General features: G+C 51.1%; 4 protein-coding genes across 19 annotated transcripts; all 4 read left to right on the top strand.

Moving 5' to 3' along the window:
- The first annotated feature begins 30,401 nt into the window (after window positions 1–30,401).
- SP1 (Sp1 transcription factor) lies at window positions 30,402–63,510 on the top strand. Of its 3 annotated transcripts, none has more exons than XM_065419049.1 (6): window positions 30,402–30,452; window positions 34,015–34,115; window positions 35,062–36,541; window positions 57,695–57,860; window positions 60,061–60,260; window positions 61,371–63,510. In XM_065419049.1, the coding sequence occupies exons 2-6, from the start codon at window positions 34,035–34,037 to the stop codon at window positions 61,685–61,687; spliced, it is 2,244 nt and encodes a 747-aa protein (XP_065275121.1). In that variant the 5' UTR covers window positions 30,402–30,452; window positions 34,015–34,034; the 3' UTR covers window positions 61,688–63,510. The 3 variants fall into 3 exon arrangements, with proteins under 3 accessions (XP_065275121.1, XP_065275119.1, XP_065275120.1); XM_065419047.1 differs by lacking the exon at window positions 30,402–30,452 and adding an exon at window positions 31,476–31,552; XM_065419048.1 differs by lacking the exon at window positions 30,402–30,452 and adding an exon at window positions 32,152–32,184.
- Window positions 63,511–75,377: 11,867 nt separating this feature from the next.
- Window positions 75,378–86,629, top strand: AMHR2 (anti-Mullerian hormone receptor type 2). The gene is made up of 11 exons (XM_065419750.1): window positions 75,378–75,441; window positions 75,616–75,798; window positions 76,540–76,692; window positions 79,916–80,002; window positions 81,466–81,605; window positions 82,834–83,061; window positions 83,470–83,584; window positions 84,084–84,244; window positions 84,760–84,907; window positions 86,056–86,192; window positions 86,501–86,629. The coding sequence occupies exons 1-11, from the start codon at window positions 75,378–75,380 to the stop codon at window positions 86,627–86,629; spliced, it is 1,545 nt and encodes a 514-aa protein (XP_065275822.1).
- An 8,584-nt stretch (window positions 86,630–95,213) lies between these two features.
- Window positions 95,214–103,048, top strand: PRR13 (proline rich 13). The gene is made up of 4 exons (XM_065419277.1): window positions 95,214–95,279; window positions 98,666–98,711; window positions 101,108–101,541; window positions 102,236–103,048. Exons 2-4 carry the CDS (start codon window positions 98,693–98,695, stop codon window positions 102,275–102,277), a joined length of 495 nt encoding a protein of 164 aa, XP_065275349.1. The 5' UTR covers window positions 95,214–95,279; window positions 98,666–98,692; the 3' UTR covers window positions 102,278–103,048.
- An 11,143-nt stretch (window positions 103,049–114,191) lies between these two features.
- Window positions 114,192–140,152, top strand: PCBP2 (poly(rC) binding protein 2). 14 transcript variants are annotated; one of them, XM_065419378.1, is made up of 15 exons: window positions 114,193–114,323; window positions 117,287–117,422; window positions 118,362–118,385; window positions 118,487–118,519; window positions 118,982–119,098; window positions 122,359–122,490; window positions 123,320–123,448; window positions 124,321–124,395; window positions 126,254–126,340; window positions 127,224–127,265; window positions 128,462–128,534; window positions 128,963–129,001; window positions 130,105–130,157; window positions 131,045–131,214; window positions 139,763–140,152. In XM_065419378.1, exons 2-15 carry the CDS (start codon window positions 117,354–117,356, stop codon window positions 139,797–139,799), a joined length of 1,080 nt encoding a protein of 359 aa, XP_065275450.1. In that variant the 5' UTR covers window positions 114,193–114,323; window positions 117,287–117,353; the 3' UTR covers window positions 139,800–140,152. The 14 variants fall into 14 exon arrangements, with proteins under 14 accessions (XP_065275457.1, XP_065275453.1, XP_065275460.1 ...); XM_065419376.1 differs by having other exon boundaries at window positions 130,102–130,157; XM_065419377.1 differs by lacking the exon at window positions 114,193–114,323 and adding an exon at window positions 114,733–114,824 and having other exon boundaries at window positions 130,102–130,157.
- Window positions 140,153–140,502: the final 350 nt, after the last annotated feature.

Below are 140,502 nucleotides of genomic sequence, written 5' to 3'. Positions count from 1 at the left end.
ACAGGGGCTGGGGGGTTGCAGGCAGTGAGTTGTGTCGTGTTGCAGGGTGTGTGATGCAGGCAGTGAGTTGTGTCGTGTTGCAGGGTGTGTGATGCAGGCAGTGAGTTGTGTTGGGGGTGATGCAGGGGCTGGGGGGTTGCAGGCAGTGAGTTGTGTCGTGTTGCAGGGTGTGTGATGCAGGCAGTGAGTTGTGTCGTGTTGCAGGGTGTGTGATGCAGGCAGTGTGTTGTGTTGGGCGGGGGGATGCAGGGCCCGGGGGGTTGCAGGCAGTGAGTTGTGTCGTGTTGCAGGTTGTGTGATGCAGGCAGTGTGTTGTGTTGGGTGGGGGGATGCAGGGGCTGGGGGGGTTGCAGGCAGTGTGTTGTGTCGTGTTGCAGGGTGTGTGATGCAGGCAGTGTGTTGTGTTGGGCGGGGGGATGCAGGGGCTGGGGGGTTGCAGGTAGTGAGTTGTGTCATGCTGCAGGGTGTGTGTTGCAGGCAGTGAGCTGTGTCGTGTTGCAGGGTGTGTGATGCAGGCGATGTGTTGTGTTGGGCGGGGGGATGCAGGGGCTGGGGGGTTGCAGGCAGTCAGTTGTGTCGTGTTGCAGGGTGTGTGATGCAGGCGATGTGTTGTGTTGGGCGGGGGGATGCAGGGGCTGGGGGGCTGCAGGCAGTGAGTTGTGTCGTGTTGCAGGGTGTGTGTTGTGTTGTGTTGGGCGGGGGGATGCAGGGGCTGGGGGGTTGCAGGCAGTGAGTTGTGTCGTGTTGCAGGGTGTGTGTTGTGTTGTGTTGGGCGGGGGGATGCAGGGGCTGGGGGGTTGCAGGCAGTGAGTTGTGTCGTGTTGCAGGGTGTGTGTTGTGTTGTGTTGTGTTGGGCGGGGGGATGCAGGGGCTGGGGGGTTGCAGGCAGTGAGTTGTGTCGTGTTGCAGGGTGTGTGTTGTGTTGTGTTGGGCGGGGGGATGCAGGGGCTGGGGGGTTGCAGGCAGTGAGTTGTGTCGTGTTGCAGGGTGTGTGTTGTGTTGTGTTGGGCGGGGGGATGCAGGGGCTGGGGGGTTGCAGGCAGTGAGTTGTGTCGTGTTGCAGGGTGTGTGTTGTGTTGTGTTGGGCGGGGGGATGCAGGGGCTGGGGGGCTGCAGGCAGTGAGTTGTGTCGTGTTGCAGGGTGTGTGTTGTGTTGTGTTGGGCGGGGGGATGCAGGGGCTGGGGGGTTGCAGGCAGTGAGTTGTGTTGTGTTGCAGGGTGTGTGTTGTGTTGTGTTGGGCGGGGGGATGCAGGGGCTGGGGGGTTGCAGGCAGTGAGTTGTGTCGTGTTGCAGGGTGTGTGTTGTGTTGTGTTGGGCGGGGGGATGCAGGGGCTGGGGGGTTGCAGGCAGTGAGTTGTGTCGTGTTGCAGGGTGTGTGTTGTGTTGTGTTGGGCGGGGGGATGCAGGGGCTGGGGGGCTGCAGGCAGTGAGTTGTGTCGTGTTGCAGGGTGTGTGTTGTGTTGTGTTGGGCGGGGGATGCAGGGGCTGGGGGGTTGCAGGCAGTGAGTTGTGTCGTGTTGCAGGGTGTGTGTTGTGTTGTGTTGGGCGGGGGGGTGCAGGGGCTGGGGGGTTGCAGGCAGTGAGTTGTGTCGTGTTGCAGGGTGTGTGTTGTGTTGTGTTGGGCGGGGGGATGCAGGGGCTGGGGGGTTGCAGGCAGTGAGTTGTGTCGTGTTGCAGGGTGTGTGTTGTGTTGTGTTGTGTTGGGCGGGGGGATGCAGGGGCTGGGGGGTTGCAGGCAGTGAGTTGTGTCGTGTTGCAGGGTGTGTGTTGTGTTGTGTTGGGCGGGGGGATGCAGGGGCTGGGGGGCTGCAGGCAGTGAGTTGTGTCGTGTTGCAGGGTGTGTGTTGTGTTGTGTTGGGCAGGGGGATGCAGGGGCTGGGGGGTTGCAGGCAGTGAGTTGTGTCGTGTTGCAGGGTGTGTGTTGTGTTGTGTTGGGCGGGGGGATGCAGGGGCTGGGGGGTTGCAGGCAGTGAGTTGTGTCGTGTTGCAGGGTGTGTGTTGTGTTGTGTTGGGCGGGGGGATGCAGGGGCTGGGGGGTTGCAGGCAGTGAGTTGTGTCGTGTTGCAGGGTGTGTGTTGTGTTGTGTTGTGTTGGGCGGGGGGATGCAGGGGCTGGGGGGTTGCAGGCAGTGAGTTGTGTCGTGTTGCAGGGTGTGTGTTGTGTTGTGTTGGGCGGGGGGATGCAGGGGCTGGGGGGTTGCAGGCAGTGAGTTGTGTCGTGTTGCAGGGTGTGTGTTGTGTTGTGTTGGGCGGGGGGATGCAGGGGCTGGGGGGCTGCAGGCAGTGAGTTGTGTCGTGTTGCAGGGTGTGTGTTGTGTTGTGTTGGGCAGGGGGATGCAGGGGCTGGGGGGTTGCAGGCAGTGAGTTGTGTCGTGTTGCAGGGTGTGTGTTGTGTTGTGTTGGGCGGGGGGGTGCAGGGGCTGGGGGGTTGCAGGCAGTGAGTTGTGTCGTGTTGCAGGGTGTGTGTTGTGTTGTGTTGGGCGGGGGGATGCAGGGGCTGGGGGGGCTGTTTCCCCACCCGGGGCAGGGGTGGCTCTGGCACAGCCTGGAGCTGCATTTCTGTGGTTCCCAACCGCCATGGCAGGGAGCTCCGTGGGCAGCCCGGCGGCGCTCGCTCTGCCCGCTGCTATTCCAGTGTGACCGGCTCCTTTGGCCTGGGCAGCACAGATCCGGGGCAGCAACCCGCCACCCGCGGCTCGGCTGCCCCCGGGCTAAGCCCCTCTCCCTGCTAGCCCATGGCAGCCAGACACTCTCACTGGGCGGGGTGCTAAACACCCAGCACCCAGCAGCACCCTGGGGAGCGATGGAGACTCCCCACGCCCACCCCACTGAGAAAAATGGGAACTGCTGGTGGGAAGCTCACAGCATTGAGGTCCCAGGTGGGCACTGGCAGGGCACTGCTGGGCAGAAGCTCACAGCACTGAGGTCCCAGGTGAGGAGTAACAGGGCACTGCTGGGGGGAAGCTCACAGCACTGAGGTCCCAGGTGGGCACTGGCAGGGCACTGCTGGGCAGAAGCTCACAGCACTGAGGTCCCAGGTGAGGAGTAACAGGGCACTGCTGTGGGGAAGCTCACAGCACTGAGGTCCCAGGTGGGCACTGGCAGGACACTGCTGGGGGGAAGCTCACAGCACTGAGGTCCCAGGTGAGGAGTAACAGGGCACTGCTGAGGGGAAGCTCACAGCACTGAGGTCCCAGGTCTGCACTGGCAGGACACTGCTGGGCAGAAGCTCACAGCACTGAGGTCCCAGGTGGGCAGTGGCAGGGCACTGCTGGGGGGAAGCTCACAGCACTGAGGTCCCAGGTGAGGAGTAACAGGGCACTGCTGGGGGGAAGCTCATAGCACTGAGGTCCCAGGTGAGGAATAACAGGCCAGTGCCGAGGGGAAGCTCACAGCACTGAGGTCCCAGGTGAGGAGTAACAGGGCACTGCTGGGGGGAAGCTCACAGCACTGAGGTCCCAGGTGAGGAGTAACGGGGCACTGCTGGAGGGAAGCTCACAGCACTGAGGTCCCAGGTGAGGAGTAATGGGGCACTGCTGGGGGGAAGCTCACAGCACTGTGGTCCCAGGTGAGGAGTAACGGGGCACTGCTGGGGGGAAGCTCACAGCACTGTGGTCCCAGGTGAGGAGTAACGGGGCACTGCTGGGGGGAAGCTCACACCACTGAGGTCCCAGGTGAGGAGTAACGGGGCACTGCTGGGGGGAAGCTCACAGCACTGTGGTCCCAGGTGAGGAGTAACGGGGCACTGCTGGGGGGAAGCTCACAGCACTGAGGTCCCAGGTGAGGAGTAACGGGGCACTGCTGGGGGGAAGCTCACAGCACTGAGGTTCCAGGTGGGCAGTGGCCCTGCATTATGGGATCCGGTAGGGGTTGGCAGTGCCTGCTCTGGCAGAGTGGCAGAAGGGAGCACAGGGGCCCAAGATGAGCGGCAAATGGGAAGCAGGGAGCTGGGAGGGGGTGGAGATAAAACCCCCGCCTGGCAGGATCCCTGCCGACTCTGAGCTGCTTTCCAGACCGCACATACGGGGCCACTGGACTGCCCCCACCACTGACATGCCACCACCTCTGGGATGGGGCACAGCAGCTGTTTCACACCGGCATACGCAAGAGCTTTGGGCAGGAGGTGACAAAGACTCCAGGGGCCGAGTCCTCCCTGTGCGGCGCTGGGGCGACTGGGAAGCCGTTCAGACTGGTACTCAGGGGCAGGTGGGGCCCCACCTGGGAGAGCAGCCCCTGGGATGCTTTGCAGGGGCACAGGTCCCCCCGGCCCCACCATCCTTTCTCTAGGGCAACAATGACTTCGGCCCGCTCTCTACTATGGAGCAGGAAGGCATTACCCAGGCTGGCACTGGGTCTGGGCCCCTGGATCTCCTGCCCTGTCCTTGCAGGAGGTGCCCACTGGCCTGAGCCTTCACATTGTGCCTTGGGCATAGTCCGGACTCAGAGAGGAGAGCACCCCCTGCTGCCCCCTTCTCCCCACAGCACCCCCTAGTGCTGCCCTGAAGCTGGCACTGACAGAGGGGAGAGCGCCCCCTACTGAGCTCCCTGCAGCACCTTCCTGTTCTTTGGGAGACTCCCAGCCAAGCAGCAGCCCTCCCCTCGTCCCCCTGACCCTGATGAGCCTAAGATCTTAGCTTGGGGGTGCATGTAGGCCCCTAGCTCCCCACTTCCTGCCTGCAGATTCACCCCATAAGAAGCAGGTCTCCAACACACACACACACCGGGGAGCCCAGTCTGCTCCCAAGCGGTTAGACAGGGCTAGTCCATGTGTGAGAGGCGGTTAAAGGAAAAGAGTGGGGTGTGGGAGATGGAGGAGGAAACTGAGGCAGAGAGTGGGGAGGAGGCAGTACGCACAGACCAGATTCTATGGTGGTGGTGGGCCGGGTGGGGGGGGAGGGTGTGTGTGTGCAATGACATGTGGAGTGGAGGGCATGTCCGGACATCCACCTCCTAGCAACCCACCGCCACTGCCCCTGGCTGGCAGCCTTAGCAGAGAAGCCGAGGGCTGAATGAGCCCTGAGACTAATGGTCCCTCACTGCCCCTGCTTGTTGGCCATCAGCCCTGGCAACCAGGGCTGCCGAGAGCGGGTTCGGGCCCTGGTGAAAAAAAATTTTCGGGCCCCCCAGCAAGGGCGGACTGGCTAAACAGGGCCAACAAGGGGGGGGGAAGCCGGGCCCCAGGCTCCCTTCCGGACCGCCGGGCCCCGGTAATTTGTACCGGCTCTCCCCTCCCCCCCTCGTCCGTCCTGCTGGCAACTGACTCACTTTGGAGATAAAAGCTCCTTCCATCAGCTGCTCCTTCTGGAAGCTACTTCCCTTCCTGGCCCATAGGGTGCTCAGGCCTGTACACTCCTCCCTGCCATGTAGGGACTCGGTCACATTGTCACCTAGCGGCCCCAGCCGAGTGCGGGGCCCCAAGTGTGCCAGGCGCTGCACAGACCCAGACCGGCCCTGCCCCAGAGAGGTCACAGCCTGAGCCGGCACCAGATGGGAGGAGACGTGACTTGCCCTAGGGCAGATCCCAAAATAGAACCAGATCCCCTGAGTCCCCGTCCAGTTCTGCCACTGGATGCTGCTCCCCTCTCCTAGATCTCCCTGGAGACTCTGCCCCCAGTGCTGGCCCTTTGCCCCTCGGTTCATCAGGGCTGTGAGCACTGCCGGCTTGGCCCCTGAGGCTGGGCATCCGGGGAGGCTGGGGATAACTCTGCTGCTGGCTCCCTGCTGAGATATCGAAGGAGCCTTTAGAGACCCTGACTGCACATCAGGTGATGAGCAGCAGGAGAAGGGAAGGGAAGTTAAAGGGCGAAAGGAGGACAGAGATTGGAGAGATTCGGGCAGGCTGCAGAGGAGAAGGCTCCTGTGCCGAGGTGGGGGCAGGGGGATTGTGTGGAGGGGCAGGGAGGGAAGGGAGGAGAGAGAGGAAGTCTGGGAGAGAGGTTTGGGCTGGTAGGGTCGGGGCCAGTGCCAGGGTTGGGGGACGGGTTTGTGCTTCTCTAGGCTTGGGAGCAGCCTGTCACCATGGCTTTGTGCCCTCTAGGCAGGGCTGGGGCTATCAGTCTGTCCATGTCTCTCTCCTATTTCCTTGGCATCGGCTGCTCCCCCAATGGCTATGACTCTCTGGCGCTGATTCCTCTGTAAACCCCCCTGAATGGTTTGGGAGCCGGCTGCCTGAGAGAGGCGTCTCGCCCCACCCCACCCCACCAGCCGTCCCTGGGACCCCCAAACAGGCCCTAGATGTAGCCATCTGGGGCCGGGAGCTGGCTCTGGGCCTGGCATAGGGGACCCCCAGCAATGAAGGGGGCTCCGTGGGAGTGCGACCCGGGGCTCCCTCCCGCTGGCTTTACACCATGTGATTCCTATAACGGAGTTCCTCCCAGTCAGCTCCAGTGTGAGACCGGAGACCGGCGCACTGAGTTCTGCTGAAAAATAACAGGAGTACTTGTGGCACCTTAGAGACTAACAAATTTATTAGAGCATAAGCTTTCGCATAAGCTTATGCTCTAATAAATTTGTTAGTCTCTAAGGTGCCACAAGTACTCCTGTTATTTTTGAGGATACAGACTAACACGGCTGCTACTCTGAAACCTGAGTTCTGCTGGAGACGGGCCGGATCTTCAGGAGTCTGCCTGGGGGCAGAGTGGTGCTGGCGCTCCGGCCGTGCCCGCTGCCTCTGGGGATCAGCCTGCCCTGTTGTGGCTGTCTGACATCCGTGCATAGAGGCCTGACCGACCCGACTCGTCTGCCAGGCCTTCCAGTTCTGAGCCACATTGCTCCCCGTTCCCGCAGGACGCCGATGGCAGCTGGCAAGCCGCTTGCGGAGGGACGTGCCAACCCAGGCTTCCCCTGGTTCAACCACCTGGTTTTTAGCCCACCAGCCACACGTCTTTCATCACAACACCCACTCTCACTGGGGCTGCCATTCCAGGACGTGGCCGTGGAGTCCCTGTGGCGGGAAATCTGGGGCTTAACCCCAACCACCAACCAGTTCCTCGTCACAGACCCTCCCGCTCGCCCGCCCGGCTTCGACCTGCCTTGTCGTCAGTGGGCTCTTCTTAACCGATTCCGGAGTGGGCCAGGTCTCTGTGCAGCCAGCCTGCAGTATCGGGGTCTTCGAGACAGTCCAAGCTGCAGCTGCGGCGCTGATCAAACAATGATCCGTGGTGTCGAGATGGGCCCACACCACTAACCAAATTCATCGGTGGGCTCCTACAGCAACACTTGGCCACTAAGGGCGCTAATGCAAATGCTAAATAAATAGCGGCCCAAAGTCTCCCTTACACTAGGGTATTGCTCCGCTCCGACACTGGGTCTTCAGCTGGTGGTAGGGTGACCAGATGTCCCGATTTTATAGAGACAGTCCCGATTTTGGGGGCTTTTTCTTATATAGGCTCCTATAACCCCGTCCCGATTTTTTACACTTGCTATCTGGTCACCCTAGCTGGTGAGGTTGTAAGATCTCCCCACTACTGTGCTAAGTCCAGTTCACAGTGATACCAGGGTGTGGGGGAGAGATAGCTCAGTGGTTTGAGTATTGGCCTGCTAAACCCAGGGTTGTGAGTTCAATCCTTGAGGGGGCCATTTGGGGATTTAGTTGGGGATTGGTCCTGCTTTGAGCAGGAGGTTAGACTAGCTGACCTCCTGAGGTTCCTTCTAACCTTGATATTCTATGAATGAAAGTCAGTCTGAGGGCCCTGCCTGTAGCATCCCTCCCAAGAGGGGTCAGGGGACAGTAGCTAGCTGGGGTGTGTCTCCACTTCTCTTCCTCCCAAGAAGGAGATAACTCAGTGGTGCTTAACATCCTCCCCTTGGGGACACCCCCACCCCGCCATTTAGCGATGCTGCTGCTGTTTGCAGCCTGACTGACGTCCAGGGGTCTCCCTCGGGGTACAGTGCGATCAGCGGCATGATTGCAGCCTGTGCGGAGATGTACCCCAGCTAGCTTTGATCCAAGCTGACTCCTGTAACAATAGCGGTGAAGCTGCAGCCCACTTGGAGTCTGCACCCAAGGTCCCAGGTTAGTGTTATGGGCTACATGTGCTGCCATCCCACCTCCTGATTGCGGGGTAGAGAGACAAAGACGACCCACGATGTCAGTTCTGGGCGGGCTCAGAGTCAGCACAAGGCCAAGGAAGTTCTGAAACACCCAGAGCTTGGCTCCGTGCGGGCTCCCCGGCTCATCCGTCCCGTGCTTGGCTTGGGAACATCAGCCAAACCCTTGCCCGGCCTCCTCCTCTTTTGGTTGTCGCTGCTCTTGTGCTGACGCCGGAGGCTCGGCTTTTTCCAGCACTGCGGTCCCCCAGCGAGCAGGGAAGGCCAGGGTTCCCAGGCCGCAGGCTGATGGCAGCGTGTGGTACTCGGGGCTCCAGAGCAGGCCAGGCCCCCCCCGGCCGCGCCCCTCGCTCCTGGAACAATTTCCGATTGGGTTGCTTGAGTAAATCCACCAAGAGTGGCCACTTCCTGGAACGTTCTCCTGTATCCGAAACCACAGGAGAGGGTCCCCGTCGCCAAAGGGAGCGAGAGTGTGATCAAACCCAGATGGGGACCGGGGCGGGGAGGAGGGAACTACACACCCACTCACCCCACTCCCAGAGGCATGCACACATATACCCCCCCTCCCCTACATCACAGGCGTTCACATGCACACACACATGCTCACACATACAAACAGAGACACCCATGTGCAGACACTCCCACATGCTCATATCCAGCCACATACACACAAAGAGAGATACGTTCCCCCTCTTCTAGCAAACACACACACACAGTCTGTCGTGCACATTCACACGTCGTGGTGCACATGGACAATGATCCGACACATGGAGGATCTGGCCCATCATTGGCGTTTCTTGCTGTGGACACAGTTTGTTCTAGGTTTTGCCTCTTACTGGGGCAGGAGGAGGTTCTGGGTGGGGAGGGAGAGGGGAGATGGTGAAACAAACCAGCCTAGTCAGTTTCACTCCTGGGTCCTGCTTCTGCTCTTACACAGTATAAACCAAGGTGCCGATCCTTGGCTCCCCTCCGTTGAAGTCACGGCAAAACTCCCACAGACTTCGCTGGAGCCAGCCTGGTGTGAATCCAGAGACAGACACAGACAGACACACACACAGTCACTTTCACTTTCCTCTTCCCATGCACTAACCCAGGCCAATCTGAAACAGAGGAAAGAGAGAATCCCGCCCCCCAGACCGGGCCCTCCAGCTCCTCAGTGAGATTTGTTGTACCCCCAGGAATTCATGCCTTTTGCCTCGTTCTGTGCTTCCCAGTAATGTGAATGGCTGGTGCCAGGAGGCAGCCTAGATGGCTGTTCCTATGGCAATAGGCCCGTTTGATTCATGTCCACATGGGACTGCTCAGTGTTTCTGTGCTGCAACCATTGGCCATGTGGAGCTTCACTGCAACAGTAGATATCAACCGTTCCGTTTCATGGGCTTCTTCCTCCTGGGCCAGTGGAGAATCCCCGTTAGGTGTTAGCAGTATAGAGCCTATGACACACAATTGCACAGCTCTGACTCTAGTGGTTAGAGCAGGGGAACTGGAATCAAGACTACTGGGTTCTGTTCTCAATTCTGGGAGGGGAGAAGGGACTAGTGGTTAGAGCAGGGGTGGGCTGGGAGTCAAGACTCCTGGGTTCTGTTCTCAGCTCTGGGAAAGGATGGGGGGGGGTGTCTATTGGGTTAAAGCAGGAAAGACTGGGAGTCAGGACTCCTGGGTTCTCTTCCCAGCACAGTCAGGGGGGAGGGATCTAGTGGTCCAAGTCAAATGGGAGTCGGGATTCCTGGGCTCTATCCTTGCCTTTGTCAGTGATTTGCTACGTTGCCTTGAGCAAGTCACATGTAGAAAGTGGGTGATGACACCCACCTGCCAGGGACCTGAGGCTGCAGGTCATTTCTGAGTTTGCATTGCTCCCTGGGGCTGCCTTGGTGCACTTTCTGAGCAAATGGTGCAGACCCTGATGGTCTCAGAGAGGCCCCGGGCAGCAGACTAGCTCACCACAGTGCTATTCCCCACGAGGGGATGGGGCTGTGCTAGAGGGTACTGCAGGGACTGCTCCCTGGGACGCACCGTGCAGTGCTGGGTGTGGCCGTGGCACTAGGCGAAGGAACCAGCCAGGCTCCCGTTGGGTGGAGGCTGTGCCAAGCAAACCTGTGTCTATCAGCAGTTTTCACAGCCCATGCTGGCCTGGCAGCTGGCTGCTGTGGGTGGTCTGCAGGCCGCTCAGACCTCAGCCTGTGATTGCTCCGGCTGCCTGATCTCCAGCAAAACACTCCCAGCCCGAGATGTAGAGGGCAGCAGCCCTGTGGCGAGGTCTCTGAGACTCCCCCATCCTCGGGGTGGGGCACGTACTGGGCTGCAACCTTGGGGACGTCTAAGCAGCAGGAGGCCTTGTTCTATTCTTGGATGGGAGACTGCAAAAGAGCAGCCAAGTGCTGCAGCATGGATCAGTTGGGGGATCCCGTCTCCTCTGAGTCAGTCCCGTGCTAATGCTAGGGGGCGCTGTGTTGTAGGGACCAGTGGGTGAATCAGTCGGGTGCTGAGCTAATACTCCAGGCTGGTGCTAGGGGGCGCTATAATAGGGAGTGGGGTGGGTGATTCACTAGGGGGTGCTCTCCTCTCTGCGGAGTGCAGAGCTAATGCCCCAGCCTGGCACTAGAGGGCTCTGTCTTTCAGATGAGATCTCACACCAAGGTCCTGGCCATTAAAGATCCCGCAACTCTGCCGGCAAAAATCCGGGTGCGAGGCCAGAAGTCCTAGCGAAATTCATACATGGCTAATTTCCGCCTCCCTAAATCCTCCTGGGGCTTTCAGCTGGACGCATCCTTCTTCACGTCCTGTCTTATGCTGCTGGGGCCTGGGGGCTGTTAAGCGGCTGCTCTGGCCAAATGGGCAGACTAATATTTTATTATTGGGCCCCACTGGACTAGGGGCTGTGTACACACACACACACACACACACACACACACACACACACACACACACACACACACACACACACACACAGTGCTGGGCCCAGGGACTGTATCACTCATATTCCTCCTTTGGAGTCACATTTTCCGCTCTGAGGGCAGTTCCTTGCCGACTGGCTGCTGCTCGGTCGGGTCTTTTCCTGGCCAGCGGCTTCCCCCCAACGCCCCCAGCCTGGGCCCTGGCTCAGGACAGGCATTTCTGCCATTTTTCCGCAGTGACACAGCCCCACGGTGCTGGTGGTTTTCTTTAGGTCTTTGCTTCCTCAGCAAACCTCAGCCCCTGCCCTCTACCAGCACAGTCTGGAGCCTCACACCACTTGGGACCAGCCAGCTCATTAGCTTAGCGGAGGGAGCAGGAACGAGCAATGAGTGTTGTGTCGTAACAGCTCGCTACAGCTTGGAGGGCAAACTCCTGTGTCCTCTCACCAGCTGGGCCTGTCCACGTCCACATCTGGGCTTTGCCAAAGGCTTCAGATTGAGGGCTTTGAGGCCTGCCCCATGAAACACCCCAATGCGGCCGCCAGAGCAGTTCCTGCCATCCGGCACAGCCTCCCTGGATCACGCTCTACTTCCCTCTTCCCTCCCACTGGCCCCCTCCCTGCCCCAGGGGTGAGATCCTTCCCCACTGCTGCTCCCCCTCTTTGGATCCACCTCTCCAAATCCCTCTGCCTCCTCAGCTCTCCAGCCCAGCAGACATCTCCCTGTCTCCCTCTGCCATAGCTTCGGTCTTCACCCTGCCCTAGGTGATGGTTTGAAGTGGTTTCCATTATACACAGGGTTTACAGTTTGGTTCAATGGCTCTCAGCATCCCCACTATACAAATTGTTCCAGCCCCCCTGCACCCTGCTGCCACATGGGAGAAGACGCTGTGCAAAGTGCATTATTGGATTTCAGGATCTGGCCCCCGACATCTCTTTGGACCCGGTTCTTGCTCTTGTGGCGGCTTCAGGGTTCGGAAACCTCCAGCTGGAACATGGAGGAACAGAAAGGACGCACTAATGGTTCAACACAGAAATGATCTGTCTATCTGGTATTTCTAAGACACCTATCATTGTTGTAGCTAAGTTTCGGTGATCATTAGAGGACGGGACAGGAAGTCAGGACACCTGGGTTCTATTCTGTCCCTGACACACTGCGTGACTTTGGCTGAGTTACGGCCCCTCCCCATGCCTCGGTTTCCCCATAATGAAACTGCCCTAGATATTGTGAACAAAGGTGCCGCTGAAGGACAGAGTATTATTACTTATTAACGTCCCGGACCTTGTGATTAGATGGAGCAAATGGATTTGCAGCAGTAAGCGTGGTTAGATGGATAAAGAACATGGTTTTGCAGACGTCGTCCACTGGATGGCAGCAATGGCCCGTTTTCTGCCAGCCCCTGCACCAGGGGAAGCCTTTTTCTCTGTAATTTCCTTCTCCGTCACCTAAGTCACATAGAAAAGATTGAGGGCTTTGGTAACTATGCGCCACAGGGACGCAGCAACCCCAGATCTAGGCCAATCTCCAAATGCTGTTCAGCTCTCTCCACCTGCAGGTGTCGCTTCCTCCACAGCGTGCATGTGGAAGCTCTTCTCCCGTCCTATTATTAAGGCAGAGAGGCCCCTGCAGACTGCAGCGTCAGGAAAAATGTTCTCCCTTTTTTAAATCCATGAATGCAAACAGGATCTTGAAGATCTCCCCCGGCAGTGACCCGGCACCCCAAACTCACCTGCATTCTGGGCTTGGCCCAGAGTTATTTCGGGAGCATGCTGCGATTAACCAACTTTCCAGCAAATTTGGCCTGCATTTCAAGCGATCCTGAGGCCCTGCAGGTTTCGATCAAGCCCAGGCCTGTATTTCTGGGGAGCTCGGAGGGTTTATGTTCATGGCTGGGCCTGGCCCTTGGTTCTCTGGCAAACAGATTCCAGAGAACACTAATCTATTCTCTACAGGTGTTTATACCGCGCTCATCGTCGGAGTATCTGAGCACCTTCCAGTGCTGCATTAAGCAACAGGATTGACAGCTGTCATGTGTTTGTTCCCTTTAATCTAACCGGCACAGGCAACAAGAGCAGAGAATATATGGGATGGTATTGGCTCCAGCACAGGCTAGTGACCTGAATACAAACGCAGCATCCCTGGCAGGTTTGTACTCAGGTGGTGATAGGGTGACTAGACAGCAAGTGTGAAAAATCGGGACGGGGGTAATAGGAGCCTATATAAGAAAAAGACCCAAAAATCGGGACTGTCCCTATAAAATCGGGACATCTGGTCACCCTAGGTGACGAGCACCTGCTGAAGCCCAAACCATCATGTCTACACTACTACCATTACCAACATGAGCTAGATTAAAGCTAGCCCAGGCATACTAACCTGTGCTACAATCACACATGCTCGCTTGCAGCATAGACGGACGGAGTGGAAGGTGGGGAGGTTTGGGATGCTCTTTAGTTCCTCAGGGAGTTCATTCCACAGTCCCCTGAGAACGCTCTCTCTCCTACGTATCCCATTTTGCACCATGCAAAGTTGGCAGGTTCAGGTGACTCTTAGCTCTGAGCACTAAGGTTTGTTTTACGTCCGAAATTCAACACTCCGGAGTACAAGGGCTTGATTTCCCAGTGCCCTGCACCCTGTGTGTCTGTTACAGCGGGGTGAAACCGCTACTAACCTGATTCGATAGCATTCAACAGCCACTTTCGCACTGGCACCAATGATCGGCACGAGGGTGAGTCGGGGCCTAATTCTTTTGGAGAATGCCTAGATGGGGATAAAAAGTGTGGCTTTAAAATACAGATGTTTGAAAACCCCAGGGCAGGCATGGCAAGTGGTAGTTTAACATGGGTTAGCAGCCTGGCCAACCCCAGGTATTCAAAAAACATGAGTCAGGCCCCCCAAAAATTATGAGATTGTCTTAAAAAGAGTGATAGTTTAAAAACAAATACATTTGGGGTTCTTTCTGTTGGTCTTCTGGATTTTGAGCCGGGGTGTGTGTGTGTTATGTTTTCAAGCTTTGCTACACAGCCAAGAGGGCTAGAAACTAACTTGTTATATTTTTTTAATGAAAGCTGAAAGTCTCATGTGATCACATGACTCCAGGAGCTGGGGCTTTAATCCTCATCATCTAGCTCTTATATAAGCACCTTCTATCCATGGCTCTCTAAGTCCTTTACTAAGGAGGTCAGTATTGTTATGGGTTGGGTTAAATGCCATTAAACCGGTGGGTGTAACAGCTGCCCTTTATTAGGGAAACATGTAAGAAACAATTAAGCTCCTTTATGGAACCAGAAAGCTGAAACAAGAGCAGCCTCCACCCAAATCACAGGCACGTGTAAGGCAGATGTGGCTGGAGGGGTTTCGCAGCCACAGAGAAGGAGCAGGAAGCCAAGTCCACAGCATGAGCAAACACTGGGAGTGTGGCCTGAGAAAAGCCTAGAGAGAGAGCCTTTTGGGCTGGGTGCTGGCTGAAAGGGGCTCGGAATTGTGAGCACAGAAACTGTCTCTTGTTGTTTGATTCCTCCTCTGTGGTTCTGGGAAACAGACGTTGTACGTTCTCTGTAAAGCATCAAAAGACACGGCACCATCATCCATTTCTCCTCCTCATGGAAACAATGGGCAGGATTGGCTACCCGCTCAGGTCCAAAAGGGGTAACAGTATCATCGTTCCCATTTTACAGATAGGAAAACCAGGGCACAGAGAAGTGATTTCCCTAAGGAGCAGCAGAGCTGGGATCAGAACAGATGTCTTTTTAGGCCCAGGGCACTGCTCCCACCACTAGGCCATGCTGCTTCCCTTTAAAAGAAATACCAAATATTCCAAGTCTCATAATAAAATCATGTGAATTGGCAGCACTGTCTTGCTCCACCCACACTAAGGTTTTAAAAACACACTGTTTACCCTAGTCTAGGGGCTTGTCTACATCACTGCGCGGGGTTGATCTAAGATACGCAACTTAAGCTACGTGAATAGCGTAGCTGAAGTCGACATACTTAGATCTACTTACCACGGTGTCTTCACTCCAGTAAGTCGACAGCTGACGCTCTCCCGTTGACTCCGCTTCCGCTTCTCGTTCTAGTGGTGTACCGGAGTCGACAGGAGAGCGCTCAGCGGTCGATTTATCGCATCTGTACTAGACGTGATAAATCAACCCCCGCTGGATCGATCGCTGCCCGCCGATCCAGCGGGTAGTGTAGAGAAGCCCTAGATATCACCTTAAAGGTGCTGAACCCTCTGAGCACTGAATTCACCAAGGCCTTTTCAAAGACACTGTTCACACTTGGTAAAACAACCCCCATCCTTTCCTGTATTTATACCTGCTCCTGTATTTTTCACTTCATGCATCTGATGAAGTGGGTTCTAGCCCATGAAAGCTTATGCCCAAATAAATTTGTTAGTCTCTAAGGTGCCACAAGGACTCCTCGTTGTTTTTGTTCTAATCCTGTTAGTTGCTCCCTGTTAGCTAATTCTGTCTGCAACACCACTTACCACTTCGGGCTTGTCTACACCGAAAATGCTGCTGCCCCGCTGTAGTGCTTCAATGTAGACACGACCTATGCCAACAGGAGGGGTTCTCCTGTCTCAGCATAGAGAGGCACTTACGTCAGTTGGAGCCAAATTTAAGTGAAGACACTTCCACAGCTAGGTTGATGCAAGGCAGCTTACGTCAACCTAACCATGTAGAATCCACCAGGCCAAAGAGGGCCATTGTCTTGGTTAGTTTATGTTGCATTATTTTGGAATAAGGGTGTCCACATGGGAAGTTATACCAGTATAACTATAGTGGTTTAACTATACCAGTATACCAATATAAACTGTTCTAACTTCCCATATAGATGAGCGCATGGGCTGGGTTTATGGAGGTTAGACCTTTGATCACTTCATGCTATAACTTCCATAATCACCTAGATTTCTGTAAGGCATTTAACTGGGTACCAAACATTACCATTACAAAATTAACATGGCACACATTAAATGGATTCCAAAGTGGCTAACAGACAGGTCTCAACATGTAATCGTAAAGAGGGAATTTTCATTGAGTGGTTGTGTTTCTAGTGGGGTCCCGTGGGGATTGCTTTTGAACCCTACGCTATTAAACATTTTTAACAATGACCTGGAAGAAAACATAAAATCATCGCTGATAAAGTTCGCAGCTGCCACAAAAACTGGGGGAGGGATAAATAATGAAGAGGACAGGTCACTGATACAGAGCCAACTGGATCATTTGGTAAGCTGGGCACAAGCAAACAATATTTGTTTTAATACGGCTAACTGTAAAGTTATCCATCTCGGATCAAAGAATGTAGTCCTTGCTTAGAGGATGGGGACTCTATCCTGGGAAGCGGTGATTGAAAGAGATTTGGAGGTCATGGTGGCTAAGGAGCTGAGCATGAGTTCTCAGCGTGACACTGTTGGCCAAAAGGGCTAATGCAATCCTGGGGTGCATAAATAGGGGCATCTTGAACAGGAAGGAGTAGAAAGGTTATTTTACCTCAGTATTTGGGACTTGTGCAGCCACTGCTGGAATCCTGTGTCCACTGCTAGTGTCCACTATTCAAGAAGGATGTTGATATATTGGAGAGGGTTCAGAGAATAGCCACGGGAATGACTAAAGGGTTAGAAAACCTGCCTTATAGTGATAGACTCAAGGAGCTCAGTTTATTTAGTTTAACAGAGAGAAGATTAAGGGGTACTTACATGAGTAACAAATATTTGATAATGGAGTCCGCAATCTATGAGACAAAGGTCTAACAAGATCCAGTGGCTGGAAGTTGGAGCGAGACAAATTCATATTGAAATAAGACGCATGTTTTTAACAATGAGGGTAATTAACCCATGGAATAATTTACCAAGGGTTGTAGATCCTCCAGCACTGGCAATTTTAAAATCAAGATTGGATGTTTTTCTAAAAGATCTGCTCTAGGAATTATTTTGGGGCAGGTCTCTGGCCTGGGTTATACAGGAGGTCAAACTAGGTGATCGCAATGGTCCCTTCTGGGCTTGGAATTTATGAATCTATGAACCTTGTTCCAAAAATCTTGCAACCTGTGCAGATTGTTCCCATATTATATATCGATTGTCTCTGCCCCGCCCTGCCCCCAGCTCTCTTGGCCTGGTCTAAGGTCTACAGAAGTTATTACTGAAGACCATTCTGTTCAACAATAGCACAAGGGGTTGCTTAAGGATGCAGATGAGAATTGGATGGTTTAGGGGGTTGGAAATGGGATAAAGCTTCTGGTAATTGCAGGAGAGGGGCTGTCTTTTTGTAATTGCGGGAGAGGGGCTGGTTTTCAGCGGGGCCCAACTTGAAGGGGATGAGTCTCAGGAAGTGCTGGGCACCCGCCCTCCGAAAATCAGGCCCCTTTTAGGAGACTCATGTTGGGCCCCTAAAATCACTGGCTTCCATCGCTAGGCTGTTCATTGACATCTAGCCCAGGTCTAGAATGACTGAAGGTTGTTGCCATCTGAAGACTGTCAGATAGCTTATGAGAAAGGAATCTGTGTGTGTGTAGCAGGGGGATTCTCATTTGCTAGAGGCACAGATATCCATATTGCATTAGCCACTAGCCCAGTGATCACTACGTAACCCTCTGTTGAATGATCTCAGCAGCCAGGCCAAGAACTGAATGGATCATGGAGACTGGACTCCGTTAGGTCAGGGACAAAGTTTACAGACAGGAGGAGGCGTGTGTATGGTGGTGGGAAGGAAGTTTGTGGGACATCTGCCCACACTGGCGGAATCAGATGCCTTTTGCTTTCCAATCTGGCACGTTGCACCAGTGCTAAATTCATTTTAAAAACATAAGGCAGATTGGGGTTTTCCCCCCCCCCCCTTGTTAAATATTGGCATGAAGTCCTGGTCTGGAGGAGGATCCGGCCCTTGGCGCCATTGTATTCTCAGCATGTGAACTATAAATTAAGAATCTCTGTTTCAGCCGCGACACACGAGTGTCTGTATCTATCTAGCAGAGGCCAGGCGCCACCATCGATTCCACCTCTAGGGAGTGTCAGATGGGAGCTCCAGGATGCTCCAGCTTTTGAAGTGCACTGTCTGATCCTAAGATAAGGCCAAAGGGGGCTGGGGCAGGAGGGAGATGAAATAGACATCTCTAGAGATCAAAGGATGGAGAGATAGCAGCCTAAAATCCGGAGGGAGGCTCAAGGAAGGCCCAAGGGGATGTCGTCTCTGGTTTAAAGGGGCAATGCACAACCATATTAAAACCCACTCAGAATAGACACAGGATTTTAGGAGGGGAACCGAAAAGCTTCAGAGCCAAACTCTCCTGAGCAGATTGCGCTTCTCGTTCACGCCCTCGCCAGAAATTGGCCTCCTTTTTCTGCCCCCACAAGCTACTGTTAGGATTTTGATTATGGTCCCCTCTAGCATCCCCCAACACAGTAGGCACCCCATTGTGCTGGGGGCTGCCCAGTGATACTCCCTGCCCCCAAAGAGCTTGGAGGCAAGACAAATAAAGGGTAGGAGGAGGAGGGGAAATAAGCAAGGACGAGCACCAAGATTTCCTGATTCCCCATCCAAGGGCATACTCCTCCCGAGTACACTGCCTCTCAGCTGTTTAATTCACAGCATCACAGGCTCCGTTGAGTCCATTTCAGTGTCTAGTTGCTGCAGCTGTGGATGCAACTAGATACTTAGATGTCCAAACAGCCTAAGTGCAGAAGCGCCTGCAATGATCTCTGCCTGCATTTTAAAGGCACTAAAAGGGAGGCGCATGACTATAACGTTCATAGAAGCCCCTTTCTGAGGTGCTGAATGGCTCAGTGGCTGCAAAGTGGTCTAGGGCAGGGGTTCTCAAGACAAATTATTTGGTGGCCTCAGAGTGCGGCCACCAACTCTTGCTGGTGGCTGCTCTCACGCTTTCCCCTAAAATATTGAACAGGAGTACTTGTGGCACCTTAGAGACTAACAAATTTATTAGAGCATAAGCTACAACCCACTTCTTCGGATGCATATGAAGTGGGTTGTAGCCCACGAAAGCTTATGCTCTAATAAATTTGTCAGTCTCTAAGGTGCCACAAGTACTCCTGTTCTTTTTGCGGATACAGACTAACACGGCTGCTACTCTGAAACCTAAAATATTGAATTAGCTTTAGGAAAAACAAATGAATATGCACATACACATGTCCAAATCATTGTCATTTATTATTTGCTTTAGTAAGTCTGTTGTGAAAAGCGATATTTTTCACAGCAGAATTACTCAGCCCTGGATGGGGGGGTCGGGGGAGGGCCAAAGGTGATGTGGGTCAGTGGCCGGGGGAGGCAGTAGGAGGCTGGAGCCTGAAGCCCTGTGGCCGGAGGACAGAGCCGAAGCCATGCGGCTGGAGCCCAGGGCCCAGCTCCGCGCAGCCGGAGCCCGGGGCTGGAGCCTGAAGCCACGCGGCCAGAGCCTGCCACCCCGCGGCTGAAGTCCAAAGCCTGAGCCCCATTGCCCACGGGAAGGCGGGAACGCAGTGGCTGCCTGCTCCTCCAGCGTTGTGCCCCTGGTATCTCCAGTGGTGGGCAGGATCCAACCCCTGCTGGCAGCCTCAGCAACCAACACCAAGGTGGTGCATCCAGGAGCACCAGGGAGGGGGAGGAGCCGTTGCTTTGCTCCTCTGCCCCCCTCCCCCAAAATCAGAGCCAAGGAGGCTCTGGCCCCAAGAAAAGCCCCTGGTGGCCGCATGGTCTAGAGTGCCTCATGCTTAAGTTGCTCATTTGAACCCAGCCCTGGTTTAAAATGACTTGTACCAGCTGACAGGAGTCTGGTGGCTCGGGGCTCGGTCCAGCTCCCCAGGCCGGTTAGCTGCACCACAGTCAGCAGAGAAGCCAAGGAGTGTATGAGGCCCAGAGAGACTCTCTCCCCATGTCTAGAGGGGATCACCGGTGGTTGTGGGGGGAGGGCTGTTGGAGATGGGGAACTTGCAGCGCCCAGACTGAACCTGCAGTGTGGCTGGAGGGATGACTCCAATGATGTCAATCCAGCACTTTTCACAAGTGTGACGTGCACTTAAAAATACAGGCAAAGAAATAGATGTTAGTGTGAAAATATTGCCTGATGCTTAGAGCAGGGGAGTGGCTGGGCAGACTTCTTGGCTCTATTCCCAGTTCTCAAATGGGGTCTATTGTCTAGAGGGGGCTGTAAGCATCAGGACGCCTGGGTTCTGTTCCTGGGGAGTGGGATCTAGTGTTTGGTGAGGTGGCTGCAGATCAGGACTCTTGGGTTCCATTCCCAATTGTGGGAGGGAAAATGGGTCTAGTGTTTAATGATACCTAGCTCTTATATACCACTTTTCATCCATAGAGCTAAAAAAATAAAAGCACGTTACCACATTTGCCCCATTTTACAGAAACCGGGAAACTGAGGCCAACTGAGTGGCAATTCAACAACAACAACAAAACTTCAAAAACAGACTCCAACGTGAAACTGCGGAACTGGAATTAATTTGCAAACTGGACACCATCACATTAGGCCTGAATAAAGACTGGGAGTGGTTGAGTCATTACAAAACCTAAACCTAATTTCCCCCATACTAATTTCCCCCTTCTGTTACTCACACCTTCTTGTCAACTGTTTGAAATGGGCCACACTCATTACCACTACAAAAATTATATTTCCTCCCTTGGTATCCTACTGTTAATTGAATTGTCTCGTTAGACTGACCTCACACTTGGTAAGGCAACTCCCATCCTTTCCTGTATTTATACCTGCGCCTGTATTTTCCACTCCATGCATCCGATGAAGTGGGTTTTAGCTCATGAAAGCTTATGCCCAAATAAATTTGAGAAAGCTTATGCTCTAATAAATTTGTTAGTCTCTAAGGTGCCACAAGTACTCCTGTTCTTTTTGCGGATACAGACTAACACGGCTGCTACTCTGAAACCTGTCATCAGGATTCCTGGATTCTATTCCCAGTTCTGGAATGGGGACTGAGATCTAGTACTAGCTGGGACAAGGCATCAGGACTCCTGGTTTTGATTTCTGCCGCTGCCTTGTTCAAAGCTACCTTTGGCCCCACTCCCGTGCTGTGCCTCCTAAGAGACACGGCACCGGATCTGCCCTCCTGTTGCTGACTCAGGGCACAAAGGCTGGGGGGGGGGGGAGGTGCGCCTTTCTTTCAAGGTGGGCAAAGGGAGAGAGGGACAGTTGGGGTGTGGGAGAAAGGGGTAGGGTGACCAGATGTCCTGTTTTTAAAGGGACAGTCCTGTTTTTTGGGGACTTTTTCTTATATAGGCACCTATTACCCCCCACCCCCTGTGCCGTTTTTTCACAGTTGCTATCTGGAAGCCTGCGGAGAATGGGACAAACGGATTCAGCAAAGCTCACTGCTTCCCGTGTGGCAAAGCCGGCATGGAAAGAGGGTGACCTGGGTGGGGGGGATGTTGCTCTCTGATCGGCCCCCTTCTCTGTCTAAGGCAATGTCCCCATACCGCAATGGGAGGAATGCTCAGTTAGAGGCTGGGGAGATACCATCCCCCACACCCACTCCCTGTGGGGAGGAGATAAGGCTGTGTGGAGGGCTGGTGCTTCTGTCTAACCCCTCCCTGCTGTGTGCTAATCTAGATGACTAGCTGGGTGAGTCACCATCCACAGCACACAGTGTGTGTGGGTGTGGTGAGGAGGCTCAGGGAAGGGAGTGGGGGCTGGGCTAGTGATTATAAGAGGGGACTGGGAATCAAAACTCCTGGATTCTCAGCCCATCTGTGGGAGGGAAGAGGTGGCTAATGGTTGGAGTGGGAAATTGTGGCCCTGCTGTGTGCCTCAGTTTCCCCTCAGGGCAAATAATACTTAAGAGGTGCATGTGATGCTTGACAAAATCTTGGCTGTAATGTGCTCAGGGGACGCTCAGATGAGAGTCACTAGAGCAGAATTATCATGGAGCCTGTTTTCTGTGGGGCTGGAGATCAGACCTGCAAATGGCCGGGGCTCAACTCAGCAAAACACAAGGCCAGCCACTGTGGTTTGCTGCCCAAGAACATTCCCTGTCTGGATTTTGGTGATGGTGGTGGGAGCAGCAGGAGGGGTTGCAAAAAAACCCACCACTTCTTGCGGAAAAAAGACTATTAACTAGCAGCTGCTCAGAATAGCTGGGGCCACCCAGCAGCTGGGTGTCTGTCTGTGCAGAGTCTCTGAGGGCAAGTCAGAGCAGCTCAGGCTAGACGCCACACCCCGGCTGGCTGGGGTTTCGGGCATTGAATCCAACACTGGGCCATCCCCCTGCTTGCCAGCCCGGCCCCAAGGGCTGGCCCAGGCCCCACAGGGAGGGGAAAGAGGATGAGAACTGGCAGCTTCACATGGCTTTGTTGTCTTTCTTTTGTGGCTTTAGTAGGATCAACCCATTGAACCGGGTTTTAAAGAGACAGGCCATCTTTTCAAACCACAGTGAAGGATTGCTACAGTTCAGCTCCCTGGGTCATGGTTGTTAGGAATATAGATTCATCATAGATTCCAAGTTCGGAAGGTTCCATTGTGGTCATCTAGTCTGACCTGTATAACACAGGCCATAGAACCTCCCCAGAAAATTCCTAAGGCAGATCTTTTAAAAAAAAAAATCCAATCTTGATTGAAAGCATGGCTTGTACTCATATAACTGTAATATAATATATAATAACACCTAGCTTTGGTCTATTGCTTTTCTTCTGTTCTCAAAGTGCTTTACAAAGGAGGGTGGTATTATTATTCCCATTTTACAGGAGGGGAAACTGAGGCAGAGAGAGGCAAAGTGAGCCAGCAGGCCAGTAGCAGAATCCAGGTCTTCTGATTCCCAGTCAAGTGTGCTATCCATTAGTAAACACTGCCTCCCATACTATGTTGGCTAGCATGTCTGCAGGGATGCCTTCTACTGGATGCAGAAGGATGGCAGGATGGGAGACTGGGCTGGGATTCAGGAGACTTGCATTCAGTTCTTTGTTCAACCAGAGGCTGATCTAGTTCAAGTGGTACAACTATTGTATGTGTACAGGGCCAAAGAGCAGGGGGGGAGGGAGGAATTAAGGCACAGAGAGGGGTCATACAGCAGGTCAGTGGTACAGCTAGGAAAAGAACCCAGGTCTCCTGAATCTCCATTAGCTTCTTTTGGTTGCATTCTTCAAAGACGTATTATTATCCCTATTTCACAATTGGGGAATTTAGGCCCAGAGAGATTAGGGGCCATATATTCAAAAGATCTCAGCTCCTGTTTAGGCACTTAAATTAAGTGGCCATATTTGTCCACCATAGAAGAGCTGGGAGTAGAACCTATGCCTCTAATATGGTGAATCAAAACTCACCCACTTAGCCGCACCAAAACAATCTACCAAACCTCCCGGGGGGGGGGGGGGGAAGTGATCAGGTTGCTAAAGGCTGTCTTCTAATTCATACGCACAAAGGGGGCAGAGTTAAGGTTGGAGGGACAACCTTAATTTTGGCATTTGGTAATTATTGAGTGTTTCACTTTGCAAACTTAATAATGTTTTTGAACAAGTTTGTTGTTGTTGTTGTTGTATGAGACAAGGTGGGTGAGGTAATATCTTTTATTGGACCAACATCTGTTGCTAAAAGAGACAAGCTTCATAGAGTTCTTCTTCAAGTTTTCACGGGGGGGGGGGGGGGGTTGTATGTAAGATATACGCACATCCACAAACACATGAGCAGCTTTCACCAAGACTCTCCAATGTGCTTTAAAAATGTGAGGCCGTGTGAAAAGAGTGCCCAAATCCCTTAGGCCAGGGCTACACTAGAAACTTTTTGCCAGTATAACCATGTTGGTTAGGGGTATGGGTTTTTTGCTACATTACCATACTGGCAAGAGCCCTAGTGTAGACATGGTTATTCCTGCATAAAAGTGCTTTTGCTGGTATAGCTTATTTTGCTCACTGAACCAGTATAAGCTATACTGGGCAAAAGCACTTTTTGCTGGTATAAACTGTCGCTCCATCAGGAGAGTCTGCTGGTATAGGTATAGCAGTATGGCCGCAGACAGCTTTGAAAATCTCAGTCTTAATAAATAAAGCCACCTAGCCCTTGCTGCCTGGCGGCAAATTGTCTCTCTGTTCTATAGAGGAGGGAAACTGAGGCATAGACTGGCCATGACTTACCCAGCAAGTCAATGGTGGAGCTGCGGAGAGGATGTGGGTTTCCTGACTCCCAGTTAACTCTGCAAGCCCTCTTGGGATATGATTGGTATGACAGATGCTCTGCAGAATGAAGCTGCGTTGTAATAAATAGCTAGTCATCTCAATGGCTCATGGGCTGCAGACTGGGAAAATAAAACTTCTTCGAGGCAATCCAAGGTAGGAATCCGGACTCTAAATCTGGGCCTCTCTGGTGCTATAGGCCATTGTGTTTGGCTACTAAATAAAAACCTGGTGGTTTGAGGCCATGCAGCGATGTCAGAGCCTTGGGCTTTTGTTTGGAAGGCAATATTGTCTAGTGGTTAGAAGGACTGAGGCTATTTCTACACTACAGCCTATGTCGGCATAATGTATGTTGCTCAGGGATGAGAAAAAAACAACCCCCCTGACAAGGGCATCGGAGCCTTCCCAAAAGTGGGGAACTGGGGGCTGGCTTCCCCCCTGGCTTCACACTGGCCTGGCCATGGGGTAAGATCTGGGGGGGGGGGCGGGGGAGAGGAAGGGAAGGGGGAAGGGTCCTCCCCAGCAAAAAGTGGACAGGGTAGGCCCCCCCTGGACCCCCTCGTTCTGGCACCCCTGCCCCCGAGCAACATAAATTACAGCGACATAAGCGGTCATGTGCACATTACTATGTCAGCAGGAGAGCTTCTCCTAATCTACTAATCCAGATTCTCTAAAAAGATGGTAGCCACTAGCAGGCTCTGCAGCTGAAGATTTGAACCAGATGCCTAGAAGGGGAAGCCCCTGAACCATCCCACGTTTTATTGCTTATTTTCTCTCTCTCGCTAATGTGTGTGTGTGTGTGTGTGTGTGTGTGTGTGTGTGTGTGTGTGTGTGTGTGTGTGTGTGTGTGTGTGTGTGTGTGTGTGTGTGTGTGTGTGTGTGTGTAAAATATCCAAAGCAGAATTTACAACACGCAAAATTGGATTGTTTTGGCATTGTGAAATCTGTCTTGTTTTCACAATGTTTGCTTGAAAAGGGAAGCCATGCTCAAGCAAAATGGGTTTAACGAAACACACATTAACTTTTGCAGCCAAACTTCAAGCAATATGGGAAGTAAAACAGGTGAAAACAGATTTTAGAAAAATGTGCGCCTGACCTTTCTGCAATTTCACCCTGTCCTGCAGCTTTCTCGATTTCAGCCTTAATAGGCAAAGGGAACATGAAATGCACCATTCTAAGTTGAAAGCCCAGCATGGCCTTCCTTCCCTATCATCTGTTATAGAGCCATTGACCCATGGCCTTGCTCTGCCAATGATGCCAACCTTCATTATCCATGTGCTGAATTTTCCATGTAGTTTAAACTAAATTAGCTCATGAACACTCAAACCAAGGTTGTCCTGTACAACCAGCTCTTCTATGAGGTCCTCCCTACTCACCACTACGAAATCTAAAATGGCATCATCTCTTGTTGATTCGGCAACTATTTGATGAAGAAATCTGTCAGATATCACATCCAGGAAAATCTGGGCCCTACTATTATTAGTAGCACTTGTCCTCCAATCTATAGCTGTGAAATTAAAGTCTCCCATAATCACACAATTCCCAGTAGTATTTATTTAATTAAAAACATTAAAGAGGTTTCTATCCATTATCCAGATCGGATCCTGCTGGTGGTCTGTAGCACACCCCAAGCACTACCCCAGGGGAGGCTCTAGTAGCTTTCTCCCCCCAAAGTGATTTTGGCCCAAACAGACTCTGTCTTATCCATTCCATCACTTCTAATTTCTTTACAGTCTTCCTCATCATTAATATACAATGCTACTCCATCACCTTTGCCTTTATTTCTGTCTTTCCTGAACGGGTCAGACCCTTCAATACCTGTACTACAGTCATGACTACTATTCCACCAAGTTTCTGTTATCCCTATAATATCTGGTTTCACTTCCTGCACCAGTAGTTCTAGTTCCTCCATTTTGTTACCCAGGCTCCTTGCATTAGTGTACAAACATCTTAATTGTTGCTGCTTGGCTTCACCCACATTCCTCGCCTAATTGGGTACAGTCATTCTACTGCCTAGCTGACTGGTATCAGCACTATCCTTCCTCTTAATGTCCATTCGCATTGACCACTGCTGTTCCTTTCTCCATTGCTGTTTCCTTTCTTACTGGATTTTCCTCCCTCTCAATGTTAAAATCCAGTGTAGAGATTACCTGAGCATCTCCCAACCATCTTCCCAGAATTTCTAGCTTAAAGCTCTTTTAATAAGTTGTGCCGGCTTCAATCCCAGAAGCCTATTTCCTTCAAGTGGAGTCCATCTCATGAGAACAGTCCTCTGTCCATGAATGCCTCCCAGTGGTCAAACATCCCGCCAAAGTCCTCCTTAGAGGACCATTGCCTGGGCTATCTGTTGATCATCATAATCTTGTCTTCCCTTTGTTCTCGTCTTGTAGGGACAGGCGGAATCCCACTGAAGATCACCTGAGCCTCCATTTCCTTAAGCGTCTTCTCCAGCCTGGCATAGTTTCCCTTAATACATTCAAATCTCTCCTTAAAACTTCCCTCTATTGTGAACCCTCCAGAACACAACAGCTAGATGTCCGGTGTGCTCTGACCACTGCTTATTAAAATTACCATCATCCTTTCAGTTGCATTGAGCACTTCCCACTTGTTTGTTGTATCCACCTGTTGTCTCTCATCTTATATTGTAAGCTCTTTGGGGCAGGCACCATGTTTTTGTTATGGGTATGTACAGTGCCTAGCACAACAGAGGCCTGATCCCTGATTGGGGCCTCTTGCCACCCCAGTAATACAAATAATAAGAACCGGTTTGACTTTTTGCTTATCCTTGTACTTTAAAAACCCGTCGGCGTTATTTTAATCACTAAAGCTGTTGCAATCTGTTGGCTGGGACACACTGTTATTGGTCTTTTGCTGCTCTCTGATCTCCAGGAGTGAAAAAAACAAAAAACAGTTCTGTCGGAGGTAGAGTGAGGTCATATTTAGTGACAGCAGAATTTTCCAGCTGCTGAGAGAAAGAAAAAAAAGGCAGCAGTCACTCTTAAGAGAGTCAGTCGAGGAACACTGAGAGGGATCAGACCAGGATTTTGACCTCTGACCCTTTGGTCTCAATGAAACCTCCAAAATCAACAAGAAGCGAATGTTTCACTTCATCTCATCAGCGTCAGGAAAGCCTATCATGAACTGCTGCAGAACTGTTCCACTCACTTAAAGGGATTGTACTCACGCTGTGGCCACTGGCCGAGTGCACCAGACTTATTTGTATTTGTCATCATGGCACAAACAATAAAAGACCATCAAATTGTCTGCAAACCTTGCCGTTTTCAGTCACCTCCACTTTTTATGTTGGTGTATTGCATTTCCACTATACACAAGTGCAGCAGCTTTCTGATTTATGATTGGTCTCTGTAGGCAGTACAAAATAAGAAGAATTGTGAAAGCATTGAGAACAACTGCAGAAAACTGCTGCCAGCCAAGCAAAAGTGTCTTTATGCCCCTACCTCGGGCCCATTCATCCCAGCTAGGTGTGAACTCTACCCATTCAGCACCTCATTCGTTCAAAAAGGTGTCAATTTCACCTTAGTTGACCCCATTGACTGCCACAATATTAGGATAAATCAAGAAACAACATACAATCGGGAAGGCAGTGCAGTAATTCATCCCTGGTGGAACTCCAGCTTCATTGTTGGATGTGAAGGAGATTCCCAAACCTGAGCCATTCTTTTTAGGTGACAGATCTGAGGAACTGTCCCAGATTAAGGTATCATTAGAGGAGGTTTTGGAACAAATTGATAAATTAAACAGCAATAAGTTACCAGGACCAGATGGTATTCACCTAAGAGTTTTGAAGGAACTCAAATGTGAAATTGCAGAACCACTAACTAGTCTGTAACCTATCATTTAAATCAGCTTCTGTGCCAGATGACTGGAGGATAGCTAATGTGACACCAATTTTTAAAAAGGGCTCCAGAGATGATCCCGGCAATTACAGGCCAGTAAACCTGACTTCAGTACCGGGCAAACTGGTTGAAACTATAATAAAGAACAATATTGTCAGACATATAGATGAACATAATTTGTTGAGAAAGAGTCAACATGGTTTTAGTAAAGGGAAATCATGCCTCACCAATCTACTAGAATTATTTGAGGAGGTCAACAAGCATATGGACCAAGGGGATCCAGTGGATATAGTGTACTTAGATTTTCAGAAAGCCTTTGACAAGGTCCCTAAACAAATGTTCTTACGCAAAGTAGCTGCCATGGGATAAGAGGGAAGGTGCTCTCATGGATTGGTAACTGGTTAAAAAATAGGAAACAAAGGGTAGGTATAAATTATCAGTTTTCAGAATGGAGAGAGGTATATAGTGATGTCCCCCAGGAGTCTGTTCTGGGACCAGTCCTATTCAACATATTGATAAATGATCTGGAAAAAGGGTAAACAGTGAGGTGGCAAAATTACTAAAGATAGTTAAGACCTAGGCAGACTGCGAAGACCTACAAAAGGATGTCTCAAAACTGGGTGACTGGGCAACAAAATGGCAGATGAAATTAAATGTTGATAAATGCAAAGTAATGCACATTGGAAAGCATAATCCCAAGTATACATATAAAATGATGGGGGTCTAAATTAGCTGTTACCATTCAAGAAAGAGATCTTGGAGTCATTGTGGAGAGTTCTCTGAAAACATCCACTCAATGTGCAGTGGCAGTCAAAAAAGCGAACAGAATGCTGGGAATAATTAAGAAAGGGATAGGTAATAGCACAGAAAGTATCATGTTGCCGCTATATAAATCCATGGTATGCTCACATATTGAATACTGTGTGCAGATGTGGTCGCCCCATCTCAAAAAAGATATATTGGAATTGGAAAAGGTTCAGAAAAGGGCAACAAAAATGATTAGGGGTATGGAATGGCATCCGTATGAGGAGAGATTAATAAGACTGGGACTTTTCAGCTTGGAAAAGAGACGGCTAAGAGGAGATATGATTGAGGTCTACAAAATCATGACTGGTGTAGAGAAAGTAGATAAGGAAGTGTTGTTTACTACTTCTCATAACACAAGAACTAGGGGTCACCAAATTAAATTAATAGGCAGCAGGTTTAAAACAAATAAAAGAAAGTATTTCTTCACACAACGCACAGTCAACCTGTGGAACTCCTTGCCAGAGGATGTTGTGAAGTCCAAGACCATAACAGGGTTCAAAAAAGAACTAGATAAGTTCATGGAGGAGAGGTCCATCAATGACTATTAGCCAGGATGGGCAGGAATGGTGTCCCTAGCCTCTGTTTGCCAGAAGCTGGGAATGAGCAACAAAGGCAAAGAAAAAGCAGACGACTTTTATTATTTTGAAGCCATCTCATGATTTTTGGGAGCCTGTGTCATGATTTTTGAATGGCTCATGGGCAGGTTAGTGGGAAAGAACGTGGCTTCCGTTCTTGCACAGCGCTGGGCCTGGCCTTCCAGTGAGGCCTGGCAGGGAGAACATTGTCCACACTAAGGTGGGCCCAGACCCTCAGAGAACTCTCGGTGGCAGCGTTTTAGGGGACACAGGAGATGTGGTGACAACTCAGGAAACACCACAGTGTTTTGGGGCGGCAGGGAGTGGTGTGGGGAGAATTTTAGGGGGATGCGCAGGCATCTAGGGGAAACACATTAGCATCTTGGGAGAACATGGAGTGGATGTCTTGGGGGGACGTCTGTGTCTCAGACGTTCATGCTGACATGACAGGGTCTCAGTGTGTTGTGTCAATATCTTGACGGGAGGCATGCGATGTGACATCTAAGAATAACATGTCTACGTCCTGGGGAGACATGGAAGGGCTCTCAAGGACACTACAATGTCCCATAATAATGTCTTGGGATGACATGTGTAAGTCCTGAGGAGACGTGTGTAGTAGTCCCAGTGGGATATGGAGGGCTACACACTCATGGGATGCTGTGATATTTGGGGGTGACAAGGCTGTGTCTCTGCGGGACAGACTGTGACAAGACTGTGTTCTGGGGTGATGTGTCTGCATCCTGGGGATGGATATCCTGACATGATGGAAGCACGTGCTGTCAGGACAGGAACTCAGGGAGACGTGTTGTTGAGTGTTATGCGGGAGGTGCTGACATGACAAGATCTTGGGGCGACAAATGTTGTTCTGATGGGGTCCCACTAGGGGAACACACTGTCACGACAGGGTCAAGAAGGTTGTGTTATCATGACAGGGACTCGTGGGGACATGTGACAGGCTGTTGTGGGGGAGGCGCTGACATGACAGGATCTCGGGGTGACACGTGTTGCTCTGATGGGGTCCCAGCAGAGGAACGTGCTGTCACGACAGAGCCTCGGGAGGGAGGGGGCGGGACGTGCCATCGTGACGGAGTCGGAGGGGAAGAGGCTGCTGCCAGGGCACGAGTCTGTTGCGCCGGGCTCGGAGGCATGTGCTGTCGTGGCAGGGTAGGGCAGCTGTCGTGACTGGGCCGGGGGACGCGCTGATAACACGTCTCCGGGGCTCGGCGGGGTGTTGTGGGGACAGGGTCTGTGGGGCACGTGCTGTTATGAGCGGGGCCGGGGCGGGCTGTGCGGGGAGCGCCGCGCCATACGCCGCTTGTGTAAACGTGCGGACGAGCAGGGCGGCTCCTCTACTAAATGGGGGCGGGGACAGGCGCTCGGAGCTCAACATAAAATGGCGCCTTTTCAGCCACATTCCCCAGCGCCGGCCAACCCAACCCTCCCTCCCGGGGTTCAACCGAACCCTTTACAGCCGCCCGCACGACGTTCCCATAGGTCGATTTCGGTCTGCTCGCCTTCCTCATTGGCTCTGATCCCTTTCCTGGCATCCCGCCCGATCGCTGATTGGCCGCTCTACATGTCAGACTCTAATCCCGCCTTCCCTCGCCTTTCACATTATTGATAGCTCATTGGTGTTGTCTCGCGTCAATTACATTTTAGTCCCGCCTTCCCTACATAGCTAGCGTCTTAGAAGCCCGCCTAATGGACGATTGGTCAAATTGCACGTCAATCACGACTTCGTTCCATGCTCTCCAAGCCTCTCCCGTACGGGGTTTCCTGAGGAGGCTGCATGATCGCTGATTGGCCATCTGTCACGTCAGTTGTTCTTTCGCCTCATCCCTTCGTCCCTCCCTTCGCCGAATAGGCCTTCTGGTTTCCTATTGGCCACAGCCTCCGTCAGTTCCTCCCGCTGCCCTCCCTCATTGGGCGGAGCCGCGAAGGGGGCGTATCCTAGGGCCGGGGCTTTTCGTGGACTGCTACCACTCCCTCTTAGGATCCGCCTGGTTTTCCATTAGCCATGCAATCTGTCATCCGCCATTAGTTCCGCCCACAGGGTGCCTCCTTGCCTCCTGATTGGGCGGGGCCGAGTCGGGAGGCGTGTCTCAGGGCCGGGGCCGTGTCGCACAGCTCCCCGAGTCCCTCCCTCGCCAGCCCTTTGGCGGTCACCGGCGGGGTTAGGCTGCCTCGTCAGCGAGTCGGACTCCCCCGCCCCTCCCCCCGCCCCGAGAGCGACTTGGGCTCGCCCCCCGCAGCGACCATGAGCGGTAAGGACGGCACCACCCCAGCCCCGGGGGACGCGAGTCCGGCCGACTCCGACCGGTCGGCCCCGCCCCAGCCAGCCCCCACCCCCGGGCCGAGGGGACCTGAGGGGGAGGGACTCGGGGGAGGGGGGAACCCTCGGGGGTGGGACCCGGGGGGAGGGGGCTCGAGACGGGGGAGGATCCCGGGGGAGGGGGCCTGGGAGGGCCAGGATCCCCGGAGGGAGGGGAACTCTCGTGGGGGCGGTCCCGGGAGGGATTGGTACCTGAGCCCGGGGGGAGGGGAGAAACCTCGCGCGGGAGGTCACGAGGGGAGGGGGCTGGAGATGGGGGAGGATCCCAGGGGAGGGGGGACCTTTGTTCCCTCGTGGGGTGGGTCACCGGGGGAGGGGGTAAACATCCGGGGGGGGGCATCCTTCGTGGGGGTGGATCTCGCAGGGACTGGGAGCCCTCGTGGGGGAGGATCCTGGGGGAGGGCATCCCTCGTGGGGGTGGATCTCGCAGGGACTGGGAGCCCTCGTGGGGGAGGATCCTGGGGGAGGGCATCCCTCGTGGGGGTGGATCTCGCAGGGAGCCTTCAAGGGGGAAGGACCTCAGGGGAAGCGGAGTCCTTAAGGGGTGAATCCCTGGGGGAGGAGGTAAGGATCCCCGGGGGAGGGGCTTTTGAGGGAGGACCTGGGCTGGGGGGGGACACGACTCTCGTGAGGTGGGTCCCTTGGGGGGGGGGAAGCTGTCATGCGGGAGGATCCCAGTGGGAAGGGGGAGCCCTCGTGGGGAGGGTTGCCAGGAGCCTTGGGGGGGGGGGTTTGCCAGAGAGGAGAGAGCTCCAGTAGGGCAGGAGTGAATCTTGGTGGGGGTGGATCTTCTGAGGAACCCTGTTGGGGGAGGTCCCGGACAGGAGGAGTTTTTGTGTGGTGGCTCCCATAGGGAAAGGAACCAGGATCCTGGGGAAGAGCCCTCATGGGGAGGGAGCCTGGGCGGAGATGGCCAGGAATCCTGGTGGGAATAATCCTGGGGGAAGGCACCTGGAAGTGGGGAGGGAGGATCTCAGGGAAGGGAGTGGAACCTGCGTGAGGGTGAATCTCACATGGAGCCTTTGTGGAACAGACCCGGGGGAGGGGGGGAGAGGCAGGATTCTAGGGGTGAGGGGGGATCCCTTGTGTGATGGATCCTATGAAGAAAGGGGCTGGGATCCTGTTCCTGGGGGTATGGTGGGGAGGAGAGGGGAACTGGGGAACCCTCATGGGGTAGTCCTGGCAGGAGGGGTAGCCCTTGTGGAGGATCTAGGGGGAGGGGAGAATCATTGTGGGATGGATTCGGGGGGGGGGGGAGAGCAGGAACTTGGGGGAGGAGAGAGGCCTAGTGGGGCAAGATCCTAGGGCAGTGGTTCTGAATCTTTCCAGACTACTGTACCCCTTTCAGGAGTCTGATTTGTCTTGCGTACCCACAAGTTCACCTCATTTAAAAACTACTTGCTTACAAAATCAGACATAAAAATACAGAAATGGCACAGCCCACTATTACTGAAAAAATGCTTGTTTTAATTTTTACCATATTTATAAAATAAATCAATTGGAATATAAATATTATACTTACATTTCAGTGTATAGTATATAGAGCAGTAGAAACAAGTCATTGACTGCATGAAATTTTAGTTTGTACTGACTTTGCTAGTGCTTTTTACGTAGCCTGTTGTAAAACTAGGCAAATATCTAGGTGAGTTGATGTATGTATCCCCTGGAAGACCTCTGAGTACCCCCAGGGGTACATGTATCCCTGGTTGAGAATCACTGTCCTCAGGTGTAGGGGGAACCTTTGTAGGAGTGGAATCTGTGGGGAGGGAGGTTGGGCAGGTCTGTGGGAGGGGGAACACTCAGGGCAGGGGAGGGAGGGAGCAGGTGCAGTGGGGACCTGAGGAAGGGAGGGCATGGGGATAGAGGGGAGAACCCAGGGGGTGGAGAAGGGAGCAGAAGGGACTTGCAAGCGTGGAATGGGGAGGAACCTGAGAGAGGCAAGGGAGTGTGTTCCTCCCACTTCCTCCTCATTGAGGTTCTGTGCTAACCCCACATTTGTCAGTTTCTTCCCCATTCTCTTTTCTCTCCAGCTTGCCAGTCCCCCTCCCCTCTTCTGCTTTCCCTTTCTAGCTCCTTCACCATCTCCCCCTTCACCATCCTCTCAAGCCTTCCCTTGACCTCTCCCGCCGCCCTTTACCTCTCTCTGTCCAGTTGAGTGCCTAGATACTAGGGGGGTGATTAGTGCCCTTTAAGTACTTAGAAAGACCCTCCTTCCCCTTTCTAGTCCCACCTCCCTTCTTTCTGTTTTTACCCGCCTGGGTGTTCTCTGTTCCCTTAACTTTCCTGTTTTTAAACTGTTCTCATCACCCTTCTCAGCCCTTCCCTGTACTCTGCTTCTCGTAAACCTTTTACAATTTGATTGTAACCGTATTTATCATTTTCCTCCCCATGCAGACCAAGAGAGTCCAGAAGAAATGGCTGTTGTGAAGTCTGAGAAGGAAGAAGAAAGTGCTTGTAGTAGAAGCAGTAGTATTGGAGGCAACGGTGAGGGTCAGGTGAGTGGAGTCCCTGTATGGTGCCGGTGGGGAGTGGGATCGAGATCTTGGGGGATCGCATGCATACTAGTGAATAGCTAAATGGGACAGCCTCTTACACCTTATTGCTGTTGAAAGGAGGCAGGTTAGTGGTACCCTGGCAGTCCTCATGCACACGGTGAGACTGCAAAAACCTATGACTTCTGTTTGGCGAGGCTCCCTGTGGTGGCACCTATAGTAAAGGGTAGGGGCTAGCTTTGGGATAGAGAGAGGAGAGTTTTAAGACTGGGGATATCAGTCACTTCTTTGACCTTGTATAACATATAGCGTGCGTGTAATTTCAAAACAAACACTTCGCTGCACACATGTCTCCCCCTGGGGGGAGGAGGCAAGAACAGGCATGTGACATGTTAATCATGTTGCTTAATGCCCACCTAGAAGGTGCTCAGATGCTATGCTGATGAGCACGGTACGAGAACCTATAGAGAATGGAATGTGGCTGTTCATATACAAAACCTCTGCCAATGTTAAAATGTCTGCACCTCCTCCAAGAAATAGTGATGGTAGCCCCTTCCTTAAACCTCTTTTCTTTCTAGGGGATGCGTGGTCTCAAGGCCCATAGGTACCTAGTAGCAATAGTACTGCCTCTTAGGATCTCTCCTCTGGAGATGTGCCAAATACCACGGCAGAGGGAAACTTCCTGGTCTTGGGCTGAACTATGAAGGCAATTTCTAATGTGTCTCCTTGTGTTCATTGAAATCCTTCCTCCTTTGATGTTCCTCCACTTGCTTGTGCCTGATAGCCCTATGTTTGCCAGTTGTATTTTCCAGCTCTGTGTGTGTGTGTGTGTCGCTACGGGGTGTTTCCCTGGTTTTTAGCTGAACGCTTCTCCTTGTTTTTGCTTATTTTGCACTGCCAACTGGGCTGGCTAATGGATACTTAACTCCTCCTCCTTGTGTGTCTTTAGGAATCCCAGCCTTCACCCCTGGCTCTCCTGGCAGCCACGTGCAGCAGGATTGAGTCTCCCAATGAGAACTCCAACAGCTCCCAGAGCCAGCAGGGGGGCTCAGGTGAGCTGGACCTCACAGCTGCTGCCGCTCAGCTTGCCCAGACTACAAATGGTTGGCAAATCATTTCCACTGTCCCTGGGACATCCAAGGAGCAAGGGAGCAATGGCAGCGAGTCGTCACCAAAAAACCGACCGGTGACAGCTGGGCAGTATGTGGTTGCTGCTGCCCCCAATTTGCAGAATCAGCAGGTGCTGACCAGTTTGCCTGGTGTTATACCTAATATTCAGTACCAGGTGATCCCACAGTTTCAAACTGTTGATGGGCAGCAGCTGCAGTTTGCCACCACCCCAGCCCAAGTCAATGTCCAGCAGGATGCCTCTGGCCAACTTCAGATCATCCCTGGGACAAATCAACAGATCATTACAAACAGAGGCGGGACAGGCAATATCATAGCCGCCATGCCAAATCTGCTGCAGCAGGCTGTCCCAATCCAGGGGGTTGGCTTGGCTAATAACGCCCTCTCGGGACAAACTCAATATGTGGCAAATGTCCCAGTGGCTTTAAATGGTAATATCACCTTGCTGCCTGTCAGCAGTGTTGCCGCCAGTTTGGCGCCCACTTCTCAGACCGTCACTTTAAGTAGCTCTGGCTCTCAAGACAGCAGCTCTCAAATAGCGACTTCTGGTGCTGCTATCAGCTCTTCCAACATAGTGACGTCCCTGGCCAGCTCTGGTGCTTTTTTCACCAATGCCAACAGCTACTCTACCACGACCACCAGCAGTAACATGGGCGTCATGAATTTTTCCAGCAGTGGGACCATGGGAACAAACGTTCAGGTCCAGACACCCCAGAGGGTTAGCGGCATTCAGAATTCGGACTCTCTACAGAACCAGGTTTCTGGCGTGGCACTTCAGCAAGGTCAGCAGAAAGATGCCGATCAAAATCAACAGTCCCAGCAGCAGATCCTAGTACAGCCTCAGCTTGTCCAGGGAGGGCAAACCATTCAGGCCCTCCAAGCTGCTCCACTCTCTGGCCAGACCTTTACCACCCAAGCCATCTCCCAAGATGCTTTGCAGAACCTTCAGCTTCAAGCACTCCCCAACTCTGGGCCAATCATTATTCGAACACCTACTGTGGGGCCAAACGGGCAGGTCAGCTGGCAGACAATTCAGCTGCAGAATCTTCAGGTGCAGAATCCCCAAGCTCAGACAATCACCTTGGCCCCAATGCAGGGAGTATCTCTGGGGCAGACGGGGCACACCAACACGCTCACACCAATAGCCTCTGCCTCGCTCCCCAGTGGCACTGTCACTGTAAACGCCGCTCAGCTGTCTTCTATGCCAGGCCTTCAGACCATTAACCTCAGTGCCTTGGGAGCATCTGGAATCCAGGTACATCAGCTACAAGGGCTGCCGCTGGCTATAGCCAATGCCACTGGTAAGTTGGCCGTTTTGTTGAAATGGCTTCTGAATTTTTCTTTTTGTTTCTGATCTCGCTTCCTATAAGGCAGTGTCTCACAACCGTTCTGTGCTTATGACCCTCTTTGGACTTAAAAAAAAAAAAAATCGTGACCCCCTTCCCCCCCCCCCGCTAGAAAAAATTCCGAGCCCCCCATCTTAAGCTCGGGGCATGGGGCTGAACCACGTGAATTAGCTTTGCAAGGCCCCTTGGCAATTGCCCTGGTTCCTACCCCCTAATGCTGGCCCTGCTTGTGACCCCCCTCAAACCTGTCCTGTGACCCCCCGGGTTGAGAAACACTGCTATCAGGGGAGGAACCCAAAGACATGGAGTGTCCAGACAACACAGCCGGCTGGGGGAGAGGTGTCAAACACCCAGTCTGCAAGACAGATCTGACCATTTTTGTTTGTGGGCCATGTGACCGGTTCAGATTCAGCAGAATCTAAGCTTCCATTTTAAAAAGTTTCTACCCTTCATAGTTGTGAAGATGAAGTCCCGCAATAGGAACAAAGTATTACAGAGGCAATGTTGGCTCCCTGAATCTTCAGACAACCTGAAAGGAACCCTGAAGAGGTGTGAACTAACTGCCCACTCTCCCTTAATCTGGAGTTCACACCAAAATCCAATTATGAAGGTTAACTCCTTCATTGCTGATCATTTTAACAAATGAAATGGAGGGAAGTGATTGTGGCAGGCATGTCTTGTGTTTCAGCTTTGGGGTTTCAGCCAGTCACCCGCAGGGGTTAGGATAGAAAGGGATTCCCCCTGCTCCTCTCCCCAAATGCATTTCTGGGAGGTGTTATTTTAATCTCCTCCTTCTGAAGCTTCAGGTATGGCCATGGCAGGGTGGGTCAGGGCTGGGTGGCACCAAGCATCCTGTCTCTCTCAGCTGTTTGGCTGGCTGGGTCTTGCTCACATGCTCAGTGTCTAACTGATTACTACATGTGGGGTCGGGAAGGAGTTTTCCACAGGTCAAACTGGCAGCGACCTTGGAGGTTTTTCACCTTCCTCTGCAGCGTGAGAGTCACTTGCTGGGATTATCTGGGTATACCTCATTTAATCCTTTCCCTGACAGGGCAGGAGCTGCAAGCACTGGTGCATCTCAGTCCCTCTGCCTGTAACACATGGTTGTCTAATCCGTTGGTCTCATATATTTTGGTCTCACTTCTGTTGTTGAGTTTAGTGTGTGGGTGGTGTTGGTGGCCTGTGATATTCAGGAGGTCAGGCTAGATGATCTGTGATCCCTTCTGGCCTTAAACTCTGTGACTCTGTGAAGTGTGGGAGTGAAGCCCAGGGAAGGAGGGAATTGGGAGAGATCTCAGCCAGATAGGGAAGAGGGAGATAGATAGAGAGGAGGTTGAGGAAAGAAGAGAACCAAAAGGCAGAAATAGCCATGATTCTAAAAGGGAAGATGTTCTCCCACTAAGTAATGCTGAGTGCAACAATGAAGCCCTAAACAAATTATGGACAAGTAAAATTCAGTTGCTAAATAAAGCCTATATTCTACTCCTGATCTTTGCCCAAACCCCTTATTGACATGAGTAAGAGATCCATTGTATGTTGGAGGCAGTATATGGTCATTATGGAGGCCTAAGCAAATACGGAGCATAATTAAAAGTGGAATTCAGTATGAGTTTGATGCCCTTGACCCAGGGGATAAGCCAGACAGGGTTGCAAACTACAAGGCAAAAGAGTCAAATTAGGGGAACATTATAATATTTCTTCCTCATCTTAAATTGGGAATTTCCATACAGTGACTTGAAGTGTGTGGTCAGAAGAAAGTGGGGGTGGGTATAAGATGCTATGATCTCATTACTTGGAGATGTTCAAACGTTGAGACTGGCACAAAGAACCCTGATTGTTTCCATTGAATCACTACTGTCTTCTCACAAATGGTCCCTCTCAACAATTGATAGTTGGTATTGCCTTATGGTGTCATAGTGCAATGTGCATTTATGGTCTTGCTAGTCTTGACGCTCGGAAATTTTGTTCCTACTTTTGAGACCGAGCATTTCTTAAGTTCACTCAGTGAAAGAAATTAATGCTGAAAAGTAATTTTTTTAAACTCTCGTCTCTGCTTGGTAATAGCTTCTTAGGATGGTGCATGCCACATCATTTTGTATCTTACTTAAAAATGCAGCCACTCAAGTGAGTCACGTAATTTAGAAGCAATTTAAATGTTGCGCAATTCAACTTCAGTTTCCTTCATGAAAGAAAATAAAGCCACTTCCTTGGAATTGTTTTGCAGTGTTTTGTGACCTGTTGAACTGCTGTTAAATTGATTTGGGTTTTGTATGTCTACGAGCTGTTTTCATATCTGATTAACTGTAATTGTTGGTTTTCCACTGTATAAAGTCAGCGAAATAACATGAATGTGTATCTTTCTCATAAGCCGTTTGTGTGCGTGGTATAGGGCCTGTTTTTGTCATTTCATTTGTCTGATTTCTGCGTTCAGTGGATTCACTAGTATTGTCTAGTACTATAACATCGTGATCCTCCCAAGTACATCCTGTGCTGCCTGCTCTGAGCCTATTCAGCTTGCTCAGTTTTAAACACGCTATGGTACAGAACATGCTTTGAAGCATATAGGCAACTCCTAGTTCCTGTATTTGTGAGATGGCTTTGCCCTTGATGGGTGGATCAGGGAGGAACTGTCTTGGAGATGACCCGTCAGATCAGGGGTGGGAAAACTTTTTGGCCCAAGGGAATAGAAATTGTATGGAGGGCCATGAATGCTCACAAAATTGGGGTTGGTGGGCAGAAGGGGATGAGGGCTCTGATTGGGGGGGCAGAGTCTGGGGGGGGCCAGAAATGAGTTCAGGGTGTGGGAGGGGGCTCCGGGCTGGGGTGCGGGAGTGGGTGGGTGAGGGTTCTGGGGTGGGGCTGGGGATAAGGAGTTGGAGGTGTAGGAGGGTGCTCTGCACTGGGACCAGGGGGTTCGGAGGGTGGGAGGGGGATCAAGGCTGGGACAGGGGGTTGGGGCATGGGGAGAGGCTCAGGGGCGCAGGCTGTGGGTGGCGCTTACCTCAGGTGGCTCCCGGAAGCAGTGGCATGTCCTCTGGCTCCTATACGGAAGCGCAGCCAGGCGGCTCTGCGCGCTGCCCCTGCAACTCCCGTTGGAATGCTGGAGGGGGGTCATTGGAGCACGTAAGAGGGCCATGCCGCTGCTTCTGGGAACCTTGTAGAGCGGCCCCCGAGCCTGCTCCCCGGCTGGAGCCCCAGAGCCCGCTCCCCAGCGGGAGCTCGAGAGCTGGCTTAAAACAGCTGGCGGGCCGTAGTTTGCCCACCCCTGCCTTAGATGGCTTATTGCTGAGCAGCCATGTTCCCTTTTTCTTTTTTTTTTAACCCTGACAGCCAGAAAGAGGGCTGCTTTTAGTGGAAAACCCCTCATTTGTGATGACACGTTTGCTGCCTTACATTTTAATTGTCTGACCTAATGAATTCTGCAGCAGAGATGGCCAGAGGCCTTTGTCCTCAGCTTGGAGGATATGATGTTCAGGTGACATTTTGATTTAGTTTAGTTCGGTGTGTTTGATAGATATTGTGGTGCAGGCTTCAAGGGACATATGGGAACCTACTTTGGCCACGCTCTCATGTGGTGAGATATAAATAGGCGGAGCTGGAAGTGATGCCTATTGTTAAAGTTGCCTGACGTTTTCTATTCTGAACCCCTGTTGCTTATCACTCTGCCAAACTTAAACAATTTGTGCTGGGACTTTCCATGTTTGCACTCTGCGAAAGAACTGATTTTTTTTTTTTTTTAACGTTTTGGCACAAACTGTTAATGCGCTTCAGAGAGTGAGGTGAAGGGAAAAGTGAAATTGAAATTTTGTCAGGAGATAGCCGTATATAATCAGTAGTGTGCCGGCCCTTATTGTCTGCATCAAAACCTAACCGGATCTTGCCAAATTATGCGACTCTGAACATCATAATTTGTACATGCTCAGCAGAGATTGCTCGAGGTTTGCTGCTAAAATCGCTGAGCATTTCACCCGCACTAAGAATACTCACTGACCCATCCTGTACGCTGTGCCTGCTCCTGGACCCCACAGAGACCAGATGGGGAGGAGCAAAAGCTGCCCCCCTGTCCTCAGGGAAGCAGTGGGAGCTGGGAGTGCAGAGCTATCAGCTTGGTTCTTCCACTAACACTGAGCACTTCCTGGCTTTTGGCTGTATTATTGAGTAAGAATATTGTTTTCCTCCTTTAACAGAAGTAACTGAGTGGTTGCACAAGCTCACTTATGGAGAGCTGAGGGATAGAACCCTGGTCTCTAATATTAGAGATTCGAATATTCTCCGCAGCCATTCTGAATGAGTTTGCTAAATGTGTGTGTGTATATTGGTGCTGTCTGTAACCACCAGATCTCATTCCCTCCAGAGCTAGGAAATAAAACTGGGGAATCCCGACTTCCAGTGTTTCAAATAGTTGTGTAAGCCATTGGCGAGGTGTGTGTTGTATGTACCTTTAATGGCTAGTCCATGCAGAAAAGATAAGTCTACTACTGCTATTAGTTATACTCCTGTAGCTCAAGTGATAATGGTTTGTACTGTGGATCTAATGGTTCTGGTTTCCAACCCTGCTGATCATCTATGCAGGGAATCAGTATGGCTCCACGTGATACAATTTTTGCCTTTCAGTTTTCTCTTAAAATCCAAGGGAATTAAAAAAATTAAAAGAACCAAGGTTCAAAGTCAAGTGCTAAAGAGTTGGCAGGTACCAGAAATAAGGGTGCCTGTGCAATATTAATTCTGCTCCTGTGTGCTATGCAATTTCACGTAGTACTTGTTCTATAGGACTTCTGCTTCTTTCATTGTTGTGGATGAATAGTAAATGGGGCAGAGGGTTGTAAGAAGAGAAAGGATGTTCTCTTGTGGCAAAAGCACTGGATTGGGACCCAGGAGAGCTGGGTTCTTAATTGGCTCTGTTATAGACACTCCCTGTGTGATCTTGGGCAAGACTTTTGTGTATGCCAGAGTGGGTAGAATTAAATTTGCACACACTACCTTAATTCTAGAATTCCCTAACTCTTGTGTGGCTAAATCCTCTAGGACAGGGGTTCTCAAACTGAGGGTCGGGACCCCTCAGGGGGTCGCGAGGTTATTACATGGGGGGTCGCGAGCGGTCAGCCCCCACCCCAGACCCCCGCTTTGCATCCAGCATTTATAATGGTGTTAAATATACTAAAAAGTGTTTTTAATTTATAAGGGGGGTCGCACTCAGAGGCTTGCTATGTGAAAGGGGTCACCAGTACAAAAGTTTGAGACTCACTGCTCTAGGAAGCCTTGGAAATCTCCCCCAATAATTCTCAGAGGCTGTCAGATTCACAAAGTACCCTTAATGATTTTCAGCCTTAATGGTGTTTTTAATATAGCTTTTTGCATGTAATAAATATATACATGGAATTAGGCTCAAGTATTGTGTTGAGGATGTAATAGTGCCAGGCACTGTTGCTTGGTGGATAGAACACTGGACTGGTATTCAGGAGACCTGAGGTCTATTTCTGGCTTGACCACTGGCCTGCTGGTGTCTTTGAACAAGCCACTTAACCTCTCTGTTCCTCAGTTTCCACATCTGAAAAATGGGGGTAATGTTGTTTATCTCCTTTGTAAAGTGTTTTGAGATCTACTGGTCTGAAGGGCTATATAAAAGCTCAGTGGTATTATTATTATCTCAATAGTCACTCTCAAACTGTGGCTGCTTCCATTTCTTAATAGGAATGAGGATTGTCTTGATGAGGTGGGGATTGTCGTCAAACTTTGTCCTGCATCTAGCTCCAGGACAACTCCAGAATTTGGTTTTAATTTTACATGTTTGTGGAGTGGGATTGCAACCTTCAGATGCCACTCATCTAAGGATCGGTGAAGGAGACATAACTCCTGCTATACATCTTCTAAAGATGTCATTAAAATGTCATCTGTGTCAAAAAATGGAAGCCTGCATAGAGCAAGGAAGCCAGTTTGAATGTTGATACCTTTTTTGTGATGTAGCAAAGACTTTGTGGACATTCTGGGGCATATGACACTTACAGATTAACACGGCTACCACTCTGAAACCTGATCCACTGTAGTTTCTTTTCCCCTTTCTGCTTCACTTTAAGAACCCAACCTTTTAGCTTTAGGCCATTAACTGCAAAATCTGTGGCATAAAGCACTTTTATATAGTACTGTAAGTGCTGCTTTGCTTTTGGTGCAGGTTGCCTTCAAGATAGGGACCGTCTCTACTGTCTGGTTAAAGTATGTGCTAGGTAAACCGACTACTGTAATGTGCTCCCATTAGGTGTCATTGATGCAAGGCATTCAGGACCTTAACTGATGAATGCATGCGTTAAAGTACTCAGCTGAGGCTCTTTTTGTGGTGCAAAACAGCTGAGTACAAAAGAGGAGGATGCCACTAGCAACGCCCATGCAGCCAGGGGGTGGAGAGTGGAGCTTACAGGGTTTTCCACCTTCCAAACCGAGCGGGCTAGTGGCTGGAACAAGGGCTGGTCTACACTGGGGGTGGGATCGATCTAAGATACGCAACTTCAGCTATGCGAATAGCATAGCTGAAGTCGAAGTATCTTAGATCGAATTACCTGGGGCCCACACGGCGCGGGATCAACGGACGCGGCTCCCCCGTTGACTGCGCTACCGCCGCTCGCTCTGGTGGAGTTCCGGAGTCGACGGTGAGCGCGTTCGGAGATCGATATGTCGCGTCTTAATGAGATGCGATATATCGATCCCAGATAAATCGATTGCTACCCGCCAATACGGCGGGTAGTGAAGACGTACCCCAAGGCTGCATTTTTAAATTCGCAAAGCATTGTTTACCTTTGTGATCTGGAAGGAAGCATTCTGTGTGAACCGCCGGAGAGCACAAGCTCAGAATGGCTACTTCTTGGGTCAGGGCCCTTGTTTCCTAATCAGGGAGTCCCACAAAAGGGAGCAGGAAAACAGAATTATTGTAATGTGTTTGTTTACAAAATCTGCACCAAGGAAATACCCTGACATGCGTCTGACGAAGTGGGTATTCACCCACGAAAACTTATGCTCCGATACTTCTGTTAGTCTTAAAGGTGCCACAGGACTCTGTCACTTTTTACAGATCCAGACTAACACGGCTACCCCTCTGATACGTGACACCCTGACTCTGTGTCACCAGTTTCTCCTCCTACACTCAGTTTGGCTGTCATTCGACCACGGGCAACTTGGGCCCCAATCCTGTAGAGCGGTGGTGCCCAACCTCTTTCGTCGGGCAGGCGCCAGACGAGCCACAGAGGAGCATGGCGGCGGATGAGCATCCGTCGAAATGCCGCCAACAAGCGGCAACGTTAATAGGCGGTGGTGCCGAAATGCCACCGACAAGCAGCGTCATCCAGAGGCGGCGCTGCCAAAATGCCGCCGAAAATCGCTGGCGTTTCGGCGGCAACGCCTCTGGATGACGCTGCTTGTCGGCGGCATTTCGGCGGATGCTCGTCCGCCGGCCAGTACGCGGGCGCACTTAGACGCCCCGGCGGGCGCCATGGCGCCCACAGGCACCACATTGGGGACCCCTGCTGTAGAGGGATCTGTGCAGGCAGACCCTTATGCAATGGGACAGTGTGAGAGCATTATGAATGGCACTGGATATTCTCCTTCTCATGTTCCCGTCAATCGCAGTCTTGAGGCATTTTGTAGGTACTAGCTTTGAGCCTATGACATCAGTTATAGTGGGAGTTTCTGCTAAGGATGGTGTAAAATTTTCACCACTTTAGTTTTCACTGCCATTCGCTGACTGTTTGTACCTCAATCCCTCGTGATTAGTTTTGCAGCTGTTTGTTTCCTCTGGCTTCAAATAGTGAGCGTTTTAGCTTCCTGTGAAGCAGTTAGCAGAGATGGTGTTTTTGCACCATATTTTGGTGAAGGCTATAGAGATAGTGTATCATTCATGTTTCAGCCATGTTTGAGAATGTGAACCAGTTTCTTCTCCTCTTTCCTTCAGAAGGAACTTGGCTTCAGGGTTCAGTAAAGTATTTGAATAGCTGCATGTTAAGCTATTGAATGTAGGAGAGGAACACAGCAAAAATGTTATTTTTAAAGGCCCATGTCAAAGAAGTAACAGAGGGGTAGCCATGTTAGTCTGAATCTGTAAAAAGCAACAGAGGGTCCTGTGGCACCTTTAAGACTAACAGAGGTATTGGAGCATAAGCTTTCGTGGGTGAATGCCCACTTCAGACGCAAGACATGTCAAAGAAATAACCCTTTGAAACCTGTTTCCTTGTGGTTACCAAATGCATCCCTAACTTGCCCAACTTCGTGTCATAACTCTGTTCTTGTGGGGCTTCCCATAGCTGGTGGGCTGCTGGCACAAATACATGATTTTTTTATTATTATTACTTTTTAAAGAGACCTTGCATCTGGGGGAGATGAGACCTCCACATGGTACATACTCCTGGGGGTGGGAAGAGGGGTAAATTAGGTTTCACTTTAGGGTAAGGAGCCTTGACAAGTTCCCTTTTTAACTTACTGTAATAGTTTAATTGATCACATCAAATTACACAACTTGAGACAATAATTCAGTTGTGTAATTTTATTCCACATACCTCAGCTGCGGCAGGACTTAACGTTCAGTATCTCAGCTTCTTGTAGATGGTTCTTTTCTCTCCCCTCATTCCCCACAAAAGATAGTTTCATTTTAATACTCGTGATCTGAGAAGTCAAGTCACCACCTTGTATGATTCAATAAGAGGAAACCAGTTTGTTTGGGAATTTTTCCCCTGAAACTGTCGAAACAAAAACTTGGTACTGGGCTGCTGGCTTCAGCCAAGTTTGAACTCTGTTCAGCTTCAAACCCTTGATAATAGGAAGTGTATACTGGAAATACTCAGAACATCTTGCTCATATTACAGCATGGTATTTGTATTGGCTTTTATACTGTCTTTAAGTCAGAAGCAAGTATAAAGTAAAGCCATTAATTAGTGAAAATGCTCATGTCTTTCATATAACAGTGTTCTGGAAATGTTCATTCCATCCATTGCATTGTTCAGGTTTTGCCAATTTTAAAGTCACTCTCCCTTCTGGAACCAGAGCGAAGTTTCTGAGAACTGTAACTGAACTGATTTAGCAGACAGATACCACAAGGCTGCTGCAAACTAGTCTGCTCAGAGACCTGTTCCTTAACTTGCACCTTGCTTTAGAACTTTGACTTGTGCAGCTTACGATTCAGGAAAGTATTGGCAGCTATACTGGTTTGACAGGTTTGGTATTCTGTGTAAGTGTCCTGCATTGTTTACGTCAGTTCTGACTGTACGTAGCATCTATTAACCAGGGGTTAGAATGGGGGACAGGAGATGTTCATTCCCTCTGGGGCACCTGGCATTGGCCACTGTCAGAAGACAGGATACTGGGCTAGATGGACCTTTGGTCTGACCCAGTATGGCTGTTCTTATGTATTACTCAGTTGCCACTGTGAAACCAAACTTGTTCTCTTACAGCAGGAAAAAGTGGTTAAAGTTTTGTGTTAGACCAAATAACTTCATTTTTTTTTCCCCAGAAGGAATTCAATTTAATTTAACTTGCAGCATAAAAACCTCTAACAATTAAAGGATATCATAGAACTTGCTGAGTAGCTTCAAGTCATTAAACACCAAACTAAAATACAATTACTCAATATGCTTTAGTATAGCTTCGAAGCAGCACGCTCTTCTCCAAGGAGTACCATGTGTTCCCCACTCAGCTGTCCATAACTCAAAAGAATTAACATAGAGCCTCGCCGGTTTACACAAATGACTATGATTGCAGATTAATGAATTTTGCAAATTAGCAAGTTAAGCAAACAAGATAAAAATCAAGGGTACTGCATTGCAAAGTGTCACTTTACTTCTTTATGTGGCTAGTGTAGTTTAATTTTATTTGATCCTCTATAGTATCTGTAGTGCAATATATTTTAGAGAAATTACAAATACTGGATAGTGTAGGATCTTGCTGTCGTTCTGGGCTATAAAATCTGCAGAGAAATGGGAAGGAATGGGGTCTTGGGAGAATTATTGGGTTTGTGAGCTAGAAAGCTTCTTGTAATGTTTTTCTGAAGCTACCAACTACCACAGACCAAAAATAAACTTTCGTACACAGAACTATTGCATGTATAAGAAATATTTTGGGTGCGTTTGGATTGGTCACATTAGTTCCTCTTTGCTTTATTTGTACTTGGCAGTGTCCCTTTAATTAAAAAAAATCTTGTGGCTTTTTTGGTCTCTTTGTAATATCCCTTAAATTTCAGAGTTAAAATTTATGTTCTCATTTAGTGATTATTTATTTATTTTGCTTTCCTCTTTATCCAGGATGGGTTTAACTGTTGTCTCAAACATTGCAGGGTTTGCATAAGACACAGTTGTGTTCGGATCCTACATAAAGGTGAATATTGTGGGCATTTTTTTCAAGGTCAACAGTGATGGATCTAAAAATATTCTGTCTAGAATCCAGAGGGCATTCCTCACCCAGTTTTAGAACATTAAAAAAAAAAAAATCCCAACCTATCATTTTGCTCAGACCAGTGGCTTGAAAAACAAGAAACCACTTTGTCTGTAAAACCGTCTGCCAAGATGCTCTCGTCTTTGGGTCTTCCGTCTTTAACATGAGACTGATGCAGAATTAGCATCATGCTTACAGCATTTTGAACTCCACTCCAAAGGCAGTGGTAGGCCCCACGTCCATCTTCACACACCGTTACCTACAGGATGTAGTTTCAGTCTGTTTCTTCCTGACTGTTTTGCTGCATTTGTGTCATCCTCGCTCTTCTTCCTTGCTTCTATCTTTCATTTGTACTTCATCCCGTTGGATTAGTAATGGCCACCTACATTGTGCTGTGGCACATTTGGTTACACTTTAATGCCTGCTTTGCTACTGCTTCACCATTTATTTTTAAGCACCGGGGTTCCCGTTTGACATTTACAGTGCCTGAGTTAAGGTGCTCCAGTGCCTCTTGACCAGGCCTGTCAGTGAACTGACACTTGCTTGGTATTTCAGCACCAGGGTGGGTGTACCCTGGGTGTACTTTGTCTGCAGGTATGTCTGTGCAGAAGGGAGGAAGACTGCTTAGCATGTTCAAACTGTGTCCATACAGCAGGATTATGTCCATGATGGGCAATCCTGTTTCACCCCGGCTTTTGCCATGTCAGATGAAGGAGCAACAGATACATATGGCCAAAGCAGGGGTGAAACTGCTGCAAAATTAAAGGGACTGTATTAGAATTGGGTCAGCTTCATTTTGAAGATGCTGGAGCTGTACATCCATGGAAACTCTCTCATCAGTCTTGTCTGAAAAAATATTCCTTATTGTTTGGAACCCAGAGCATTGAAACATATACTTGCATAGTTAATACACATCAGTAGTTCTCAACATATTTACTGTTGTAGGCCACATATGCAGCGCTCTGTGTTATGTAGGCCGCATTCCCACAATATATATACTACTTGTATGACCCTGAGGATGTCACATGGGCTGCAGCTGTATGCTGATCCTGCTGTGGGTTGAGAACCACTGATATACATTCAATGCTTCTGTAACCTGGGAATGGTCTGTGATCTGGACAGTAACCATGACAGCTTTGGGCAGAATGATTTGACAAGCGATCTGTAGTAATGAAGATAATAAAAGTAAATTGTCGGCTTTATTCCTTCTCCATAAAATACTGCTGTACTCTGACTTCAGAACATTCTGATATGTGAAGAATGCATGTCTTTCCTTTTTTTAGTGGTCTTTTTTTTCCCCTCTTGCAAGAATTTGTTTATACCATGGTTAGAATCAAATAATTGCTTGCCAGAATGAACCCTTCCCCCGCCCTCCCCCCCCATTTATGAAATGCCAACAGAAGATGGAGTAGAATGTAGTTTTTTGCATGTTTGAAGATTGGAATGAGGCTAGGAGCCCAGTAATGACGGGTAGTTGGGGTTTTTTTCAGGCCCATTGTTGTGTTTGTACATCTCTTTTGTGCACATTTTTACTTATGTAACAGCAGTTCCTCAAAGGCAGCACATAAACGATAGAGTGCATACACAGTGCTATACAGGCTGTTGTTAAATTATGAAGTTAAAAAAAAAAAATCCTTGTTTCCCTCCGCTCTGTTGTCAGAATGTAAACATGTTGCAAGAACTTGAGTCATGAAAATGTTCTGTCCTAAAATTGCTAAACTTTGTCGGGAGCCTGGAATGCTGCTGCTGACTAGGTACAGGAGCTCCAAGCCAAGACTTTCAAAAGTGCCTGGAAAGCTTGTGTGGGTTTTTTTGTTTGTTTGGGGCTCTCTTTTGGGGGGCGGGGGTGGAGCTTATCTGGAGACATCAGCCCTCTTTAAAGGGTTACAGAAAGTGCTATGCTGCCTATAGTGGCAAACTACTGTATGTGCTTCTGCTGATATGTCTTATACCTGGTTCCCAAACGAAACAAGCGGTAGCAGCAAAAGCATTTTTACAGTGGTATAACGGCATAGGGCTTTTGCCAGTATAGAAATACCATTAAAAAATGACACTCTCTAAGTGACATTACTGTACCAGCAAAAATTTCTAGTGGAAACCTGTCCTGAATCACTAGCCACTTAAAAAAATCATACCTCAGTTCATGGCGGTAGCTGTTTTAAATAATCTAGCAAGTGTTTTCTGGGGCAAGAGACTGTATTTGTGTCTAAAAATTGTTACATTGTGTTTAACCACGGAAGCCAATGCCAGTACGGCCTGAAAAGGATGACCACACTGTCCTAAGAACTTGAATTTAATTGTGTGAATGGGCTAGTCACATGGATTTTATTTGCAGTTTTTTTCAATTGCTTCTAACCTTGTCAGTCAGCCTAAGCAGTGTTTGTCGTTTCCTTTCCCTTCCTCCTTCGCAATGGCGTTTGTATCATGCCGTTTGTTTACATATGTTCCTAGAAGGAAGTATGCAGCATTGAAGAATTTGGAGTTGATTGTGTATGTTCAGATACCAAGTGACCAGATCAGATAATGAATTGTACTGCGCTTCAAAAATATCACAGGGAAGTGTTGTGCAATGCATGGTTGCTTCTGAGAGCTCCCCTGAGGGACGCTTGTTCTAGGACTGATATTTTGTTGGGTTAGTTGCTGCTAACTTGTATAACTGTTAACAGAAGCGGTAGGGGCCACTTGAATGCAAGCAACTGGCTGAAGAAGGCAGAGGGTCTTGCATGGATTCATGACTTGTGGACCATCTGGATTTCCTCTTGTGGCAGTGGGACTACAGAATGATAATTTGCTTTCCCAACTTGTAAAAGTACGATTACCTTTACATAGCTGCATAGAGTTGTATCTTACATCCACATTTGGGCTGAAGTGTTGATTTGACTGTCACTGTTCTTTCTAGCTTGTTATTCTGAGCTTTCACCGACATAAGGGCTGATTCCAGCAGGCAGGGACTGAGCAACTCGTAATCTCTCCTCTAACCTGTATTCTCAAAGTATTCACTGATGATGACCAACCTTCTGAGGGATTGTGGTGGCTCCATAGTTTTCCCCCGGGCCCCTAAAATTGGCAGCCCCATCATGCATTCACTTTCTGCCTCCTGCCTTCCTGCTTCATACGCCCCTCTGTATCTTACTCCCGACAGACCTGCTGAGCTGTTGCCCTTCTTCTATTTTAAGTTCCCACTTTTGAGGTGCACACTGAGCTCCCACATCCAAAGAAAAGTGTCCATTAACTCTTTCCCTGTAAGGTAATCAGGCAAGAGAATCTGGTTCTCCTCCCCCCCCGCTCACCCTCCCGTTTGTTTTGACTGGTGCTCCTGGCCATATACTGGTTCTCACAGCCTAAGGGCCTCATCTAGGGGCTTCACTCTGATTACACCCATGAGTGCAAGCGCTTAGTGCCGGCAGGCAAAACCACCAGTTTCACTAGTGGCACTTTGCCTACTTTCAAACAGTGGTCAGCTGCCTTGGTGCAAATAGTGGCTTTGCCTGCAGACAGTAGGGGTCGTATTGATGCTGATGGCTGTAAGCAGGGTAAATCCCTTGCTTGTAAAGGCCTAATTTTGGAGGTGGGGGAGGAAGAGAAAACTTGTCATGTTTAAAAGTATATATAGTAATATTATACGTATTCTCTTGCCCACAGTCAAATATGTAGCTTTTCATGCACTTCACAGGTCTCTGTAGCCCTTAACACATGTTAGATGGTCACTAACATCTGAAATTAGCCATTCATTCATATAGATATATATTGTTTGGAGCTTGGCTCTTGGGCCTCCTGACATGTCTTTATTCTGACAGGTTTAGGACTATAGTGACACCTGCTGGTGAAAGCAGACTTATTAATCAATTACGAATAGTCGGTTAGGCAACTTTTTGTGAACCTTTTACCCAATCAGTATTACTCAAAACCTGACGCTGTTCTTCAGCTAGAGGAATAGAATAGAATAGAATATCAGGGTTGGAAGGGACCTCAGGAGGTCATCTAGTCCAACCCCCTGCTCAAAGCAGGACCAATCCCCAGACAGATCCTAAATGGCCCCCTCAAGGATTGAACTCACAACCCTGCGTTTAATAGAGTATGATACTGATGGATAAGTGCTGTGCACGGACTGGAGAGTCTCAATATTTAAACTCTGTGTGACTGTAACATCTCGTATCTCAATGAAGACGTTTTCACGTTTGAAGTATCTTAGACTGAAAATTTCACAGTGGTCTGGGTTTAAATCTAATAATCTTTCCTGTTCTGCAAAGATAGATGTGACCTTTTCACTTCACACCTAATCCCTCTAATGGTCTCATTCTTTCTTTTAAAGTCTTTGCACTGTGGGTGGGTGGGTGGTATCAGGGGGTAGCCATGTTAGTCTGTATCCACAAAAACAACAAGGAGTCTGGTAGCTTAAAGACTAACAGATTTATTTGGGCATAAGCTTTCATGGGTAAAAAACCTCACTTCTTCAGGTGCATGGAGTGAAAGTTATTATATGCTGCCTGCATCTGTAACTTTCACTCCATGCACCTGAAGAAGTGGGGTTTTATACCCACGAAAGCTTTGCCCCAAATAAATCTGTTAGTCTTTAAGGTGCCACCGGACTCCTCGTTTTTGTGTATGTAGTGTTCTTTAACAAGGATGTTCTAACTGTGGAGAGTGACGCTTCTCGTCGTTCTGTATAGAGTTATGGGAAATAACAGCTGGGTTGAGGCTGCAGAGCCGCTTCGACAAAGAATGTGCGTGGGTGCTGCCTTTGCGGCCTCTGAAGGCTGGTAATCTGTAGCTCTGCTTCTCTCCATAATCACCTCGTAATCCCAGAGGAAGAATTGAATTTTCAAAGGATCTCAACCGAGTCTAAATGACACATGCAAGGTTTTGAAGCAGCTTTTGAAAATGGGGGATCAGGCATTCCAGGATAGCTGGGCTGTTATCCCTTCCGGGTAGGTTTCTCCAAACACTAGCCTTTGAAAGTACATCCCCTTTTCCATGGCACCCCGCCTCCCCCATTTATTACACTAGTACCTTGATGCTCTAGCTAAAACAGCACCTTAGCACGAGGGGGCCGCAAACATGAAGTGACAGGATCCCTGCCCAGTAAGCTTTCAGTCTAAGTGGAGGAGTCCAGCAAAGGATGGGAGCGGAGACAGAGGCATCAAGAGGTGGAATTGCCTAACGTCACGCAGCAGATGGGTACTAAGAGCTAGGAACAGAACTCTGGTCTTCTGAGACCTGGACTAGTATGTTCTCCACTGGACCATGCTGCACCTCTCTTCCTTGGTTTTCTCTGTCTTGAAAAAGACTTTGAAATCAGGAATTTTAAATGGTCCCACAGACTCTAATGGGTTTAAGCTAGTCCATACTGGAAGGCTTATTTGTGAGCCCTGTACAGGTCTGTTGTCTATATACTTGAATTGCTTTGGCTAAACTGAGAGCCTAGCTTTGGATCTGTTAAGCTTTAGCTAGACTGGTCTGTATTGTGCAGAATTAATTCATGTGAATTGTCTGTGTCCAGTTGGTAGATCTGTCTGTCTATGAATTGTTTTTAATGCACAGTTCCTTAACCTCGTGGTATTGTTTATTGATTTACAGGGATATAGATAATCTCTTAGGACTCTAATAAAGACAAATTATTCATCTCACTTGGTTACAATCTGTATTAATCAGAAAGCACTATATTTGTGGTATCCCAGGTCCTTCTCTTCATAACCCTTCTCCGTATCATTAAAATAATGCCATACTTTATCAGCAAGCTGAGTAGTAGCTTATATGGCTATTAATGAGAGGGTTAGCCTCTCATTTTGCTCATGAGCACTGCACAACAGAGGATCGATTCACTTTTGTACGTGGACATTAACAGTCATTTAGCTTTGAATCAATGCAGACTGCGGCAACTCCACTGAATTTCTTGAAGATGCTTTTCCCACTGTCTTGCAGTGTCTGCTTCATTCAGATGCACCTTATTGGGGCTCATCTACACATGGAGCCATTGCTAATGAATTGCACGTGGGCACTTTTTCCAGATTGATTCCATCTGTGGACTCTTACTCCAGAATAAGAATGTCTACACATGGAGCTATTCAGGAATAGCGATTGCACTTTAAATTCACACCCCTCCCTTAATCAGAAACCACTTTCAAGCGTAGATGGGCCTTTATCAAATTGATATTTGAATTCCAGATTTAGGGCCAGTTCTTGAGGTGCTGAACACCTGTGTTGTCTGTTAGAGAGGAATATGAGAGCACTGTTGGAACTTTGGGGTGCCAATGTGGTGCATTGTGCCTGGAACAACTTATTTTTAAATGAGAATTTCATGAATAACAATTTTATTTAAAAGGGATTAAGGTTGGGTAAGTGCGACATATGGCTGAAAGAGCGATCTACTAAAACGTTAGACAGAAATCTAGACACTTTTGAAAATAAGATTCTGGGCATTGGTTGGAAAGACTTAGGGTACGTCCAGACTACCCGCCGTATCGGTGGGTAGCGATATATTGCATCTCGTTAAGACGCGATATATCAATCCCCGAATGCCCTCCCCGTCGACTCCGGAACTCCACCGGAGCGAGCGGCGGTAGCGGAGTCGACGAGGGAGCCGCGGCCGTCGATCCCGCGCCGTGTGGACCCCAGGTAAATCGATCTAAGATACTTCGACTTCAGCTACGCTATTCATGTAGCTGAAGTTGCGTATCTTAGATCGATTCCCGCTCCCCCTCCCCCCCAGTGTAGACCAGCCCTTAATCACCAACTGTGAGATCTGAGAAATCCACAACCAGCAGTTTGTTTCCACCAGAATCAGAAGAAAGTGCTGGACGTATTTGAGGCATGTATCGCTGGATGCCAATACATGGACTCCAGCTTGAAGCTGTCAGCTGGTGTGAGGGTGCTGTGACAAAGTTCCTCCTCTATCTTGGTGGGTCCTGCGCTTATTGGCGGATTTTCTTGCCTCAGAGTTTCACCATGTGGGTTGGGGAACAGCCCAGAGACCTTCCCCTCTGGAAGAACCCACAGTCCAGGTCAATTGGGAGGTCTGGGGGGAACCCGGGCCCGCCCTCTACTCCAGGTTCCAGCCCAGGGCCCTGTGGACTGCAGCTGTCTATAGTGCCTCCTGTAACAGCTGCATGACAGCTACAACTCCCTGGGCTACTTCCCCATGGCCTCCTCCAAACACCTTCCTTATTCTCACCACAGGACCTTCCTCCTGGTGTCTGATAACGCTTGTGCTCCTCAGTCCTCTAGCAGCACACCCTCTCCCTCTCAGCTCCTTGCGCCTCTTGCTCCCAGCTCCTCACACTCACACCACAAACTGAAGTGAGCTCCTTTTAAAACCCAGGTGCCCTGATTAGCCTGCCTTAATTGATTCTAGCAGCTTCTTCTTAATTGGCTCCAGGTGTCCTAATTAGCCTGCCTGCCTTAACTGGTTCTAGCAGGTTCCTGATTACTCTAGTGCAGCCCCTGCTCTGGTCACTCAGGAAACAGAAAACTACTCATCCAGTGACCAGTATATTTGCCCTCTACCAGACTCCTGTACCCCACTGGTCTGGGTCTGTCACAGTGCCCAAGAGAAACCTTAGGAAGAACTCTTAGCAGGGAGAATAGAAGAGTCAGTCTCAACACTGCAGAGCAAATAGCAGAGAGGAGAGGAATGGACGAGACGGGTTTCTGCTCTGTGCGCCAACATTGGCGTGGGAAGGACGTAAAAAAAAAAGTGTAATTCTTTGCCCCATGAAAACTCTAACAGGTTATGAGACACTTCCTAACCATACCTTAGTGCCCAAATTCACATTGCCACAAGAAGCTTCCTTCTGCCTCTAACTGATAAGGAAACTCGCAACACATTAATCTCCTTCAGACTTGCCTACAGAGAGACTGTAATGGAGTGGCACCAATTGCAAGCTGACTGGAGTCTTACTGTCTTCATTTATTTGCTCTGATACAAGCCATCTGTGATAGCTGTTGGTGCACTGCACCAGTGCAAACCCCAAGCCGCTATAAAACAGTTTGCACAGGCTCGGCCTATTCCAGTTTCCTGCAGTGTAAGCTGCACCTGTGCAAACAGCGGCTGATGATGGTTGTGTTTTTAAAGTCAGGTCACTCTTTAGGGGAGGGCCTGTATCTTATCAACCAAATGACCCCCCCCAGATTTGCACCTCAAACTACACCCAGGACCCTGAAGCGACATTCCAAATTTCAAGCTGATCACAGTATGGATTTTAGGAAAGGATCAAAAATTTGGCTTTAAACAGCAACTATATTGCAACCTTAACTATGCTATAGCTATTACCATGCCATAATCACTTCATGCATCAGTCCAATGAAAACATACGAGTTTAAATCTGTTGTTGGACCTATTGGCATATGTTAATTGCAGCTGAAAACAGATTACACAGCCTGCTGTTTTTGCACCACTTACTGTTTTTTTCAGCATTAAAATAATCACGCAGTGGAGCTTGAAGGGAAATAAAACACTTGAGAAGTGTAGCTAGGGTTATTGAAGAAGCAATTAGATGACAGCATAAGCGTGGAGCAATAAAATGGAAATGAAAATTGATAGGCTTAAAAGCTTGCCATCCCTCCCACCCCCCTTTACAAATGTTTCATATGTTCGTCTGTATTTGGAAGCTTGTCGGTGACACGCTTTAGTTCCCATGGTTTTTGTAATTAGGTATCGCTCCTTGAGATGGAGAATGCCTCGCGTGAACCGTGCCAGACGATTTTTCAACTTTATATATCTCTTTCTGTGCTCACAGTCATTAGCCAGCTAGCGTGCTCCAACAATATCTTCACTGATAGACGCTACTAAAACTACAGTCTCTCCCAGGCTGCTTTATTTATTGCTGTTTCTCATTTTATCGTTGGGAGGCTTTGCATCTGTTTTGTGGATTAGCTCCTGGATTGTTGCTTTAATCATTTTAAACTAAACAGATACTTAAAAGAAAACGGTCCTCATTCTGTTCAGCCTAGCAGTCTAAAAGTACCAAAGAGAGAAACTTTTTTGCCTTGAATAAACCGTGAGACGTTATTAAAACCTCTAAAATTTGCACACAGCTGGGCCTTGTGTTGCAAGTGGAAACGGACTACGTTTTCTTCCATTCCTGCTTGCTGCCAGTGTCTGAAATAAAGTCATTTTTGGGGTGTGGCTAGCGCTGGGCTCAGAAATGCCGGCTTGCAATAGAAAGACTACTCCATTTCTGTCTAGGCAAGGTGAGAACTGCCCTTAGGCTCCTACTGCATCTTCGCCTGTAAGCACATCAGACACACAACCTACAACTGTTGCCTTGAGTTAGGAATAATGTTAGCTAAGTATGAGTGACCTTGACAAAAATACAGGCTGTGTTATGCCCTAACTTTTTCTCCTGCCCATGAGACACAAGTAACCAGCATGATAGGATGTTGGCTATAATAGTATTCTCTGTTATACCCTGTATTACTCAGGAGTCTGGCCTTTTCAGAGCTGTGCCAGAGGAAACCGTACATTTTCCATTCAGTAACAATAAAGGACTTCTTTAGTATATTCTGATGCCGACCCTGGTAACGTGTATTTCACATAGTTTGAACTTTTTACATTCGCAAATGTACTGCAAGCACTTCTGTTGTAAGTAGAACTTGTCAGAACTTCTGAGACTGAGCTTTCCATTAATCCAAGGTCTGTTTTGTTGCCTTGAAATGTGCATCGCGTTAGAATTGTGTAGATTGCCTCTGGGGTCTGTACGTGTAGAATACTAAAGTTCTAGTTGGACTTTATGCTCCCAGTTCTTGCCAGAAGTGGTACATGCTTGGCCTAGGGAAATGCTGTGTAATATAACTTGGCTGCAGACTCTTGTTTGTAGTCTCAGGTTTGGCTTTAAAATCGTAGAGACTTTTTGGAAGTTGGGGGCGAGAGAAGAGTAAAGTCGTACGCAGTAATCCAGAGTGCATTTTATCGAAGTACACGTTTTCATGGCTATCATTATGCAGGCCAGCTAATAAAGCCTCAGACTTACAAACAAGTAAGAGAAGAGACTCACGTTCTTTGGAAATCTGAACATCTCGGGGGAAATCATGGCCCCAGGGGAGTCGATTGCAGTTTTGCTACTGACTTCGGTGGGGGAGTTTTGCACACTTGTTTTGTCTCTGTTTTCCAGAGTGGGTTAACCGAAATGGTTGAAATAGTTGGCAGATAACAATATTGACTTGCTCGATTCTATCTTCCTGAAAAAGACACATGCTCTACAACTGCCTTAAACCTCGATAACTCGGGCAAATCTGTGGAGTAAAGAAAGCAAGTTTTGTTTTGATCGCCACTCCTGGGCCCATTTTTGATAAGGATATCAGTGATTCGCTGGAGGAGGATAAAGGCAAAAAGTAACTTGTTCAGTGTTCCCTAAGGGGGGGTGGGGGAGGATTGGACCAGGTTGTTTCTTTTTGACCCTGACAATGGTTTGTGTAAGGAAGCTTTGTACAGGAAACGGAGTGGGGGCCCCAAAATTAATTACTTCCCAAATCTAAATTGAGCCAGCGAAAGGGTCTGTAAGGGGGCAGCTAACTCCTGGCTCCACGGCTGTCTAGAAAATACAGCGGGAGAAAGGTGCTCCTTCGGATGTGTGGCGTGACGCTCCATCCCACGTATAAAATGCCTAGCAATTTGTAGTGTGTTTTTCCTTCTTTTTAATTTCCTCATTGCTTAGGGTTTGCTGGTTAAGATGCTGATCCAAAAGTAATGCAGATATTTCCCTCTAGGTGATCACAGTGCTCAGCTGGGCCTGCATGGTGGAGGGGGTGACGGAATGGGAGACGAAAACGCTACTGTGGAAGAAGGGGAGACTAGTCCCGACCCACAGCCACAAGGCCGAAGGATGCGGAGGGAAGCCTGCACCTGCCCATACTGCAAAGACAGCGAAGGAAGGTAGGATTTGCTAACTGGGTACCTCAAACTGTAGTCGGGATCATCACTATGATGTCAGGGCGTTTCAGAAACCCAGAGGGATGGAGGCTATAGGTCACTTAGCAGCCTTGGCCTTCGAGAACTAAAGTCAATCCAGGTTGCAGTCTTAATAAAATAGGTTGACAGGTCGGATGGTTGCAGTAGTGCTCTCTCCCAGGAGCCCTAGGCCAGCTCTGGTGAAGGGTGGGTCACAGCAATTTTGGGGCACGTGCTGGGTGCCTCATTTGAAACTGCCGTTGTCAGAACTGAGCAATCTTAGTCTTTCCAGTCCCCATTCTTGTCGGACTGCAAGAGCCGAGTGAGGGGCTGATGATGTCCGAATGGGTGGGCATCAGGTCAGTTGCATGAGAGGAGGAGGGAAACTTGCACTAAATCCACTAACGCTCTGCTAGTGTTCTAGTCCCTGGGTCCTCCTGAAACGAAACTTACACCTGAAAGCTGTTGGGAGTCTTTTGTTTTGGTTTCCCCCTTAAAACTTTGCCAGGAGTAAACTGAAAGATTTTTACTGTCTCTGGATTGAACATGCACTGCGTACATGGTCATCAGGTTATAAACTGTTTGCTTCAGTGGCTTCCTTTTCCATCGGGTGCAGAAAAAGGGCTAAATCTTATGGCTGAAATGAGCACGCTCCTGTTGTGAGAAACTGAGGGCTGAGCCCTGTATATTCCTGTGGCCTGGGTTCTCCTGCCAGAGAACAGTGCTGCAGAGTGGCAGGGTTTGTTTAGTGGAGTCTAGGCTCCTAGTGTCTACTCGGTGCTTCGGCTCCTGCCTTGGAGAAATGCAGCTAGCTCCCGGCCTCGCTGGTGATGAGACCTTGGTCTGTGTTAAAGCTTTGAGAGCTGTATCGCGGAAGGCGCTATCGCAGGGCGGTAACAAAACACGCTGCACTGAGCAGCATGAAGGAGTCAGCGTCAACCCCACAAGGCCAGAAATGTTAATCGGAGGCCGTAATTCCCTCCCTTTTGGCACCTCGTCATGCCTAGGGCTTTAGGGGGTATCTCCAAATAGGGGCAAGGCCATGGGTGTACATTAAGGACAGAATTTCAGTCATCAGCTTTATGACAGGCCTGCCTGGCCAGCAGGGTCACTCAGAATGAACAGCTGTTTGAGCTCCCCTTTAAAACCTGTGAACGCAGCCATTCCCATTCCCTCTGTCCCCCTCCCTCCCACCACCTCTTCCCACTTCAATCATTGGTTCCCTCCCCTTCCTTTTTCCGTGGACTTGCTGTTCATGGCATACCCCATATTGGTTATTGCTGGGCCCGTCCCACATGCCCCATTGCTGGGCCCGTCCCACGCGCTCTTCCTCACTTGCACAGCGGCTTTGTTACACTGGAGAATTTTTAGTTAAAAATGTACTGAAAAAGGGACTCTGAGGAGAGACCCCATGGAACAAAAAGGTTTCTTACGCACACAGTGAAATTAGGGACAGATTTGCTGAGGAGCCACCTGTCGGACCATGTCTTCTGACTACTCCTGAAGAGGCTCCTGGTTGCAACCTCTTCTGTTTTTTCACTGAGGATTTAAGTGACTCCTCTGTGGCCCCTCTGAAGCCCTCACACCCACCGTCTTCCCCCCCCCCCCTTTCCTCTGACTTAGACTTATTAAAACTAGTGATTTACCTGCTCGTAACAGTTCCCAGTCTGACTTTAATTGGGGAGTGTTTTTGTGCACATGTGGTACAGGTTTGAGTCTCCCAATAACACTTCAATCTTTAGGAGAACCTGTCATCCAAAGGTGTGGATGCAGTTACCAACCTGAGAGTGCTCAGCACCTTTTATCTCTGGAGTACCTTGTAGTCACCAATCCCCAAGGACACAGACGTCATCTTCATTTGACAGAGGGTTAGACTGAAGCGTTGAGTGGGAGCTGACTTGCTTGTGGTCACTGAGCAGAGCCAAGACTAGAGAACCCTGATTCCTCTAGCCAGGAGACCATCCTGCCCACTCTCCTGTGTTTCTAATGTCAGCCCAGTATCTGAGCAGTAAGTAGGCGTGTCTAGTCAGCGCTCTGATCAGCGACTGGTAACCTGGGGTTTCCATTGTGCGAGCTCAGCAGCCACGCTGGATGCCACGTTTAGGAAGCTGATGTTTCACCTCCCTGGTAGCGAGAGTGGAGAGGCTCTGTAAATTAACGCCTTGATTTCTTTGGATTCTTCCAGGGGTTCTGGGGATCCCGGTAAGAAGAAGCAGCACATCTGCCACATCCCGGGCTGCGGGAAGGTGTATGGCAAGACGTCCCACCTGCGGGCTCACCTCCGGTGGCATACCGGGGAGAGGCCTTTCGTCTGCAGCTGGATGTTCTGCGGGAAGCGCTTCACGCGCAGTGACGAGCTGCAGCGGCACAAGCGCACACACACAGGTGAGCCCGGGAACCTGCCCTGGCTCTGCGAAGGGAGCACCTGCCAGGTGCACTTAGAGCAGGGACGTGGGGGAGCCTCCGCTCTTTCTAGCCTTGTATGTATGCTGCAAGGGGTTCCAAGATCCTTGTGATTGCCAACACTCTCCACTATGGGCCTGGTGTTCGCCCAGTGTTCATCATCTGTTGCTTTGGGTTTCTGCAGTACAAGTATATTTACAGGTTCTGTCACCAGCTGGACAAAACCATGACTCTTCTGTTCGTTGGCAGCTGCATCAAGCGAATCCTCTGCAGTACTTTCAGCTGAGATGTTTCCCCCAGCTTAGGAGCCCCAAAACAAGGAACAGCTAGAACTGCTCAGAAAGCCGCCCACAGGGGGAAGTAACATTCAGAGTAGGGGGAGATCAATGTGAGAGGGTCTGAGAGGCCATCATGGAGACAGAGCCAAAGAAATAACACGTCAGAGCCTGATCTCACTCTTGAGAGCGTCCACACTGAGCGGAGCCCTGTTGAAATCCGGGGGGCTCTGTGTGAGTGCATGATTCACAGTTCAGGGTTAGGGCCCACAACGTTTTGGGGAAGAGGATGTGTTTTACTCCACATAATAGATTCAGTTTGGCAAGTGGGTGGATGAATTCTTCCTCGCTATATCCCTCGTAGTTCTGAGACTTTGGTTCCAGTGCAGTAACTAAATGTGGCTTCTGACACCTGGTATGTTTTCATCACCAGTAAATCTGCTTTGGTCAGAAGTTGTGTAAAGTGAAAGAGAAAGCCGGTGAGAGGGAGAGTATGAAGACCCTTGGATGTTAGCATGGCAAAAGGCACTGACTGCAAGTCTTGTCAGAGTTATTTCTGAGGGGCAGAGCCCTGCTATCTTTCACTGAAGGGCAGTTGAAAAGTGCTGCACCCCTCTCTCCCTTAATACCTGTCGAGGTTGCTCTGTGAGCTTCATCCAGGCAATAGCTGAAAATTGCTTCTTACTCAGAGTTTGGTTTGTATGTTGAGCCCTTGTTTGTTACAATGTGGTGGAAAGGTTTGGCTTCCCATAAGGACGTTAAGCAAGCGCGTTGTTGAAATGGCTGAGCGGTTCTCCTCTCCCGTTGCTGTTCACAGGTGAGAAGAAATTTGCCTGCCCGGAGTGCCCAAAACGCTTCATGAGGAGCGATCACCTGTCCAAGCACATCAAGACCCACCAAAACAAGAAGGGAGGCACAGCCAACAATGTGGCCATGAACGTCTCTGCGGTCTCCATGGACACCGGGACTTCGGAGGGAAACAGTGGGCCAACCCCATCGGCCCTCATTGCAACCAACATGGTGGCCATGGAAGCCATTTGTCCCGAGGGCATCGCACGCCTTGCCAGCAGCGGCATCAACGTCATGCAGGTGGCAGATCTTCAGTCCATCAACATCAGTGGCAATGGATTTTGAGACTGTGAGAACCACAAGACATGGACGATGTACAAATCTGGGGTTCAAGGTAGTGTGCTGAGAGGGTAGGGTCAGTTACACCTTCTAGCACGAGAGCCCAGTTCCTCTCTGCCAGGAATGCTACCTGAAAACAAGGCCCAGCGATTGGCTCAGACCTCTGAGGCCCAGTGACTACATGGGGATGCCAGAGCTTTTTTTGACTCGACTTTCCTTCCTCCCCCATAACTTCTCCCCTACCTTTCCCTCAGTAGCTACCCCTGATGCCAACATGCCTTGGTAAATGTATATGATCATTGAAATACTTTTTAGCGCAAAAAAAAAAAGATTCTATATTATTATTATATATATAAAAATATAAAATGTGTTCATTTGAGCAAGGAAAAAAATTGCTGCGACCAAAGTGTTTTTGGTCTATTTTGGATGCCTTATCTTTGAACAGATGACCCCGTGGGTAGTTAATAAGACAATACCCAAGCTGTTGTTCAGATACTATATTACATTTTACATTGTAACCTTAAAAAAATTAGCCTTTTGTATGCTCTGCTTTTAGGTTTCTTTTTTTCCTTAATTTTTTTAATTATTTGGGTGAGGTTTTCTTCATATAAAACAGTCACCCTCTTCCTTCCCGTCACCCCTTCGTTGCTTTATTTTAAATTGTATTCGCTGCAGAGATTCTCCTATCCGACTTATTTTAACCTTGCTCTTTCATTCTGAGCATAAGTGTACATGTAAAATTGTTTGTAAAGGTTTTTGTGCGGGTTCACTCGAGCTATTTACCAGAAGAGGGTCCGGGACCCATAATGCATTCTGAGATTTTTGCGGGGGGGAGGGGAGGGAAGGGGGAGTCTAGGGCAAATTTATTTTTCTGCAGTCGGTCTTAAAAACAAAACACCAACGTCAGCGCGACCAGGGCTGGTGAGATGAAGACACCTTGAGTGTCGAGTGGCAAAAAATAAGGAACTCGCTGAAAATGCAGTGGAGAAGAGACCACTGATAATATTGTGTCTATTCAGAGTAACGTGCCTAGTCCGGTTAAAATGTAGCGTGAGGGGATGCCTGTTGGCATCCCTAATCTGAGGGTTACTGCAGAGCAGCTGATGCTAGTGCAGAGGGTGTGTTGAAATTGACTGTTGGTCAGACTGGCAGGCTGCTGGTACATTTGTAAGTGGCAGGGCGTTTGTCTGCCAGACATGGACTTCAGGCATAGGGTGCTTAGTGGACATGTCACACGGCCCCGGGCTGGGGCTGTTTATTAATGGGAGGCATGTCTCTTATTCAGATTAAATCATCACATCATCTTGCAGGATTTTTTTTTCTTCCAACACTACATTGCTTTTCTGGCTCCAAGGCTTCCCTGTTCTTGCAGAGATTTCCAAACCAGTAATTGGAAACAAAGGAATTTCCCGGCTGTCTTTTCCTCTTAGTCTTTTTCAAGCCCATGGTGGACTGGTAGTACTGAACCCTGCTAGACTCCTCTGTCCAGCTCACTCTTCGTCCCCCGCCCTTCTCTTCCTGCTGCAGCCACAACAAAGTGGGTGTTCCCGATGTCCCCTCCATTTCCCCTAGCCCTTCTGTGAAGCCCAGTGGAAAGTCCTTACAACAGCATAAAATTGTAGGAAGAGGACCTCGTGCCCTGTAGACTGGGGGGGTGGGCTTCAGGATTTAGAATCCCTCCAGTTGAGAATTCAGACACCTTCATGTGTGTCACCCACCCTCCCTCGGCCCACAAATCAAAGGGCTTGAAGAATCCTCTAGGAATAGGGTGAATTTTATTTAATGAGGACGATAAGCAGTGTTCGGGTGTGTTTTCATAGAAAAATAAATGCAGGAAACTGCCATATACTCCAACACCCTGGTGTTCGATAGCTTATTAGTGCAGGCAGGTGGTGGTGGTTTTAATTTGTAAGCTGGATCTTCTGTTGAATCCCTTTGCTAGGGAAGGTAGAAACATTGGGGTTTGCGTTAACCAGAATCAAAGCTGAGCTGCAATAGAGCCCTTGTCTGGAAGAGTGGGAGGGAAAGGTCTGTGTCTAATGTGTGGAAAGGTTTTTATATTTGGAACTCTGTTGGAAAGTGCAGCAGTTTTGGAAGTTAAAAATTAAAACCCCTTCGTATGGGTTGCTGTTGATTATGTAACTATATAAAATATCTATCAAAGCATTTAAAACAAAAATCTGGTGGTGTGTGCAGAGGATAGCGTTAGGCCAGTGTTAATTGTTCCTCTCAAAAAGAGGAAGGAAAGAGGTAAGTAGCAGGTGGGAGGGCAGATATTACAGTGGAGTCAGTGTGTCTCTTCACATTTTGGTCCCACAGTTCTTGCTAATTTTCAGCACACATGGAGGTGTTGGACTCCCGTTTCATGCTTTTTGCTGGGAGGCTTTTAGGGAGTTTTGTATGCATGTGCATGGAATTGCAGGAAGACAACCTGTTTGGTAGGGAGAAACAACGTTGGAGTGAAATAAAACTTTATATGAACCTGAATCACACCTGTAAATGGTGCTTACTTTCTCTCTAACTAAAAGCAAGTGTGATTCTGCTGTATCTTTTATATACACCTTGCATAGAAACACTTCCTTTAACCTGTTCTACCTAAGGAGAATACACTTGAAATGAGGCAAATGCCGTGTGCTTCGGGGCTTTATAAGAAAGTTCAGGAAGAACGTCCATTATTAATTATTTCAAAAGCTCTCCTAGACCAGTTGCTGAGAGCACAGAGCCAGTTTTGATAAGAGCCATTCATTGGCACCAGCATTGAGAGGTGGTTTTTGCTGGGTTCTTCCCTATTCCAGTGTTGCTTGGAAAGGCAGGGAGATGCTGCATCAAGGCTTTTGGGTCAGGAATAGCAAATGAGGCCACGGTGTTCCAGTCAAAGAGAAGCGAACTGTGTGCCTCTCGGAAGCTTATTGCTTGGACACTGCAGTTCTGGGATCTAAGCATCTGTCCTGTGTCAAACCAGCTGAGTTCCAGAGAACTGAATTCTGGGCTAGGTGGGGAAACAGATGTGTTAGTCAGACTAGTGTCATGGGGATAGCCATAAAAGATCATTCTAAAATGACCAGGGTCTTCTATGCTGTTAGCTTACAATACCACAGATGGGCAACTTCTCTCTGTGAATTCCCTTTTCTCTTCCATGAGGGCCAAATTCTTTCCCCTCTTCATGGGATATGATGCAACCCAGAACACCAGGAGCGGGTATTTGTAATCAAGCTGCCATTAAGAAACACAGGCCGACCATTGTTGCCAAGGTAGCTGGGCTCTGAAGAGCCGATCACTCAGAAGTAACTTTGTTTAGTGTAATGCAAACCTCAGCACTAATCCACAATTGTCTTGTTTGCTTTAAAATCCTGTTTTTTTTAACTCTATATGCAAATTCCCTGCAGCGGGGGGATATTACAGGTTCTCTTTTCAGATCTGAGTTAAATTTTTGGCAAGGTCTGTCTGTCAGCCAGCTTCCTTGTCTTCATTCTGGGTGTGGCTTGCTCATTTGGGTTTGGAGAGAGATTTCTTCCACAGCGGGATGTGAGAGTTTTGTACCTTTACCAATTCAGGACTGCTTGGTGACCTTTCCTCACCAGACTCTGTGTCTGTGTTGTCAGAGCATCAGCATGCCTTGTCAGTTTCAAACAGCAGTACCTCCCCTTTGCACCTGCAAAAGGCCTCCTTGTCTTCAAAGCAGGAATTGGTGCATGCCGGCAGGAGGCAAAATCCTGCCAAACTGTGAAGTGTGAACACATTTTTACCTTTTTAAAAAATAAATACAGGGAGGGAGGAATCTTAGCTATCACTGTAAATTCCTCAGGCTGATTTCTTTCATCTCTCTATCTCTATTTTTGGATTTGTATATTTTTATATAGGAAACTTTAAACATTTGTATTTTTTTAACAATCTGTGAAGCACTATGAATTCCAGTTGTGTCAAATGTCAAAATCTTCCACATCTTGTGAATACTGGAAGCTACGGATGGTTAGTAGAAAGCAGTGTTTAAAAAAAACAACCACGTTTCAGTAACTCTGCCTCGTTGGGCTATTTGGGTGCCCGTTGCTAGAACAGCTACCTGAGAACATTGCCAATTCCTCCATGTCACTTGCATTCTTTAATGTATTGAGGTCCAAGGTAGATTTAGAGAAGTTCTGGAAACTACGCCGGTTACATCGCTTGGTGACTACATTGTCAAGTACTTATCCAGTATGTCAATTGCAGTGGAGTGCTGCGCAGAGCCCTTGTCTCCATTGAGAACATAATGTACTTTCATCTTCCGTCCACATAGCTGTCCACTAATCCAGGATAGTCCCTTAAGAAGCCTAGTATAACCTGAGAAGGGCTCGAAAGGATCGCTAATGGTAATGTCCTTGTCCTTGTGGGGCTGTGTAACCTAACTAGAAGGGAAAGTGGTGGTCAGCCTGGATGGTATTGTCTTGTTTCTAAGCACCATCTTTGAGGAATATTCTTTGGACTGAGGTTTCTCCTGGTTTCATTGTGACAGCATTGAACAGGTCCCAGCAATGGAAAGTTCACCACAGAGGAATGGTGCTTTTTCCCCCCCCCCTCCCCCCCCATTAGGGAACCAGAATTAATCTGTAGTTTCCTGTGGAAACAAATCGCCCTGCACGTGTCTCCGCTCCTCAGCGATTTAGGCCTGGTCTGCACTTAAAAATCAGACCCATTGCACGTAGTGACGTCGCTCAGGGCTGTGAAATATGGTGGGCCCTGAGTGCTGTAGATAGGTCATCCTAACTCCCGGTGTAGATGGGGCGAGGTCAATGGGATCTTCTGTTAACCCAGCTACCGCCTCCGAGAGGCGAATTAGCTCCATTGACAGAAGGAGTTTTTCTGTCTATGTAGGAAGCATGGACGCTTCGGCACAGCCGCAGCGTTGCAGCTGTAGTGTAGACGTGGCTATACCGCGTGTCAAATCCAAGAGCAGCAGCACCAACGTAGGCGTTAGGGCAACTGTTTATAGATTGGAGATGGAAAACAAGCAGAAGAACGTGGGTATGGACCGTACCTTGAACCTATGTGAAGTGGCTGGTCCTAGCTGCGAGAGCGATGCAGTTCTTGCCCAAATCCAGGCAAACTGTAGGAGAGATGTTTGCTAAAGGCTAATTCCCAATGTCCCCACCCCACCCCGGTCCTGTTAACATACACAATGGACCAGCGAATACAAAGAATGTAAAGTATCTGAGAACCTCGGTACAACCCCATAGCCTCTCTGGCCCAGATCCACAAAGGTTTTTGGCTCCTAACTTTCATTGATTTCAGTGGAAGTTAGAACCCTAAATATCTTTGTGGATCCTGGCCTTTGTGTCTTAGATGAGGCCAGCTCTTTGGGGGCAGTGGGAAGAAGAGGTGGCAGAGGGAGAATGTACTCCTGGGCTGCTGCAGCTCCTGAGGATCTGAAGATACTCTCCATTTGCAAAAGAAAATGTCACCCGTGGGCTTAGAAATGAGATTTCTCCATCACTGCTGACCAGCCACAGCTCACACGGGAGCCTCACTGCCATTGCCCAGCTCGCTTTGGCATGCGTTAGCCTCTCCGTTCTCATTAGACAGCCGCTCGTTAATACCCATCACCCTCCTCTGCTAATTCGGGTTGCCCCGTTTACCCATCTGCTGTCGAGGGTCTGGTAGCTGGCTCACAGCAGGCTTTGTCTCATGCTGCACAAAGTTGCCAAGTTCCATGTGCCATACTGGGCTTTGTATCCTATGGTAACAAGTTTGGGTTGTTTCGTGGTTGTTTGGGCAGCAATGCTGAGGGCTGGTGTTGCAAACTCAGTGGGGGGAAATCTTGACCTCGTTTACAACCGAGGCAAAGCTCCCATTGACGTCAGCGTGTCTGTTGCTTCCAGTAAATGAATTGCACTGTTCACCCCAGCACATGACTGGCTGCTTCTGTGTCAGGCTCTCAGGTGCGCGGGGAGCGCCTGTATAACTTTTAGATCTGCAGTTCCCTGTGGAATTAACTGTGCCTTTTTATACAGGGGTTCCAAGTGGCCAAACCATTTGCAAGCAGGATTGCACTGCGCTGTTTTTACCAATTATTTTTTTACCCCCACCATGGCTCAAAATGGTCTCTTCCAGCTTTAATCTACCCAGCCCTGTTTTTCCTTAAACTTGGTTAGCAATTCACTTCCCCCACCCCCTTGCTGGGGAAATAACATGTGTCCACTATTCTATGCATTACAATGGGGTTGTGTGCATGGGGTGAGGCTAGTTTAGGCCAATGCCTGTTGCTTTTGTGAGTTAACCTGCGCCAATACCCCCCTGAGGGTTAGTGAAACCGTTTCACCAGCACTTCCTGTAGCTCCCTGGTCCCTCCTCTGACCGCCGCCCCCATCATTCCAAACAGGCGCCTCGATTCGATTCACCTTTTGGGTGCTGACAGCACACGCTTCGCGCAACCTGTAACACTGGCAATAATTCTCTCGCTGTGTAAAGACTGTTTTATCCTGTAATAATGTCTGTGTGCTTTTTTTTAATCCAATTGCCGATGTAATGATGTCTGAAACACATTTTAAAAGTGCTATTTTTTTTTTTTTTTTTTTTTTTTTTTTTGTACAAAGATTAGATTAAAATGTAGTTTGGCTCCTTTGTAAACAGATTACAACTTTTGTTTTTTTTAAGGTAAATAAACAAGCGTCTACGGATGGCATGGTGAAGTTTGTGCTTTAAAGAATAAAGAATATTTCAGTGCCCTTTGGCATTCACCTTGAGCTCAAGCGCCTTTGCCCAATACCTGTTGCCTTGCTTCTTGGTGACTGCAGTTTGTAAATGTATTTTTGTTCCTAAAGCACTGTAGTAAAGGAGAAAGCAAGTGTCGCTGGATGGCAGTAGGCTATCTTTCCATTGACTTCCTCCGGCTGTGGATGTTGGAATCTGAAGAGAATCTTCATCACAGATGAAGAGACAAACCCAACTCGTGTGTCCATCGGTCTTGAACTTTATTGTTCATAAGAACTGCCATGCTGGGTCAGACCAGTGGGCCATCTAGCCCTGTATCTGGTCTTCTGATAGTGGCCCGAACCAGAGCTTCAGGGGGCGAGTATAGAACAGGGCAATTTTGGAGTGATCCAACCCCGTCTTCCACTGCTGTTTTCTGGCAGTCAAGAGGTTTAGCATCACCCTGAGCATGAAGTTCCAGTCCCTGACCATCTTGGCTAATAGGTCCAACAATGGCTATCTTCCATGAACTTATCTAGTTCTTTTCTGAACCCTGTTATACTTTTGGCCATCATAACATCCCATGGCAATGAGTTCCGCAGGTTAATTGTGTGTGGAGTGAAAAAGTACTTCCTCTTGTTTTGTATAAAACCTGCTGCCTATTAATTTCATTGGGTGACCCCTGATGTTTGTAGTGTGGGGAAGGTTAAATAACACTCCTTTCATGATTTTATAGACCTCCATCACATCACCCCTTAGTCGTCTCTTGTCTAAGCTGAACAGCCCTGATCTTTTGACTCTCCTCCTACAGAAGCCATTCCATACCCTTGATGGCCTTTGTTCCCCTTCTCTGAACCTTTTCCCGGTTCCACTGTATCCTTTGGTGAGATGGGCGACCAGAACCGGACACAGTATTCATGCCTACTGGAGATTTCCTAGCAGACCCACTCTGCAGTCTCTGGGATAAAGCCTCCTATCAAAGCACTTGACAAAGGGGAATCTATACAGATAGTGACTTGCCCATCAGGCCAGGGGCAGAGCTGGGAATAGACCCAGGTCTCCTGAGTCCCGGTCCAGGGCTCTACCCACTAGCCCGCCCCCTCTCCCTCCAATGTACTAATGTTTTGACCCTCTGTAATGTCTCTTGGTCATGGGATACAAGGTGCTTTTGGACACAAGTCACTAAGGGTATGTCCATCCAGGGATAAAAAAGCTGCGACTGGCCCAGGCTCACAGGGCTTGGACTCGGGGGTTGAAAAATTACAGTGCAAGATGTCCAGCCTCGAGCCCCAGCTTTCGGACCCTTTGAGGGGGGAGAGTCCCAGAGCTCAGGCAATTTTTAGCCTTGCGGCCACAGCCCCCCTGAGCCTGAGGCAGCTGACCCAGGCCAGCGTGGCCGTGCTGTGGGGTTTTTATCCCTGGGTACGTGTGCCCTTAGGTTCTTTTGAAAATGTCATGCCATGATCTCCAAGCTCATAGATCGTGATCTCATTTACAAACATTCATTCATTAACTTCCTTCCATGAGATCTACCGCTTACAATATGTAAGAGCAGGGCACTGATACTATTTAAAGGGCACCAACAACTTAAGTCACACCTTTCTGAAAAACCGTGAACCAAGTAATGTGAAATGGGCAAAGTGAACAACACGGGGAAAACAAAAACTGCCCCTTCCTGAGCTGCGACTCGGAGCTGCAGCAAGTTTTGTTTGTTTCCCCTCAGAGAGGCATGGGGCTTAGGTTGATTATCCCTCCTGAAACCTCTGAACGAGAGCTGAGTCAATAATATCCCTGTTTGTCTAGCTGTGGAAATGGAGACAGAGGCGGTTGCCTTGAGTTTACCCAGCAAGGAAAGGGCAGAGTTGGGAACAGAACCCAGGAGTCCTGATCTCTGTATTCCCTGCTCCAGCCAGCCTCACTCCCTTCCCATGGGCAAGTGTAGAACTCTCTCATGGGGCTTGTGCTGACTACTAGATAGCACTAACTTATGGCCTGGCCCACATGAATAGCTAACCCCTAGTTCTGTTGCCCCACGGCGGTTCCCAACGTTGAGGGCTCCTAGGTGTTTCCAGCCTCTAGCTCTGGTCAGCACAGGCCTGGCCCTGGGTTAAAGATGTTGGCCCCAGTGTAGATGAGGAGGGCTACAGAGAGGGAAGGCTGCGTAGTGGTTACTGTCAGGCTCTCCTGCCTCTGGAGTGGGGTGGGGGAAATGATCATGACCTGAGCAGGGGCCTGGCCCTCAGAGCAGTGCAGGGAATTGATTAGCTGACAGGTGCCCGGATGATCCCCACAAGTGATCCACACTCCATGCTGCAGAGGAAAGAAGGTAAAAACCCTTCTGAGGTACCGAGAGATCCAGATTCAATTCCCTGCTCTGCCACAGACTTCTAGTCTGACCTTGGGGCAGTCACTTAGCTTCTCTGTGCCTCAGTTCCCCCGCTGTACAATGGGGATAACAGCACTGCCCTGCCTCACCGGGGCTAAACACATTAAAGACTTGGAGGTGCCCAGACACCATGGTGATGGGTGCCATGTTGTACATACCAGCCCCACAACACACCTCTCCTGCAGGGTTGCTAAATCTCACAAGTCACTGCTACCCTTGTGAATTTCAGCCCTGCTGGGGTGTAGGGGGGGTGGGATGGGACACCCCCTTCTGATTGGCTGCCCTTCCCCACTTGCCTGCCTCTTAGGAAGAGCAGCCAATCAGGAGCACTGCAGGAGAGTGGCCGAGTGCACTGTCCCCTCCAAGGAGCAGACATTCTCACCGGGGTGCTGCCCCTGACACACGGGGGAGGGGATTGAGAACTCAAAAGCCAGTGTAATGATTTGGGGAGTGAGAGAGAAGGAGGGAGGGTGGCTGTAGGCTCCTGGCCTGACTCCCTAGAGCGGGAAGGACTGACTGTCACATCCAGCACAATTTGTCTCCAGACAGAAAACTGGCAAAACCTCAACCACAGAACAGCTCCTTGGCCCACCCTGGGCTACTTCCCTTGCCCCCCTCCTGCTTCAGAGCCGTGGGCCGGAGCCCAGCTCCCACCTGCCGCTCCACAGGCCGCTGGCCTGGGACTCCCCCTGCTCCAGGGCCCACCAGGGTACGTCTACACTGCAGGTGCAAGCGAGCCGCCCAGCCCAGGTAGACAGCCAGGCACTAGCTCCGCTCCAGCTGGTGTACTGAAAGTAGCAGTGTGGACATTGCGGTAGCTCAGACTAGCTGCCATGTTCGCTCTGGTACTTTTAGTGCGCTGGCACATGTCTGTCCATCTGGACTGTGTGACAAAGTGGGACTGTTCTTAATGTTTCCTCTGAGTACTGAGTGGGAAGATTGCAGGGGAGTTTTGCTGGGACTGTCTGCATTGGGGATGAGGGACTTTCCTTGAGGGAAGATACCTGAGCACGTAACATGAGAACCCAGAAAGGGGGTTGGAGGCCAGGTGACACCTCTGCCCGGGAAACTGGACAAAGGCTGGGGGTGGAGCAGGGGGAGAGGCTGAGTGAGACGGCTGGAGGGAGTTTCAGTTTGGAGCTGGCTGGGGATGGGAAGTGAGTGCAGACATGGTTGTCTGGCTCGCTGGGCCCCAGAATGGACCCGGCTGAGGGGTCCCGTTCTCTGTACCTACAACAGGGCCGGCTCCAGGGTTTGGGCCGCCCCAAGCAGCCAAAAAAAAAAAAAAAAGCTGCGATCGCGATCTGCGGCGGCAATTCGGGGGAAGGTCCTTCGCTCCCAGCGGGAGTGAGGGACCGTCCACCGAATTGCCGCCGAATAGCTGGACCTGCCGCCCCTCTCCGGAGCAGCCGCCCCAAGCACCTGCTTGCCAAGCTGGTGCCTGGAGCCGGCCCTGATCTACAAGCTCTGTTTTAGACCGTGTTCCTGTCATCTAATAAACCTCTGTTTTACAGGCTGGCTAAGAGTCACGTCTGACTGTGAAGTGGGGGTGCAGGACCCTCTGGCTTCCCCAGGACCCCACCTGGACGGACTCGCTGTGGGAAGCGCACGGAGGGGCATATGCTGAATGCTCCAAGGTCAGACCCAGGAAGGTGAAGCCGTGTGAGCTTCTGGTCCTGAAGACAGTCTGCTCCAAGGGAGAGGAGGCTCCCCAGAGTCCTGACTGGCTTTGTGGGGAGCAGTTCCAAAGCATTGCCCGGGGACTCTGTGACAGACTGAGAGGCACGCTACCAGCTGCAGTGTAGAGATACCCCCAGAGAAGCTAGCTAGCCAGCCCTCTCCAGCTTCCCCGGCAGCTAAGCTATCCCCCTTTCTAAGAATCCCATGAAATTGCAGAACTACGTACTGTAGTCTGTAACCTATCATTTAAATCAGCTTCTGCACCAGATGACTGGAGGATAGCTAATGTGATGCCAATTTTTAAAAAGGGCTCCAGAGGTGATCCCGGCAATTACAGGCCAGTAAACCTGACTTCAGTACCGGGCAAATTGGTTGAAACTACAGTAAAGAACAAAATTGTCGGTCACATAGATCAGTGGTCTCCAAACTTTTTTGATCGCGCACCCCTATCAGTAAAAAATTTTTGAGCACGCACCCCCTGCCGCGCCGAAACAAACAAACAAAAAAAAGCCGCTCGGACTCCCACCCGAACTGCCGAAACAAAAACAAAAAAAGCGCTCCTCCTGCCGCGCATCCCACTTTGGAGACCACTGACATAGATGAACATAATTTGTTGGGGAAAAGCCAACATGTTTTTTGTAAAGGGAAATTATGCCTCACCAATCTACTAGAATTCTTTGAGGGGTCAGCAAGCATGTGGACAAGGGAGATCCAATGGATATAGTGTGCTTAGATTTTTCAGAAAGCCTTTGACAAGTTCCCTCACCAAAGGCTCTTAAGCAAAGTAATCTGTCATGAGATAAGAGGGAAGGTCTTCTCATGGATTGGTAGCTGGTTAAAAGATAGGAAACAAAGGGAAGGAATAAATGGTCAGTTTTCAGAATGGATAGTGGTAAATAGTGGGGTCCCCCAGGGGTCTGTACTTGGACCAGTCCCATTCAACATATTCATAAATGATCTGGAAAAAGGGGTAAACAGGTGGCAACATTTGCAGATGATACAAAACTACTCAAGATAGTTAAGTCCCAGGCAGACTGAGAAGAGCTACAAAAGGATCTCACAAAACTGTGTGACTGGGCAACCAAATGGCAGATGAAATTCAATGTCGATAAATGCAAAGTAATGCACATTGGAAAGCATAATCCCCCATCATTTTCTATGTATAGTTGGTCTAAATTAGCTCTTACCACTCAAGAAAGAGATCTTGGAGTCACTGTGGAGAGTTCTCTGAAAACATCCACTCAATGTGCAGTGGCAGTCAAAAAAGCGAACAGAATGTTGGAAATCATTAAGAAAGGGATAGATAATAAGACAGAAAATATCATATTGCCTCTATATAAATCCATGGTACACCCACATCTTGAATACTGAGTGCAGATGTGGTCACCCCATCTCAAAAAAGATATATTAGAATTGGAAAAGGTTCAAAAAAGGGCAACAAAAATGATTAGGGGTATGGAACGGCTTCCATATGAGGAGAGATTAATAAGACTGGGACTTTTCAGCTTGGAAAAGAGACGACTGAGGGGGGATACGATAGAGGTCTATAAAATCATGACTGGTGTGGAGAAAGTAAATAAAGGAAGTGTTATTTACTCCTCAACACAAGAACTAAGGGTCACCAAATGAGATTAATAGGCAGCAGGTTTAAAACAAACAAAAGGAAGTATTTTTTCACACAACGCACAGTCAACCTGTGGAACTCCTTGCCAGAAGATGCTCTGAAGGCCAAGACCATAAGAGGGTTCAAAAAAGAACTAGATAAGTTAATGGAGGGTAGATCTATCAATGGCTATTAGTCCGGATGGGCAGGAATGGTGTCCCTAGCCTCTGTTTGCCAGAAGCTAGGAATGGGGGACAGGGGATGGATCACTTGATGATGACCTGTTCTGTTCATTCCCTCTGAGGCACCTGGCCTTGGCCACTGTTGGAAGACAGGATACTGGGCTAGTTCTTATGTTGGCTGTTCTGATGTTTTTATGACCCCTTTCCAGCTGGGTCTAATAATTGAACAGGGCCATATGATCAGATGGGAGGGTAGCTGATCTGTCACCAGACCTTGATACCCCCTACAGGGCCAGCCAGCCTGGGACAGGATCCGGCTCATGAGTTTTACACCTTTGGGGAGAGCGATACCGTCACCTCCTTGTCCGTAAGGGGGCATAGGAGCCCCTGCTACCCTGCAGCTCAGAGGCTGGTGGTGGTGGCACCAGCAAAAAGCAGGGGATCGCTCTTTCGAGCAGCTTTGATGCAGCACTTTTCCCCCGGGAAATGCTTTTGCCAACACTTGCTGAATTGCAGCTGCCTCTGGGGTGGGGCACGGCAGCTGTTAACAGCCACACGGAAGTTCAGGCCCTGATCCACAGAGGTATTTAGCTCAATCCAGCTGCAGCTCAGTGGGGTGGGGGCGTATTTAGGGAGGCAGGATAATTATGCCAGTTGGCATTAGTGCTGCATCTGAGGGCCTTCTGCTGGGGCTAGGGGCATGGGGCCCAGTGTATGTACCTGACTCCTGGACCCTGATTATAAATGGAGACTGGGTTTTATGAGGAAGGCTCTGGACTGGGAACAGGCCTTGGAGCTGTTTGCTTTTAGATGAGGGCCCCGGGCACTGAAATTGCTGCCCAGCTCCCAGCAGGCTCTGAGCAGGCAAGAGTCGCTGATATCCCAGCAGGATACGCTATGCTCTGGGCTGAGCGCCAGCCCGCAGGCCAGGAGCCAAGGTGGGGAGCAGAGCCCATGGGGGCTGAGTCTCAGGGTGGGAGCAGGATCAGAGCGGGGTGCGGGGGAGCGCCATCCTCCTTCCCTGCGCTCCTTTTGCATCCCGTTGACAGTGTCTCGGCCCCATCCCACGCATGGAGCCGGCCAAGTCCTTCCCACCTGTGCTGGGCCTTGGGGGAGGGCCAGCTGGGCTCACACGCGCGCTCCAGGTGCTGGAAGAAGGACCACTGGCTGGATGGGGTGACCATGTGTCCCCGGGCCCTCCGCCTGCTTCGGGGGCTGTGCCTCTGGTTGAGCCTGGGGCTGCCGGGTACGGGGCAGGGTGGGGGGCCCCCCGTGCTCTCCTAGGGCCCCATGGCAGCAGGGCTTGCACAGGCAGGGGGAGACGGGTGGAGGGCCAGGCTGCTGCCCCCAGGGGGTGTGGGAGGGAGAGAGCGAGTGTATGTCCTGCACCCACCCAGCTGAGCCTCCTGTCTCTCTCCAGGCACCCTGAGCGGGAACCGGAGCTGCGTCTTCTATGAAACCCCCCACAACCTGCAGGGCTCCATGCGGCACCAGGGGCGTCTCCTGGCGGGCGCTGAGCACGGCACCATCCTCTGCCACTCCAGCCACTGCTGCTTTGGGATCTGGAACCAAAGCCACGGCCGGCTCCAAGCGGTGATGCAAGGTGAGGGGCTGCTGAAGTGATGGGGTGGGGCATAGGGTGACCAGACAGCAAGTGTGAAAAATGGGGGAGATAGTTGCCTGTATAAGACAAAGCCCCTAATATTGGGACGTCTGGTTACCCCAAGGAAGCAGGATGCCTGGGTTCTATTTCTGCTCTGGGAAGGGAGTGGGGTTTGGTGGCTAAAGCGTTGGGACTGGCTCTGTCTCCCAGGGCTGGGAGTCAGGACTCCTGGGTTCTATCCCAGCTCTCCCAGGGGAGAAGGGTCTAGTGGTTTGAGCAGGGGAGGCTGGGAGGCTGGACTCCTGGGTTCTATCCCCGGTTCTCTCAGGGAAGTGGGATCTAGTGGTTTGAGCAGGGGGGGCTGGGAGCCAGGGCTTCTGGGTTCTATCCCTGGCTTTGGCACCAACCTCTTGGGCGACTCACTTCCCATGTGTCTGTGAAAAGTGAGTCTAAAAGCAGCGGGTGGGTTTATTGCCCCTGCAACTCCCCATGGAGGGAAAGGCCTGTGCGGTGGCTGCCCCCTGCTCAGACTGCCCCCCGTGTCCAATTGGGCTGCGGCTGGCTCAGGCCAGCGAGTGGGGAGGGTCTTTCCCATCCCCAGGTGGCTGTAGGGTCAGGGCTTGGGCACCCCAGGGCACTGCTGGGGGAGGGAATTGTGCTGGGGTGGGGTAGAAGAGATTAGGCTGGGGGGGACTCAGTTCCCTGATGGCTCTGTCTGTCTGTCTCTCTACGGGAGGCCAGGTTGCTGGGGCAGCGACCGAGATGGCTGCGACTCCCCAGCCTGCAAAACCAGCCCCGTCCACACCGCCGGGGTCATCTTCCAGCGCTGCCTGTGCCGCTCCGACTTCTGCAATGCCAACGTCAGCCAGCTTGGGGCCCCTGCAGTGCCGCAAGGTGAGGTTTCGCCGGGAAACGCGGGGCCCAGGGTGGGGTTAGCAGGGGGCTCCAGGTCAGGACTGAGGGGCACTGGCAGAGCTGGGGGATGGAGATGTCTGAGGGGGCGGGGAGGAGGGGGGTTGTTGGGATTGAGGGTCTCCGGCAGAGCTGGGGGGGCGGGCAGGGGGGGTTAACAGGAGGCTGCGGGTGAGGACTGAGGGGCACTGGCAGAGCTGGGGGGGCCCAGGGTGGGATTAGCAGTGGGCTGCGGGTCAGGATTGAGGGGCACTGGCAGAGCTGGGTAAGGGAGATGTCTGAGGGAGCGGAGGGGGGTTGTTGGGATTGAGGGTCTCCAGCAGAGCTGGGGGGGCGGGCAGGGGGGGTTAGCAGGAGGCTGCGGGTCAGGACTGAGGGGCACTGGCAGAGCTGGGGGGGCCAGGGTGGGATTAGCAGGTGGCTATGGGTCAGGATTGAGGGGCACTGGTAGAGCTGGGGGAGGGAGATGTCTGAGGTAGTCGGGGGGTGGGGGGTGGGACGTGTTGAAAAAAAATTAAGCCAGACACAAGATAAAGCATAAATAATTGCCCTGGCCCTTCCTGTCATGTCTGTCCCATGCATCCCCTTTTGCCCCCCAACCCCCATGTCTGGCTCTGCTCCTCTCCCCAAAGTGTCCCCATCCCAGTCTCCTCTGTGCATCCCCTCTGCAAACTCCCCCCACACCCCAGGCTGGGAGAAGGACCCTGCTTAGCATGGGGCAGTCAGTGTGTAACCCCCCCCCGAACCCATGAAGGCTGGGCTCTCCTCTCCCCGCCCCCCAGCAGGTGCGCAGTCCTGGGGGAGACCCTGGCTATCTGGATGCTCTGGCCTGGACGCTGCCCCACAGACCTTGGGGAGGCGAGCCAGGCAGGGGAGTGCGAGCGCCAGAGCTCTGAGTCACCCTGATAAGCAGCTGGGAGGCAGGGGAACCCGGCGCTCACACGGGACCGGGCTGGGCCGGCGGGACCAGGTCTGACCCAGCGCTGCTGCCCACGTCGCGTCCCGCCGAGCAGCTGCCACGTGGGGCTGCTGGACTTTCTGTGGGGAGTGGGGTCTAGTGGGGGGAGCCAGGATGCCTGGGTTCTGTACCCAGTTTGGGGGAGGAGTGTGGTTTAGTGGGTTAGAGCCAGGGGATGGGGAGCCAGGACTCCTGGGTTCTATGCCCAGCTCTGAGGGGGGCGGGAGTGGTGTATAGTAGTTAGAGCCGGGGGATGGGGAGCCAGGACTCCTGGGTTCTATGCCCAGCTCGGGGGGGGGGGAGTGGTGTATAGTAGTTAGAGCCGGGGGATAGGGAGCCAGGACTCCTGGGTTCTATGCCCAGCTCTGAGGGGGGCGGGAGTGGTGTATAGTAGTTAGAGCCGGGGGATGGGGAGCCAGGACTCCTGGGTTCTATGCCCAGCTCGGGGGGGGGGAGTGGTGTATAGTAGTTAGAGCCGGGGGATAGGGAGCCAGGACTCCTGGGTTCTATGCCCAGCTCTGAGGGGGGTGGGAGTGGTGTATAGTAGTTAGAGCCGGGGGATGGGGAGCCAGGACTCCTAGGTTCTATGCCCAGCTCTGAGGGGGTGGGGGGGGGAGTGGTGTATAGTAGTTAGAGCCGGGGGATGGGGAGCCAGGACTCCTGGGTTCTATGCCCAGCTCGGGTGGGAGTGGTGTATAGTAGTTAAAGCTGGGGAGTGGGGGTTCAAATCCTGATTCTTACTCTATCCCAGGGCCAGGGCTGCGGGATGGGGGGCTGACCCAGAGGGCTCAGCACAGGGAGGGGGGCTGTGCCCTGAGTGGCACCCGATGGGCTGCTCCTACGGTGCCAAACCCTGACCCCCTGGTGTGGGCTCCTGGCCTAGGTTTGCCCTGATCAGGCACGAGGGCCCCGTGCTGGACCCCTGGCCGAGCCTCTGCCTGGCTCCCCAGTGAGAGCGCCTGGGGCAGGGAAGAGATCAGCGATCGAGCTCTGGCCCCTGAGGTCTTTGATGCTGTAGCCAGGGCCAGTCTGATTCCAGTACGTTAGATCTCGGGGGGGGGGGGGAGGAGGGGCTGTGAGCGGAACGGGGGTTGGGGACCTCTGGAGCCCCATCCCCCAGCACAGGGCAGCAAGGCGCAGCGGGGGCAAAGGGGCAGTGGAGGGTGGCACAGTGCAGCAAAGGAGGGGTAATTCCCTCGGCTCTCCCTGCACCCCTCCATCCCGCTGCTTCCCTCTCATCTCCGGTTCATTCATTCCTGCAGCCGGAGGAAGCACTTAGCCGCAGACCCACTTTGTGGGCTGGAGAGAAAGGGACGGGACGAGCCCCCTGTGCCTTGCCCCGAGATGCAGCTCCCCTGCTCTGACCACTAGACCCAACTCCCTTCCCCAAGCTAGAATAAAACCCAGGAGTCCTGACTCCCAACCCCCTGCTCTGACCTCTAGACTCCACTCCCTGCAAGGGGACTATCTTGGCATCTGCCAGTAAGGATGCCGAGCTGGAATTGGCCAGGCCAGGATCTGACTGCCCTGCTCCTGGGGCTGGCTTGGGTCCCCCCCACCTAGCTTTGTAGTGCCGCGACCCAGCTCCCCACCCCACCGGCTTTGATGGGCTGCAGCATAGGGAGGATACAGGAATGTTGGCTGCTGACAGAAGTGTGTGTGTGGGGGGGAAGCCGTCCTTTCTCCTGGAGTTTAATTAAAACTCGAGCAGAGGAGCATCCCGTGGGCGGGACGGGGAGCGAGGGCCAGATGTGAGGGGCTCCGGCAGCCCCCGTCCGGTTCCTCAGCCTCTCTGCTCCAGGAGGGGACTGGCTAGTGGCTAGTTGGGAGAGGTGGCCACTGGGCCCCGAGGAGACGGGGGGGGGTCATGGGAGCTGATTAAGAAAAGGGTCACTTAGGCTGAACATTGGGGGGGGGTGGGCACCCCGACACGCCGCATCCAGGTGAGGAATTGCCCCCCAGGGGACGGGCTTTGGGGCCCCCGTTCCCTGACGGTGGGGGGGAGGGGGGACACAGATCCGTCCGGGAACGGTGCCCCCAGGGAGTGGCTGGGAGCGCTGTTGCTCAGGACATTTAGCGCGGGGGTGGGCCTGGTGCCGGGGGGCGCACCCGAGGGGGCAGCCAGGCGACGGCTGGATCCCAACGCCCCAGCAGGAGCAGTATCCTGGGCGTCCTTTTCATCTGATCCCGGGCCGTGTCTGGGGCTGAGTCCTCAGTTCGGCCTCCCCCCCCCTGCCTTGTCCGCAGCCTCGGCTGGGTCTGCTCTGACGGGCATCACCTGGATCGCCGTGGCCTGCTCGCTGCTGTTCTTCCTCAGCTGTCTGGCCTTCCTAGGTATGGCCTCCCCGCCCGGCTCCTCCAGGCACTCGGCCCAGCGGGGAATATGGGGTTTGAGATGTCACCCCCTGTCCCCCATCACGGGTCTCCTGGTCGTCCCAGCCATGGAACCTGGGCCCCATTAGCACAAGCCCCAGTCGTGTGAGGGAAGGAGTGGCTCTGTAATGTGGCTGTGGTCCCTGGTCCCAGCCAGCAGGGGGCGCCCTGGCCAGGGGCACTAAGCCAGTTAATTGCCCCTGGATGCCGCTGCCCTCTGCTGGAGGCAGCATCAGGGCTGCTGCGCCAGTCTGGACCCAGGTTGCCCTCTAGTGGGCGCAGCCGGAATTCTGTCCAAGGCCCAACACCGATAGCCCCAGCGGGGAACCCCCTTCAGCTCAAGCGGCCTGTTCAAATCACAGGGCTTGGGGTGCTGGGGGGGTTCTTAGTATTTATTAGACTCCCTGTCCCTCTCAGCTCAGTCCCTGCCTCTGCCTCACACGCAGGTACACGCACAGCCTGACACACACACACTGGGTTGGTGTACTATTCACACACACACACACACACACACACACACACAGGGTCTGTCAACACACACAGTCTGTCTCTCTCTCTACACACACACACACACACACACACACACACACACACACACACACACACACACACACGTGGTCTGTCCGTATTCACAGGCTGTCTCTCTACACACACACACACACACACACACGGTCTGTCAACACACACAGTCTGTCTCTCTCTACACACACACACGGTCTGTTGGTCTCTCTCTACGCACACAAACTGGGTTGGTGTACGATTCACACATACACGCACACACCCACACAGTTTGTCTGTCTGTCTGTCTACACAGTCTGTCTCCACACACCACATCGTCTGTCCGTCTCTCTCTCTATACATACACACATGCACACACACTCAGAGTCTGGATGTCTGTATACACAGTCTGTCTCTCTCTAAACACACAGTCTGTTTGTCTCTCTATATACACACATACAAACTGAGTTGGTGTATGACACACAAACATACACACCCACACTGTCTATCTATGCACAAACCATCTGTCTCTCTCTCTCTCTCTCCACACACACACACACTCACTCTGCATTTGTGTCTGACTCACACCTACATACACACCCACACTATCTGTGTATACACTGTCTGTCTGTCTGTACACACACCGTCTGTCTCTCTCACTCTACACACACACAGATACTGGATTAGTGTATGACTCACCCTGTCTGTCTGTCTATATACACACACACGCTGTGGGTTGATTGGTGACAAACTCACACACGTTCTCTCTCACGCCACCCCCCCACCCCCCCCCGGTGGTTTATGCTGAGCAGCCCGTGGGCCCTGCAGCTCTGTGTGGTAGTCCCAGGGCACTGCACCGTGGTTGGGCGTTCGGCCCAGTCCCCTGTGTTACTGCAGGGGGAATCTCTCTCGCTTTCTCTCCGCAGTGCTGAGAAGGGTGAAGGTCTGTGCAGTGCTGTTGTGCCAGGAGGAGAGCGGCAAGCTGACCAAAGTCACCATAGACCCCCATTCCAGCCGTGAGAGGGAACTCCCCAGCCAGGAGCTGTCAGCGCTCCAGTTCCTCCAGGTCTCGCTTGGTGGCTGCGTTGGGGCTGACAGCACGGATTGGCCTTTGCCTCGGTCTCGCCTCTGTCCGTGTGGGTTGCAGCCTGGTTCTGCAGGGGGGACAGCAAGCATCACCTGGCATGTCCCCGTTGAGCTGCGGGAGGAGGCGGATCAGTCTTGGCCCATGCAAGCAGGTGTTTGTGCTGGCAGTGCCAGGCGGGGGCTCCAGAGCTGCGAGCTTCCCTGGGGCAGTGCCAGGCAGGATTTCCACTGCTGCAAGCTTCAGGGTGGACTGATTTAAAGCACGGATTTTAATCTTGATTTAATCACCAAGCAGGAAACCTTAACTTAAGTCACTGATTTTAATTGCGTTTTGCATTTGTATTTTTTAGTTCTTTTCCTAACGGTTCGTTCTGGTTGGTGGGTAACCATTCAACCATGTCGATTCGCTACTAAATATAGCCTGTTCTCTAAATTTGGTCCTTCTCTTTGCTAACCGGAGGACGCATTATATCTATACACATTTATTTAAGCAGTTATGTAGCTTAGCATTTATTTAGTGAGAATCTTAATTTTGCCAGTTTGGATTATGTTCGGAAACGGCCAAGGACACGTTTCTTATTTGCTAACAGATGATTGTTCACTTGTGATTTGTCTCAAGCTGCATCTGGATGGAAATTGGCATTCCAGTCAAAATGCACAAAACCAGCATTTGAAAAGGTTTTGATTAGTGAAATAAAACTCCTTAAATGCCCTGGATACGTAAGGGGCCCAAACCGTAAGTTTATCCAAACGCATTTTGCATTCAAAACTAACTGGCTTATTCAACAGTGGGAGAATGATCTGTCGTTAGTGAATTGAGGGATTGTTTCTGGTCACACTGGAGACTTTCAAAGGTATTTAGGCACCTAAAGATGCTAATAGGTGCCTACAGGTATTTTCAAAGGTTAGGAACCTAACTCCCATGGGAGTTAAACAAAATAAAATAAATTTTATCCACCCTGCTAAGCATCCCTGCACCAGTGCCCAGCCATGGACTCCACAGCGCTGCGAGCTTCCCCGCAGCAGTGCCCAGCTGGGACAGTAGCACTGTGAGCTTCCCCGCAGCAGTGCCCTACCTAGGATACGGCTAGGTTCTGTGCTCCCCTCTACATCCCAGGGAGCTGAGAGGTTGCCCTGGCCCACCCCCGGTGCCAGGGCAGCCCGGAGGCAGGTCAGAGTGTCACCCTAGCTGTCTTTGTCCCCCGCAGGTGCTCCAGGATGGGCGCTTCTCCGTGGTGTGGCAGGGCACCCTGCACCAGACGCCCGTTGCAATCAAGGCCTTCCCCGACGCCTGCTCCCAGCACTTTGCAGCCGAGTGGTCCGTGCACAGCCTGCCCCTGATGAACCACGACAACGTGGCCCGGCTCCTGGCAGCTGGGCGAGGAGGGGTGCGCGGGGAACAAGGGAGCCTGTTAGTGCTGCAGCTCTACCCAGCGGTAAGTGTGCACCCCGCAGCCAGCCCTGGGCATGGGGGGGTGGGGGATGCCACTGCCCTCTGCTGGGCATGTGCAGAACTGCGTGGGGATTGAGTGCCTGTGCACGGGCAAGGAGGAGATTTTGCTCCGGGATTCTGCCTGTTCTCAGATATGGAGAGAAAGAATTTAGTGTATTCAGAAAACTCTTCCTGATGGGGGATGGGTCCAGCCGGGGACTCATCCCATCGCTCCCCATCGGGGGATGGATCCAGCCAGGGGAAGGACCGGGGCCCCCCTCCCCACTTGGAGTTTCACGGCCAGACTGAACGGGGTCCTGGTGAGCAGACTGCACGGGGTCAGGGCTGCATCTGATGGGCCCCTGTGATTCTGGCCTGGGGTCCGACTGAGCCGGACTCTGTCTGCCCGCAGGGTTCCCTGAGACACTTCCTGAGCCAGAACGTCAGCACCTGGGACGCCACCATCAGACTGGCCCTGTCGCTGGCCCGGGGGCTGGCCTTCCTGCACGAGGAGCTCTGGCACAACGGTAAGAGCCTCCCTGGCTCCCGGAGCCCTGCAGGGGGAGCAGCAGGCCCCTGGGGCAACGCCTTGCCCTGCCCGAGCCCCATGGCTGCGGACACAGCTGCGAGCCCCCTTTCCCTCACTCCTGGTGCCCAGCCGGCCGCAATGTGGTGAGTTCGCCCCACCCACCGCCTCGGCGCGGCGAGTTCACCCATCCTCAAGGGGGAGCACAGGAGCTGGGAGGTGGGGATAGGACACATGGCCCATCAGTCCTCCCCTCCACTAGCCAATCACAGCCAAGGGTCCCCCATGCCCCCACCAGCCTGTCCAGTGCACCAGGCCCATGAGCCGAGCTGGTGCGGTCTCTGCAATGTCCCGTTCTCCGTGCCTATCCCGGGGGTAGGGTGGGGGGGCCAGGATTCGGCCCTTCTTGCCCTCTGGTGGCATTGAGAGGCACAGTGGCTCCCCCCCCCCCCACACACACACAGCTGGACCCTTCCTAACCCGTGTCTCCTCGGTGCCAGGCCTGCACAAACCCAGCGTGGCACACCGGGACCTGAGCAGCCAGAACGTGCTGGTGCGGGAGGACCAGAGCTGCGCCATCGGCGACTTCGGCCTGGCCACGGCGCTGCCCGCGTGCCTGGAGCAATGGGGCGGCGGCCGCATGGAAGCTGCTGTCAGGAAGGTAGGAACTGCGTGTGTGTGTCTGTGTCTGTGTGTGTCTGTGTGTGTGTGCGTGTGTGAGTGTGTGCAGAAGCACTTGTGCTCAAGGCTCAGAGATCTGGGCGGTGGGTCCAGCTGGAGAGCTGGGAGTGTGTGTGTCCGTGATACCCCCACACACACATCTAGGGCAGAGAGGGGAAGTTTTAATGGGGCGGGCGAAGGGGGAGGCTGCGGGAGTCTGAGCTCCCCGGTATATGAGCGCACGGGGGGATGTGTGTGATCACATGTGAGCGTGTCAGAACGTGATTGAGCATTGAGGTGGGGGGGCGAGGTAGGGGAGCCCTTGGAAAGGAGGCTGTTTGGGGGGAGGCTGGGAGCCCCATTTGGTATGAATCAGCCCCGTTCACGGGTACATGCATGGGAACCTCAGCCCTGGCACGTGCAGACGGTTGCACTAGCACGGGCAAGATCACCCTCGCGTGGCACGTGAACGGCTGGTGGTCGGCGGCTGGCGCTGACCTGCCTGCCTGATCCCAGGCAGGGACCCAGCGGTACATGGCCCCCGAGATCCTGGATGACAGCCTGGACCTGCAGGTCTGGGGCCGCGCGCTGAAGCAGGCTGACATCTACTCCCTGGCCCTGGTGCTCTGGGAGATCCTGTCGAGATGCTCGGGGCTCTCCCCAGGTGAGCGGCTGTAGGGCTCGGCGCTGGGCGTGACCCCCTGGACTCCAGCTAGGCCGTGCCAGGCAGGATCCAGGCTTGGAGCCCATCCCCCAGGCCTCTGTCCTGCCTGCACTGGTCCCTTTCTGCACCCCATGGCTCCTCATGCCCCCCAGCTTAACCATTGCTCAGCCCACCTCCCCCAGCCATGGCCGTGCTGCTGTATGCAGCCCCCATCCCTAGAAAGCCTCAACACCCCCCCCCCGCCAAGAATTTCTCTCCCCCCTTCTGTACCCCCCGCCCATGCACTATCAAATCAAGAGCCTCCCCCCCTCCCTGGTGGCAGCACAGACAAATAAAGTGCTGGAAAGGCTGCCACCTGGTGGAGGTTTGGAGAAATAACACGCAAATTCTCACCCCCCCACACACACATCCTCACCTGGCACTGGACCTTCTGCGCTGCACAGTGGTCCCTGCCCTGGGGAGGTGTCTGGGAGCTCAGCCCCTGGGGAGGTGCCTGCCCCCGGCTGGCGTGGGAAGGGGAAAAGGGGTATTGCTTACGGGCTGATTGCTAGGAGCAGTGAGCCAAGCTGCCCAGGAGGGAGGGGGCTGTGGGGCCAGAGTTGCAGCTCCATACACTCCAAATCCAGGGGGGCTGATTCTCGTTTACCCCCTTCCTGGGCTGGGGGGGGCAGGGACAAGTTTGTGCTCCCCGTATTCTGGGCCCAGTCCCACACCCCTGGTGTCGGAGCAGCCTCAGGGCTGTTCTAACTTACCCTCTGCTCCAATGGGCCCCGGGAGGCAGGGAATACCCATAATGCAGTGTGCTTTGACCATGCCCTGCTCTGCCCCCTGCACTGGGGCTGGGAGCAGAGCCCTTACGTGGTCACGCCAGCCCCACACCAACTGGGGAGCCTGCTGCCTGGGGGGGGACTCCCCAGGGGGCCACATATCCCCACTGTGCTGCCAGTGCAGCCTGAGTGTGCCGAGAATCAGGTCTCTTGGATCCAAGGGGAATCCCCATTAGCCAGCAGCAGTAGTTGGGCTTTTATCTGCTCTGCTGGCCACTTGAGGGCGACACGCGTCCACGCACTGAGCCAGTCGCTGGTACCCAGGTCATCTTAGGGGCTGGGCTGTTTGACCCCCACCTGTCCCACTCTCTCCTCCCCTAGACTGCGGGGTCCCTCCCTTCCAGCTGGCCTACGAGGCGGAGCTGGGCAGCAGTCCCACGTATGGGGAGCTGAGGAGACTGGCCGTGGAGGAGAGGAGGAGGCCAGCCATCCCCGACTCCTGGAGGGGGACAGGCCAGGTAAAGGGGCTTGGGGGGACACTAGGGGGAAGGGATAAAGGAGCAGTGGAGGGGAGGAAAGACGCAGCTAGCTCTGCTGTTGGTTTAAAGGGCCAGCGGTAAATACATCTATGTAGTGAGACCCTTTGGCGACCCCCCAGATTTTATTATATTCCCTGGGGGCTTTACAGCCCTGGCCTGAGCCCCACAGGTGAGCAGGGTGGGGGTGAGGGTCTTGTCTCTGCTGCAGCAGGTTCTCTCTCAGGGCGACCCCTCAGCCAGCTTAGGGTCCGGAGCCACCTGCACCCTGAGAGACCCCTCTCCCCTAGGTCTCCATCTGCCTGCGGGAGCTGCTGGAGGACTGCTGGGACCCCGACCCCGAGGCCCGGCTGACGGCCGAGTGCGCCCGCCAGCGGCTCCAGTCCGTGGGAGCCGAGTTGCCGGCGGGGGTGTGCTGAGCTGGCAAGGGGTGCTGCCCCCATTCTCACCCGCCACCAGCCCACGGTGCCTGGGAATGCTCCTTGGGCCTCGGGTTGGCGCTGACGGAGGGAGAGGAACTCTGGGGGCAGGGATGGTGCCACGCCTGTGTCACCCCAGCTTTTGCCGGCGCTGCATGGCCTCAAGCTGCCCAGCCGACCACCCCCACCTGGGCCGGATTCGAACCTGCCGCTGCCCCCTGCTGGATGGGATCAGAGCTGCCTGAGCGCAAGTGTGAACCGATTGGCCCCTTATGGAGCTGACACAGGTCTTGTCCATACCCCCGGCAGGCAGGAGGGGTGCACGCCGCACGGCATCCAGCGGGTGAGTGGGGTGCAGGCGGCTTGGCCAGAAGCCATGTCTGCATGGTTGCGGCCATGGGTTTGTTCCCCAGATCAAGGGATCGAGCCCCATTTCTGTTTGGTTGGCTGCTTGTGATCAATAAATTGTGTGCCCTGTATTCTGGGATCAGTCCCAACCCCTTCGTGTCGGAGCAGCCTCAGGGCTGCTCTAACGTACACTCTGCTCCCAGGGGCTCCGGGAGGCAGGGAATACCCATAATGCAGTGTGCTTTGGCCATGCCCCCCATCTGCCCCCAGGCTAGGAGCACAGCCCTCATGTGGTCACGCCAGTCCCACACAGATATGCCAGCCCCACATGGATGGGTGGGTGTGCAGCCCTTAAGTTACCCCCCATCCCCTTCATGGACATGCATCTCCTTAACCCTCCCCCCCACACAGATGGCATGCACCTCTATTCCCTCCCCCCCATAGGCATACAGACCAGACACACACTCTCCCCCAAGACACATACACACACAGGGCATATGCCCTCAGCCACACACCCACTGATGGGCATACACAGGTATACACCTTCCATGCACACACAGGCACACTGGCCTGGGCCTGGGCTATGTTGTTTACACGGTGGATAGCAGGACCAAATGCTCCCTGCAGGGCCGCCCAGAGGATTCAGGGGCCCTGGGGCAAAGCAGGGGAGCGGACATAAAAAAAGGTGCCACCCACTGCAGCGCTTGTACTCCAAGTCGGCGGTGGCGGGTCCTTCACTTGCTCCGCGTCTTCGGCAGCACTGAAGGGCCCGCCGCCAAAATGCCGCCGAAGACCCGGCGCGCCGCTGGGTGAGTAAAAATTAAAAAGGCGCCTCTAGCCAGGGAAGGGATTCTCGGCCAGGGCTCGCAGGGCCCCTGTGGGGCCCAGGGCAAATTGCCCCACTTGCCCCCCCCCCGGCTCCCTGCCCCAAGAGCTCACAATACCAGTCAATATTTGTGAGTGGAAACTGAGGCACTGAGCAGCAAAGTGACTTGCCAAAGGTCACCCAGCAGAGCCAGGAAGAGAAGCTGGGTCTCCTGAGTCCTAGTCCGGTGCACTATCCACTAGCCCACACTGTCCCTCGAAGCTTTTAATGGGGGGGGCAGATCTTGGCCATGGGGAGCTGGGCGGGGGGACAAATAGTGGCATTGGGGGGGGTCAGGTTCAGACTCTTCTATTCCTCACAGACCTTAGAGTGGGTCGAGACCGGGCTCCGGCCTGGGAACGCCAGCTGGCTTGCGACGGTCCCACCTGTCAGGTGACTCCTCGAGGAGACCGTGGGGCACTAAAGGGTTGGCCCTTTCTCCTTACCTCTGGGAGTGGGTTATGGAAGGATCTCGCTCAGCAGGAGCCTGGCGTTTATGATAATACTCTGCACTCACAAATCCCCCATCTCCCTCATTTCACAGCAGGGGAAACTGAGGCATGGAGGGGGCGGGGGAAGGGACCCACCCAGGACTAAAACCCAGCTCCCAGGCCTCTGCGCTGCCTCTGTCTGCAGGCCGATGGTGCAATGCCAGGGTTTGCTGATCCTCGGGGCTCTGTGCCAGCTGCCTCTCGACAGGGAGGGGCCGGGGGACGCAGGCACCTGCCAGGTGTCACTCAGCTGGAGTGACAGTCCCATGTTAGCCCCTGCACCAGCTGCAGTGACTCTGGGAGCTGGGCTGCAGGCCCGCTGAGCTCCTCCTCCTGGCTACGAGAAAGGATGTAGGATGGCCATGGCTCCCCTTCCTCCACTGCTCCCTTGCAGGGTAGAGGGGGCCAGCCCATTCCAGCCCCAGGGGGTGCCCATGATATGACAGGAGAGGGCCGCTGGAGGTGGCGGGTCCAGAGGAAGGAGAGGGGGGAGCCTGGCTCTTGGGGAAGGGGAGATCAGGGGAGAATACAATAGATGAGAGAAAGGTTGGGACAAAGGGGGAAACAATGGTCTTGTGGCTAGTGCCCAGGACACCTGGGTCCCATTCCCAGATCTGCCCCTGACCCACCGTGAGAATCTCCCATCGCCTCCCTGTTCCCCAGCTCCCCCATCTGGGATAACGATATTGACACGCACATGCCCCAAGGTTGGTGAAAGAGCCTTAATTTGTTCTGCTCCGCGGGGCGGGGGGAATCGGGAATCCTGTCGGGCGCTCGGCCTGCAGAAAGAACATGTGAGGACCAACGCAGCCCTGCCCAGGCCGTCTCTGAGCCCCAGACGGGGCAGACGAGCTGCTTGCTGGGGTAGTTTGACATTGAACGTTTGTACGAGGGGGCTGGCTGGAAATAAAGCCTGAGTAATACATCAGTACAGACTGGTCTGAGTGATCTGGTATGGGAGGAGGTGGGGTAGATGGGCCATTGGCTGCAGGGCGGGACGAGGTGGACAGGGGCCGAGGCTGGGGCCACAGCTGGGGGTGGGTCTGGGGCCAGGAGTGGGGCTGGGGACAGAGCCACAGGGCTGGGGCCGGGAATGGAGCTGCTAGGAGGCCAGGGCCAGAAGCTGGGGGCCGGGCATGGGGCCAGAAGCTGCGGGGGGCATGCCCCACAGTTTGGGGACCTCTTGCATAGATTATAAGGCCCAAAGGGATGCCTGTGATTGTCTCATCTGACCTGCATAACAAGGCCAGAGAATGGCCCTGAATTACATCCTGTTTGAAGTAACAGAGAGTCCTGTGGCACCTTTAAGACTAACAGATGTATTGGAGCATAAACTTTCGTGGGTGAATACCCATGAAAGCTTATGCTCCTCCCTTGGTGAGTTTCTCCTCCCTTGGTGTTCACACCTTAACTGCTAGCAGGGGACCTCACCCTCCCTGATTGAACTAACCTCGTTATCTCCAGACTGATTCTTGCCTGCATATTTATACCTGCCTCTGGAAATTTCCATTACATGCGTCCGACAAAGTGGGTATTCACCCACAAAAGCTTATGCTCCAATACATCTGTTAGTCTTAAAGGTGCCACAGGACTCTGTTGCTTTTTACAGATCCAGACTAACACGCCTACCCCTCTGATACTTGACATCCTGTTTGAAGATGTTAGAAAACCCTCCACTCTTGATTTAAAACTTGCCCGTGGTGGAGAATCCCGCACGACCCTTGGACCTTGTTAGACCTTTGTCTGCTCACCTGACCAGCCCGCGAGCAAGTGCAGGTACTGACAGACTGCGATCAAGTCACCCCTTAGCCTTCTCTTTGCTGAGCTAAATAGACCGAGCTCCTGGCAAGTCTATAAGGCAGGTCTCCAAACCCTGTCGGCGTTCTTGTGTCTCTTCTCTGCACCCTCTCCGAGACCAAGGTGCTGCTACAGCAAGAGGCGTGGGGCTGGACAGATCCAGTGGGGCCGGAGAAAAACACCCGGGCACCTATCCCTGTGCAACCCCCAGGTTCTTATCCTGCTCTCCTCCCAGGAGCATCTGAGCACCTTCCAGTCCAACTCCCACCTGTCACACATGGCTCATTCCCCCCACCCCCCGGGGGAGAACTGGGTGGGCAGCGGAGGGTTTTGTTTTGGTAGGGTCTTGGTTTAAATGTACACTGGGTTTATAGCCAATGGGCCCCTGGGTCTGAGCCTGCAGGGAGCTGAGGATTCTGGGCGAGAAGAGCCAATGGTCTGATGGAGGACTCTGCGCTGGATGGGTGCCTGGGAGCAGGGGTTAAACAGGGCGGAGAGGATCCGACACTTGCTAATCACCCCGCCTCATGCTTTTCTCCCAGAGATCTTCAAGCGTTTTACAAAGGAGGTCAGGCGCATTAGCCCCATTTCACATACAGGGAAACTGAGGCACGGAGTGGCAAAGTGTGTTGCTCAGCAGAGCCAGAACTAGCATTCAGGTCTCCCAAGGCCCAGTCTGGAGCTTTATCCGCGAGCCCCTAGTGCCTTCCAGAGCAGGGAATAGACCCCCAGAGTCCTGGTGCCCAGTCTCCTCCTCTAATGATTGGTCTGTGATCTGGTGCAGTAGGGCCTCAGATTCTTGCCCTTAGCAGCCACCCAGAATAATAACACTTAACAACATGTCCCTTCAGCACAAAGGACTTCAGAGATTTGCATCTAAAATGGGGGTTGGGGGGGGCATAGTTATTGCTGTGCGAGGCTGCCCCAGACTCATTCTAACCTGCAGAGGGATTCTTAAACCCTGGGGCTGAAGCAGCTTCCTAGATCTCATCCCAAGAGAAATCCAGCCAGTGATTTCTCCAGGGCATGGGATTCTGAACATGGAGGACTCTGGGGCAGGACTTTTATCTGTCACTAATATTTGCACATCTCAGGCAAATTGTCCTTTGTCCCAGGTCAGGGGTGTTGTCCCCATTTTCGCAGGGAAGTGAACTCAGTCACAGGATAAGCGAGGTATATGCCCAAGTGTTACCAGTCATGCCAGAGCCTGTCGTGTACGCAGCATTCCCTTCCACGGCAGCCGACTCCAGGCCAGGATTTAGGATGGCCTCATATCATGGCACTAAGCAGCGGGAACAAGATCCATTCTATTCATTACAGCTGTGTCCTGCCTTCCATCCCTACCTGCTCGAGCCCACTCCCCTCCCAGAAGGGGGACCAGAACCCAGGAGGCCTGGCTCCTAGCCCCACCTGCTCTAACCATTATATCCCACTCCCCTCCCGGAGCCAGGGCTAGAACCCAGGAGTCCTGGCTCCAATCTTCTGCTGTACCGACTAGAAAACAACCCAATAAAACTTGGCCAGTTTTCCCAAGAGATTCCCCAGCCCCAAGTCCCTTTCCCCACATGTAGTTCCATTGCCTCATACACTGGGCAGCGCTCCCTAGGGACACTATCCTTTGAGTGCAGCCAGGATTTCACTGACCTTGGCGCCGCTGTCAGGTGAGCTTTGCTTTCATGCAGTGTCATCAGAGCTGTGTGTAAACACACAGTGCTCTAACTTGGCCAGGATCCAGGACAGGGCCTGTGCCCTTCAGACACCACCCACACCCCGCTCACCAGCTTGACACTGACTAATCTCTCGGGAACAGGCCCTGATCCCCACATCTTAAAGCATGTGTGTTTGGGGGCAGGGGGCTGGCTCTGAGGGGCACACCCTAAAGTCTGTCTTACAAAAGCTCTTGCTCCCAGACAGGGCCGGCTTTAGGAAGTGCGGGGCCCAATTCGAACATTTCGGCGGGGCCCCGGCAGGGATGACTAACAAAAAAAAAAAAAAACCATGTAAAGAAAAGCCTTTCATTTCTTCCATGTATTATTTACTTTCCATAACTATATAAATAATCAAATTATATATTATGTACATTGCATCATATATGCTGTTGATCGGTTATTAATGAGCTCTGTTTCAAATGTGTGGGTCCCCGCCACTCCCTGGGGGTGTGCTAGGGTGACCAGATGTCCCAATTTTATAGGGACAATCCCGATTTTGGGGTCTTTTTCTTATATAGGATCCTATTACCCCCCACCCCCTGTCCCGATTTTTCACACTTGCTGTCTGGTCACCCTAGTGGTGTGCACATGTGTGGGTCCCAGCTGCTCCCTGCCTCCCTCATTGAAGCAGGTGTGCAGGGTTACTGCCCTGGGAACTGCAGGGCACCAGTGGACATGGGGCTGGCTGGAGGCAGGGCAGGGGCTGGCTGGAGGTAGGGGCTGGCTGCAGGCAGGGCAAGGGGTGCAGGGTTGGCTGGAGACAGCGGGGTGTGGGGCGGGCTGGCTGGCTTCAGGCAGGGCTGCAGGGGTGTGTGGCGGGGGTTGGCAGGGCTGGAGACAGAGGAGTGCGGGACTGGCTGGCTTCAGGCAGGGGGGTGCGGCAGGGGTTGACTGGAGACGGAAGGAGGTGCGGGGCTAGCTGCAGGCAAGGCAGGGGGTGCAGGGCTGGTGCGGGCAGGGGTGTGTGTGGGGCTGGCTGGCTTCGGGCAGGGCTGCAGAGGGGTGCGGCAGGGGGTGCGCGGCTGGAGGCAGGGCAGAGGGTGGGGCAGGGGCTGGCTGTGGGCAGAGGGTGTGGCAGGGGCTGGCTGTGGGCAGGGCAGGGGGTGCGCGGCTGGAGGCAGGGCAGAGGGGGCAGCAGGGGCTGGCTGTGGACAGGGGGTGCAGGGCTGGCTGGAGACAGGCTGGCTGCGGGCAAGGCAGGGGATGCGGGCAGAAGGTGCAGCAGAGGCAGCTGGATCCCCAGCCCTTTAAATAGCCCCCGAGCCCCCCCGCTGTCCCAGGGCTCTGGGGCTATTTAAAGGGCCCGGGGCTCCCCTGCTTCTACCGCCCCGGCCCTTTAAATAGCCAAGAGAGCCCTGGGGAAGCGGTGGGGCTCCAGCGGCTATTTAAAGGGCCGGGGCGGTAGAGGCAGCGGGAGCCCCGGACTTTTTAAATAGCCCCCAGAGCCCGGCAGCCCTACCCCAGGGCTCCAGCAGTGGGGCTCTGGTGGCAATTTAAAGGGCCGGGGGCTCCAGCCCCTGCTGGGAGCCCCAGGCCCTTTAAATTGCCCCCTTGGGAAGCTGGGCCACCCCGGTACGGCAAACCGGCTCTTGCTGGTACGCCGTACCGGGGCTTGGGCGCGGGGCCCTCTTAGGGGCGGGGCCCGATTCAGGGGAATTGGTTGAATTGGTCTAAAGCCGGCCCTGCTCCCAGATGATGATAGACTCCCACTTTTTTCAGATCACTTGAAGCTCTGCTTGATCCCCTCTGAATTCGCTCCTGCATCTGAGAGCCACCAGGCAGCCTTTGGGCACTTTAGATCTGATGAACACAAAGTTGAGGATCTACCTAGGAAAGGTCACAGCCTTGCTGTTTCTCTATCCAGTGCTTATATATCCATCACCATAATACCTGGCTGCTTTACACTTATTAGCAGATTTTATCCTCACATACCCATGAGGTATGAGCCCCATTTACAGGTGGGGAAACTGAGGCACAGGATAGACTCTATGACTTGCCCCAGGTCACCCAGGACAAATGTGGATGATGCATTATCCCAGGTCTCCAGGCTGGTGCCCTACCCACTGGACCATCCTTCCTAGTGCTTTCTCTGCCTCTCAAAAGAGCATTCAGTGCCGTGGATTTCAATGGGGTGAGACTGAACAGCCAGAATGTTTCTTTGCCACCTCTCATCTGAGGATCTCAAAGCACTTCCCAGGCATTAGTGAATTAAGCCTCACAAGCCACCTCCTCCCCCACAATGTGGGTTGGGGTTGTTATCCCTGTTTTCCAGGTGGGGAAACTGAGGCACAGATAGCTGACGAGACACAGCCAATCAGTTCTGGATGTTGCTCCCTGAGTCTGACCAGTGAACTACACTCCTGTACAAAGCCCAGAATCGAACAGAGGAGTCTAGTACCCCCCAGTCTCCTTCTCCAAATACCAGACCACGCTTCTCCTAGAGCCAGGAAGAAAACCCAGCAGTCCTGATGCCCAATCCCCCTCCCTAACCACTACGCCACACTGCCCTCCTGCAGCTGGGGCTAGGCCCGAGGAGTCCAGATTCCCAGCCCCCCCTGCTTTAACCCACTAGACCCCACTCCCCTCCTAGAGCAGGGGAGAGAACCCAGGAGTCCGGAGTCCCAGCCCCCCCCTGCTTTAACCCACTAGACCCCACTCCCCTCCTAGAGCAGGGGAGAGAACCCAGGAGTCCGGAGTCCCAGCCCCCCCCCGCTTTAACCCACTAGACCCCACTCCCCTCCCAGAGCAGGGGAGAGAACCCAGGAGTCCGGAGTCCCAGCCCCCCTCCTGCTTTAACCCACTAGACCCCACTCCCCTCCCAGAGCAGGGGAGAGAACCCAGGAGTCCGGAGTCCCAGTCCCCCCTGCTTTAACCCACTAGACCCCACTCCCCTCCTAGAGCAGGGGAGAGAACCCAGGAGTCCAGAGTCCCAGCCCCCCCCCTGCTTTAACCCACTAGACCCCACTCCCCTCCTAGAGCAGGGGAGAGAACCCAGGAGTCCGGAGTCCCAGCCCCCCCCTGCTTTAACCCACTAGACCCCACTCCCCTCCTAGAGCAGGGGAGAGAACCCAGGAGTCCGGAGTCCCAGCCCCCCCCTGCTTTAACCCACTAGACCCCACTCCCCTCCTAGAGCAGGGGAGAGAACCCAGGAGTCCGGCGTCCCCTCCCCCTCTCCAGGTGTAGCGGGAGAGGCCGGCGGGGCCAGGTACGAACCTGCCCCGCCCCCCACGCCCGGAGGCGGGTGTGGCCCTTGTGAGCGGGGCCAGCGGCTACTTCCCGCAAGCGCGGTCCGGGGGTGACGGACAGCGGGGCCAGCCAGTGCGGGCCGCCCCGGGCCGGCGCCAGCCAATGGGGGCCGGGCGGGCCGGGGACACCAGCGCTTCCAGGAAGTCGGCGGGGCACAGCTGGGGAGCTCGGGAGTGGAGCCGCCTGGTGCCAAGGTGACGGCGGGGGGGCCCTGTCTGTGTATCCCCCGCACACCCGTCTGTCCCCCCCGTGTATCCCCCCCGCACACCCGTCCGTCTGTTCCTCCCTCCCCCCCCCATGTATCCCCTGCACACCCGTCAGTCCGTCTGTCTGTCCATACGTCCCTCTGTCTGTCCATCCTCCCCCTGCACACCCGTCAGTCCGTCTGTCTGTCCATCCTCCCCCCCTTCCCGTCTATCCCCCAGCACACCCGTCAGTCTGTCTGCCCCCCCATACATCCCTCTGTCTGTCCATACTCCTCCCCCACCCTCCGTGTATCCCTCTGCACACCCGTCAGTCTGTCCGTCCCTTCTCCCCATACGTCCCTCTGCCTGTCCGTCCGTCCGTCCGTCCCTGCCCCTCCCGTGTATCCCCCTGCACACCCGTCAGTCTGTCCCTCCATCTGTCCATCCTCCCCCCGTCCATCCCTCCTGCACACCCGTCAGTCTGTCCCTCCGTCTGTCCATCCTTCCCCCCCTGTGCATCTCCCTTGCACATCCCTCTGTCTGTCCCTCCCCCCCCCCCATGTATCCCCCTCACAGCTGTTTGTCTGTCCATCCATTCCTCCCACCACCATGTCTGTCTGTCTGTCTATCCTTCCCTCCCCGCCGGCACTTCCCTCTGTCTGTCCCCCCTGCCCTGCACGTCCCTCTCTGTCCCTCCCTCCCCCGTGCATCCCCCCACAGCTGTCAGTCTGTCTGTCCCTCTGTGCATCCCCCTGCGCGCCTCTTTGTCTGTCTGTCCCTCCCTCCCCCGTGCATACCCCTCTGTGTATCCCCCACACGTCCCTTTGTCTGCCTGTCCATCCCTGCCCCATGTGTGCCCCTCCGCGTGTCCTCCCCCGCACAGCTGTCAGTCTCTCAGTCCCTCTGTGCATCCCCCGGTACACCCCCGTCTGTCCCTCCCCCATGCGTGCCCCTCTGTATATCCCCCCTGCACACCCGTCCCTCTGTGCATCCTCCTGCACACCCCTCCGTCTATCCGTCCCTCTGTTTATGTGTATCCTCCCCACACACAGCTGTCAGTCCGTCCCTCTCTGCATCCCCCTGCACACTCATCTGTCTGTCTATCCATCTCTGGTGCATGCTCCTCTGTCTGCCCCCCCATGCACACCCCTCTTCCATCTCTGTAATTTGCACATCCCAAATCTGATTCTCATCTGTTGTAGGCAGGACCGCCGAGAGTGGGTTCGGGCCCTAGTGAAATTTTTTTTTCCGGGCCCACCAGCAAGGGCAGACCAGCTAAACAGGGCCGACGAGACAGGGGGGGAAGCCGGGCCCCGGGCCCCCTTCCGGACCGCCAGGCCTCGGTAATTTGTACTGGCTTCCCCCCGTTCTCGTCGGCCCTGGTTGTAGGTAGCTAAACTAGTTCTGCTCTCACTACAGACCTCTTGGGGGCTGCTTTCCCACTCCCCCCTGAATTTTTGGAGGGGTGTGTGTGTGTGAGGCTTGGCTTGGGGCATTGTAACTCTGTGGGTCCTCAGTGAGTTGCAGTCTGCATGGGTGATCAACCCTCTGCCTCCCCCATTAGTTCTTTTGCTGAGCTGCCAACCTTCCTGAGAGCGAGCTGGTCACCTCTGTGCGGCAACGCGGCGATGTCCAGTGCTTAACTTGCTTAACACCTCTTGGCTTGGCAGTTCAGAGCCCTAGCACCTCTGAGTTTGCTGCATCAGTTATGAATGTAAAAAAAATTGCTTTGAGCCCCAGCACCTAATTCCTTGAGCTCCGGCATCTCTTTCAGCACAAATTAAGCCCTGGCTGGCTGTCCTGGGCTGCAGGGCATGGGGTGGGGTGTCCCTGAGCTGCTCCCTGCTCCTGAACTTTAAAAACTGATGAGATCTCAAGGGTGGGGCAATCTAGCTGAGTCACTTTGTGCTGCCTGGCCTTGGACCCAGCTCTGCTTAGGAGGGTGGACTGGGGCGGGTTGGGTCGGTTTCGCTTTGCTCTGAATCTATTTGACTAGCCGAGTTGTTGGTGTTCTTTCTGTGCAGATCTCTGTGTGTGTTTGTGTGCTGCAGGGGCGGGAGGGGCGGTGTTGGAACGAGAGTTGGGGCCGGATTAGGCTCATTTCTTGTAGCAAAGTGTTGTCCCCTGAATGTATCCCAACCCCCCACCTCCTCCCACAATGCACCAGCTGCAGATACAGAGCTGGGGGCTGACCTATAATTGCCCCTCTCCTGTGGGAGGGCTAAGGGTGGCTGGAGTGCCTGCTTTCCCATGCTCCTCCAAGGAATGGCGGTGGTGCCAAAGGACGTCTGGGGTTAGTCTGACCCTGAGGAGTGGGGGAGCCTGCATAGGGACCCCTTCCCCCATCTCAATCCAGCTGTAAATTCTTGTTTCGCTGGTGATTGTTACCGAGCAGCATCTGGGGAGAGAGGATTTGGGTTTCAGATACTGCGGGTGGGGGTCCTTGCCCAGAGTTGGTTTAACACTGATGGAGCCGTGGTCTTGATTGTAAGGTCTTTGGGGTAGGGGGCTGTCTGGGGGTGGACAGGACCTAGCACACTGGAGTGGGGAGGGGAGCTGATGGCTTGAAGCAGAGATTAAGTGGAGTTTGAAGAGGGCTGTGGAGGAGCTTGGGGGGGCATGTGGGGCGCAGCGTTGGGGGATGGCAGAGGAAGCCAGGGAGGTGATGGGGCTGGAGCAGTGGAAGCGGGAAGGTGTGGGGGTGCCTGTCAAGCAGCTCAAGACGGGGGAGCTCTGAAATAACCCAGGGGCCTCTCCTGTGTAGGCGTCTCAGTGCCTCTGCCTGGGGGGGCGGGTGCATTGGTGGGGACGGTTATGCCAGCTCCGAGTCCCCGGAACCAGAGTCGGACGAGCTCAGGCTGCAAGCATTGCCCTAAGCCACACCTGCTTGGCTAGATAGGTACAGCAGCTGCTTCCTCCTGTGATCCTGTTTGTTCCTCTGCTCATTTGCTTGGGTACACATGCTGCGGGGCCAGCAGGAGAGGAGACCGTGAGGGTGGGGGCTGTGGACTTCTCCTCCTGGGAGGGATGGAAAATCAATCACCAGCCTGAGCTGCCTCTTGATGAGGACATGGGGCCTGGTGGCTAGAGCATTGGGCTGGCAGCCAGGAGACCTGTTTTGCTCCTGGCTCTGCCAAGGTGACCTAGGGCAAAGCACTGCCCCTCTCCGGTCTCCTCTTCCATCCTTTGTCTAGTTAGATGGTAGGCTCTCTAGGGCAGGCCCTGATCTCTGTTAGGGGTGCAAACAGCAGGCTGTCCCCATCTGGTGTTCTCTTCTCCACGCTCTAGGCCTGGCTGGGCTAATCCGCTGCTGCACCAGAGACTTGGTCCTGGGTGACCCATGCTTGCCCAGTGCTACTTACCCGCTTTGCCTAACAGTGTGTCTTTCCCTCCAGGTGACTGGACACTTCTCCTCTCTAACCATGTGGGATCCCAACGCAGGTGAGGGGCAACAGGACCGATGGCAAGTCTGGCAGGTTTCTCAGCTGCTCCTCTGGCTTCCCCTCTGATGCTCCCCCGTTCTTTGCCTCAGCAGGGGAAAGAAGGGGTATGGGGCTCCCTCTTGCCTCTAAAGCGGCAGGTTCAAATCTAGCCCAACTTGGGTGGTCCACATGAAATGAGCTGGAGGTTTTGGTGGCAGGTTCTGTGGGATGCAGACGCAGCATGTGCCTCATGCTAACTCTGCATCGGTCTTCCACTGCAGCGCACGAGAGGGAGATTCCCATGCCTGAGCTATTCTTTTTTGGTGACAAATCTGAGGAACTGTCCCAGATTGAGGTGTCAACAGAGGAAGTTGTGGAATTAAACTCTAATAAATCAACAGGACCAGATGGGATTCACCCAAGAGTCCTGAAGGAACTCAAATATGAAATTGCAGAACTACTAGTTGTACTATGTAACTTATTGCTTAAATCAGCCTCTGTACCAGATGACTAGAGGGTAACTAATGTAACTATCTTTTTTAAAAGGCTCCAGAGGCAATCCTGGCATTTACATGCTGGTAAGCCTAACTTCATAGTAGGCAGATTGGTTGGAACTATAGAAAAGAACAGAATTGTCAGACACATAGATAAACACGATATGTTGGGGAAGAGTCAACGTGGCTTTTGTCAAGAAAAATCATGCCTCACCAATCTATTAGAATTCTTTGAGGGGGTCAACAAATATGTGGCCAAGGGTGAGCCAGTGGCTGTAGTGTACTTGGACTTTCAGAAAGCCTTTGACAAGGTCCTTCACCAAAGGCTCTTAAGCAAAGTAGGCAGTCATGGGATAAAGGGACAGATCCTCTCCTAGATCAGTAACTGGTTAAAAGATAGGAAAGAAAGGGTAGGAATAAATGGTCAGTTTTTACTGTGGGGAGAGGTAAATAGCAGGGTCCCCAAAGATCTGTACTGGGACCAGTGCTGTTCAACATATTCATAAATGATCTGGAAAAAGGGGTAAATAGTGAAGTGGCAAAGTTTGCAGACGATCCAAAATTACTCAAGATAGGTAAGTTCAAAACTGACTACAAAGAGTTACAAAGGGATCTCCCTAAACTGGGTGACTGGGCAGATGAAATTCAATGGTGGTAAATGCAAAGCAATGCACGTTGGAAAACAAAAAATCCAACTATACATGCAAAATGATGGGGTTTAAAGTAGCTGCTACCACTCAAGAAAGAGATCTGGAAGTCATTGCGGATAGTTCTCTGAAAACATCTGCTCAATGTGCAGCGGCACCCAAAAAAGCCAATTGAATATCTATCCCTTTCCTAATGGTTCCTAATAATGAGACCGAAAATATCATATTGGCATTATGATAAACCCGTGGTACACCCACCCCTTGAATACTGTGTGCAATTCTGGTTGCCCCATCTCAAAACCGATACATTAGAAGTTGGAAAAGTGCAGAAAAGGGCAACAAAAATGTTTACGGGGATGGAACAGCTTCCATATGAGAAGAGATTAAAAAAACTGGGATGGTTCATCTTAGAAAAGAGATGACTAAGGAGGGATATGATAGAAGACTATAGAGTCATGACTGGTGTGGAGAAAGTGAATACGGAAATGTTATTTATCTCTTCCCATAACACACGAGCCAGGGGTCACCCAATGAAATTAACAGGCAGCAGGTTTAAAACGAACAAAAGAAAGTACTTCTTCACACAACACACAGTCAGCCTGTGGTATTGGTTGCCGGGGGATGTTGTGAAGGCCAAAAGTATAAGTGGGTTCAAAAAAGAATGAAGCGTTCCTGGAGGAGAGGTCCATCAATGGCTATTAGCCAAGATGGTCAGGGCCACACCCCATGCTCTGCGTGTCTCAAGCCTCTTACTGCCAGAAGCTGGGCCTGGACGACAGGGGATGGATCACTAGATAAATTGCCCTGTTCTGTTCATTCCCTTTGGAGTACCTGGGATTGCCGCTGTTGGAAGATGGGACGCTGGGCTAGCTGGACCAGTGGTCTGAGCCAGCACGGCTGTTCTTATGGCCGTGCTCCACCAGTAGCAGAAACATGTACAGAGGATGGAGTCAGCTAAGCCAATGGAGCTGTTCCTCTAGCTCAAGCAATTGCAGCTGGTGCTCTTAGATCCCCAGGACCTGGTCAATTACCCCTGCTGGCAACCCACTGGGGGCATCATTGCAGTCCAGAACCAGGGGACCCCCCCGCTGCCCAAGCAGGCAAAGCTAGGGAGCAGCAGCCAAGCCTGTAACACTTGGTGTCGCTCCCCTGTGCTGTGATGCTGCAGGGTGGGGCTGAGAGCAGGGGAGCAGGGCAGTGCTAGAGGGGGGATATTGCTCCATGGGTGTCTCTCTTCTCCTGCTGGCTGTGACACTGGTTTATTCTCCTTCCAGGACAGCCTGGTGCCTACCCCGGAGCGGCCTTCCCTCCCAACCCCACGTACCCACCTGGCTCCAATCCTGCCTACCCTCCCCCCGGGAACCCTGCCTTCCCCCCGGGCACAGTGCCCCCTGGCTCCTATCCCATCCCTCCAGCGGGGGTTCCAGGGCAGCCTGCATACCCCCCCGGCCACCCCATTCAACCCCCTTTCCCCGGCCAGCAGCCTGGCTACCCTCTGGGTCCCTACCCACCGCCTGCTCCTGGCATGCCTGGGGGGATGGGTGTCAATCCCCTGATGCCTGGGGGGATGGGTATCAACCCCCTGATGCCTGGGACCGTCATGGTTGGGACCCAAGTGCTGGACAAGAAGGCGGCGAAGAAGATGAGGAAGAAGATGAAGAAGGCTCACAAGGTGCACAAGCCACACAAGCTGCACAAGCATGGAAAGGTCAGTGGGGGGGGGGGAATGGGGGTGCATTCTGGCATAGTGGTCAGGGTACATGCTGGGTTTGGGGAGGGGAAGGAGAAGGCTTGTGTGTTGGGGTTTTTTCTCAGCACCTGTGTCTGGGTCATCCCTTGCGCGCCCCCCCCCCATCTGTTCAGCAATTAGTGCCGTCCCTGAACCTTGCCAGGGAGGGCGGCTGGTTCGCTCAGGGCTTGGGGTGGGGACCCTTCCGCATCCTGGATTGAGTTTGAGTCCAGCCAGAGCTGCTGGTTCCTCATTACATGAGTCTGGAGGGTCTTGGCTTAGTTCCTAGTCTCTGTGGTTAAGGCAACCCCCCCCCCCTTTACAGTGTGGGGCGGGGGCAATGCAAGTAGGGGAACTCCTCTGGGCATGGCAGGGGAGCCCCTGTACATGGGCGTGTGGCCGGGGTGGGGATTGGTGCATAGGGGTTAGCAGTAGACCCAAGACCCTTTGCCAACTACACAAACCCTGTGACATGGGGGGAGGGTGGCAGTGGTTCGTGGGATGGGTAGGGGGTCACCTGTGGGAGCTGAGCCCTGCTTCCATGGGCAGCAGCTCAGGACCCTGTTAGCAGGGTGCCCCCTTCCTTTCTATTCCCAGCCATCCACCTGCCAACAGCATGTCAACTCCCTGGGCTGAGGTCCAAGCCTCATGGTTTCTCTCCCCCTTCCTGCAGCATTCCTCTTCCTCCTCCTCCTCCTCCAGCAGCAGCGACTGACTGAGGCTTCCCTCCGCCTTCCAGCCACGCATGCTTCCCGCAGACCAGACAGTGATCTTCCCCTGCTAGAACCAAGCCACTGGCTGACTGGACTGATGCCAGCTACCTCCCTAACAGCCTGTATAACAGGGCTAGGGACAGAGGCTAAAATCCCCAGGAAAATCTGGCACAGAACAGGGAGCCCCGGTGAGCCATACGCTAATCTGGATGTCACTGATCGGGTGATGGAGGGCACTGGTGCGATCAGAGGTGCAACCTTATCATTAAAAGCAGGTGCACTGGGGTCCAGGTGTTAAAATGCAGGAGCCCTGTAGCAATATTGCAGTTGGGACTCTGAGCTTTTTTACCTTTCATGACAAGTCCCTTCTGGACTTAAAAATTGGAACCTCCCGACTCACAGCCTATGCCCCGTTCATGATGCAATTGCAGAATAAGTCCTTGCAAATCAAGGCATCTGCACCGGCCGCTCCCTTCATCTCTTGATATTCTGGCTCGTTCTGACTGGCCTGCAGAAATCTGGGGATGTTGCTGACGGGCTGAGAGGCAGGTTTGTTTTCAAAGGCATAAGGAAGTTGGGTATCTAAATGACTTTGGATAAATCTGCCCCCAGTTGTCCATTTTCTGGTGGGATGTTCCTTTTGGGGCTGAGGGAGGAGGTAGTCTATATAGAAACTAATTACAAAAAGTCTATATAGTATGTATAAAAACTAATCATAGAAGTGCTTGGAATAATAGCTCTGAATTAAAATTCTGAATGTCTCATGTCGTAAATGAATGTACATGATCAGGGATAACTTTATAAGAGTTTGAAGCTTGATTTTAGTGTGAAGATTTCCCCCCCCCCCTCCCCTCCCCCTGCTCCCCAACAAGGATCTTGGAAGGAAAGGGTTGGAGGCGGGGGCCGGTATTCCAAGAGGTCCCCTTGGTGGGAGGTGTAGGGGCTACCCAAATACAGTCTGGCTGACACCGTATAAAACAGAACAGAATGCAGCCATATCTCATCGCTAACCCGAACGTATGGCCTTAGAAGACTACAAGTCCCAGCATGCTATGCTCCCCTCTGTTCCCAATTGCTGGGCTGGAGCATGGCCTGCTGGGCTCTGTAGTATCTGCAGGCTGCCTCTTCATGCTGAAGAAGGTGACTCAGCGCTGCAACGTGGAGCTGTGTGACATGGCTCAGGGCTATCTTTGGGATGGTTTTGGAGCCTGAGCTCTGCACATGGGCACAGAGGGGACCAGGACGGATCTGGACTAGCCATGATGGCTTGTTGCATGGTGCTCCCGTGCATACTTTATTTTAATCCCTCTGGCTGTGGAAGTTGTCTCCTCTACCCGCTCTATACTTGTATCTCTTCATCGCTTCTCCAATAAAGTTTTTTGGTTTTAATACGGAACTGCAGTCACTGTATCAAAGGTGCTGGTGGCTTCCCAGAATCTGCTGCACCCTCCCCCACAGGGGGGCGTCTGCTTTTAATTGCAGATTTAACCAGCTGGGCAGTGGGCGTCCTCAGGTTCCCCATCTGCAGAGGACAGCCCTACCTAAAGAGCCTTGACTCGTTAGCTCAACCCGAAGCTGCTTGTGCTTTCAGCGCTGGAGAGCCCCAGTTCAATCCCCACCATCAGCCAAAATGGCAACCGTCGCCTAAGCATCAGAGGAAACTTCCTGCCACCTCCCACCACGTCCCTGGTTGCTTCCCGAGTCTTGGTCAGTGTGCCAGGCTGAAGCTGCTATTCTGGGCTGAGCTGTAAGTGAGTGAGACCCCAGCCTGCCCTCAGGGCTTGTGCTATGTTCCCATGGGCTGCAGCTTCTGGTTTGGGATCTGCCCCCTCCTCCCCGTGTCGGTAAATCTCCCAATCTTTGGTGTGTTTTTTCTTAAAGCCCCAGCTCCTGAAGTCATGATTACGTGAGAATTTCAACTTCCATTTTAAAAAAGTGTCTAGCCTTCAGGAGTGCAGAGAAAACAAAAAGCTTAAAAATATGACTTGTTGTTGCTCTTTTTCTTTGTGTTGTGGTGAGCCAGGGTCCTGGACCAGGACCCCACTGTGGTAGGTGCAGAACAAAAAGATGGTTCCAGTCCTAATGGCTTAGACTAATGGTTCTCAACCCAGGGGTCCACGTACCTCTGGGGGTACACAGAGGTCTCCCAGGGAGTACATCAACTCAGCGAGATAGTTGCCCAGTTTTACAACAGCCTACATCAAAAACACTAGTGAAGTCAGTACAAATTAAAATTTCATACAGACAATGGCTTTTCTACTGCTCTATATACCACACACCGAAATGTAAGTACAATATTTATATTCCAGTTGATTTATTTGATAATTAGATGGTAAAAATGAGAAAGGAAGCAGTTTTTCAGTTCTAGTGCGCTGTGACACTTTTGTATTTTTATGCCTGATTTTGTAAGCAAGTCATTTTTAAGTGAGGTGAACGTTGGGGATATGCAAGACAAATCCAACTCCTGAAAGGGGCACAGTCGTCTGGAAAGGTTGAGAGCCACTGGCTTAGACTTAGAAATTAGATGGCAAATAACCCCCTGCCTCCCCCCCCCCCCCCCCAAAAAAAAAATAATCTTTTGGCAGTCTCATGGGTTAAGCAATCACTGTTAAAAGTCATGAGATTTGGCTATGCTCTACTTCAAGGCCTGCTGCAGTGAATGCTCATCATTGATCCCAATGTGTTGCTGAGTATTAATAGAGCCCTGCACGGATACAAATTTATATCCGCGGATAGAAATCGGTATGCGGTGAACCGCAGGGCCCTGCCGGGAACCGCAGCAGTGAAAGGAGCAGAACATGGGGCCGTGGCACCTGGGAGCCAGCGCCCCATGCCGGCAGCTCCTCCCATGTAACTGTACCACCCCTGTTCCTTCCATGTAGCTGTCTGTGTGACTGCTTCTCTTGGCTGCAGTCTGTACAGTCATGCCAGAGGACAGGGCTGGGGGCGGTACAGCCGCACGGGAGGAGCTGCCGGCATGGGGCGCTGGTTCCTGGGAGTGGCAGCCCCACGGTTCACTCCTTTTGCTGCTGTGGTTCCCAGGAGAGCCCTGCGGTTCAGCGAATACCGATTTCTATCCATGGATATCCATATCCACAGATATACATTTGCATCCACGCAGGCCTCCAAGTATTAAATCCTACTCCAGATAAAAACCGAACAACAAAACTGGTCTCTGGCTGCCTCTGGCTGTGCTCGGGTCTGTGCTTAAGATTTAGATCAACCTAGCTGTATCGCTCCAGGCCATGGGGAAACTCACACCCCAAGCACTATAGTTAAGCCAACCTAACCCCAGGCTGGACGCAGCTAGGTTGACCGAAGAATTCTTCTGTTAACCAAGCTACTGCTGCTCGGGGAAGGGGATTGCCTGGAAAACCCTTTTGGTGGATGTAAGAAGCGTCTACGCTACAGCACTTTACTAGGGGTGCTGCCGGGGCACGGTGTAGACATGTTCTCTATCTCACTGCCTGCGTCCATCTGATCACCTCTCCTGCTCAGCATTGGACTGGATCCCAGCTGACCTGGGTTTTATCCTGGCATATCACGCAGTCACTTAAGCTGTGCTGCCAAGTGAGACTGAAGGTGTTTCGCATACTCCAACGGCATAAATGCCTGCACCCGTGGCGAATGGGCCCTCCTGAGGCTATGTCTACACTGCTGCAGCGCTATAGTGTAGATGCTTCCTACGTGGATGGAAGGGGGTTTTCTTAATGTAGGTAACTCACCTCCCTGTGCGGCGGTAGCGAAGTCAACAAAAGCATTCCTCTGCCCACCTACCCCTGTCTACAGCGGGTTTAGGTCAACTTAACTACAACGTTCAGATCTAACTTCTAAGTGTAGACCAGGCCTGAGGACCAGTTGATGCAGGATTTGTTTAAGGTTCCAGACACTGTTGTTGTGCTGCTGATGCTAATAATAAAGATTTTTGTGACGGCTGGGCTCTTCTCTGAGCGGCCGAGTAACCTGGCTTCTCCTGTGAAACCTGGGCAGCTAGCCACAGTGGGCTTGGCCAGAGGGGAGAAACCTAGACTGGGAGACAAGACTCGAGTGCTATGACGTCAGGCCTGCTTCTGAGCTCAGCTCCCGCTGGTGTAAATTGGAAGTGATTCTGGTGTCAAACCAGAGCTCCAAGCCAGGTGTGAACAGCCCCCTGTAATTTTACTGGGCTGCTAACACTGATGAACAATTGTGCCAGTTTCACCCTCAACAGTTGCTCTTTCCCTGCTAATTTATTTTAGCAGGTACATCTGGTTATTCTGGGAGTTGGGGTGGTGCCAGCCCTTCCGCCCAGCTGCAGAAGCAAGGGCTAGGCTTTCTCGCTGCCTGTAGTGCACTGGGATTAAAAATGTAGTGCTGACTAATGGAACATGATGGACGAGGGCTGCTTGCAGGAGCCCAGTAACCACGGAGGGGAGATGGTGGGGGAGGAGAAGAGAGATAGTTGTGTGGCTGCGACACTGCCTGCAACAGAGGCGATCTGGCTTCAATTCCCAGTTCTTCCTTGTGTGACTTTGTGCAAATTGCTGGATGTCTCAGATTCCCTATCTATAAACTAGAGAGGATAATACTTCCTGTTCCTTTCCGGGTTGCCCTTGTCTATTTAGATTGGAAGCCTTTTGAGGCAGGGACTGTGTGTCAGCTCCCGTGGACCTTCTCTCATATTCTGGAGTGGTGTCAACCAGGGGGAAGTTATATCAGCCTGATTATGGGGCAATTGACCAGCGTAGCTATAGCAGAATAATAGTGTCAAGCCCCTGTGTCTGGGCAGTACTTAGCACGATGGGGCTCTGATTGCTGCTGCAGCTTCTAGGAGTTAACACAATACAAAACAACTAACAGCTTGGGGCACAGCCCAAGGCCGGGCCTGTAAAAACTAGAGAGAGCTGTGATGGTGGGGGAGTTGGATGCTTTGTATAAATCCAGCTGCCCTGGGAAACCGTGATGGACCCACAGTAGGGAATGGGTGAGTTGATATGTTAAAGAGGAACTCCCTTGTCCCTTTGGCCTGAGCAGTTAGCTACTAGCTGGGGGCCTTGCTGGGTTCTTTCTATTTGGAGGCAAAATGGTCCGAGTCAGATCCGTTCTTTAATGCAATCCTGCTTGTTTACAAAGAATGCACACGGAGTTCTCTTTCCCTGGACGCCATAGAAACAAACAGTTTCCTTGCTCACAGTTCCTTCCAAGCCTGCTGCTCCAGCTGGGCCTGTGCCCCAAGGAGCTCTGGATTTAGGAATTGCTTTGCTCAGTGTTCCAAGGCCTAAGTGGCGTGGGTGGCTAAATCCCATTTTTCAGAGTGACATAGGAACTTTGGCCCAGATTCTTAAAGGTGTTAAGGCAGGGGAATTAGGTACCTAAATACCTCATCTTTCAGTGAGATTTAGTCTTCTCAGACACTTCTGAAAATGGGACTTGGCCATCTAAGTCACGTAAGGCCAGATCTTTAAAGGTATTCAGATGCGTACTGGGATTTTCAAAAGCACCTAGGCCCCCAACACCCTATGGGTGCCTTTGAAAATCCCACTAGGTGCCTAAATAGCTTAAAAAATATGTCCCTTAGGCTTTGCAATTCTGAGTGGCACAGTTTGTTGCCAAGAAACTGCCCCAAACCAGCCTGACTGGTCAAAAAACCTACCTGGACCACCTCAAAATAGTGGAGGGGTGGGAATTTGCATCTGTGTGTCATCGTGCTGGGCAGGGTTTGAGCCAGAACGTCATCGCGCTGGGCAGCGTTTGAGCCAAAACACCATTGCATTGGCCACAGGTTATAGTCCAAGAAAAAATAAGTGGCTAGAGGCACGAGGAAAAGAATCACAGGCTGTAGCTGTATGTAAACTGCCACCCATCTTAAAAAGCACTCACTCAAAATTGCTTATTTACTGCTAGTTGGGCAACTGATGGAATCACAGCTTAGTCCTGCTCAGACTTTGCCTTGAGGCTGACTGCCTTGGGCAGTAGCTTCAATCATCTCCAGCTACCTTGCTCCATAAAGTGGCTTAAGTGCTCCTTCGGTTTATCCAGAAAGAAGGGCGGTCAGAGCACCCATTAGCTTTAATGAGATCTATAAGTATCAGGGGGTAGCCCTGTTAGTCTATATCCACAAAAATAACAAGGAGTCTGGTGGCACCTTAATTACTAACAGATTTATTTGGGCATAAGCTTTCGTGGGTAAAAAAAACCTCACTTCTTCAGATGCATGGAGTGAATGTTACAGATGCAGGCAGTATATAATAACTTTCACTCCATGCATCTGAAGAAGTGAGGTTTTTTACCCACGAAAGCTTATGCCCAAATAAATCTGTTAGTCTTTAAGGTGCCACCGGACTCCTTGTTGTTTTAATGAGATCTATGATTGTCTGTGGATCAAAGATGCCCATGATGGCAGCTGTGAATACATTCCAGGGCTCCTCCCTGATGGTCTAATGGTGAGGAGTTAGTGTGAATACCTTCCTGCACCGCACTATTTTACAATGATCAGAATGTTACAAATGAATCTTAAACTGAAATAAATAAGTAGAAAAATAAAACACAACATACACAATAATTAGCATGTTGACAATTCTGCTGTAATAATGCATGATGAAACGGACCTGCCTTTCTGTTCTTTTTTTACCACATTTTGGACGTTTCCTGCTACACTTTTAATCTTTCTGAGGCTGTTTTTTTCTTCTTCTGCACGGCATTTTTCCATTCTCCCAAGAGAATATAATGAAATAGTTTCTACTCTTTAGATTACAAAATACTGTTGATCTGACCTTCTATCCACGTCTCTGAGTCTTCAAAGGTAATGCACCTGCAGGAAAGTGTACATTAGCTAAGAATATTTAGATAAATTAAATTTATTTAATTGAGCAGGGCCTGATGAAATTCACCCTAGGACACTTAAAGAACCAGCTGAAGCAACCTCAGAACCCTTAGCCATTGTCTGTGAGAACCCATGGAGGACAGGTGATGTCCCAGAGAACTGGAGAAGAGTAAACATAGTACCTATCTTTAAAAATGAGAACAAAGAGAACCTGGGGAATTACAGGCCAGTCAGCCTAACTTTGATATTTGGAAAGATACTAGAACAAATTATTAAAAATCTATTTTAAACAGCTAGAGGAGATTATAGTGATATAATAACCAACATGGATTTGGCAAGAAAAAAATCATGTGAAACCAACCTAATTTCCTTTCTTGACACAGCTAATGGGTAGGTGGGGAAGCTGTAGATATGATATAGCTTGATTTTAGGAAGGCTTTTGACACAGTCTCACATTATAGTCTCATAAGCAAACTAGAGAAGTGTGGTCTAGATTAAATTACTATGGGGTAGGTGCGAAACTGGTTGAAAGACTGTCCTCAAAGAATTGTTATCAATGCTTCACTGTCAAATTGGAGGGACATATCTAATGGGGTCATCATGTAGGGGTCTGTCCTGGGTCCAGCACTATTCAATATTTTCATTAATGCCTTGGCTAATGGAGTGGAGAGTATGCTTACAAAATTTGCACATGACACCAAGCCAGGAGAGGTTACCAGCACTTTGGAGGGCAAGATTAGAATTCAAAATGGCCTTGATAAATTGGAGAATTGGTCTGAAATCAACAAAATGAAATTTATTTAAGACAAGGGCAAAGTACAACACTTAGAAAAGAAAAATCAAATGCATAGCTACAAAATGGGGAATGATTGGCTGTACTGCTGAAAAGGATCTAGGGTTATAGGGGATCACAAATTGAATATGAGTCAACAATATGATGCAGTTGTGAGAGGCTAATATTCTGGGGTGTATTAACAGGAGTGTCATATCTAAGACATGGGAGGTAATTGTGCCACTCTGCTTAGCACTGGTGAGGCCTCAGCTGGAGAACTGTGTCCAATTGTGAGTGACACACCTTAAAAAGAGATATGGACAGAGGAAAGCAACAAAAATGCTCAAGGTTTAGAAAATGTATTGGGACAGATTAAAAACAGTGGAGATGTTTTGTCTTGAGAGGAGAAGACTGACAGGGAACCTGATAACAGTTTTCACATGGGTTAGGGCTGTTATAGGATGGTGCTCAATCGTTCTCCATGTACACTGACATTAGGACAAGAAGTAATCAGCTTAATCTGTATTGAGGGAGATTTAGGTTAGATACTAGGAAACACTTTCTACCTATAAGGATAATTAAGCTCTGGAATAGACTTCCAAGGGAGGTTGTGGAATCCCCAACATTGGAGGCTTTTAAGAGCAGACCTACATTTCTGGATTCTGTAACAGTGGAAGGCAAGGAAGGGTTTAGGTGTCTTGTTTTCCACCTAACGCCTACATACAGCTTCAAAACCCAAGGAAATTCCCCCTGCAGAAAACCAGTTAAAAACCAGTTCAGCTTGCTTAAAGGCATCACCTGCCCACACACACCCTAAAATCAGGGAAAGATCCAGTTAAGAGACAAGAGTCCTGTGGCACCTTATAGACTAACAGACGTATTGGAGCATGAGCTTTCGTGGGTGAATACCCACTTCGTCGGATGCATGTAGTGGAAATTTCCAGAGGCAGGTATAAATATGCAAGCAAGAGTGAGTCAGGCTAGAGATAACGAGGTTAGTTCAATCAGGGAGGATGAGGCCCTCTTCTAGCAGTTGAGGTGTGAACACCAAGGGAGGAGAAACTGCTTTTGTAGTTGGCTAGCCATTCACAGTCTTTGTTTAATCCTGAGCTGATGGTGTCAAATTTGCAGATGAACTGAAGCTCTGCAGTTTCTCTTTGAAGTCTGGTCCTGAAGTTTTTTTGCTGCAGGATGGCTACCTTTAAATCTGCTATTGTGTGTCCAGGGAGATTGAAGTGTTCTCCTACAGGTTTTTGTATATCGCCATTCCTAATATCTGATTTGTGTCCATTTATCCTTTTACGTAGGGACTGTCCAGTTTGGCCGATGTACATAGCAGAGGGGCATTGCTGGCATATGATGGCGTATATTACATTGGTGGACGTGCAGGTGAATGAACCGGTGATGGTGTGGCTGATCTGGTTAGGTCCTGTGATGGCGTCGCTGGTGTAGATATGTGGGCAGAGTTGGCATCGAGGTTTGTTGCATGGATTGGTTCCTGAGTTAGAGTTACTATGGTGCGGTGTGTAGTTACTGGTGAGAATATGCTTCAGGTTGGTGGGTTGTCTGTGGGCGAGGACTGGCTTGCCACGCAAGGCCGGTGAAAGTGAGGGATCATTGTCCAGGATGGGTTGTAGATCACTGATGGTACGTTGGAGAGGTTTTAGCTGGGGACTGTATGTGATGGCCAGTGGAGTTCTGTTGGTTTCTTTCTTGGGCTTGTCTTGCAGTAGGAGGCTTCTGGGTACACGTCATGCCCCTCTGCTATGTACATCGGCCAAACTGGACAGTCCCTACGTAAACGGATAAATGGACACAAATCAGATATTAGGAATGGCAATATACAAAAACCTGTAGGAGAACACTTCAATCTCCCTGGACACACAATAGCAGATTTAAAGGTAGCCATCCTGCAACAAAAAAACTTCAGGACTAAACTTCAAAGAGAAACTGCGGAGCTTCAGTTCATCTGCAAATTTGACACCATCAGCTCAGGATTAAACAAAGACTGTGAATGGCTAGCCAACTACAAAAGCAGTTTCTCCTCCCTTGGTGTTCACACCTCAACTGCTAGAAGAGGTCCTCATCCTCCCTGATTGAACTAACCTTGTTATCTCTAGCCTGACTTACTCTTGCCTGCATATTTATACCTGCCTCTGGAAATTTACACTACATGCATCCGAAGTGGGTATTCACCCACGAACGCTCATGCTCCAATACGTCTGTTAGTCTATAAGGTGCCACAGGACTCTTTGCTGTTTTTACAGATCCAGACTAACACGGCTACCCCTCTGATAGTTAAAAGACAGATGATTTTAAAGGGCTCATTGACACTAGAAAGTTAGCTGCTTTAACTATATTGGTATAAGATGCGTATACCGGTGTAGCTCATTCCAGTGTGGGAAGCAAAATAAGCTACACCAGTATAAGGCCCCTTTATACTGGTATAAATGTGGCCCCACTAAGGGTTGTACTGGTATAACTATATCGGTAACAAAATCACACCCTGAACCAACACAGTCATACTGGTACAAAACTTGTGCCTAAACCAGGGCTTAGTTAAAACGTATTAACATCCCAATTTAGATCCTTTGTGGACGAGGCTTATGTGTCTGTGCAGCGCCTAGCGCAATAGGGCCCTGGTTTCAATTGGGATCTGCTGCCCAATGCAAATACTCAGCAGTGAGAACAGTTCAGGTAGTTTTTAACAAAGCTTAATTCCCACACATCACATTGGCTGCTTTCACTGACAAACTCTAACCCTCCATAAATGAGTCCCCTCCACTTCTCCCACCAGGAAAAACAGTGTGTTTCAACTAGACTGATTTAGTTAAAGCAGCAAATCCCACATGTAGGCCTGGTCTACACTTAAAAGTTGGACTGACATAACTACATTGGTTAGGGGTGTGAAAAATCAACACCCCTAGGACCGTAGATATGCAGACCTATCTCCCAGCGTAGATGAGGCTAAGTCAACAGAAGAATGCTTCGGTCAATGAAGCCACTGTCGTTCAGGGACATGGCGTTCCGCCGCCTACAGAAAAACGCCTTCCGTCACTGTAGGCTGCATCTACACTATGGGGTTTTGCAGGCATATCTATGGTGACTTGACGGCTTTTGGTACCCGCACTACCTACACCACAGCTATCTCGGTTATGTCTACACATACTGTAGTCACACTCCAATTGCAGTGTAAACATATCCTTACAGAGGCACTGTACTCTAGGGGATAGGGCACCAGATGGGGCACAATACTTCCTTCGGTTGTGTCTTTCCTTCACAGTTAACTTGAATTAGCTTGTCTACACTTGAAACGCTACAGCGGTCTGTAGTGCTTCGGTGTAGACACTCACTACAGACACAGGAAGGGTTCTCCTATCACCATAGTTAATCCACTTTCTCGAGAGGCAGTAGCTAGGTTGGGGGACCAATTCTTCTGTTGACCTAGTGCTGTCTACACTAAGGGTTAAGTTGGCTTAGCTGCATCGCTCAGGGGGGTCGATTTTTCGCACCCCGGAGCGACATAGCTGGGTCTACTTAACTTTTGACTGTAGACATGGCCTTAGTCTAGCTCGAGTGAGAGCAGCCGTGGTGCAAAATAACACTCCAGCTGCACAGAGTGATTGTGCTAGCAGCTGTAGCCTCTAGGAATTTAGGAGCCTAAATACTTTTGAGGATCTGGGCCTAGCCCAGTGTATCAAGTTGGATTCGCTTCTGAACGGGGCCCCTGGTGTCACTAATCAGCACGGCCTCTTCATTCATCCTCCCTCCACTGCCCCTCCCCTCTGTCTTCTGCCCCCTCTATTACCCCTCCCCTCTGTCTTCTGCCCCTGGCCCTCTCCCCTTTCTTCTGCCCCTCTCCTGTCTTCTGCCCCTGCCCCCTCCACTGACCTTCCCCTCCTCCGCCCATTCCCTTCTGTCCCTCCATTAGCTCTCTCCCTGTCCCCACCCCCTTCCCACTTTCGCCCATTGTCCCCACATCCCCACGCAGCAGCGGCTGGGAGGTCTGTGAGCGCGCAGCCTGCAGGTGGCGCTGGAGCCCACCGCCTTCCCTGTGGCACGAGGGACGCTCTATCTCCTTGGGACCCGTTCGTTCCCTATGCCCGCTCTATGATCAGCTGGCGGTGGACGCTCTGCCCTAAGCGTCTCTATGGCGTGGCGGGGTCCGTTTCCGGGTCAGGGCGGGGTTGAAATCGCCCCGCTCTTCGCCTCCCCCTCCCAGACCCGCCGAGGCCGCCGCAGCAGGAGCAGCAGCCGCAGCCCCTCCGCCCTCCTCCCGCCGCCGCTATCCCGCCCGCCCGTCCCGGCTCTCTCCCTTCCCCCGCCTCCTCCCTCCCCTTCCGAGGGGGCCCCTCCTCCCTCCGCCCGCCCCGGAGACCCCGTCACCCGCCCTCCCTCCTCCCGCTCCCCTCTTCCCCGTCCCTCCGCCTACGGAGCGGCCGATCGGCCGGGCGCTCGGCCACCCCGCCGCCAGGTAAGGCAGTGGACGCTTCTCCGCCCGCATCCCCGGCCTCGCGTAGCCCCGCTCCCCGCCCACCCCCTCGCCTCGCCCGGCTCCGCTGTCACGTCAGGCCGAGGAGGCGCCCGCGGCCTAGTGCGGCCTACTCCGAGTGTGTGCGTGCGGCGGGGGGGAGGGGCGGCGCTGCTGTTGCGCACGAAGGAGGCGGCGAGAGGAGCAGGCCGCGGGGCGGGGGACAGGGGAGGAGGCCGCGGCCACGGGGAGGAAGGGAGGCGGCGGGGACTCTGCGTCACATGGCGGACGCCTGAGAGCTGGGCCGCGGGGCTGGGGGGGGCGAGGTGGTGGGCGGGAGGCGCCCGGAGGGGGAAGGGCTTTGGGGGATCGAGTCTGCCTGGTTGGCGGACAGGGCGGGAGGCCTCCCCCCTCTCCCTGTGTGCGCGGCAGGCCACGGGGCCCCGCTTCCTCGAGGCGGCGGCTCCGGATCTGAACCCCCTGCTGCGCTATGAGCTGATCTGGGTATGGCGTATTCTGGCGGGGGGGGGGGGACGGGAGTCGAGAGAGGGAGTGGAATAAACACCCTCCTCTGGGGGGGGGGGCAAGTAATGGAGCTGGGGGGTATGTGAGAGCGAATTGAGTAAATACCCGTCGATCGCCATTTGGGGCAAATATTGCGGTGCGGGGAAGGGGGAATCATCCATAGGGCAGTGTAGAGGGATTGAGGCGCAATATCTAGAGGGAGTAGGAGATAGCTTTTTGCCCCTTTACTGCCCTCCCCCCGCCCAATCCTAAAGTAGGGAGACTCAGCTGAAGCAATAAGGAGCTTAAAAGCTCCTGAAATCGGACGGGCTCAACTGGCTGTTTAGACTAAGGATTTATTTCGAGTGTTTACTAATTAAAAGAACCCCCAGCATATCTCAGATGTAGTGTGCAGGGAAAGATAAGCCAACTTGTAATGCCCTCCCCCAAGGAGCAGGGGTAAAATACCGTTTTAGATATCTTCTCTGGGGGGGGGGGGATGTTTACGTTCTAGTTTGTGTGGGGTGGTGGGGCTAATGGTACTGAAATGTTCTGGGGGAAGTCTCAAGGCTTCTGATTGTGAGGAAATGTGCTCTCCCTCCCCCCCCCAGATAACTAAAATCAGGCTTTAGGCACTGGATCTTGCTCCTCTGTGCACCAGTAATGGTTGGAGACATCACTACTGACTGACTGCAGTCTCATTAGCAGCTCCTAGTAGCTAGCAAACCTAGAGTCAGTACATGAGAACTCAGAAGTGTCTTTTAAAAAAAAAAATCTGTTTTGATCAGATGTTTAGTGCTGGATAATCTAAATTTCATGAACATAAAAAAATACTTTTTCGTTTAGAAACCATTGTGGTGGGGGAGAAAAGGTTAATAAATTGCAAAAACCACTTGGTGAAAAGCATGTTAATGTTAATTTGTGTGAATTGGGTAGAAATGTACTAATTTAGTTGGTAGGAAAATGGTTTAAATTCCTAATGGTGGTAACAAGGCCAGATGAGTCTTGTACTACCTCCCATAAACTGGGAAGAAGTGTAGTCATCTGGACTCAGCAAGGGATTGAGAATAGGAACTCGGTTCTGTTCTTGTCTCTGCCACAGACTTGAAGACCATCCTGTACTTTGGAATTTTCCCCCAAACTAGACCATAGGGATCCTTCCCTACCTTAGAAGGATGTAATGGGATTTATATATTGATTGTGTCTTGAAAATATGGGCCAAGAAACACTTGTATTGGGGTCATAATAGAGAGTGAACACAACCTCCTTTTTCCTACTTGTCTGTTTTCTTCATATAGCATTAGCCTGGAAACAAGGCTGTGCTGCTGGAGAGCCCAGTTGGCAAGTCCAGATTTGGGACTGTAGGTCACAACTCTGCCAGTTGAGCTCAGGTTAGCTCTTCCCACGTTGGAAGTTAAACTTTAGCACCTCAGTGCTTTGCCACACTAAAGGCTCGTCTGCATGCAGCTTGCATCAGTTAACTAAAATTAGTTCTAAAGTTAAGCCAACAACTAAATTAACTGGTGCAAAGCCCTATGTGGGCACCCTTTAAATTGGCTTTCAACTGGGTTATATCTCACTAGTATGTAAACTAGCTTATCAATGTTTGATTTTTTTTTTCAAGTTGATTTAGTTAACCTCAGAGCTTGTTTGCCCATGACATTACTCTAGAATAGCTATTTATAAGAATAAGAGTGTTTGTTTTTGCTCCTGCCTAGCTTAATCCATTAAACTAAACAGGAATAACATGTTCTTATTCTGGAACTAAAATGTCCACACATGGATTTATTCTAAAGTAGCTGTTGCACTTTAAATTCATACCCTACCCTCATCCAAATTCCTTTTTCAAGTGTAGAGAAGCCCTTAAACTGGGGCAAACTGTATACAAAGACTTCTGCAGGCTGAAGGGCGGGGAAGCAGGGAGGAGAATGGACACAGACCTCATCCACTGAAGCTATTAGCGGGCACTGTGGGAGGGAGCTGGAGAATGGAAAGTGACAACTGATCTCTTTACAACCTTTGGTTCTGGCATCCAGGGGGTGGGGAGTTTAGGTTAGTTGCTCAATACCCTTGATTCAGCAGATCTGCTCAAGCAAATGTCTCATGTAAGAATTAACACACTGGGAAAACATCTAAGCTTACTACACACTCATCTCTACCATACAAATAAATGCATGCAAGTTGAGTGCCAAATGATTAACAATTGTAAATACACTCAAATGTGTTCTGACAGCTTGTCCATGCTACTCAGTTAAGAGACTATCCATTCCTCTTGTCAGATTGAGCTAACCCTCTAGAGGAATAATAGTGCAGAGTGGGCTCACTATACTTGGGATAGATTGTAAGCCATGTAGAAAAGGGTGTGTCCTTAAAATGTTTCTGTTCTGCTGTAAATAATAAAAACCAAGGATGAACTGGGTGTTCTCAGAGCATGTCATGAGACATCCTCTCTTCTGTTATAGTTTCTATCCCCCAGCGACCAAAGATTTGACCACTGACAAAGCCTGACTCGTCAGAACACAGCTCAAGATGGACACCGGTGTTATTGAAGGTGGTTTAAATGTCACACTTACCATTCGACTACTTATGCATGGAAAGGTACCTGCCATATCATCTCTTTATTCCTCCGGTGAAACTGGGTCGTAAGCAAATGTCTTGGAAACCCTTTTTGTCTGATCAGAAGATCAATTCTTTATAGGAATGGGTCTTTTTGTTGTAACCCAATGGGAGTCTAGTAATTTAAATAATGCTAAATAAACCCAGCCTAATGTTTCTTTGAAACGGCTCATCATTAGAGCCATTAGCTTCTTTATGCTGGGAACTTCTTGGCATGTGGTCTGTTCCTGGTAAAAGGATATTTTTGTGACCGTTGGGGCAGAGTTTTTGAAATCTCAATATATCAGTAAAGAAACTAGCATAACTTCAGAGTGTGGGGGGCATCTGTTCTATTAAAAACTCACAGGTTACACGATATTAACACTTTGTATTGGGGAGGGATGAACTTCAAGCACCCTATAGAATGTTTATTGTAAATGTATTTCCACTTTATACTGAGATTCATAGATTCCAAAACCATATAAGGGACCATCGTGTTCATTTAGTCTGACCTCCTGTATAACATAGCCCATAGAGCTTCCCCAAAATAATTCCCAGAACAGCTCAATCTCCACTTAAAAATTGCTGGTGATGAGAATACCTCATGACCCTTGGCAAACTGTTCTAATGACTATTACCCTTACTGTTCAGGCATACTTTTTATGTCCAGTTTGAATTTGTCTAGCTTCTATTTCCAACCAGGGAGCATTTTTAATCACTGCAGAGATGCAAGTCGCTATAGACACACAAGTGAGTTGGCTAGGAGAACAGTGAGACTTACCAGACTTACTAAAACCATCTCCTGTTGAAAGAAATTGCTGAGCTTCACACTGATCTTGATCAGTAAGGGAAAACTTATGCCATTAGCTTGCACCCAAGTTGTCTCTGAACCCATGTCCTGTAATCTTTAAGAACTAACTAGTGCCTTTGTCCCCTTTGCAGGAGGTTGGGAGCATCATTGGGAAGGTAAATTACTAAATTTAGTCCTTATTTTACTTTATTCTTAGCCATTCAGTTCAGGAACACTAACAGTCTCTCTCTTCCTTTTCTCTTCTCATCCCCTACAGAAAGGAGAATCTGTAAAGAAGATGCGCGAAGAGGTAGGTTCTGGGAGCAGGTGGCCACAAATTGGTCTTTAAATCAGTTGAGAGAAACTTGGGTGGAATAGTACCAGATCTTGGGGCCCTTGTACAAAGTCTTATGCAGGGATTCAACAGTTGCAGTTGTACTGGCAGCAAATAAGCTCATTGTGGGCTGAAAGGCTTCTGGGAAATGTAGTTCTTTTGACCAATCTCAGCACTGATCTAGCAGATAGAAACTAAGATGGCTGCCCAAAAAAGCAGAGAAGAACGAAGTGAGGGGTGGATTTCATGGTATGAAATAGAAATTTGTGTTGTAGTAGCACTTAGGGGTCTCATTGTGCTAGGCACTGCACACAGGTAATGGAGTTATTGACTGTTGTAACATTATCCACTGCCCTGCCAGTCCAAGTGGGACTGCTGCATGGTATCAGTCCCATTAGCGTAGCATCTCTGCTCTTTACATTCACTTTGTTCCTCCAGAGTGGTGCCCGCATTAACATCTCGGAAGGGAACTGCCCAGAACGGATCATCACTCTCGCTGGACCGACCAATGCCATCTTCAAAGCATTTGCTATGATCATTGACAAACTGGAAGAGGTGCGTGTCTCTTCTCCTTACTGGTCTCTAGCCCTAGAGTGGGTCCTGGGAATGATCAGAAAAGTACCTAATTGCTTTTATGCTAGCTAGAGTCAAGACTTTGACTCTACCCATTTTAGGTAGAGATGCACTGTTGTGGCCAGCTAGAATTGCTGCAGTCACTCAACATTTTGCATCTGGAACACTTGAGAAAACTCTGCTTGACTCAAATGCAGTGTAGCTAAGGCTTGGTTGACGGGACTGTCAACACGGGGAATGATGTATCCCTGCTGTGATGCAGCACATGGAGAGAAAGGGGGGCGTTGATCTGTGGGTTACCTGTTCGGCCCCTGGCACAGGCTGCCCTAACTGGCAGCCTTGATGCATTGGGTCACTTTTATGGGTGCAGAATTACAAGGGTGTAAAAACAGGCCCCATCTGCTTCAAAATCACCTGTATATGTGAGCTGATGCAGTTGCAGAACAGAAGCCTGCTGTGGAGGTGAGGCAGAGTTTCCACTGCACCTAGTATGGATCTGTGCTGTACCAGGGAGGAATGGTGAGCCCCTTTGTGCCAGCATCCCTGAAACAGTAGCCACAGAGCAACATGAATTGGGCCCACAGGTTTAGGCGTGGGTTATAGACTTCAGCAGTGCATCTTCAGTCCTATGTATGAGTTGCCATGCTGGCCCTTGCACTGGCACTCCCCTTCTGTACCAGGGCTCAGCCCAAGAACTGTATCAGAATCTGGCTAGCTAACATTCATTGCAGGGGGGATTCACAGCTGTTAAGCCAGCATTCTTACATCCAAGTATCCAGCATTGTCAGAACAACTTTGTCCTGGGAATGCTGAGCATATTTGTAATTTGGTATTGTGATGACCATCAAGTCTGGTGGGCTGCCTGGTCAATCAGCCATTTCAGAGGGTGTAACACTCCTCCCTTCCGGTAGACTGAGTGAAGTACTGTCCCATAAGGCAGCAAGGTCTCTTCCTGACACCAGTGACAGCTATGCCCTGAAGCAAAAGGCTTTGATGGCTCATGTGACTTTAGCCTAGTTGGTGGAACAAATGTCCTTCAGCAGGATGGGAGGCTGCCAGCTCAGAGGCTGCTGCTTAAAAAAGCCAAATGTCAATGCTTAGCGGTTTCTCCACAGCCTGATAGGCTCTTCTCATCTGTTTGTGGAGTACTGTCCTTGCCTGGGCTCTGCACTTGATGTGACTTTCACTTTGAGATCCAGTGCCCAAGCCAAACCATGAGCCTGCAGCCAGTAGCTGCGTGTCAGTAACCTGAGAACACTGGCCCCATGCCTGGGATAAGGCTCGCTTTGCAAAGCCTGAGCTGCTGCCCTTGAGCAGTGGAACCGTCCCACTGTCACCAGGATGGGAACATGCATCTCTGACATGGTGGCTGCTATTAAGCATAATTTGACAATCCTAGGAGCCAATTGTGTGCAGCTGCAGGGGTCAGATTAATAGAGAAGGGAGCAAATGACTGGATTGCAGAGCTAGAAGGCCACTGCAAAGTTTCTGGTAATGCAAACTGAGAACTGAGCTTCATAGCTTTTTAATTTCAGACCCCTGAGAGAGGTGAGCTCTGGGTAAAGCTGTGGCCTCCTTACTGCTGCTTTCCTTGCTGGCTCCTCTTTGCTTCCTATCCGCAAACAGCAGCTATTGATCAGAGATCAATACATCAATACATCTCTACCTATTCTAGCTATAGAATAGCTGGTGGGTTAGCTATTCTTCAGAGGCTGTGTTGGGACTAGCCAGTGATCTGATCCCATATCATACTTGTGTAGCTTCATACTGAACTAGAATCCTTATCTGCAGGGTTCACAACACAATGGCAGCCAAGATCATCTATCCCCTGCAGCTTTTAAGCTGTAAACCTCTTGATTGTAACCATCTGAATAGCTAGGTGCCTCCATATACATGTATGGAGTCCTCTTGATGTTCCTCTAAGGAACATTGGGGTCTGCATGAGCAGCTGATCTCCAGCTAATACAAGAGTGCTTTAGGGCTGACTCAAACTTCCTGGCAGCTGGTATAAAGGCACATGAGTTTATTCTTTTTCCTTGTTATTCCTGTTGTCTGATGCCCTTATGCAGAGCAGGAGAATGGGGTTCCCAGTTAGGTGGAGTATGTGACGTAATAGTTTTTAGCCACTACTTAGTGGCTATACTGTTAGACTAAGCAGGGTGTCATGGACTTCAAGGCCAGAAGCGACCAGCGTGATCATTTAGTGTGACCTAGGTCACCCACCCATTCCTGTAGTAGGCCCATAACTTTTTGCTGAGTTACTGAAATCTTCATCTTTTGATGTAAAGACTTCAAGTTGGCATCCACCATTTACTCTAGTTGAAACCAGCAAGTGACCCATACTGCAGAGGAAAACCCCCAGATCTCTGCCAATCTGACCGGGGGGACAATTCCCCAAATATGGCAATCAGTTATGCCCTGAGCATGTGGGCCAGCCTCACTAGCTGGACACCTGGTCAAGAATTCTCTGTAGTAGCTCAGAGCCCTCCTTACCTAATGTCCAATCTCCAGCCACTGGAGATTGCCTACACTGACACATGGCCCATCTCCTCATACAATTCCTCTCCATGAACACATCAGGTTCAGTCTTAAAAGCAAGGTTTTTTTTGCCCCAACTACTCCCTTTCCAGAACGTCACTCCTCCGATGGCTAAAAACCTTTTGTTTAATTTCAAGCCTAAACTTTCTGATGGCCAGTTTATACCTATTTGTTCTTGTGCCAACATTGGCTCTGGACTTAAATAATTCCTCTCCCTCCCTGGTGTTTATCCCTCTGATACATTAATGGAACAATCCGGTCTCCCTCAGCCTGCGTTTTGTTAGGCTAAACAATTCAAGTTCCTTAGTCTCCAGGTCTACTCTGATCAGTATTGGATGGGGGACCTCCAAGGAAAACCTGGGATGCTGTCTGGAGTGTTTGCAGAGTGCCAGTGCCCCAACATGGTGCCTCACATGGGTAACTAAAGATCCCATGGTGCTCCTTGCAAGGGCAGGTTTCTAGGCTAAACTCCAGCTAGGGTTAATTACAGTGTCTCCCTACACATCTCCCAGCAGTTTCAATAGGGTGTTGGTTTCTTCACCTGTACCATTGCTGTGAAATGGCTCCCCTGCTGCACCTCAGGTGTGGTTTTTAGTACAGGGATCCGGCTCCTCCGAGTGCAGGGCACTATACTGGGTAACTAGCAAACTTGCTAAACGCTGCAGTCCCAAGGCATCCCTCTGAGTAACTCCTTATCCTTTCAGGACATCAGCAGCTCGATGACCAACAGCACAGCTGCCAGCAGGCCTCCTGTCACCCTGAGGCTTGTGGTACCTGCCAGCCAGTGTGGCTCCCTCATTGGAAAAGGAGGCTGCAAGATCAAGGAGATAAGAGAGGTTTGCACCTTCTGACTGACTAGTCTTTTGTGGGTTGGGTGTTGCTTTGAAGAGGAGTTTTCAACTCCAGTGGTAGCTGCAGTTCAGCAGCAGGAGTGTTCTCTGTAGAGGCATCTTTTTGCTCCACCCTCCCCATGCCATAAGTGCCAGGTTGAATACTACATAGTAGAGACTTGGCATCATCCTGCCTTGAAAAGCACCTTGTATTTTTAGTGCGTGTGAAACTGAGACCAATACAGTGGCTGGAGCCAGACATAGTGGAGTCAGGTGCTGTTGAAGATCCCCCCCCCTCCTCCCCCAGCTCTGCTTGTGCACCCCAGTCCCAGCCTGATTACTTGAACCTCCTTTCTAAAGCAGTGGGAGGGGGAGTTGGCCTAGTTGGTGCGGGGGAATGGGATGCACGACTCCTGGGTTTCAGTTCTGAGATCTGCCACTTGCTTGATGAATGACTCTAGTTAACTAATTTAACCTCTCTGTGCTTCCACTTCCCCACCTGCAAAACGGGGGCAAGGGAATGTGAGGATTAAGGTTGTCAAGCATTCATGTGCCACCTAATGCTGTGAACCGGCAGGACACCAAAGAATTAATTCAGTTCAGCTTCACTGCTCATAGACACAGCGTCAACTTGCACATCAAGGCAAAGTTTAGCTTTAGTTTGTCTTGGCCCTGGGGTTCTGATGACTGAAGAATTCCAGCCACGACTAAACCACTTTATTGAGGCTGTGCAGGGGGAGGGTAGAACTGAAAGCATGGGGTTCGTTGCTGCTACTGGATACCATGAGATCAGAGTGGCGTGCCTGACTTTCTATTTTTAATCTTAAACTTTAAGAGTACAGGGGCGCAGGTCCAGGTGGCAGGAGACATGCTGCCCAACTCGACTGAGAGAGCTATCACCATTGCTGGGATACCACAGTCCATCATCGAGTGCGTCAAACAGATCTGTGTGGTCATGCTGGAGGTGAGCCCCAGGGATGAGCTGCTAGCTTCCTTTGGGGTGGGGAGGCAGACACGTTGGCAAAGGGGCGTCTGAAATGCCTATTCCGTGTTTGTTCCTAGAAGCGTAATGAGGGGCAAAGGGCAAGCTAGATGCCATTAGCCTTGTATTCGGACTCTGGCCGACAACCTTATTAAACAGAAACTGACTTGGACTCTCCCCCCTGACTGCAGAGAAACTGGTCCCACTTGAAATGGCATCTGGGGCCTTGTAGGGGCAGGAGAGGAATCGCATATTGGTCTAGGGTCAGTCTGTGGCTTTCAAGGTGAAACACAGAAGCATTCAGTTAGGACCGACTTGCCCATACCAAGGTTAAGATGAGCTTGTCAAGAAGCTTTTCATTTAGGAGTCTTTTTGGCTTTGCCTGACTCTGCCAGTCAGACAGGTGGCACCACGTAGCAATAATCATGGCTTCACCACATCAACCAGAACTTTCTACTCACCAGGCTAGTGCCTAAGACCATGGCTGGCTCTGACATGGGGATGTTCCTATTGTAGCTTCTCTTCTATGCTGGCCGGGGGTCGTGACATAGGCGCCGGGGGTCGTGACATAGGCACCAGGGCAGTAAGGAGGGAGAAGTGAATTGTCGTTTGATGTAACTAGTAGCTCTGACCCAGAAACTGAACCACCTGAGCCACTGGAATGGTCTAAAAATCCTGTTAACTCCTAGCAGGCTGGTCTCTCAAACTCCTGATCGTGGCATTTGCTTTCTTGAAGTGTAGGGGTATAAAGTAGAGGCTTCATGTCTAAGGACTTTCCCAAATGCTTAGCTGTGAGTACCAGTGAGTCTCTCTGGAGTCTAACCTCTTTCCTCTCCGACTCTCCTGTAACCCAGTCTCCCCCGAAGGGTGTTACCATCCCATACCGACCCAAGCCATCCAGCTCTCCGGTCATCTTTGCAGGCGGTCAGGTAAGGCCCTTCCTCTACTTGCCGGGCATAGGGTGCGGGAGAGAAGGCGACCTACCAAGTTGCAACATTGCCAGCACATATCAGCCCACTCTGTGCATGCTTGTCAGCCACGCTGCCTACCTGGCCAGTATAGAGCTACCTCTGCTGCTTTGGTTGGATTCTTCTGGAGGCTGCTCTGAACATTCAGCAGCCTCTTAACTTCCAGTAGGAGTTGGACACTGAGGAGCAGAAGGGGTTATTGTAGAAGGGGCAACGAGGTTGAGGGGAAACAGCTTGTAAGCTTGGTGCCTGAGTAGCCAGTCCAAATCCTGTATGTGGCACTCAGACCGACCACCACAGCTTGAACGTCTAAATACAAGATTTACCTGTTCTGTTGGGGCACTGTTTGAAATTTGGTGTTAGCTGGGTGGCAAGCCTTGATATGCAGCAGGGGTTAATGTTTCCAACAGACAACTATTAGGGAATGAGGGATAAGTCAGACTCCGTAATAGAACCAGGAGGAGGAAGGATCTTCCCAAGTCCACGAGATTATGCAGGTGTCAGATTCTGAAACCAGCAAGACCACCGGGGTCTTAGCCATTTCTGAAACAAGTTGACCCAGGAGGGCACATGACCAGCTTTAGCACCATGCCTCCAGGGACTCATGTGGATGGTAGTTAAAACATGCCATGTATTGGGCGTACTGTGCCATGGCATGTGACTGTATAGTTGAGTGCTCACTGTGGCTATGAAGCAAGGCATTTTTGTGGCTGTTGCCAATAGCACAGGCCTTCTAACAAGACAGGACGGTGTGAAGCCTCTTCTCTCTAACATCAGACATTTCAAAACCGTGCTTGGAAGAATCCCTTTCAGGCAGATTCTGTGACTTCAGTCATTTTGATGTTTCAAACTTGTCCTGCAGATAATTACATTTGATTAGCTTGGCCACCAGTTCAGGCAGACAATTGTGTGAGTGGTCAGGGTGGATGTGGCCTTGGGAAGCCCCAGAATCCCACTTCCTGAGAAGACACCTGAGGTTGCTGGGACTGTAATACTTGGAGGATTGCACTTTAACACAGCCAGTGCCTCCATGCTGGAAAGGGTTGTATAAAGCAAATACAATACCAGAGCCTGTAGCAGTTACATAGTTTAAAAAAAAAAAAAAACACACCTTCCATAATGCCCGGGGCTTTCTTGCATGGAGTGGAGGCTTATACAGATAGGAAATAGTGGTGCCTGTAGGTAAATACAGCAAAGTAACAGGTAGCAGCTACATAGTAAGACAGGAGCACTTCCCTAGAAACAGAGCTATGTGAGAATATGCCATGTGTTGGGATAGCCTGCTGCTCCCCCAACAGTCTGAGTTTGGGAGCAATTCTGTCATGTTCTTGTTCCTTGCCTTGGTCCCTTCCCTTTCCTCTCCATCCCCCATTCAGTTTCCCACTCTCCAAAGGCTTTGGCAGCTGGTTAAGCAGCTATCTGCCAGTGGAATGGCCCATGGGAGGTGATTGGAAGGTATTGTGGCCCAATTCTTTGGCTCTTGCAAACAGAGGACTACTTGCGGTTAGCCTTGCGGCATGCGAGTGCCCTGCCACTAGAGCAGTGAGGAGCAGGCTCGTTTGTGGCTGCATTCTTCCCCTGGCTCCACCATGCGCACCCAGCGCCAGACTAACATTCGGACTGGCTCCCTGGCAAGCTCGTGGTGGCGTTTGTGCTTTTCGGTGGCAGTGATGCTTAACTTGCAGCTCAGAGTGAACCGTGAGTTTGTCTAGCGCAGGGTCAGCCCTCTAAACCAGAGTAATTTCTGTGTGAATTTCGTATTAGCGGAAGGTTTTGGATTGACAGCCCTGGAGACTGAAGTCCTCTAATTTATCCACAGGACAGGTACAGCAGCGGCAGTGCAAGCTACCCCCACACCGCCCCATCAATGTGCCTCAACTCTGACCTGGAGGGACCACCTCAAGAGGTGAGAGGGGAGTTCAGTCTCCATGGCCCATTCAATCCTTGGCCTCTCTGAGACTGCCAACAAGGGTGGCAAAAATTGCAGTGGCTTTTTTTTGTGCTGTGGACTCCTGTCCACTGGGACCTGGATTAAGGCCACCAGCCTCTCCACACAGGCCACCCAGCAGCTGGCGCATGGTAACAGCTTGGTCAATTCCAGCCTGGGCTGCATTTCTTGCAGTGACGTGGAAGTGAGAAGTCCTCCCTTTAGCCAACCAGTCCCTGCTCAGTGACTGACCCTCTGTGGGTAGCTTCAGTAGGAATCTGAACTCTGGTTTTCTTCCCCCTTAATCTAAAAATACATGGAACCAGCAGGTCAGCCTCTTGCCTCATTCTCCTGAATGCCTTTTGCATCAGTTAGTATTAGCGTTACCTTCAGCTGTAGTGTGTCCGGTGCCGTTTTTAGGTGTGTGGAGTAGTGAGAATTTAAAGCGGGGTGAATGGAGTTTTTTCCCCAAAAATCCCTTCAAAGTCATGGCTATTGAAGGGAATAAAGCTCTTTCCCTTCTTTGGGGGTGGGTGGGGGGTGTATGTGCAGGGCAGGAGGGTTAGAAGCACTGTCTGACTCTCCTCTACACACACTACATCTTCACAAGAAACCAGCCCTTATTCTTGTGTCTGACTCTTCTTGGGGTGGGGGGGCAACACACCAGATCATCTCCCCCTCCTTATTCCACATATGGCCAATTCAAGTAACATCCCTTGCCTGTTGCAGCATTATGTCCCCTTTATCCTCCCCCCCAAGAATTCTCCAGTTTGGCTCTCTGGCTTCCTGGCTAGTTGAAATCTGTCTGTCACTGGGTGGCTGTCCGATGGTTTTTAATAGGACTGTTTTCCTCCTTTTGTAGGCCTATACCATTCAAGGACAGTATGCCATTCCACAGCCAGATGTAAGTTTTGTTTACACTTCTTGTCTTGAAATCCACCCCTTCTCCCTTCCAAAATTTTTCCGTGCTTTCTCAATGCTAGCAGTCAGCTCGGTCTGAAATCAAATCTGATCTTTAAACCAAAAAACCCTCAAATTATTTGCACGTCCTTCAGTCCGTTTCAAACTAATCTAAGATCTGTCCCCCTTTCCTCCCGGCGTGTGACACATACACACAGACACCCTGAGCTTGGCGCTTCACACAAGCTCCAGCTCTCCCCTTCTCCAATTTGGCACAGAGCAAAGCCCGTAAAGAGAAAGCGAAACAAAACAAACAGCATGGTATACTGTCATTGTGGTTCTCAGGGCAGGGCATGGGACACCCGGTATAGCAAGCTGGTGAGGGGGAGTGGCAACTGTCTCCACATGATGCTAAATGCATCAAGTTATCAATCCTTTCTGCTGGGATGGCTGCAGGGCAGGGGCAATGACTCTCCAGGTGGAAGACTGGCTAATGCTGGGCCTGAAGTAAAACACTCCCATTTTTAGCAGAGCAATGAAGCTGTTATTCTCTAGCTGTCCTGGTGTCCTGACGTGCTGTGTGAGCATCTCCCTTCTACCTGTCCTCCTTCCTTATCACTTAGGTGCAGAGCTAGGTGGATGTGCTCCTGACTTTCTAGAGGCAGGGTTAATGAGAGGCTGATCTCTGCTCATGGCATATTTTAGAGCAGGGAGGGGCTAGGGCAGGGAAGAGATGGCTAGAAACAGCTGGACTACTAGGAATTAGTGATCAGGGGATGGGGAGGATATGGAGGCTAAACACTGACTCTATCCTGGTCTCCCTTCATAACATACCTCTACCTTCCAAATGCTTGACAGACCCCTGCATGGTGTGTTAAGCACCACTGCAATCCTGTCTGTTTATCTCACCTGTTTGTGCTTGTCTCTGGAGCATTCCTGTTGTAATTACTGCAGCTGTCCTCAATTAACCAGGGCACTTGGGACTGGGTGTTGGCTTTTGCACCTGCAGTGCTTTCCTCCTCCCTTCCGCACCCATCTCTGCACAGGGAAAGCATTGCTTACCTAGCTGTCTCCTCTGCCCCCAAGGGAGTGGGCCTCTTGGGCGACTCCATGTCTGTTTTCTGTTTCATGTGTACTGACTCCTGGACAGATTGAACCCGTGAAATGCCTGACACCTGCCTCTTCTTTCTCTCCCTCTAGCTGACCAAGCTGCACCAGTTGGCAATGCAACAGTCACACTTTCCAATGTCTCATGGCAACACTGGATTCAGTGGTATGGAAATTCACTATTTCTTCTGTACGCTAGCACAGGCCCAAGCACAGCCCATGAGTCACCGCTTGGCCTCGCTGTAATGCAACCTCATGGTTTAATCTTCACTAGTGTCTTAATGTGTGTCCAAACCAGGTAACCATTCTGCCAAACCTCTCGGGTTGACCCCACGATTGAGTGGGGCAGCTCGAGTGCTAGCTGGGCATAAAACAGGCAGGGCCTTCATGCTGCTTCCTTCACCCCATCCTCCGCAGTTCTGCCAGTGCACCTCACTTCTGACCTGCTGCAACACCCTCTCCCCTCCGGCTATTCCAGTCCTGAGCAGTCAACTGCTGATTGTACCGAACATGTGTCGTTTGTAATATGGCTAAGATGTCCATTAAGGCTTTAGGCTGAGACCACCAAACTCATTGTCACTTGTATCTTAACAGGCATTGAATCCAGCTCTCCAGAGGTGAAAGGCTATTGGGGTAATGATTAAAAAACAAAATCTGTAGTATTCTATTGTGTATTAATACTGGTCAGTCTCGTTTGCCTTTGGAAAAAAATGTTGCCAGCAACATACACAGGGGGCTAAAGGAGTTTGGAAGGGACGTAGGTACTGACTGGCTCGATCGCACTTTGTTCTTCCCCTCCCCACCCAGAAGAAGGCCACCTGGAATCTCTCCAACAGAGAGCAGAACTTCCTGGAATGATCACTCAGTGTCTGGCTAACCCACCCCTCTAGAAAGCTGTGGGCTTGTGGTGGCTCCTAACCTTTTCCTCCTTCTCCTGGGGAGGAGAATTTCCATAGTTGTTGCTAGACTGGATCAGGTCACTAGTCTTCACCCCCTATCTCTGGTGGCAGATCCTGATGCTTCAAACCACTCCTGGTGGTGCACCTCACCTTCATGCTATAGGGGCCGTGGGGGGAGGAGGGGCAGGGTTTGCTTTTCTGGCTGTTGCCATGATCCCTTACATCTGGAGGCCTCAAGCCCTTATTTCAACGCAGGATATAAAAGCAAGACCCTAATGGGGAGAAGAGCTTGAAGGGTGTTAGTGATAGCCACAGCTGGCAGTCAACTGGTTTGGACTCCTCCTTTAGCCTTATTGGAAATGGGGGCATGTAGGGAGGGGCTTGTTGAGGGTGAGATTTGGCAAGAGTGGGCTTTGCCGCATCTGTCACCAGACTGACTCCACATCAAGCACTCAGCTAACTGGAGTAGTATCACCCTGCTATGCTGTCCTGGGGGAGGGGTTGCACTGCACTTCCAAAGCTGGCAATTGAGGGTGGTCTGGTTCCAGCGGGCATGGGAGCCACGTGACTGAATGGAGCCCACGCGGCTAGTGTGCTGCTCTGTGACTGTCCTGACCGGAAGGAAGATCTGTGGTGGTACATCTCGGGGGCTGTGTTTGGGGGGTGGGGTTGGAGTAACTTCTTACCGCTTGCTCTTCCCTTCCTGTTAAACCGTCTTCAAGGTAGCAATGATTCCAGCAGCAAATGCTGGCTTGACTGGTCAGGTGTCTGTTCTGCACCAGGACACCCCACTGCCTTGTATTAACCGTGTCCTGGTCTCTTCCTGTCTTTTAGCAGGTTTGGATGCATCTGCTCAAACTACTTCTCACGAACTCACCATTCCAAATGATGTAAGTATCCCACAGGCTGCATCTTGGGGATCTCTAGCTGGCAGAGCAGGCCAGGATCCATGCTGGGACCTGAAAGCAAATGGCTTCCATTCCCCAGAGCTGTCTTGCAGAATCCTCCATTAGAAGTGGAGTGTGCATGGCTGTGCATTTCCTAGCACTTATCCTGGCCAGCTGTACAAAACCACAAACAAAATGAACAGGCCTCTGACATCAGTGCTTCTTACATTCTCTTGGTACAGGTTGTTCCACAACCCTCAGGTTAGTAGGAAGGAGGTATCATGTCTAAAGACAGATATCTCTGCTCCAGCTGCCCCTGCACCCCAGACACTCCTGGTGTCTAACCTATATCCCTTGAGGTATCTAGCACCCATTCTCTAAGGTAACACAAGAATGGGTGATCTCTGCAGGGGGTTGCATACAGCATAACTGCTGTGTATGCAGGGAACAGCTAGTTGAAACCGCTACTAATTGGAGTCCACTACACCCTGCTCTTGCGGAGTATAATCTTCTCTCCGGAGCTGTTGTAATTCCTTATTCTAGCCCCAAAGCAGGGGTGCTATTAAATGGCTTTCATGGCTGCAAGACTCAAATAGCACTTTGGACAGCTTCACAATTAACACACAGGACAGGAGCGGTTGGCAAAACAGATAAATGTCAAACTCTCACATGTGACTAGTAGCTAAAGCAGAAGCCTGGGAATTGGGATTTGTGGTTCAGTGGGGGACTTCACCTCGCTGCCGGTTTTCTCACCTATAGGATGGTGCGAGTTGTGCCCGGTGGAGGAGGGGAAGGAGGGTGTGTTCTCAGGCTTAGTACTGAAGAAATAAGGATGTTAAACCTTATTCTCAGCTGACCTAATTTGTAACTGAAACACTTTTTTCCCTTAGTTGATTGGCTGCATCATCGGGCGTCAAGGCGCCAAAATCAATGAGATCCGCCAGATGTCTGGGGCGCAGATCAAAATTGCCAATCCAGTGGAAGGATCTACTGACAGGCAGGTTACCATAACTGGATCTGCAGCCAGCATTAGCCTGGCCCAGTATCTAATTAATGTCAGGTAAGTCTCTGAACGGCAGGTTGTTTAAGTGCATGTGGGGGTGGAGCAGCATGACTAAAGTAGTCTGCATTCTAAACTAGGGCGATGTCAGTATCTCGTCCGCTCACCTGGCTGGATTGTAGCTCTCGGGAGCAGTACCCCTCCTTGTATTGCAGAGGGTGTAAGTGATACAAGCACTTACATCACTGACTTTTCTGGTGCACCATTCCTTCCTCCCCATAACTGCTGGAGAATCCAGCTCTCCTGCTTCCCATGATGAAATTTCCTTCTAGAATGTGGAAGGCTTAGGACAGCATTAGCCAAGCTGGATTAATCTGATATTTCCCTGAAGCTGTTGGAGCCCTAACAGGCCCAGTTATTCCTTCCCAGTAAGCCAGGCTGGGATATACTTAGGGAAGGACCAGGTAGCTGGAGATGCAGGAAGATTCCTCCTGTGTCTTGCAGCAAGGATAGAACTGATGAGTCTGATGGTACATTTTAGTGTGCCAATGTACTGGGTTTGTTAACACGGGGTCAGCTTGGTAATGTGCCGGTCAAGGAAATCTGTTGTGGGGCGCTGTCCTGAGCTGTACCTGCTCAGCAGCAGTTCTTGGCTACTCGTTAGCAGCAGTTCTTGGCTAGCAGCTTTGAAAGGAAGAACGAAGGAACCAGTGGTTTTGCTTCAGTTCGAGATCACTGCGCAGCTCCTTACTGCCCTGATGGCTACTGGGAGAGGCCTGTGCGTTAGGAACTTTCCTGCCAACGCTTTCCTCCCTGAGCTGCCATCTGTAACCACACTAGCTTCAAGCGGCTGCTGAGGTCTGCAGTTGTCAGGTGGCAGCACTCACTGCAGCATACGACTGCTGCAGGTTTCCACAGGCTTCGTCAAAGAGCTGAGCTGGCACTTGGCCCTCTGCAGCTCTCTAAAGTAAAGCATTAGCTTAATGGAGAACTCAGACTTCCCTAATTAAAAACCTAGGGCAGAGCTGCTGGGCATGCATGTCCTAGGTTCCCTCCCGCCCATGCAGCCTGCTGCAGCTGTATTATGCTGCAAACGAAGAGCCAGGCTCAAGCCTAGGATCTGTAGCTACATAGGTCTAGGGCCTAGCTCCTACTTACAGGGTGAAACAGTGAGCTCTGGCAAGGCTAAATTCGGCCACTAGTCCCTGCCAGGCTTCCATAGACTATCTTCTTTTGGGGACTCTCCTTTTAGTCAACTACAGTAACACATGGCACAGCTTTATCTCTGGCCCCAGCGTGTACGTGCTAGAACTCTCCCATGGAATAGGATCCCCTCCCATAGGATCTAGGCATTCAGACCCTGTTTGTTTGAAATGGTTCCCTGCCCCACCAAACCTTTCCTTTTGGTGGAGATTTAGCAGCTGCTTCTTGACATTGATTGGTGGCTCGTGTGGCTTTTTTGCTTGAGAACAAAGGTCCAGGACTTAAATACCCCAGTGCCAACCCCTACCTATAGTGTGAAATCCCAGCTCTATTGAAATCAATGGGAGTCTTGCCACTGACTTCAGTAGGGACAATATTTTGCTCTGTGTCCAGGCTGACTTAAATTGCCAGGCTGCACAAGAGCTAGGGGCATTCAAGTTCCTCAGGGAAGCAGCACTTGTTGCCGTGAGCTGTGAAACAGTTGCAGATGCCCCAGGGAACATTAGTGTGTTTAATTGATGCCACTCTGGTTGGGCCAGGGATGGATTTGACCTGCGGTCTGGGCATCAGTAAAAGGCACTCTTTGGTAATGTAGCACTCAAGTTAGTCAATTGGCAACACAGGATTCCAGAGGATCTTAAAGCTTATTAAAGCAAGATGTTCAAAGGCTGTGTGTTTAATGATGGTTAGACTTCAGTTGTCAGGACTCGAATCTTTAGCTAGTTAGTGGGTAGCCAGTGAGTGGCCTATAGGTGTCTTTTGTTTTCAGGCATACTCTGGTTATCTATGGCAAAGTGCTTTCTTTGCATCTTGAACTGAGAAATTCTAATGAGCCAAAAACAGGTGGCGTTTGTCTGTCTGCCATGGGAGCAAGTCTCGGCTGGGAAGCCTGCTCGGTTGCAGTGCTTCAGAAAACCTTGCAGTGTGTCAACTGTCTCAGATGAGAACTCACCAAATCCAAAAACAAACATGAATCCAATACAGCAAAACTGGCTTTGCTGGAGCATACTAGCAAATGCAGACGGGATTCCCTTCCTTTAGCTGTTTCTGTAGGTCCCATTTAAATTGAACATTGGTTTTTAAAGGTGGTCAGTACAGAGTGCTGTGCTTAATGTTGATGCCAGACCATTTAGAGGTGGGATTGATTTCCACTGGTTTTCTGTGAAAGGAAAAAACCTGACTTGATTTTCTTGCTAGCTTTTCTGTTGCTCAGTCAATCAAAAAATGCCTTTAGGCTTATTCTGTTGATTCCCAATTTTCTTAAAATGATGGTGCCTTCTGAACAGTGCGTTGTATTTCGAACCTAAGCTGTAAATCCTTGATTGTAGACTTAATTGCAGGTTTTCAAAATACGTCTGAGGAGGCCTTACTAGAAAAGGACTCAACATGATCCCAGCTCCTAGAAGCTACATCTGTCCAGATGTTAAAGCAATTGAAATACTAGAATCTTACTAGCTCTTAAGGCCAAAAGGGACCACTGGGATCAGCTAATCTCATTGCCTGCATAGAATGGGCCATAGAATTTTGCCCAGTGATACCTGCATCAAGCCAATAACTGGCTGAACCAGAGACTATTTTTAGTTCTCATGGGAAGTGGCTTAGTGCCCAAGGCTTGCTCTGCATCTTTCAGTTTTAATCCAGTTGACTTTTCTCCTGCCTTTGAGTACAGTACAAGATGGGGAGACCAGTTTGCATATCAGTCACTTAGACTCACACTTGCGTTTTAGACTTAACTTTTAGCCGGGCGCTAGCTGCGCTGGATGCTCCAAGGCTGTAGAGGAGACCGAGCAGCTTTAGCTAGAACCCTGAGTGGGTGCGCTTTGCGTTTCCAGGCTAGGCTCATGCTATTTAAGCTGTTTGTCTCCTGTGCTTTTTTTTGTGGTGTTCCCATCCACCCACCCTTTTTTTTGTTCCTTTTTCCTCTGTTACAGTTTAGAAAGCGCTAAACCCTCCTCCCAGACAGCCTCCGTCACGATCCCCGATCACCTCAGCATCAACCTCTCTCAACCCTCCACCCCTTCTTCTTCTTCCTCCTCCACCACCACCCCGTCGCTTGCGACAGCAGGGGTCTCCGACGCACCCTCCAGCCTCCCCAACCCTCTTCCGACCGCCCCTTGTGTCTCCAGTCTGCTTGGCATGAAACCCGTCCCTCTCCTGGCTCTAAATGTTGTGTCTGCTGCTAAGGGTGCCTCCACCACCTCAGCTATGCCATGTGTTACTAACAAACTGAAAACGGAAAAACAGAGATTCTCTCCTTATTGAGTGTCTGCTTGTGACCGTAAAGGAACAGCAGATTGGTGTCAGCCTGGGGATCCGGTAGAGGAGCCTTGGAAGAATTTTTTTACTTCAAAAAAAAGTGAGCTTGTGATTTCTTAGAATGGAGTTGTTGTTTTTTTTTTGCTGGTGACCTTCAGTAGGTCGAGAGACAATTTAACAAGTATTCTAACAAGTCCTGGAGTCTAGTGATCTGTTTAATTCCTTGATTTTTATGTAGTCGTAGCTGTTGCTTTTAGTAGCTTGTTTGCATTGCTACATGAAGAAAATGTGATAGGAGGGTCTGTTTAATGAATAAAAGATTCTCAATTAACTGCATTTTGGTTAAGTTGCTAAAGAGGCTGATCAGCCAAACCTGTCTCTTTGATGTCTGTACTTGCAATAAAGTTGCCACAGAGTATCTGCTCGGATAGCTGATGTGTGCTAGAATGGAGAGGGGGACCAGGAATTACACCTCCCCATGTGATAGGGACAAATCAGCTGTGCGCCTGACAATTGTCAGCATGCCCTGTGCCCCTTGACCTCTGGCCAGACTCTAACCATGCTCAGAGTTGAGCAATGAGATCAAATGTGAATCCCTGCCCCTATGCTGGATGAACACGGCCATGGAGGGATTCCTAGACTGCCTTTAGAGGCGGGTGTTGGGAGGTCACACTTCTCCTAATCCGTACCATGAGGAAGATATGCTCCTATTCAAGGGCAGGGAGCTAAAACTCCTGGATCCTCGGTAGCTCTTTGTGAGATCAGCAGGTAAGCACCCCAGCATAGTTTGAATTGACATTGGTCATTGGAACAATTTGTTCTAGAGCAGTGGTCTTGAACCACTTCATTTTCAGACTCCTAAAATTTTGAATGGAAGTGCAGACTTCTTTGGGAATATTAGACTCTATCTGCAGACCCCAGATTGAAAACCACTGTTCTAGAGGAATCCTACCCTAAATTCCCCCAGCAGCTCTGCTCACACCCCATAGAGCACAGAATGGCTCTGGGAGGCCTGGAGGTTCAAGCCACAGGACTCCCCCCACCCCAGACAGAACAGAAACCAAACAAGACTGTACTAGTGCTAAAACGAATGGTACAGCCATTTGAAGTGCTGCTCGGGTAGGGCCAACTCCACCAGTACTGGGTTCTAGAAGTTAGGCAAAACACAGCTGCTTCATTCCCCGTGCTGTAGTGGGACTACAGATGGCCTAAAGCAAGTAGTCACTTCTCAGGGCCGGTTACCTGCCTTTCTAGTCAAATACCAGATACTACAGTACCACAACCAGCTGTGGGTTAAAGGCCTTGAGACCCTAAAGGCACCAACTGCCTCGGATTCATTGTCCCAGAGTCATTTCATACCTGTGTGCACTGGGCGATCCAGTCTGGACACAGCTGTTGCATACCTCTGGTGTCTTTGAAATAGAGCTCTGACATGGGACACTCCTTCCCCGCAGGTGCATACCACCTGCCTTCCCTGGAGTTGGAAATGACCCATTAGCATTCCTCCTGCTCTATAGGCTATTGGTTATCCCAGGGCAGAGCGGGACCAAAGTGGCTGTCTTTATGCTCCTTCTTGAGGGGCTACTAGCCGGTGCTGACCCAGTGGCCCCTGGCCTTGTTACAGTAGTTCAGCGAGTCTTGCTCCTGTCAAGTGAAAAGTACAGAATTCCTCTCCCCTCTGCTGGGCCCGGCACACCTGCTCGTTAGCCGGGGTCTGCCACACTTCAGAGGCTGGCTTTCAGTGGGTTGTCCGGCACTTTTGAAACTAAACCCTGAGGCAACATGTGACTGACCAGTGCTGCTTGGAACTTGCTAGATTGTCATGTGACTAAAAATGGAACTGTTAGCATAGGACTGGGGGTGGGGGGGTGGGGCAAGGCTTAGGGCACTGTCTGGAGTCCAGTGTGCAGCTGCCTATGAGACAGGTGGGATTGGCTCGATCCCATTGGTGGGAACAGTTAATGGGCTCCCTGGATCTCAGAGCTGGCCTGCTGAGTCCTTAAGTCTTGACTAGCGCGAATCCTCGGGCGGTTTTCATTTCTGCGGTAGTTTAACTCAGCTGTAACTTGCACTGTTCTGTGATGTAGTGTAACCACATTAAGTAAAGATTATCCACTCTTCAGCTTCAGGCCTGTAGAGTCTGTTTTATAGGGTGTGCTGGAAAGAATCTTAGTTGTTAATCTGGCTGCTCCCACCTCCCTTCCGCTGCCCTGTCCCAGGCTGGGTGTCAAGCTTCTGCAATGCAGGCTAGGCCATGAAACAGAGGCAGGATAGCAGGGGAGGGGAGGTGACTTCTGTTTGCTGCTGTTGAATTGCTCTGACCTTGGGCAAGTTACTTATTCTCCTTGCCCTCACCTCCCCCTCTGTAAAACTGCTAATGCTGCCTTTGAGTTGCAGGTGAGAAGCTCTGAGTAAGTGAGAGAGGCTCAGCAGCCGTGTGGGCAGTGGGAGGGCTGGTGAAGAGCAGACCTGCTCTGATCAGGACTGAATTCTGGGAGGTTCTATCCCACATGAGCAAGAGCTTGGGGTCTGACTGCCAAGGGCTTGTCAGCCAGATGTGCTGGGTTCTGAAATTTGGCCCTTAAGGGGTCCCCTCTGGGCGGGGGGGTATCATACACCTGGGGTGAAAGAGGGACAGCTTTAGAGCCCTCAGTCTTGGCTTCTGTCTGAGCCCACTGTGGTGCAGGGAGCTGCTTCCTCTTAACACAGCTTTCCCAGGGAGCTGGCAATCCCCAGCTGCCCTTTCCAGGTACTTGACGTGCCTTGAATTCTCCTGTCAGCAGAGACCAGGTTCCCATGTCCTGCTGGCTTGAAGGCAGCCTCCAGTTAAGTTTCTAGCAGTCAGACTACAGGACTCCTTCACACGTTTGTGGAGACCCTGCTGAGGCCAGAATCTCATAGGGGATCCCTTTGTTCCATCCCAGATGTCATGCAGCATAGGGAGACGAGTAGCTTGTCCAAAGGGCCCCAAGGAAATGCCCTGGCCTGTAGGTGCCCAGCCATCCTTAGAATTGCCTGCCAAAAACTGGGTGGGTCTCCCTGCAGAGCCGCCTAGCAAGGCCCTGCCACTGTTCAGGGTCTGGGTCCTCTCCCCCTACATTAGGGGCCTGTCCCTGGAGACTAGCAACCTGTCTGTGAAATACACTTGTATTGAGCGTTTGGAACAACACCTGTGAACTTCCCTTCCCTCAAGACCCAATGCTGAGGTGACTGGACAGGGCAGCTCCGCCTTGCCTGCTTCATAGTTAGATTTCTCTTCAGCTGATGTGGGGAAAAAGTACCACCTCTGTGGTACACCCCCTGAAGTACAAATGTCTGTCACGGTAGCATGCAAGGCCTGGGCTGAAGCATTGAATAGCCTGGCTGCCCCTTTATTGAAAGGGAAACTAATCTAGTCCCTGAGGTGGACAGCCACTGCTTAGTCCCAATCTTCTCTCTGCATGAAGCCATCTGCATCCTTTGATCAGGCCAGGCCACTCCACTAACTAGTACTAGCATTGGAGACTGGCACATGTCAGACAAAGGTAAGTTGCCTGACTTGGGTTATAACTCGACTGGCTAAAACCATGCTGCAATACTGCCTCCCTCTCTGGCCCTTCACAACCAAGCCCCTCACAGGATGGGGTGGGGATGTGAGGAGTTAGCTGGTTCCACTGCAGCCTAGCTCAAAGTGGTAATTCCTGGTGGTGGTTTTTACTCCATGGCCACATTTTGTGCCTCCATGGACTTGACTTGAAAAAGATGACAAACCAGTGACTAAAGCCCTGCCCTGACCAAAGGTGGTAGGAGAGGGTCTGCCCCTTTTCCCCATGGAGCTTGGCTCAGACTTGGCAGGAATAAACTGCTGCTGCGATGAGTCAGTGATAGACCAAGGCCCAAATATTAAACCCTGGTGCCTGGCTGGCACCTAAATTAAAAGTATCCTGATGGTTCAGAGATGCTGAGTTCCTGTCACTGACAAATGCCTCCTGACATCAAAGTCCTCTGTAAACAGCTAAATGTGCCAACTGCTCAGCTCCTCCAGCTGCCAGGCTGGAAAATGTGGTGTCTCAGACCTGGTGGTAGAATCTGCAGTGGGGGAAGGTGGTCTGTCTTTGCGGGGTGGGGAATAGGGAGGTGTCATTGTAGACTTACTGTTTGGCTGTAGGGATAGAGGCAGGCAGATGCACTAGGCACAGAGGTGGTGTCTAGCAGAGACCTACATCCAAGATCCATTCTAGATTGGACTTCTGGCTACTGGAAGAGTTTCCCCACTCTAGTCTTCCAGGACCCAACATGGGACAACTCTCCTGTGCTGTTAAGGACCCACTTCTAGGGAGCCCATAGTCACCCTGTTGCTGCTAATCAGCTTAGCTGGAAAGTGCTCACCAGTGGCCCAGGGATGCAGCTGGCTAATGCTGCCTCCTCAAGCACCTCTATGGGGGAGGGGCTTAATCCAGCTGTGCTAATCTCCCTCCAGATGTTCCTTTCTTGATCCCTCTAATGCAAACCAAATCCACATGCAGGTTCAAGTCTGATGGGGGTCAGGGGCTAGTGATGCACAATGCTCTTGACTCCTGGTGACCCTAGCAGGTGCCCAGAGTTCAATCCTGCAAGCTAGCCTGCTCTTGGGGAAGGCTGTCAGGGACCCTCGGCTGTCACCAGTCTGGAATCCAGTGCCATCTCTGCTCTTTCAGAGGAAGGAGCTGCTGCTGGAGTGTGGCCCAGTCTCTTGTCATTCTGTAACTGGCCACTTGATGCAGTGACGGCCTGACAAAGCACCACAACTGCCTCAACCACAAGGTCTCCATGCATCTCCAGGCAGTCCTGGAGAACAAACCTCAACACGCCTGGTCATGCGGCACCTAGAACAACAGGACCTTGGGATTCTGGGGGCTGATAGTGCTCAAGTAACAGGTTCTCGGGAGCCTGACACCAACACCCAGCACCCACAGCTTGGGCTGGACTCCCAAACAGCTCTAGCAGGTCCCAACGTGTTATGCTCTTGAAGGTGCCCAAGTAGAACCCAGCTTTAACCCTCTAGAGTTGACCTGGTGTAGGTTGGAGCTGTTGGATGTAGCTGGGTGGGAGATGTCACATCCTTCTCGAAGCTCATGCAGTATCCTAGGCAAAGTCTGTATTAAATGTCCCACCTCTGCTTTTTTTCCAGGCTTTCTTCGGAGACTGGTGGAATGGGAAGCAGCTAGGACAATGCAAATGCCTCACTCATTACCCCTTCTGCTGTTCATCCCCATGATCCATCTGTGTAGTTTCTAAGCAGTCAGATTCCAGGTTTTAACTAGTTTGTAAATTTCAGTTTCTACACGCTTTACCCATCCACTCATGACTTTTTTTTTTAATTACAGCATTTTAATTCCTTTCTCTGTTCAGCTGTTAAAATGCTGAGATTCATATCTTAGTTTTATAAGCTTTCCCTTTTTTGGCTCATGAAGTTTTCTGTTTGTCATGAAATGTAAGAGTGGAATATTAATACATTTCAGTTTAGTTCTGTAATGTCAGGAAATTTTTCAAAAAAAATAAAAAGATGGACTGGAGCTTTTTTCCTTGTGAATAGAAACTGGATGATTTTTGTTAATTGATCTTCCTTGTCTGACTGTCTTTTGTTGGGCCATTTGACTGCAAATGATTCATTCCCACAGCAGAGTCCTGTGCTGTCATGTCAGAAGCTAGAAGGAGTTATGCACTCCCACTGACATTCACTCCTTTCAGCTTACCTGGCAGATCTCTGCCTCAGGGGGTAGGAGGACTGGATCTGATAGCACCAGTCCCAGAGGTAGGAGTGAACCCCACATTCAGCGCTCACTTAATCCATAGCTAGATGGCTGGGGGTGAGACCCAAAGGCAAGGCCCAGCTAAACCAATTGCTAAAGAATCCCATCCAGGGCTAGA

The sequence above is a fragment of the Emys orbicularis genome, chromosome 19 (genome assembly GCF_028017835.1).
Source record: "Emys orbicularis isolate rEmyOrb1 chromosome 19, rEmyOrb1.hap1, whole genome shotgun sequence".
Lineage (NCBI taxonomy): Eukaryota > Metazoa > Chordata > Testudines > Emydidae > Emys > Emys orbicularis.
This window is presented reverse-complemented; position numbering and strand designations above follow the sequence as displayed.

Coding starts and splice junctions, on each gene's coding strand:
- PCBP2 (XM_065419376.1), top strand. CDS start 117,354: ATGGACACCGGTGTTATTGAAGGTGGTTTAAATGTCACACTTACCATT. Junction 123,449..124,320: donor TCTGTGTGGTCATGCTGGAG/GTGAGCCCCAGG, acceptor CCTGTAACCCAG/TCTCCCCCGAAGGGTGTTAC. Junction 126,341..127,223: donor TGGAGGGACCACCTCAAGAG/GTGAGAGGGGAG, acceptor CTCCTTTTGTAG/GCCTATACCATTCAAGGACA.
- SP1 (XM_065419047.1), top strand. Junction 34,116..35,061: donor GAGGCAACGGTGAGGGTCAG/GTGAGTGGAGTC, acceptor GTGTGTCTTTAG/GAATCCCAGCCTTCACCCCT. Junction 36,542..57,694: donor GGCTATAGCCAATGCCACTG/GTAAGTTGGCCG, acceptor ATTTCCCTCTAG/GTGATCACAGTGCTCAGCTG.
- AMHR2 (XM_065419750.1), top strand. CDS start 75,378: ATGTGTCCCCGGGCCCTCCGCCTGCTTCGGGGGCTGTGCCTCTGGTTG. Junction 83,062..83,469: donor TGCTGCAGCTCTACCCAGCG/GTAAGTGTGCAC, acceptor GTCTGCCCGCAG/GGTTCCCTGAGACACTTCCT. Junction 84,908..86,055: donor ATGCTCGGGGCTCTCCCCAG/GTGAGCGGCTGT, acceptor CTCCTCCCCTAG/ACTGCGGGGTCCCTCCCTTC.
- PRR13 (XM_065419277.1), top strand. Junction 101,542..102,235: donor AGCTGCACAAGCATGGAAAG/GTCAGTGGGGGG, acceptor CCCTTCCTGCAG/CATTCCTCTTCCTCCTCCTC.